Source organism: Athene noctua, chromosome 4, assembly GCF_965140245.1.
Source record: "Athene noctua chromosome 4, bAthNoc1.hap1.1, whole genome shotgun sequence".
NCBI lineage: Eukaryota > Metazoa > Chordata > Aves > Strigiformes > Strigidae > Athene > Athene noctua.
Window position 1 is genome coordinate 37104500 of NC_134040.1, and position 118563 is coordinate 37223062.

At 38.8% G+C, this 118563-nt stretch overlaps 1 protein-coding gene across 5 annotated transcripts; it reads right to left on the minus strand.

Moving 5' to 3' along the window:
* Positions 1–18014: 18014 nt before the first annotated feature.
* On the minus strand, positions 18015–62106 carry IL15 (interleukin 15). Of its 5 annotated transcripts, none has more exons than XM_074903874.1 (8): positions 62028–62106; positions 52836–52964; positions 42694–42718; positions 22822–22931; positions 21242–21323; positions 20711–20752; positions 18896–19039; positions 18015–18312 (listed from the first exon to the last, which is right to left on the minus strand). In XM_074903874.1, exons 4-8 carry the CDS (start codon positions 22845–22847, stop codon positions 18199–18201), a joined length of 408 nt encoding a protein of 135 aa, XP_074759975.1. In that variant the 5' UTR covers positions 22848–22931; positions 42694–42718; positions 52836–52964; positions 62028–62106; the 3' UTR covers positions 18015–18198. The 5 variants fall into 5 exon arrangements, with proteins under 5 accessions (XP_074759975.1, XP_074759972.1, XP_074759971.1 ...); XM_074903871.1 differs by lacking the exon at positions 42694–42718 and adding an exon at positions 49400–49548; XM_074903870.1 differs by lacking the exon at positions 42694–42718.
* Between the last annotated feature and the right edge of the window lie 56457 nt (positions 62107–118563).

The window sequence follows — 118563 nt, forward strand, 5'->3', positions numbered from 1 at the left end:
CCTGTAGATTTCCCATCTCTGGGAAGCTATAGCCCATAAATATCCCAATAGCACATCTTTTTCCAAGAAAAACAACAATACTAAAGAGACAGTGTCCTAACCCACAATTTTAAGTACAAAGTCAGTTTAGTCTGTGACAAAAGCACAAACATTCCCCAACCAAAAAAAAATGGTATTTAGTTTAGTTTTTAAAAATAAGATTTTATTTAACCCAGCATGAATCATAGGCTTGAGTCAAGTTCAGGAACAGAACTGAAAAAGGAAGAAAAGCTATTTTAGTAAAAGAGAGTGGCAAATGCAAGCATGGGACACCTTTCACAGCCCTGTTGATGCATGAAGCATAGGAAAATATGAAACTCTGATTATGTCCCCCAAAATCTCTTTTAGAAAGTAAGCAGGTGGTTGCTACATCTCTTTTACACACCTAGTCTGTATATTTACAGCAACTGATGATTCCAGATTGGAGGGGTTGGAGGGAGTGGTTTTCCTCTGATGACTGATGATTTCTCTGTTTGGTCTCTTTCCCAGAAGAGAAACCTAACAATTTCCTCTGTTTAGCTTGGGCTTAGAGTATGAATTTATCCTAAACACGTGGATTGTGAGGCCTTTCATCTCTGTCCTGTGATCTAGCAAAAATGTCCGTCTTCTCTAACAGATCATCTTAAACTCTCCCTTTTGATGAAATCTTTGATATAACATGGGTGCAGCATTTGCTGGTAATACTATTTTTTCTGGTTTGCTACACACCCATGAGAGAGAAGCAAGTGTGTGTGTTGGGGTCTTGCAATCTTGAACTACCCTAGATTTACTCGTGTATTTGAGATGGGTCATTTGTGAAAAGACACTAAGCTTATCAGATAAAATAAGGCACCTTCCAGCTATTTTTCAACATGTGTGGCAATAGAAATAGCATTAAACATTTATTTGTTTGATAGGCACTAGGATTTATTTTAAGTTGGAAAAAAATTTTCATAAAATATTCTATTCAACATAAAATGGGCCTTTATACTTGATTGATAAGTCAGAGAGCTGAAATTTGGTCTTGGCTCTGTTGATGTTAATGCATATCAACATCACACTAATGCAGAATTTGACCCTCTTGCACAGGAGGTAGATCTGTGTTTGCAGAGTTCTTGTTATCAAATACAATATTCCATGAAAGTATTTGTCACTGTTTACAATGGAGCAATTATCTGGCTGATATTACCCCTGTTATATATGTGGTTAAAACGAATTCCTAATTAATTTTTTTTCAAGACTTTTCAATCTTTAGACATAACCTTTTAATACAAATACAGAAATAATTTTAATATAAATTTTGTGTTTGGCTTCTGTGGTCATAATGTAGATATTTGATTGTGAGATGCTTCAGGGTCTGAACATGTAGGAATTTTTTAAATTTCCCATTACTATTTGTCCACTTGCAGAAATCTGTTTTCATACATAAGCATGGCATATGCCCTGATATTCGAAGAGGATATTTTAAAGACTAAGGGTTGTTATTGGAATTATTTTTGTTTAAATTTGTACTCTTGAGGTCTAACTAAATTTGGATAGAAACTTTTTAATATTAGAAAACAAGAAGCTGCAAGACTATCCCATTTGATCTCTATTTATACAAAGCACTTCCACAGGTAATTTTGCCTGTGTTCATCCATTTCCCCCCCTCTGACCAATGTTACCCATCTCTCCAAATCAAGCTGATGACTTATGAGCTGGCTATTTTGCAAGCTCATTAGAAGCAATAATTTTGAAAGATAGATTTTTTTCCTTGTTTCTTCAGTCCATCCTATTCCTAGATCAGGAACCCAGTCATGCCTTCTTGTTTGTTTTTACTTTTCTTAAGGCAACCTTTTTTTAAAATAAATAAATAAATACAGATACTCTAATAATTGTATTATGCATGCCTCAGGTTTAAAGAGAGAAACAGTTGTGATTTAGGCTAATTTATCATCTGTTGCCTGTTTCATGAAGATGGCACACAACTGCATGTGTTGCAAGGTTTTCTTAAAAAACTTGGTATCATTTGAGCACATACAAGAAGAGATTATATTAGTTCACTGAACTAGACCGTGATTCTATTTACTATGACTGTTAATTTGGCCTATCTTCTTTAATATCCTGGAAGTTATTTCAAAAATCCTTCAGCATGTCAAGGGCCAGAATGCAGCACATTATTTCACTGCTTGTTTTTTTTTGACTCTTCTAGTAAAATATCAAACTCTAACATGCAACTTCTTAAACTTCAAATACGGTTGTGAGCTAGAACAGTCTAATCTTTCAGAGTAGGTTTTCTTTTGATAGTCAGAGGACATCCACAGTCATGACTCATTTGGATTTTCTTCTGTGATTGTGTGATGACTCTGCAGGGAGGAAAGGTCTGCACACATTTGTTCATTAACCCTGGTTCTCTGGCTATAGTAAGAAACTGTCTTTGGGACTGCATGCACATAAAAATGGGGGCACAGGGGAATCCATATTCAGTCTGTTAACCTAGTAGTAGAGCCTACAAATGACTTCTAGTCTGGATACCTATTTGAACACATGCTTTGTCTGTGTGGAACTGCAACATTGCTTAATTGGTATTTTCCCCTTGGTTACTTGGTTGAAAAGTTCAGTTTGTCACAGCTATTTTTTAATCCTCAGCAACTCCCAAATGCATTTAGTGCCCTGAATATATTGAGTAGTACATGTCAAGGATGGAATAATAAATTAAAAGGTCAACTGTGTGCAGTGAAGTATGATTAGAGATCTCCGTAATTTGCACACCTCTCTGCTCAGGTACATACTGGCAACAGTTCTATACTGAAAGTGCATAGCATGGGTACAGTGGGTAGGGCTCAGCTAAGGGCCAAACTCCCCTCCATCTTCTCACTCATTCCCCCTCCTCAGCACGGCAGGAACAGAAAATAGAATGGGAAAGCTCATGGGTCAAGATGAAGATAGGCAGATTGCTTATCAATTACTCCAGAGGGCAAAACAGACTCAAATTGAGGAAATCTTATCTAATTTTTACCAATTAAAATAGATTTGGGTATTAGAAACCAATACAAACTTTAAAACACCTTTCCTCCCCACTTTAACATGCTCGACTTCATTCTATCGCTTAGGACTCCTCTACACTCACCCTGAGCAGCAGCAGGGAAGGTATTAGAGGGGTAGAATTATCCGTACATAATGCATTCTCTCTGCTGTTCCTTCCCTCTCACACTGTTTCCCTGTTCACATGGACTCTCCCCACAGGCTCCAGTCCTTCAGGAAAAACCTGCTCCAGCATGGGCTCTCCATGAGCCACAGTTCCTTTGGAAAACATCCAGCTGCTCCAGTGTGGGGTCCTCCATGAACTGCAGGGGATATCTGCTACAGTGCCATAGAACACCTCCTCCTCCTTCTCTGATCTTGGTGTTCCTTCTGCTGTTTCTCATTCTTTATGTTCCTACCTCCCCTCTCTCTGGGTTTTTTTTTTTGTCCTTTCTTAGGTATATTTTCAAAGAGGTCCCACATACTTGGCTGATGGGGTCAGCCTGTGGTGGGTCTGTTGCAGAGAGGTATAGAAAATCTCTATAAACTGAGGGCTTATGCTGCTGGTGTAACCAAATTGTGTGTAATTTGCATACCTACTTTGCCTTGCCATTTTGAAGGGGCATGGCAGGGGACAGCAAAGGAAGGCAGCCCTTGAGCTGGCTAGCCAGCAGCTGTCATATGCACATAACCCACTTACACCCTTCACGTGATTTGCAGAGAGAGCATTTATGGAGAAAGAGCAGAGAAGTCACAGAGGCAGGAAGGAATGGGATTAAATTTAGATGTAATTTCCCTGGGATTTCCCATGCCCTCCCAAGATACAAGCTGTAGTGGAACAGCTGTGTCCTGACTGAGAAACATAGAGATGGGTTCAGAATGGATCCTTAGAACCTGCTCTGCAGATTATCCACTCAGTTCCTACCATAAAATTATTGCCCTGTATGATGAGACTTCTGATGCAGAAGCAAGTCCTAAACTTAAAAAATGGGGAAGTTCTTCCATCCACTAACTGAAATTTCCATTTGGAGCACTGCTGGGTCAGAAATTCCAGCTTTTAAATCCGGTGCTCATATAAAACAGATTTTAGTGCCATTTTTTGTAACCAAACAATGGATTTGAATTTAAGTTTAAAAAGTGAATGGTTCTCATCTAGCAGGATGGCTGGAGAACTAGCTAGGTATTTTTAATAACAGGGGATTAAAGATGATCAGTGGTTCCTTTTTAGTTGATTACAGTTAGTATACAGCTGGCAAGAACTTCTAGTATTTGATTTATCTGTTGTCTGTGATTTAACATTGACTCTCATCTATGTTTATATGAATCCCTAAGAAAAAATGGTGCACATCTATCAATTCTGTTACGAAGAAGTAGAATATTTATGTATTTATTTAATTAGAGATACAAAGAAAATTACTAATTCTGACCTTTATAAATATCTTTGAGATTAAATAACCAAGGAAAAAAGAACTATATAATTAAAGTAAGTACCAATCGTCGCTTCTTTTGATCGGGAAGCTGGCTATAAGTGAGTTTCCCACTCCTCTTTAGTTGGGAAAATCCTTTAACTGAGAGTTGTATCTCAGTTTGAAATGTAAGCTTCCAATATGAGAGTTGTTAACAGTGCCTTATTTCAGTTACTCTCATTCTTTTTTCTTCTTGCTTTCACAAAGTTCTTTCAAATTCCTGAAAAGGGATCAAAACAATATATCAACCATAGCAAGCTGTCTTAATTTAAGATGTCCATAGCAGCTGAAGGCTGGTGATGACAGCAAAAGTGCAGAGGTGCACAGCCTTCTGTAAATTCTGCTTTTTCAACCCAAGGAATTGTCACCACTGCTCTATATCTTCCTTGTTATGCTAAGCAGTGTATTGCTGTTCTCTACAACCCAAATTAAAGTCTGTGTCCTGGATACACACTCTAACCCTGAAGGTGCAACCATCCATTTTAAGAGATGTCTTTAAAAGCCTAATCCCTAACTGAAAGAAATGAAGGAAGGGAGAGTATAAAGAAGACAATAGACAAAAAATAGTAGTATACAAGATGCAGAATAATAAAATTAAATTATAGACATCTGACTCATGTTCAAATTGAGATATGATTAATATACTTTGCCTATAAAATATTTTTTCATATTCTTTTTATTCTTTATTTAACCCTCTACTCTCACCCAGGAGGTTGTAGGGTTTCTTCCCCAAAATGTATTTAATTGCTAATGGTTTGAGTGCTTACAGTGGGGTTATAGAAATTCTGACCTAAGATTTACAGTAATATTCCCTGTTAGAATATAATCAGAGAAAGTTTTGAGTATTTTTAAATGGAGTAAAAATGGGGTTAAAAACTCCCTTGATTATAAAATCACTAATGTATATTTTTGGACAACTTGACTGTCAGACTTTAATGAATAAAAGACATTTTCCAATCTTTTCAACAAGGAAAATACAAGCAAACTCAAACATAAGGTAAACTCAAACATAAGGTGGGTTTTATATTTTATTTGCAAAACAAGAGTAAGTTTGTACAATTCTTCATAAAAATATTGTGAAAGATATATATTGGATAATAGTTGAGCAATCCTGAAAAAAGAGAGAAATACTCCCTGGTATTTAAAAGTTTTGCCTTTACACAAAGAATGTCTTTTGGAAAATTCTTACTCACTTTAGATAAAGCCCAGATTTTTTACTGTTGAGCTTATTTTGCTGGATTGACTGAGAGTCGTTTTAGACTGAGTTTAAGTTGGCATTCTTTATTAGATAAGAAAATTGAAAATTCTAGTAATCCTTTTTGGAATAGAGAATAAAAACCACTGTAAATTTCCCTGAAGTCCTGAGAAAACTTGAGAATGTAATCTATATACTCTTTATGTGTGCTAGTATCCCACACAGTATTATCCTAGGGCATGAGAAAAATGCAAACTACTTCCATACACATTTTTTAACATATATTTGTTATCCTCTTTTCACAAGGACATCAATAGTCTTATAATAAAGCTTTAAGAAGTTGCTTAAAAGTTGATTTAAAAAGTTCAAGCTGCTTAAAAGACTGTTTCTGAAGATCTGATAAGTTTCTGTTAGAAAATATTTTCAAGTAAAAACTTAATTTGCAACTCAGCTTACAATGAGATAACAGCCAATAATAATCTTTAGCATTAATAGATTTCTGAGCTCTCTTGATATGCTTTTGTTGTGGCAACAGCTGTGAGTGAATATTGTTTGAAGTAAACATCTTTTCCTTGCAGAAATGTTGTCCAGTTACACTGTTCAAGTTACTACGTATGTCCCAATGTCTTAACTATTTTGCAAAAACTGGTCTGGAATACTTTGTGGCAGCATCTGAGGAGTTAAAACAACTTTTTGGGTGAGCACTGTTTTGCCTTTTTGGATGATAAAAGTAATTTGTAAGGCTTTTTGGTTTGTTCTCCTAAGTAATTCTAAGATCTATTTGCTATAACTGCACTTATTTGATCTATTTGATACTCTGTAGTTTATTAATAGAAAACTTTGATACAGATAGGGTTGCCTGGAGGTATAATCATGCCCTTCTGGAATGGCTTGTTCAACAAAACTCTCTATGATCAAGAATGCACAACCTTAAGCACTACAGATTTAATAGCCAAAGGAGATTTGCCTGCACTGAAGCTGTATTCACTGTTTTAGGCATACCTACTGTCAATATTGGAGGGCTTAATTAAAACAGTTTGTCAGTGAAAGGATGATGTGTTCTGGAAGGACTTTACTGTGATGAAAGAATGAAGAAAGGAGTGGATATGCATCTCAAGATTTAATGTCTCTTGTTCAGTACTGCTTCAGCTGCAGAACCTAAGGTGGTCTTGCTATTGAGAGCAATTAGGTTGGAGACGAGTGTAGCCTGGGTGTTTAATGAGAGGAAAATAAAAGTGTAACAGCCTTAAGGAGAAGACGGGTGTAAAATGAAGCACATACAACATTTATTACCATGAAGCAAGAAAATGTTTTAGTGTGGGAAGGGTAAAGGCAGATCTTGTTTTATATTGTTCATAAACAAAGGTATTCGTGGCATGGGTTACTGTTGGAAACAGTGTCTGAATGCATATGCTACTTAATTCTTACTCCCTACTTCTCAGAACCTAGAGTTTTATTAGTCTCAGCATTCACGGACATGATATTCAGCTGAGGAAATAACTGTTATTCTTTTATCTCTCAGTTTCCCAGGATTTTATTGATTGTGGTGATTACAGAGTACCTTTAGGTGTTAGAGATCACCATTACCAAGATGGTTTGCACTTGAAATGCTACTTGTAGCTAGGCAAGGAGAAAGGAGGCTCTGGTTTCAACATACAGTACACCTTGAAATGGTCATGATTTGCAGACTCGGAAGATGTAGCTAACAGCTTGGTGAGAGGAGTCACAGATACCCAAGTGTCTCAATCCAAATCTTGTCAGCTTCAATATTTAGTGGTTACAATAACCTGAAGGACCAGAGAAAAACTAAGAAATTAATTTCTACCCCTTCACACCTTCCTTGTGAGTCCTTATAGCATATTTGTCAGCAGTGCTATCATTTTTGTCTCATCCCTTTATGTCACAGCAGCTTGAAATTTTTCCTTGCTTTCTGGCACTAGACACAGATTCAGTCAGTCGTTCAGTCACTCCCAAATGAGCTGTGCTGTGTCAGTTGGCCTTGGGACCAAGGAATAATTCCTCACCCTTTCTTTTTATTTGTACAGGCAAAGAAGCCTTTGATAAAGTCATGAGAACAGGACTTTGGAATTGTTATTTTAAGGCAGCTTGCCTAGAAGAAAATTAATTGCAGAAATGCCATGTTCTATGATAGCCTGATAGCTGTCATCACCATCCTACTTAGTTGCTAATGGGAATTCTAGAAGCTTCACTGCAGAGTCAGAAATTATGACTTCCAAAGAACCCTTTCAGGAGCCATTGGTTGTTGGTGCACATTTCCTGTGTGTTGAGGAGGACAAGGCATTGTTTCCATAGCTTGGTCTTCAAAACATAGACTATCCAGAGTTATTAGTGCTTTCAGAAGATCCCAGAAGATCATGAGGAAGAAAAGGGAACATTAGACTGACAAAAACCCCTTTAGGTCTTTAAGCCAATAGTTAACATCTGCACCTTATAATTCATAGCTGGAGAACTTAAAACTTACAGACAATTTAAGAAATTCAATGAATTCTATCTGAGTTGTCCCAGGTAGATCTTCATAATTTGTGATATAAATTACTAGACGATGAGGTCCTAAAATGGAATTATGTCATGTGGTAAAAATACAGTACAGCCAAGGGATTTTGGATTAATTACCTTACCCAGATGCCTGATACCTACTGCTAGGAAGATTGTCTAGGGTAAAATGAAGCCCAGTCACTGTCCTGCAGTAGGCAGTGTAAGAGAGAGAAATGTATGAAGACATCAGTAAAAAATTTAGAATGTCAAATAATGCATGAAAGCAGGAAGCTTGTTACAGAAAAATGTTGCTGAAATTATTCATAATGATCTAATTTTCTTTGAATTAGTTGTAACACTCTTGCCAAAGGAGCAACCAAAGGAAATACAGATTAATCTCTCATTTGTTATTTTGTGACTAAAAGAAGAAAAAAGATTCTTGCAAAATGTGATATAAAAAGTCATCATTGAGGTTAATGAAGAGAAGAAATTTCTAGCTGTCATAACTGCTGATGATGAACACTTGCTATTCAGTATCCTTAGAGGACTGAGAAGTTCCATGTAGTACTAACTGGATAAATATTAAGTGGTTTGAATGCTTTGAGATTTACCAAAAGCATGGTTTGATTTCTCAGTACTCTATTCAAAAATAGTAGATTCTATCAATTATAAGAAATATTGGGATTTTTTTCTTTGGCGGGAGATAAAATTCTAGCTCATTGGGAAACTGATGGCTAAAAGATCCAGAGCTGGGATTACTAATATGTCCTCTATTACTGCAAGACTACAGATTTCAAGCTACCTGAAGGAAGTATACGTGTCTTAGAAGAGCTGGGAAAGGCAACTTTTAACTAGAATGGTTTCTCAGTTTTACCTATGGCACAGATATCACAGTGCTACAATACAATGTTATCTACAATACAGTGTTATCATTGTTTGTGCCATATTAGAAATGTTCTAATGACGTAAGTATATTTTAAATTTCTCTTAAATTCTCTTTTGTCACTTTAATGAGATCTGTCATTTGTGGTAGAACAGCCATTAAGGTTGTGTAGTGATTACTGACATGCAATATTTCATTTTGGAAAGCCCAGTACAGTTGCTTTGTGAAAGGTATTGAATAAAAAAAGCTGCAAGCTGATGGCTTCTGTTCATCTCACAGCAGAAATGCTGTATTTGGGTCTAATGCAGGTTCCTTCTGCAATTCTGTCACTGTATTTTAGATTTTGTTTTTGAGAAAGTAACTTGACATACAAAAAGTTAGTTGTAGTTCTTTGTTTTCCTCAACTACAACTTGTGAAAAAGTGCATTAGAAACCATTCTCAGAGTACTTAAAATGTTTTTATCTTTACAGGAGGCAGTCCTTAGAACTATGGGGTTTTTCATACTTTTTTTTTTATTCCAATGACCATTTAACATTTTCTGATGGACTATGGTTGTTTTTCTTTGTTACTTTTTGCTTAGGTGCCCTGTGAACCACAAGCTGAAAATCTCTTGAATAGTCAACCCTATGCACACATAAACATACGCATAAAATAAGTGGTAGCATATGAATAAGCTCACCTGTCTGATACAGGAAAGTGGATAACCTCTAAGCTGTGCCAGTGAGAAGCAGATAAATTCTGATTAGTACTGAAAAACTCCAATGAATGTAACAAAAGTAATGCCTCTGCCTTAAAGTGCTTTGAATGCAAGATATGAGTAGGTAACTACAGCAAATATACTAGATAGAAATAGGTGTACTTGAGCCTGTAGATGTCTACGGGTAAATCTGCACATTCTAGAAGTCTAGAACACTCAGTGTAAGTAATTTACAATGGTTTGAAAACCACACTAACCCATCTTTTAATTTTGCTTGTTTAGCTTTTCATAGTCGGTCCTTGATCCACAACGCAATACCTGATTTTTCTGTGAAATTTAGATATAAGTTGAAATGTCTCTCTATTACAAGTGACAGATGGGAAATTTTACCTGGCTTGTATAACAAAAGTTATAACTTCTTGATTTTTTTTATGTGGCGAGTGCTCATATTATCCACCTGCCAACACAGATCAAATGTGCAGTGCAAACCACAAAAAAAATGCATTGGTTGAATAAGCAGAGTTAGGAATTTTATTGAGAATAAACAGTATGGGAATGAACACATAAAACAATGTGATTATATTTTATTAAAGCAACATTATTTGATTATTAGTTTATGATTATATTATGTGTCATGAACCATATGGTTATGTATTATTATATTATGATTATTTTATTACTATATTCTAACATAACCACAGTTCTCATCATATAATATGTTCTGGCATAGGGTATATCTCATATGGGAGTCTGATCAGTATCTATTCAAAAGCAACACTATTAATGTATCATCATATAAAGCAGCTGCATGTATTTGTTCAGAACTAGACAACATTAAAAAAAAAATTTCTTTTTAACTAGGCAAAAAAAGATCAGTTCAGGTTAGATAACGGTAAATTTACCATTTGGATAGAGCAAGCAGAACACTAGAAAATACAGATTCATAGGAAGACCGAATAATCAAAACATAAAATAAAGCATATACTTATATGCTTTTCAATATACATAAAATATATTTTTATTTTTGTATATGTATGCGCTGCATGTTGACCCCCGAGCATCAGATAATTTTCCATATCGTGCATTATACACGTTTTTTTAATTTGAAAGACACAACTACTTACAGAAAGATATAGAAAGTTTTGGCACTTAAGAAATTTTGGCTAATTCTCAGCTCTATTTAATCAGATTTGAAGAAAGAAGCATTTAGTATAAAACTGTAATCACAAAGTAGGAAATCAGAATTACTGAACTTCTTTTTATGCCGAAGAAGCTAATGGCAGAGGGAGAAGTGATGTAAGGCAGACGAGTTTCAGTCAACTGCCAACTTTGTTAAAGCCTGTAACTTTGACAAATACTCTTCTGCTCAACAGTAAGTGCAGATAATCCTTTTTATGCTGTAAAAGTGGTTGATGTGAGACATAGGAAAGTAAGTTGCTGGAGGATATATTAAGCCACATAGCAGGCTGTTTTATCTGGGTGACTACAGTGTTTCTGTAATTGTACACAGAGATTGAACTCTGACCTATATGTAGTGAAGTAGAAAGCCTAGAGGAGTACTGAATCTCACAAGGAAAAGAAACAAAGGGGCAAAGTTTGTGTGGTGGAATTACAGCCTGGGAGTAAATCCATGCTGGTTTTTCTTGGCTAGGGAATTTGAATATGAGGAGAGACTATCTGTGTTACAAGATAAATCTTAAGTAAATACTTGGGCCTAGAAATCTGGAAGAACTGTGGAGACATCCCATTGGAATATAAACCCATTTATGTTTGCCTGAGAAATCAGATTGTGAAGGCATAGGATGAAAGACTCAATTATTTTCTTGGGTGACGCAGCATTAGAGTCACAGATGACAGGACTCTGTCATGATCCATTTCTGTTGGACATATGTTTTTACAAATGGACTCTCATAAATTAGTTGAGGATGAAGGTATTTACATCAATTCACTTATTTTGTCCACAAGGACATGTTCTAAAGATTATGCCTCACACCTTAGATAACTCCTGACATTTCTTCAACTGCTTCCCTCCGCATTCACCATCTGGCTGAGATTTTAAAGCTTTTACCCAATACTTAGTCACCACCCATCTCTAAAAAATCTGATTCACACTCAAAAGGAAGAGAACCAGGATAAGATACTCATTTGTACGCTAAAGTTAAAATAAACTTCTTCAGCCTTAGGTATTTCTCAATCCCCCAGATTCCTGTTTATGTTCTAACTTCATTCCTTTTTCCCTATACATTTTTCACTTTTAGAGGTAGTGATCCACCAAGCCATGGTACAGATGAGTCAGTCATTTAAACAGATGTTTCGTTCTTTATTGTATTTGACCACCTTCTTCCTCATTTTTACAGATCTAGTTGATTCCTGATCATTTTGACTTGACCAAGAAAATACCACCCCTAATAAGCACTCAGAAGAGGGTGAGGTTTTGGAAGATTTTTATTTCTTTACACCTTTATTTCAAGTCTTGATTAATGGCCTAATTAAGCCTTTTGTTAAGGTGGTGAGAATTCTCCAACATTGCCAGGTTTTGGAGCAAAATAGTTGAAACGAAACAGTTTAGAGATGCTGATTTGATCTTATTATTACAAAATACATAACCTACTCGTTTATGGCTTTCTTTTCTTCCTTAATTGCTTGTGAGTAATAGAGAGCACAGTAGCCAAGCTTAATTGTTTCTTCTCTGCCTCTAGAGAAGGCTTCTCTTTACACACTACAGAATAGTCCCCTTTTAACTATGACTCAGTGCCATGTTGGTCAGTCTCCTGATGCGGTACAGAAATTCTGGGATGCAATGCTGTTTCTATTGCTACTAAGGTGCACCTTCATATGGATAGGCTGCAAGTGAAGGCCACTTTGGATAAAAATTAATACTATTTCTATTCTTGAGTACATCAATACTGACTTAAAGATACAATGAAGTTTATGTCTCTTGATTTGGTTTCATCCAGTTGTTCTGAGCAGCTAGTTTGTTCTTACATTCTTAATCCGGTTGCCAAGATATCCCATCGTGACCTTGGCTCAGGGACTCAGATTGGGAATTTCCAAAGTCTTCTGAAAGCCCCTTTTGGTGCCTGTTAGGGGGAAGACATGAATGATTTAACTGCAGTTGTGGGAAGTACTCTGAAATTTACTGTAACTTCAAAATTGCAGACATACCCTTATTTCCATCCAGCCCCTTGCCAAATTCTGCTACTCAGAAATAACTGATGCAGTAGATTCACGGTGAATTAAAATAGTTTTGCTTTCATTTTTATCATTTAAGGTGGCTCTCACTTCTTTTCCTTCCTCCTGTTTGCATTCATTGCTGTAGTGGATGTTTCATTTTTCCTGTCTTTCCTATACTACAAGAGGTTGGCAGCTCAGCCACCTTATGTGAGTATGGAGTTACTGATAATTACAGCTAGGCTAATCTTAGATGACTTTATTATAATATTGTTCCTATACATATGTTCCGTATTCTTCCTATGAGAAATCCAACAAAATATTAATAGTTCCGTCCTGTTGTGTTGCTCACATTAAACTAGGGAAGAATGGCAGGCAAGGAAAGAGATTCACAAGGATGACAGGACACTTAGTTTGGGTTTAGTGGACAGTAGAACCACAATATCTGTGAGGCAGCTGTCTAGACAAATGAGTTGACTCACAATTGTACATGTAATTTACATACTTGGAAGGGTAGTGATGTGATTATCTAGTGCTATGTGTTGTTGGAGAGCTAATTTGAAGCACGTCTCTGTCCTAGTCAGTTTACTTGGGGGCCATAACCTACTGGGCAGTAATTTTCTGTGTAAATGCAGATGTCCTTTACCTTGCTGTACAAAATAGATGATACTTCTGGAAACATTCACTGATCCTCTGGTGTGGTAGGAAGTTAATATTGTTGCTCCAGTGTAGCCACTTGAATCCCTATGATCTGCTGCACCTGTGTGTCTAGTATTCCTGCTTAGAGGCAGAAGTACTGGAAAAACGGATCAGTTCTCCGGTACTTGGAAATATAACTGGAAAAGCATGCAGGCAATGGCAACTCAGTGACATTTTCTGTTAAGGCATGTAACAATACCACTGCTTTTCAGGTGCTGAATTAGACTTATGAACATGAATGCCTGTTGAAATCTCTGTTGGGCCTGTTCAGAAAGCTGCAGCAGGAAAAACAAAGAAAGAGCAGACTTGCTTTCAGGAGATTAAATAATATACACTGTACTGCCTTCTACAGTAGCTACCCTCCTTGGCTTCTGTTGAACTTTAGATCTTGACCCTTGGTTGAAGCAGTTGAAACATTGCTTTCACTATGGAGAATGCCTGTTGATATATATAGCAAATACACTGTCCTCCTTTGTAAGTGTACCACTGTACTGACTCAAATGTTCATTATCTCTCTGAGCTTTTGCCGTGTGAACCTAGAATAGATCCTGAAGTATGTTTCTAACTGTCTTTTTCCTCACATAGCCATATGAACAAGATGAATAATCTGAAACTGTTGCTGAGGCCCCAGCTACTTCACTGCAAGCAAAAAAATCCCCTTTTTTTATATTTTCCCCAAAACAGTGAACCTCTCAACAAGAGAGGTACCTGCAGTTCAGAATTTGCTTTTTTCCACTACCATTAATGATTCTGGATTTCACAAAGTTCTCATTTCCAAATGAACTAGAATCATTGAACATTTCAATCAATCCCTTAAAAGGGGATTTGAATGGAGAAAAAGATGAAACCACTCATACCATCACTCAAGTCAAATGAAGAGTCACCTGTTTCTGACTGGGCAAAACAGACCATCAGCTAAAGACCTGCAGTACTCTATTAGCTTGCCCTTTGCTTGCTCTTAAGGTTCCCATGGCTGCTGGCTTCTCGATGGAGGCATCTTGCCCATTAAAGTAGTATCTTCTTGGTTAAATAGACAAATGGACCACTACCTCTGGGCAGTGATTGATTATTACAGACTTATGCATCCACATGGGTAAAAGCCTAAGAAGGGCCACTCAGGATGTAAAAGCTTACCTGAGGTATCAGAGGAGAATACCCCTTCAGTGTACTGAACAGTGATAATGCTATATTACTAGCTTAATTAAATCACTGTATCATCTCAGTCAAAAATTGAACTGACTTGAAAAATTGTGGTGAAACTGTCAGATGCTAGTTGTAAGGTCCAAATGTCTACCAGGGAAATGAAATTGATAATTCATAGTGTGCCCTGTAATTGTAAAAGATGGTTGAACATTGCAAAAACAGAAATCTATTGATCATGCAGTGTAGATGGACTGCTTAAAAGAAAATCTGGACGGCAGAAAATATTGGTTAAATTATCTTGTGTGTTTTAAGCGAGAGATATTGTAACTAATAATCCCTGTATAAATATACTGATGCTGATCCAGAACTGACTTTAAACTGTGAGGACTTTCAAACATCTCCTGTAAAATTATCTGCACTTTACCTGATCAACAGGTGCTCAAATATTCAGAGCCACTGGAGGAAACAGTCTATTGATGAGCAACCAATATTTATTTTCAGGATCTAGTAAAACAACAAGAAGGCAGTGGATATCAGACATCATCTGCACTAGTGCTACTTACATTATCCTGCTAAAATACAGACAGAAATATGGATACTGAATACCAGGAAAGGAAAAATAGATTTTAAATTTTCCAAAGTCAGGAACACAGAATTATGTAGTCCAAAACTTCTGTGGAAGAGCATTATTATTCTCTTCTGGTGTCAAAAGGTAGAGCTAGTTTTCTTTCTGAACATAGAAATACTCTGCTATGAGGCATGTTAGTCCCAAACTGAGTTGGATTAATTGGAGAAAATACAGTTTTAATCTTTTTCTTCACATTTACCAACACTCGGAAAAGATTAGATGGTAAATGCCACACAAATGACTAGACCTTGCATAGAAGAAATACTTTCCTCAACATGGGGTTGTTTACTTCATAAGTAGGCACTCTGAATTAGTTTTTACTGTTCTGCCTGCAGTATGAACAAGTCAGATCAGATTCATGCATGTTTTAGTCATATTGAATCTTTTCAGATATGTATGAATTCTCTCACTAAACAAAAAAAACCAAAAACCAACACAACAACCAAAACAAAACAAAACAAAAACAAACAGAAACAAACCAACCTGGCTTTAGTTTAGTCCATCCTTTATACTGATCATATACTTTCTCATAACTGTAGGATTCAGGAAGTAGTAAAGCTTTCAATTGGCAGTTTAGTTCTCAGGGAAAGGAAAACCCCAGGAGAAATACTGGAGAACTAGATTAGCAAATGGCCTTTTTTTGGTTCTAGAATATGCACCTAAAACAGGTGGAGGTGAAATAAAAAGAGATGTGCTCAATGTCCAACTGAAAGTGGCTAATGGGATGGCAAGCTGAGTGGTCACAGACTTAGCAATATTCTTTCAGAAAGACAAATTCACAGTATTTATCATACCTGCCACTGGTAAAAGAGTCAATGAAAAGCAGACTAAAATTAATCAGATAACTGATTTTCACAGTGGCCAAGATAAATAAAGCTATCTGGCCAAAGGAGCTGTTTATTTCTCCCATCATGGATACTGCTGAACTCTGTCACAAGCTCCCTAAAAGCTAGAAATAAGGAAAATCCCTTTACCTCTTTGATTAAAGACCGCAGCTATAACTTGGTGTTACCTTGCCTATGCATGTGGCATCAGGTAAGAGAAAATCATATTCAATGCTTATGATTGTTTTAAGGAAAAATTTAAAATGTAGGACCAGTTTACTTCATCCAAACTATGTAATAAACACTTCTTTCATTGATGTTTTTTAGTGGCAAATAATTTGGTTTTTTTTTCTTCTGTGATACCTCTGCCAGTGTTTAATCCTGATACCAATGTGCTTATGAATTTACTAATCAGTCTATAAGTCACTTGGAGGATGACATCCACTGTGCTCACATTTATGTTCTTTCTCTTGTAGTTTACCGAGATTCAGCCCCTCAGAGTGCTGAAGATTGACTGTTGGGAGTGACCCAACAATAAGGGAGCACCAGGCAGTGTATTTGTTGCCATAATGAGATTGAGACTTCCTTCCTTGGTAAGTGGACAGCTGAGTGACTCAGCCATTTATCAAATGAAGATGGAGAAATGGAGGTGCCTGGAGGAAAGACTTACTTATTATGAATAGCAGTTGGTATGACATGGATATGAATCATGAAGGAAGCTGTTACTTTAGAAGGAGCTGAAAGAAGACTATGCAACATTCAGAACTACCAAGGGACAGGTGACTGCACCGAGTCTTAGAAATACAGCTGTCATGATTTCCAATAACTTGTCAAAGTGATTCCTGCCTTCAAAGTTCTTACCCCCAAAGGAGACCAAAATTACAAACTCTACGACACAGGAAAGATTTCTACCACATAGAATTTTTAAATTTTTTTAAGTGTGTAAGAGACTTGGTCACAGCCTTCATTCAGAGAATGAAATTTATGCTACTTTTCTTTGATTGAAGTTTAAACTGAAATCTTTGGTAACTGCTAAAGGAACTGCACTAGTTACCATAATAATTAAGGTAGTATCTATGTGAGAGGTAACAAATGAAGTAACAAAGCATGTTCTGTCATTGGATGGTGGAATTTAACACCAGCATTACCTTCTGTTGAGAAGACTGGGGTTAATTTTTAATAACCTTAAGCTACCATTGTATAAAAGGGAAAAAAAGCAGGGAAGACTCTTTAAATAAATATTCTAACTTTTTACTTCGAATTCTTAGGTAAAACAAGTAATTGTGTTTACCTGAAACCCATAGTAGAAATAAATTAACAGATAACCAGTAGACCTTTAAGATAAATAGGCCTCAGCTTGTGTTTTGTGTTTAGTTCATTGAAGGAATGTAATGAGAAAAAAAAAAAAAAACAAAAAAAACCCCAAGGAAAACTATCAGACATGTCTAACAACAGAGGTGAGAGATGAGCTAGGGTCTTCTGGGAGCACAGATGGTAAAGGGATAGATTTCAGATAACAAAAATAGCTATAGCCAAATGCTTTAACAGGATATGATGATTTTATGTTAACAATAATAAAAGAGCTTTCCTCTGAAACCCTATTCAGTTAGCTCTGAACTGATGTTCATGAGGGGTTCCCACTGCAGATGCACTGAGATCTTCTCAGAGAATTTTGTTGAAAGGCAGGTAAGTTAGGCAGGCTTTCTTTTCTGGTGAACATAAAGACACTTTAAGTCAAAAAGAAGCTTTAAGCCCTTTTAAATTCCTTTATTTGTATTTCATAAGTAGTATCATTTTCATGTATTCAGTTATGAATACATTGAGAATTACAGGGATTTTATTATTCTTTCTTTATGTGTTATGCTACGTAAGTGAGAGTGTAAGTGATGTTCTTTCCAGTTTATTGTTGACAATAATCTAATTTCTCTGAGGATGTTCATGGAATGATCTTGGTTCCCAGCTTGTGTCTTTTGGTCAGTGTTTACATTCCTTCTGTATAACCTTTACAAAACTCTGTATAAATTCTGTAAAATTTTTTTCTTCATACTCTTCACATTCTTTGCATTTTGTTGATGTTGTGGAATTCAACTGAAAAAGAAAACGCAGTCGTAAAGCATGATACTGATCTATTTGTTCTGATAGAAAACTCTAACCCTTATTTGTCCTGTTTTTGTGAGTAACTCGAATGCAGTCAATGGCTACAGAAACCATTGCTGAAGGCTTCCACAGTACTTATGGCCTGTGCAGCCCCTGCCTTGCTTTCTGAGTAGGATCAGTTTTCGAAGATACAGCACTTCAGAGAGAGATGCAAGTGGCTGCCCCTTTGAAAATTAGGATACTTTTCCGTATGTGTCTGAGCATACCTGACTTCAGATACTAAAGTTACAAACTGCCATTTACACGAGCACATTCAAACACCCTGGCATATTATGCTTGAACAGTCAAAAGTATTTGCTTTGATGGGAATCCTAAAAGCATTTTTCTAAAAACCACTAAATTCTGCTTTTCCACTGTTGTATGTGTGACTTTTTCATTGTTATATGTGCAGGTTACTGCATCTCATTTGCTGTCCTCTGTACTAGCCCACCTTTTATATAACAAAAGAGATATTTTGTTACTGAAGCAGCACTTCTGATTTGCCTTTTCTTCACAGACTGGTGGTGTTACCTACCTTGCTGTTTTCTAAGCTTGCATTTCCATTTTTCCATATGTTGAGTACATCCTGTGTTTTACTACAATTTTTGATACGACATTCGTGAAGAATCACATTCATCTCTAAGACAAAGCATCTCATTACAGGTTCTTGGCATTCTTCCTGAAAAAAAAAAAAAAAGAGAAGTATTAATGGTTTTGCAATTAAAAAGGAATAAGTGAAGGTAAGATATAATGTACCACAAAGTGATTTTTATTTACTGGATATCTCTTCTTGCTATTCAAACACTTTTAAATATCTGCAAAGATTGGCTGTGAGAGCTAACAACATAAAGGCCAGCTAATTTGCTAAGATGGGGTGAAACATAAAGTCTTGGTGAAGAACACAGGAAAATAATTTACAAGGAGAGGAATTTGGGATACAATTAAACATTGTGGAATTATATCAGTATTATTCTCAGTAGTTCTAGCACTTGCATTCGAATTATTTTCTCTGAATTCAGAATTGGTACGGGAGAAGAGAAAGAAGATATTACCTGTATTTCACAGGTTAAAGAAAAAGAAGCAGAAGTACTAATTTCTCCCATCAGGTCAACAATAAAGCCCAGAATTAGTCTGTGTTTGTCTGACTTCCATATCACACTGTCCCACTTTAAGAAAATCTTCCTGACATTACCAGGTCGTAAAATCAGCCATTACAATGGATTAACCTCTCTAGCTGAGTTCAGTTGAGAATGTGGGAGTGGGTGTGGATGTGCATGTTTTCCAACCTTTCTTCCTCCCTGTCATGTACAAGGCTAACTGTACAGACACATCAGACTCTGTGCTTTCTCAGGTTTGCCAGATCTGCTGAATATTCATCAACATTGCTGTATTCTGCTTGCACACTAAGACTATTCAGCACTGAGGTGAATTCCATCATTTCTAGGAAATCTTTCATTAACTCTTTATGTACAGGATTCATGTGTTTCCTGTTTGGCACAGTCCCTGTGAGAATGTTTATGTTGTCAGAAAAGCAATGTCCCAGAAGCAGGCTACTGCCACAGCAATGAATCCAGCCAGTTCCACCAGGGCTATATCAAAGGTGAATGCTTTGGTGTCACCACTGGATGGAGTGAGTGGAGTAGTGGCTGGATTCTTTTTCTTGGTGGGGTGCATGAGTCCTACAGAGCGTAGACTGAGTTCCATAGCAACAAATTATGAAAAAGTCTCCAGAAATCAATTTATGGAAACTGCATTTAAGATTATCATATTTGACATAGGTCTCTATGAGTGTATTAAGAATTATATTGACAGATTAACATAATTCATCCTTTGCAGGATAAATTGTAATCTGCAACTATTAGAAAACTGAATCCTTGAGAGCACCTAGGTATTTGCTGATAAGCTAAGGAGTGGCAAAAGCAGAGAAATGCCTAGATACATGCTGACAGTTACTCTCCATATGCTACTTCTCCAGTATTTTATTCCATTAAATAGTGCATGGTGTTAAATAATTGTCTTTGGAAGTATTTTATTTGTCACTTTTTTCCTCCCTCAAATTACAGATGAATACCAACATTATTTTAGCTGTGTTTGCTTTGATAAAATCTTTGGGATCATCCCTTTTAACTGATTAATTTTAATAGCAGGTGATTCAACAAAAGTACTTAATACCTGCTTACATAATTTATCCTATGTACTTTAACTAACAGAACTGTTCCTTCCGAGGCAAATGGTTTGATTGATGAAACTTTTCTTAAATTACACCAAGGCTGTCTTGGGAGAAAGTTGCTAGTACAGAAATGAAGCTACTATATTAGAGCAGTTGTGGTCAAATTTTAAGTTTACTTACATCCTCATTTGTGTTTGCAGTATATAAACTTACATCAATGTCCTACAAGAAAACCAGAGTTAGAATTATGAACATTAACTGACAGTTTTAGAGATAATAAAGCCAGCTCTGCAAGACATAGATTAGCTCCGAGTTCAAAGGCCCAATTCATCCAGGTACTGAGAGCCAGCAAGTAAAGGAACTTAAAGTCACCTAGTAACCTGCAGGATGGGCTTCACTGTGAGGAGCACTCATCGGAATCAAGTCCCACAATATTTTGTCCAAAGGAGCTAACTCCCAAGCCCATTGCCCCTTTCCTTAGGAAAAATGAGAAAGAAAATAATATTTAATTCTAGAGTCCGCAGAATTTGGTCAACTCCAATTCCCTTTAACCTTCTATTCCTTGCTTACCATCCATGAAACAGCACTCTACAAACACTACCCCTTGTCGTGCTCCCTGTTACTGACACTTCTTAGCTGAGTACAGCGCTAAATATTTAATTATGTCTGCTCCTATGATTATATGAAATGCTGACTTTTTTATGAACTTACTTTGGATGTCTTGATTTGCTCCAAATCTTTCAGAACTTCTGCCCACTTGCAATGACCTGCTGCTGTCTTTGATACAGAAGCACTAGAACAGAAGAAAAACAGTGACCATTAGGCTCAGTAGGTATGCACAATGTTTATGCTGAAAAATAGGAGTCAGAGATTATTGAAATACTATAGATACATTGTTTACGTGTATATATACATGTGGTAAATGAGTGGGGCAAGTAGAGTATCCTATAGATACATAAAAACTGTATCTGAGACACACATTGTAGAAACAATGTGTTTTTTAAAAAGGCCAGTTTTATAGAATGTAATGAAAGAGAAATGTTCAACTACTTAATGTAAAATACCTACAATTCTTTTAAAGTATACAAAAAAATCACAAACTTCCAAGTGTCTTAGACTGAAAACTCATCACCCCCCCCCTTCTCCGCTACTATAGAATTTCTGCCTTAAGCCCTGTAGATATATTGTTTGTCATTTTAGATGTAATTTTTTTGTGTACAAGAAAGATTCCTCCTGCTACAGATAAGATTTTTCTTGAAGTGAAGCATTAAAGGGTGGAAGGAAGATTGCCTTCTCCCTGGAAGATTTTTGGAATGTGAATTGCATCTTAATGTGCACCCACTTGGATCCTTAATTTGAGAGCAGCCCTGCAGAGAAGGCCTTGGGGATGTTCATTGATGAGAAGCTCAACATGACCTGGCAATGTGCATTTGCAGCCCAGAAAGCCAACTGTGTCCTGGGCTGCATCAAGAGAAGAATGGCCAGCGGGTCAAGGAAGGTGATTCTCCCCCTCTACTCCGCTCTCATGAGACCCCACATGGAGTGCTGTGTCCAGCTCTGGGGTCTTCAGCATAAGAAGGACATGGAACCTTGAGCAGGTCCAGAGGAGGCCATGAAGATGATCAGGGGGCTGGAGCACCTCCCCTATGAGGACAGCCTGACAAAGTCGTGGTTGTTCAGCCTGGAGAAGAGAAGGCTCTAGGGAGATCTTAGAGCAGCCTTCTAGTACCTAAAGGGGGCTGTAGGAAAGCTGAGGAGGGACTCTGTATCAGGGAGTGTAGTGATAGGATAAGGGGTAATGGTTTTAAACTAGCAGTCGGCAGATTTAGATTAGATATGAGGAAGAAATCCTTCCCTGTGAGGGTGGTGAGGCCCTGGCACAGGTTGCCCAGAGAAGCTGTGGCTGCCCCCTCCCTGGAAGGGTTCACGGCCAGGTTGGACGGGGCTTTGGGCAACCTGGGCAAGTGGAAGGTGTCCCTCCCCATGGCAGGGGGGTTGGGACTAGGTGGTCTTTAAGATCCCTTCCAACCCCAAAACATTCTATGAAATGCAACAATTCCATCAACTTGAGGGTTATCATGGAGGTTAGGACCAAGATGCATTCTTAACCAGACTGAGCCTTGTCAAAGACAGAATAAAGTAAGGGACCATGGCCTATGAAGCAGTGGGAGACTGCATATCATGGCAGGAGAGGATCCACTCTCTAAAGCGACTGGACACAAGTAACAACTGTAATAGTAAAAATAAATAATTTATATTTACTGTCTAATTAACATTGACTTTGTAATTACCATAGAAAGAAGATGATTAGTCCCATCTCATTCTTTAAAAAGCAAAAGAAATGGCTGCTCAGAAGAATATACAGCTGATACTGCAGAGAAATACTTTTCAGGTGTGTTTTCTGAAAGACAGAACCAAGACAATGGTTTGTCACAATCTGATTTCACGACATTTTACTTTAGTACTGACTTAACCGATTTGACAAGACAGCCAATCAAGACAAGGCCACCTGTTATGTGTAGATTAAAAGAACAACTCATTTGTAGCTTGCAGAAATATATAATCACTTTACAAAACACTTTGTAGAAAATCAGATGCTGAAGACACACTACAAAAATCTGAACTCATTCTGAGCTCCCTATTTATTTATCTGTTCATACTGCAATTTAATGCAGGGACAATATTAAAGAACTTTTGTTTTGTTTTCCATCCTGGCTATCTTTTGCCACCCAAATTCTATGAATTATGTACAACTATAACATTACCTATAATATTGTGGTTGCATATATGAAACTCTGCATTGAATACATCAAATGCTATAGTTATATGTATAGATCTTAAATATAATATTTAGATATACTATGTATTTATATTCTTTACATCATGTATACACATCCAATACTGAGAAGTGATGCATTTAAGAATTTTGTCAGTCGAGTCTGGCAACTGGAAATAAGGAGGTGTGAGTTGTGCATTAACCATCAGCAAACGTTTCACCCTGCACAGTCTGGGAACTTTTGTTCCAAAATCACAGGCCCTTTGATTTAAACTGATACAGTTCCTTCACAGAGCTAGGTTAATTTTCGGGAACTGTGCTTTTGATCATAGGGTTTATTTCTCATCATATGTGCAACTCTTCTATATTAACTGACTCAAATGATGTTTCTTTAGCAGTGGTTTATTTACATACTAACTTGCAAGTGAATATTTAAAAATGGACCAGACAACATAATAATACATGAATTAGCCCGGTGCAGTGGTAAAAGTATCAAAATGGAAGGTCAATCCACACATTGTCAGGTTTGCAGCTAACTTGCTGAAAGCCACTTTATAAAAGCAAGTACTGGCAAAGCCAGGAGAATAATACTTACATGTCTGAAGAGTATTTGTATTTGAGTTTGTAACAAATATTTGTTAATCTCTTAAACAGAAAATGTTTTAAATACTTCGCAATTATTTTGTTTCCAAAACCCACAGGTGTAGCTGAAATAGCATAATAACCTCAACACAACATAAATTTCCACACTCAGTAATGGAAAGCAGTGCCAGACCCTTTTCACACCTCTGTGTGTCTAAAGCCTGTTAAATAAGAAGCAAGTAAATGAATGATAAATATATAATCTAAATTACAGTAAGGCTAGAGCAAGTAATATCCATCTTCTGAACTATTTCAATATGAAACATGCAGTGTTATTGTTACCCAAAGGATGTCTAAAAACAAGGATCAACCCCTTACTGTTTCCACAACAAAATGAAATTGAAAATATGTGAGTATTAAAACCAAATTATTAAGTATATATAAATATATTTTTTCCAAACATACAAGAATGTAATGGAAAAGAAATATTAACTGCTTGGCTATGGTCAAAAGAGCTAAATCATTTTGTTATAGTATGATAGAAAGGCTGTAACCTTTTCACAGTTAACATTGTTAGATCTGAAATTTGTCATGGTATTGGTTTGGGGGGGTTTTAAAATCTGCATACTAACTGTCTTCATTTGATTTGCCAGTCCTTAAAAAATATCATATTTTATTTGTTGGCTTTTTTAAAAATTGAAGTTCAAAAGTAGCCTTACGAGGAAACTCAAAGTACATTTAAAAGAAATTTAAACTCTGATTTGTTGGATACAGCTGAAGAATATATGTTTTAATCCCATGTCTAAATTTTTTAAAACATGTTTCAACAAAATCATTTAAAATGTATTAGAAATATTTTACAATAGTTAAACATTTTGATCATTTTACAAGCCAGTTTTTATCAAACCAGATGAGGTGGCTAAAAATGAAAATATGTAAGGCTTATGTTGGGCCCATAAGCACTCACCAGCTTTGTGTTTCATAATTAGTATTATGGGGCCTTAAAAAGCTGATTTGAGAGGGAGTTCCAGTCCAAATGAACTGTCAAATTTATGCTGTAGACAAAGTCTTCAAGATGAGGAAAATAATACATTATAGTACCTAATGAATAATGGGCCAGGGCTACCATTAGTTTGTCATTTGTTTCCTTTTATTAATTGCTCACTCTGATGACAATGGAACACTGTGTACTTAATGATTAATGTAGTTATCTATATATTTGGTTTTCTTAAATACGGTAGGTAACTCTTTCATTGCAAAGAAATAATCATTGCTATTTTAAAATAAAAGCTTAGGTTTTAGAATTAATAGAGAACTCATACTGATTGTAAAATATATAAGAAATATTCTACGTGCAAACTCTAAAGGGTATTCCATTCAATTACAGAGAAAGAGGTTCTTAACATTCAGTAGATCACCTAAGACATTCCTTTCAACAATTCAGAGCCATTTTCTACTTGAATTTCTTAATTACTTAATCCAAACTGTTACTCAACAACATAAGGAATATTAGCTCACTTACATGTTTTGACAAATTATTCTCCTGCATCGAGCACACATTGTTGCAATGTAAAATTTTTCTTTGGCTTTTGTCAGTTTTTCATTTCTTACTCTGTTTAATCGTTAACCAATGCCTTTCTGTCTTCATTATGTCTCTGATACTTACCCTTGTTTTATGGAAGCTTGGACTTTGGACAAGGGAGGAGGTCATACTTAAATGCATACATAATTTTATCTGTAGCTTGTGTCCCGATAACCTGCAACTCTAGGTTAAGGATTAAAGCCTTTGTAAATGTATATGTGTTATTTCAAAATGCAATTGAGGGTTATGATATACACAATTATCTGTGTGGAAAAGGAATGCTGTTTTTTTTATAATGAAGTTAAAATGAAGCGCTTTAAGAGCAGTTACCACTGAGTAAAATCTAAGCCGCGGTGGTACAGTTTTCTCTTTAAAGAAGCAAATGACAAAACTTTCCTTTAACAAGGCAGGAATAGTTACTGATTTTGTTGTTTTGACTGTCACAGAAAATATAATCTAAGTTAGTCAAAAGAAAATATTCATAACTCTTTTTTTTAATATTTAATATTTATTTTATTTATTTATTTATTTTATTTAAGTTACATATGAAGAAAAGTCCAAAAAGCTAAAATTACATGTCTTTGCCTTTATAACATATATCTAGATGTCTTTATTAAGGTTTGCTTATAAATCTCACAGTGAACCCTTTAGATGTGATATTCATAATTAAGAAAGTTTAGTTCCTGTGCAAGTTGGTGTTACCTACAAAGGTCCATTACTTTTTATTGCTTGTTTTGAATGGTATTTTTATTCTTAGTTGGAGCATTTAGATCTTGAACACACAAGTCCTTGACCACCTCTTGTCTATGTGCATATATGTTTTCAACATTGGTCTTCAGTCTAAACCAGCTCTTTCCTTCATTGGGTTCCCTCTTTGATAAATAAGAGGGGATAAATAAATAATAAATAAATAATGAGGTCTTTTGTCAGCCTCCATTTTGCTACATTATTGGACTAGGTCTGGTCGGGATGGAGTCAATTTTCTTCAGAGTAGCTGGTATGGTGCTACATTTTAGATCTGTGACCAAAATAGTGTCAATAACTCACCACTGGTTTAGCTATTGCTGAACAGTGGCTGCAAGGCCTTCTCTTTTGCTCATTCTGCTCTCCTCTACCACCACCAGCGACTGGGCTGGGGGAGCACAAGAGGAGAGGCAACATGGCCAGGACAACTGACCCAAACTGAGCAAAGAGATATATCATACCACATACCATCACATTCACCATTAAAAGTCAGGGGAGGGGAGCAGTTTTTCAAAGGTAACTATTGCTTTGAGACTGATGGGGCATCAGTCTGCTTGTGGGAGGTGATGAGTAATTACTTTTGCTTTACTTGTTTTGTTTTGTTTTGGTTTTTTCCTTTTTTTCCTTTACTTATTAAACTGTCCTTATCACAATCCCTGAGTTTTTCTCACTTTTACCCTTCCAGTTCTCTCTCCTGTCTGGATGGTCAGAGAGTGAGCAAGCTACTGGGTGGCAGCTTGGTTGCCAGCTGGGGTCAACCCACCACAACTATACAGTGAAATCTCTTGAAGACGCTTGCATCCATTTCTGTGATCTTCCTAGCAATCCTCACCTGCTCCATTGTTCTTGAAAACAAGTGACCAGAAGTACACAACATACTGACATCTCATGCAGGATTTAAGAAACTTGCTAATATTTTCACCTTCCATGAGAAACAGGGAACTGGCTATTGACAGTGTTTTCTTCATGACTGTATCACACTGGTGGCTCATACTTCAATATGTTCCCCTGACAAGTTTAAGTTCTTTCAGAATCCTGGAATCTGCTGTTATTAACAAAAAAAACCCCTTCAGTACCCCCCCCAAAAACCCAAAATCTGAAGTCTAACCTGCTTAATTTTTGGTTACTCTCAATTTTCCCCTAGCTTCTTGATCTCTAGCACACAGCTTTTTTCTTGATCAGTCCTTTCTCCCTTTGCCTCTGAGGTTTGTGGCTAGTCTCAGTGGTGCTGACAGGTGTCACAAGTCCTTCCATTCCTTACTCCTATAAGCGAACCGTCCTCAGACTGTTCTCTCTTGTAACAACCTATATTCCATTTTTGTTCATCTTTGGCTTCTTGGTTTCCCTCTCTTTTCTGTGTGTTATGATGTGTTGCTCTTCTTTTATTTGTTGCCACACAATGTTTTCTTTCTGCCCATTTCTCATCTTCATTCTCTAGTGCAATAGACCTGTTCTTGCACATCATTTATCCTATTTTAGTCGGTCTCCACTTGTGCCTTGTTCTACAGGTATGTGTCCTCAACACTTTCTCTTCAACTTCTTGTGCAACAAAGGGATTGTTGTGGTTTGAGCTTGGCTGGCAGCCTATCACCATGCAGCCAGCTGCTCACCTTTTCCCCCACCCAGAAAAATAGGGGAGAGGTTGAAAACCCTTTTGTCTCTCCAAACATAGGCTGAAATTTCAAAAAAAAAAAAAAAAAAAAAGTTTAGTGATGTTAACAAAACAATAATAATAGGAATTCCAAATGGATAATGCACAATGCGATTGCTCAACACCCAAACGCCCACCAACTGACAGGAAGCCTGCCTCCGGCAGCAATCCTGCCAAAACAAAGATCCTGCCATGCCAACCAGAAGCAAGAGAAAAATGCAGTATCAATCGTGGTGTACCACTTGGCTTTCTTTGACTCTAGTTCATATTGAAATTCTAACATGTCTGGCACGGCAGCACTCAGCAGTGGTGTGACTTCATTCAGGCCATGATAGTCTACTGTCAATCTCCACTCTGTTAGATTTTCGCACTGGTCATATGGGGCTGTTAAAGGGGGAATGAGTCTTGCTGATGACTCTTTGGCTCTCTAGTTGATGAATCAGTTTGTGGATAGGGATTACAGAGTCTCAACTGGTGTGATATTGCTGTCGGTGCACTGTTGTAGTGGCAATTGGCACCCATTGTTCTTCAACCCTCAGCAATCCCACAACAGAAGGATCCTCTGAGAGACTGGGCAATGCAGACAGCTGTTTAATTTCCTCTGTCTCCAAGGCAGCTATACCAAAAGCCCCCTGATACCCTTCTGGGTCCTTAAAATACCCTCTCCTGAGGGAATATATACCAAGAATGGATGAAGCTTCTGGGCCAGTCACAATGGGGTGCTTTTCCCACTCATTTCCAGTTAGGCTCACCTCAACCTCCAACACAGCCAGCTGTTGGGACCCCCTGTCACTCCTAAAATACAAATTGGTTCTACCCCTTTATAATTTGATGATATTAGGGTGGATTGAGCACCAGTGTCCACTAGAGCCTTATACTGCTGAGGGTCAGATGTGCCAGGCCATCAAATCCACACAGTCCAGTAAACTCGATTGTACCTGTCCTCCACCTGGCTGGAGGCAGGGCCCCTCTAATGTTGGTCATAATATTCGCTGTTGATGAATGGGTTAGTGTGGTGTGCACGGGTTTCAGTCTCATCTTGGTCACTCACTTCTTGTGAATACAAATCAGAAGTTCTCCTCATAGGATTGTGAGCAAAGTTGACCTTTCTGTTCTGTTTGGGCAACAGATTACTGGAAACTGGAGTTGCATTTCTCCTGAAAGAACCCCGTTTTGCAGGTAGTCTTCCTTCCAACTCACATACCCACTCTCCTTGGAGGTAGGTAAGCTTTCCATCCTATTTTCTCACGTCTTCTCCATGGTCATGCAGCCAATACCACAGCTTCCCCCATGATCTATTCCATTTCTCTCAAGTAAAGAAACACTTGCTCCTAATAGCTGGGATCCTTGTCCATGCAGGTGGGGAGTAGGACATATCATCTTTAAATTGCTGGAATTCTTGAAATAGTTTCTCCATAGCCACAATAAGCGAGGAAGAGAGACTTTCTTCATATTGTCATAGTTGGCGAGCCAATTCATCCAATGTCGGTCCCTCTTCGTCTCTCCAGTTAATACATTGGCATACGGTGATGGTGTTCTTTTTACAAACTTCTGCCAAATGGTCCAGGTGCATTGGACTTCATCTGAATCTGTGGGTGGCTGCTCATTATTTGGGTCATGGTAAACCGTCTCCCACATGGCTAGTTCCCTCAAGTATTGGATACCTCTCTCCATAGTGGTCCACTTACTTGGATGACACATAACATCTTCCTTGAAGGGCTAGCCCTCCCTCACGCTTGACAGGAGTCACCTGCAGAGACTGAGATTTTGTGTCCTTGTTCCAATTGCTTTGTCAATGCCCTCTTCCCTAGACAGGGGTCTCAGCTGCCTGGCCTCCCTACCCTCTAATTCCACACTACTGACCCTGCTATCCCAGCATTGGAGCAGCCAGATAATAAGGTGCTCATCTGGATGGCAACTGAAATCCTTTTGTATGTCTCAACTCACTCAGGGAACAGGATCAGGTGACTGCCACTGGCTCTGCCTCCTCCTCTTGTTCTTGTGATGGCCCTGTTCATCATCACCCTTTACACTGTGAGGGGATTTGTATATTTCTTCTCATGTACGGGAGCAACTGATTGTCACAGGTTGGTCCTCAGGTTCAGCTGCAGCATCTGTTGTCAGGGTCAGATTAGCTGCAATACCTGTTGCCAGAGTTGGAGTGGCTGCAGCGCTTGTTGTGGGGCTTGTAGTGGCTGCAGTTTCTGTTGTGGGCTTTGGAGTGGCTGCAGTGTCTGTCATTTTGTTACCAGATCCAGAGCCATTCTCTTCCCTTTGAGGGTACCGAGTAGTGTTTAAGTGCCAGGCTCCATCATGTTGCAGTGAGCTGTGCCTCTCTGGAATTAGACAGGTGACAACATACTTCTTCCAAATATTTTACTAGCTCTTCAGGATTCTGCACCTGTTCGGGAATGAAGTTTCAATGCACTGGAGGTGCCCACTGTTCTAGGTATTTGCCCATGCTATCTCACACCCCCAGCCACCCATAATTCTCCATCCTTAGGGTAGATTTTTGGGTGATACTCTTAAATAGTTGCTTAACCCGAACAAAGCCTGAAACATATGCAGGAACACACTGGCTCCCAGCAGTAAGATGATCATGTTAATGTGAGCATTCCAAGGATATTCAAAATTCCCCAAATTCTCAAACATAACTATAAATAGCCCCAGGACCAACAACTTCATCGCCATGAATCAACGTTACATAGTGCTGCAAAAACAAAATCTTAATCTAAGTCTCATGGATGGTAAGCAGCATCATGTGGACTGCATACAGCAAATGAGGTGATAAAATCTTAAGCAGCCAAGCAATCAGCATTATGATGCGATCTGTCATTATCTCAACCCTTGAGCCCCACGTTTTCGTGGTTTGAACTTTGCCAGCAGCCAATCACCACACAGTTGGTTGCTCACCTTTTCCCCTGCCAGGAAAAATAGAGAAGGGATAAAAAAGGAAGAACTCGTAGGTTGAAATAAAAAAAATGAATTTAAAAAAAAAAAACCAAAAAAACAACAAAAAGCAAAACAGTTTAGCGATGGTAGCAAAACAGTAATAATAATAATAATAATAATAAATTAATATAATAGGAAGTACAAGCGGTTAATGCACAACACACCAACACACTTGCTCACCACATGCAGCTCACCACCGGCAGTGATTCTGCCACACCAACTGGAAGTGAGAGAGAACCCGCTTCCTTTATATACTGAGCATAACGTCACATGATATAGAATACTTCAATGACCAGTCCGGGCCTGGCACTCCATCTGTGCTCCCTCCCAACTCAAGGAAAGTCAAATCCCCGCCAGGGTCGGGCGCTCCAGCTACGCTCTCTCTCAGCTCAAGAAAATTAACTCTATCCCAGCCGAAACCAAGACAGTACTGTCTTTTCTTTGTTACTGCTGCAAATTTCCCTCTAAAATTGTACCATCAACTCTAGCTCTCTCTAGTCCTAGGATGTTTTATTGAGCAACATCTCAGGCATAAAGAATGTTTTTTTCAGATCCATATTCAAGTACTGTCTACATTGCACAGAGCTGAGCTCTACGCCCATTCATTTGCATTGTTCCCACAATTCTTCTCCTTCAATGTCTCCTTTGCCACAATAATCATAGCTTCCTTTAGAGAACTCTGCCTCCTCCCCCAATAAAATCTCTTCCTATGGCTCTTGTTCTGCTGTTCTCTGTTTGTTGGCTCCACTAATTAATTGTTCTGTCTTCTTGGGCTAGGGCAATCCCTTTCAAGGCGACAAAGTGCCAAGTAGCTGCATAACTAGAGTGCTGCATCTATTCAAGGTTGCATATTGGACATAATACTTGAGTTCCCTCTCTATGCTCAGATGCATAGAGAGCATTTTTTATGTCAGAATCTATAAAATTTAGAAGAAACTCAGATGTTTTTCCCGTTTGCATCCTTGTCTTGTAAAAAATAAGCTTAAAAAAAAAAAATCAGGAGAGAAGCCATGAAGAGTAAAGATTTCATAAACTAATGGAAGTGGATAAAAGAGGAATGGAGTCCATAAGGAAAGCAATGCTTTTGAACTAGATAGATGTTTCAGTATTGAGCCCTTAAATAAGTAATTTTCAAATCAAATTTTTATGGATCATGAATAAGTTTTAGAGAAAAGACGTGTTCATAGTGCCTACTATGGAGTAAATGTTGGAACACTGAAGGATCTCTCTGTTCTTTCATTCCTAAGTTTCTCTAGACAGTTTAAAGGAAACAACCAAAGGGAAACAAACAAACAAACCAACCCCCCAAATATGAATTAGTGCCAGAATGTATTTATTCTGATGGGATAGAATTCAGAGATAAAAACAGAGAACCATATTAATGTGCTCTGAGACAATAAGAAACTCTGTAGCAGATGCTACCTATAGGTACAGCCCTCTAAACACACCTTGAGAGAATTTAATTTGTGTGTTATCAATATCAACTTAGTAATATTTTCCTATGACAGGATCTGGTACCAGGGCCTTAAATCCTTTCCCAGTTTCTACAGACTAGTCCCACTTATTGAAGAAGCATACTTTACCACTCTAGTAAGTTCCATTCTGAAGACCATTTGATGCAGCAACTCTTAAAAAGTTGCTTCTTTGCCGTCATGGTGCCTGAATCCATTATGATTCCACAGCCATTTTGGTTCCTCTTCTCCCTTCCTACCCATCTTTGCATAGAAGCCCAGGAAATCAGCCCTCAAGCTCCACCAGGTGTTACCAGCAGCTCTCCTCCTCAAGGTTTGAAGGCAAAGAGTGAGCTTTCCACATTTCTGTCTAGCTTGTACTTACTGATCCAGAAAGTCAGTGGAATTACTGAATCACATGCTTGAACGCTTGGTTGGATAAGAGCCAACACTTGCCTTAGATTATTATGTCTTCAAGCCTTTCACAAAGCTAAAAGTGCTTTCTGAGAAGTTTTGTGTATAGCTAGAGTTAGGCGGGCTACAGCATTTTTGAAACTGTAATTTTAAAGTTTGTCATTCTTTAAATATTATTCTTATTTGATTACTTCCCTTTCACTCCCTTCCCCCCAAGAACTATAGCTTTCCTTGGTTTTATTGTGTCGTGGCACCCCTCCTGTGGAGTACTATTCTACCTAACTTATTCTGCCTGTATATGAGTAGCGTTGACCTTCAAAAGAGTATTGTCAGTTAGCAGCATGACAGAAAACTCTTTCAGTTTAATCACTTATGCATTTATGTGTTCTTGGTTTGCTTAAATATTTGTTGATTTGCTTTTGACAGTCATCCAGTAGGACTTCCTTCTCCTATATGCTCTTGCTAATTGGCATTTATGCCAGAAAGTAAAGTTTGCAATGCCTGTTTGAAAATTTTGCCAAAAGATCACAGAGTCATTGCTATTCCACTCAGTACCTTAAACATCAGAATTTGAAATGTGAGAAGTTAAATATTTCCTCTGACCTTTTTTTTTGCAAAACATGCTTGAGGCCTGGGGCTCATACCATTGCCTTATGAAGACATGTCTTATACTTGGCCTGAAAGGAAGTTTGTCCTCGGTGCAAAGAATGATTTTGTACCTTTCCAAAAAATCTTACAGTCACAGTAGCAATGAAACCCAGCAGAAGTGCTGTAGTATTTAGGGATAAATACTACTAATTGAATATAAGTATGAATATTATAAATTCAGAGCTTTCCTTTCAGTCTGTCTGCCTTCTCTGATTTGTCAGTCACAGTCTCAGAACAGTGAATGCTCCCCAACCACAGGCCTCTTCCATTAACAGCTCTGCTGTAATAGGGGTGCCAGGTCCCTGTTCACATGACTGAGAGACTGGGACATCAAACATCGCTTACTCCATAGGTTAGACTTACCCCTTGTCTGTCAGTTCAGGATCAGTCTTAGGCATTTGTTGCCAGCTGGCAAGATCCAGCCAGAAAAGACAGTGAATATTTTTTTTCTTTTAACATCCTTCCATGTAATGTCAGTCTTTTCAAGGTATCAATCACTTATTAAATTATGAAAGATCAACTGAATGTTGTCCTGATGCAAGCATATATGACATTAATGCTAGGTTTGCTTGACAAATACTGATCAATAAATAGAGAAGTCCCAAGTTTTGGTAGTGGCATAATTAATGAGTTAAAGGCATAGTCAGTAAAGAGGAAGTACACAGTAAAAAAACTCAGTAGGGCACAGATGGTGAGATTTGACTCTTTATCCCTAAATGACCCTCTTTCAGATGCAATATGCAATAATTAGTAAAAAGGCCTTTCAGAGTATACTCTCCCAGATTAGTAAGCAAATTGAATCACAGGAGATTCGAAATGTAAAGGACAAATTAAACACCAAAAAAAAAGAACCAGAACTAGTCAGTGCTGAAATTTGTTTAGCAATTTTCCTGATCTATATATGCTGTTAGGCACTCCCTGTAAATATTATTTGTGCTATTTTTATGCCATGGCAACAAATATCCAACAGGAAACAAAAATACAATTAGGGATAAAATTTTTGTGCATTTAGGGGTAGGCTATTAAGATCGAAAACAAGGGCAAAACACAAAAACTTAAACAGTAAAAAAAAATGAAGAATGTTATATTGATACATAGAAGTTGGAAATCCTGAGACCTTGCTGGACATATAATATCTGAGTCTTACCAAAATACTCAGCTCAGAGACTGTGATATCATGTGATAACGGAGGTCTGTAACACACTTGTGTTAGATAGAAGACTAAAAATAGCAAATGCAGTTCTCAAAATGGTAAAGTAAGGCAGTATTTTCAGAGCTTTTTGAGAAAAAGAAAATTATAATCTATGACCCGCTCTTACAGCAGTACTTTTACTGGAATTTACTGGATCCTGAAGCAAACAGACAGGATGTAGTTTGAAATACTCTACTTTTTCTTGTGCATTTATTCTTCTTCAAAGTGCAGAATGAAGTCTGATGTGTGTCAACTGCCATAGCTTTACTGAAACCAATGAAGTTATTTCCATTTCCAAAGCTGTTGAGAATTTGACCAAAATGTTAACCTGGGAAAAACAGATTTATTGAACAGCTGAGCAAAGCAGCTCACAAAGTTCCAAAAGAAATATTGTAAACAGATCAATAGGCAGAAAAAAAAATCAATATCAGGATTCAAGAAAAGAACAAAATATCTCTAATATAGATCTGTGCATAGGAAAGGCAAACGAATTTGGAAAGGAAATTATTTCTGCTTTATATTACTCTAAATCTATAAATAATATTGCAGTAAGACTTATGGCAACTGAACAATTATCCTTAGTTTCTTGCCCTAGGATACAGGAAAACTGATTATTGGAAAAGCTCTAGTGTATGCTACAGAAGCCTCACCCTTTCATGTAAATATCTTATGTATTTTTGTGGAATGTAACAAATTATGGGATTGCACACTGAACCACTTTTTCTATATGTATGCAGGTGGTGAGTGCAACACAGTAGTTAACGTTATTTGAGGTTTCTTCAATTTGTGTGGGCTTTCCTTCATTTCTTGGCAGCCAAACCCAGAACATGTAGAGGAATGGAAGAGGTTGTGCATGTGCAAACTAATGAGAGCTGAAGCAATACTAAATTATATTAAGCTGTTTTCTGTATTGTAGCTCTTAAAAAAGAATAAATGGTAGTCATAGCTTTTAACAGTGCTCAGCCAGAAAACTTCAAATTTTCTCTCAGACAGGGTAGTATGAGTCTACTAGCTAGTACATTCATTTAGACAAAAGTGTTTTTAAAAAGACTGAAAAAAGTGCTTCACAGGGATGTTAAAAACAGTTGTACATAAAATAATTGTCAATACTGCAAAGCACAAATAAATTCCTGGGTGCCTTTGTATTATAAAGTTCTGTGGAACAATATTGAAAAGGAGTAAACTCTTGAATAAAATTACAGGTCTTCACTCTGGGATTGCTTACTTCATTGATTCAACATACAAGATGTTAAGCCCAAAGCAACTCACTTCGTTGACAGTAATCACATGATAATATTTCCGATATGTTCATGCAAGATACAAGATAAACTGTAAGAGATTAAATACACATTGTAAGTTTAACCCATGGCCACATTGCGAGAAGTCAATCAATTCTATTAAGTTAATATATATGTATATATATCTACATAATTATGATTAGTCTTGCTAAGTAAAAGAAACATTTTGGGTGATACTGTAGTCTGCTAGAAAAATTAATACTTCTTACAAACTGGAAAGTGCACATCTTCACATCAACATCAATCAATTAAAAAAAAATTGTTTCATTTTCAAAATGGACTGCTTTCAGCAGCTCCCACTGAAATAAATACCAGATTCAGCTCTAGGTAGCCAGTTTAGTAAATGTGCCACATCCACCCTGTGGGAAGGACTAAGAGGTGGATAAGCTAAAGATAATATTTCCTTATAGTCTTTTTTCAAGCAAGTTTTTTCATCACTTTTGAATGATAGAGCTAGAAATTAGGTCTATGTCATTCTTAGGCAAGGGCTGATACAGTGTTTGATCTGCCACACAATCTCTTTTTAAAAAAATAAAAATTTAAAAAAAAATACCAAACGTATTAATAACTGTGTGCCATACTGCTTGCCTGAAAAATACTCGTTTTTTCCGAAGGCAACAGACCCCTGCTGTCTTATATAGACTTTTCTATACTCTCCCACTGGGACTGCTCACTGCTTGCTTGCCACCAAAGGAAGATACCTGTCTGTCCTGAATGGAAGCACAACATTGCAGACTGATTTACTTTGTTGTCTTCCTAAGAACAACTAACAAAGGTTGGGTTTGGCAGATATTCACCCAATTGCCATGTTAAGGTCCACATGGTTGGTAAAGCTAGAATCAGATTTAGAAGTTGCCAAAAATATGGCCTTCACATACAGCCTGGCACTTTCTAGTCTTAAAGACAAAATAGGCATCATGCATACTGCACATGGAGATACATTGGCAGAAAGCAACTGAAATGAAAGCAGTTAGGAAAATTCACTGAATTATCACAGATGAGTCCCACGATGCCACCTGGTTTCTGAAACTTCCCTGACTGAATGTTTGAAGACCTTAAGACTCAGCTTTATACTGAAGTCTTATGATTGAGTTCTCTATGACTCATGATAGTAATAATAAATCTCGGGGAATTTCAGTGTGAGACCTTAAGAGGCCAAGCAAAGGGCTGACTCTGTCCACATAAACATTCCTCTTTGATTTTTTTTTTTTTAAACTTAACTGATAGTATTGGGTGCTTATTTCCACATGGGAACGAAATCAGAACAAAATGAGGTTGTGTTATACCTGTAACATGTCAGAACGAGCACACCGGCACACTGTTGCCACTTTCAAAGATTACAGCAACTTCCAAACCAAAACTGGAGTTGTCATCAAGGCATGCATTTATTCTAAGGATCAAGATAGTACAATAGGCTCTTTCACCAATGTTCTAGTGCCCTCTGCATAAGATATGCAAACTGGATAATCAGCATAGCAGAGTGTGACTGAAATGTGTATGCTGAAGAATTTTACTCTTTCCTTCCCTAAAATCAGGAACATTTCTAACTGAGCTCACTGATTTTTACTCTAACTCTCTTCTTCAGAAGTTGAACTACTGAACTAGACTCCTCTCCTGAGAACACACACCTAGAAGTTTTCAACACTTCTGCAAGAACAGGTCCAGCACCATTTCAGTCCCAGAAAACAAAACTTCCTTCTTAATTTTTTTCAAAATTTTGCATCTGTTTGTTTTTTCCAAAGTGAATTATCCATTCCTGCCACTCTACAGTACCCCTACTGCATGCCATCTAAGAAGGTCTTGCAAATTTATTAGGCCAGATTTAATACTATTATTTGTTTTATACTTGGATATTGAGCCTACAAGTTGCTGTGTCTGCTCTTTTCCCTGTGGGTTTTCTACCTTTTGCCTTCAGAGCCTGACTGACATTGCTGATCTATGTCTTAGACCTGTATAGGCAATCAGTCTTTCATCAGAGTAGCCATGCAGGAATCCTCTTGTTGAAAACCTGTTTTACATTAACGCTTCTTTACACAGCTTCTGTGCACTCAAAGGCCTGCAGAAAATACTGTTATAAGATGTCACAAATAATGACTTTTCCTTAGCCCTGCTGGTCTCCAGGTGGTACATACCTTACGGATCGGTTGCAATAAACAGATGAGAAAGGGTTGTAGTCCTTAGAGGTTAAAAATTAGGTACATGTCTCTGATATGAATTAGAGAAGCACATCGAATTCAGGAATAGCAGAGATGACTGTGCAGAAGTCCTCTAGACCTGATGTCTCCAACCACAGCCAGTTGTGAATGCCAAGGAAAGAGTATGCTGACACTTCCCTGCTATGTCCTCCAGTCTCCATCAAAGGACAGTGCATATAAGGCTTGTCAGATCTGGGGCTAATGTTTTCAAGTTTATAACTTCTCTATCCTTTTTTCCCCTGTTTTTTATCAATATAGATAAATATTTGCTTTTTAATGATTTTTTTTTTCTAATTTTATGTAGCAGATTCTTCTGCATAAATATTTTTTTCATCTTAGATTTCAAATTTTGACAGGTAATGTTAAATTCTAAACTTAAAATATGTACGTAATGTAATGTAATTTTCTACAGTCCTGCTTTTGCAAGCATGTATAACCTAAAGGAATGTATATTTCATTTTTTAGGTCAGCCTGAGTTTTCTAAAAGTCACAGTGTCAGTGCCTTGAGTAAACATACATATTTTTAGACATTGCAATGGAATAAATGCTGATATTTACATTTTTCCCAAACCCAAGCATTTAATTTCTTTGTGGTTTTGATCTGTTTATCTTTGTTTCAGTTCACCACTGTGAGAACACTGTCATCATTTGCAATAGCTATTTCAGAACTGAGCAACCTACTTGAAAAAGAGAAAAACTTTCTTCTCTCTTAGTTGCAAACTAAGAATAAAAAAAATACATGGAAGGGCTATCTTTTACTGATTCAAAATTCCTGGGACAATGTACCATACTTTCAAGATTACTTTTGGCACCAAAGCAGGCATGTATAGAATTCTTCAGAGCACATAACAAAGTTGCATCACATAGACCCAAGCTTGTGGTCAGCTGAAGAAATGGTGAGTGTCAGTTTATTCTATTAGTTTCAGTAAGAGTGAGGCATTTATTCTACTCAAATTCCTAACTTTTTTTTTTTCCAAATGTGCTTCCCTATCCTTCAGAAAATCTGAGGGACATTGAGCAAAACCAATAACCTGTTACTTTGAGAATGTTCATTTATTCTTTGTGATGGCTTGACTCTGGCTAAATGCCAGGTATCCACCAAGTCGCTCTATCACTTCCCCCCCACCCTTTCCCCTTGTTTTCTCAACAGGGTAAAGAGGGGAAAGAAGATAAACTAACCCTTGTGGGTGAAACAAAAGCAGTTTTAATATAAGCAAAGCGAAGCAAAGGTCCGTGCGCGGAAGCAAAAGCAAACAGATTCATTCTCTAGTTCCCATGAGCAGGCGCTGTCGGGCCTTCTCAGGATCAGGGCTCCCATACGCAGAGTGGTTGCCTCGGAGGACCTGACCCCAGCCCCTTCCTCCTTTCTCCCAGCTTTATACTGAGCAGACGTCACATGGTCTGGAATGTTCCTTTGGTCGGTTTGGGTCAGCTGTCCTGGCTGTGTCCCCTCCCAAGATCTTGCCTACCCTGTCCCACTGGGGGGAAAATGTGGGAAAGAGCCTTGGTGCTGTGTAAGCACCGCTCAGCAGCAGCCGTGACACCAGGGGGCTGCCAACACCCTGCCAGCTCCCAGCATAAACCACAGCACCATGGGGGCTGCTACAGGGGAAAACCAATTCCAGATCAGCCAGACCCAGTACATTCTTCTATATCAGAAATGGTTTAGCTACTCATATTTAGCACATAGAAGGCAAGATTCAAATATTCTTTTAGTATGTTACTTCCATTCCCATTTTTTTGGAAAGAAGACTGACAAAAGTTGTAAGCAAATTACAAAACAAATTAGCAAGCGAAAAAGTAATAATTCACAATCTCACAGGATAAAAGCATTGTAACAGTTAAGAATCTGAGTGTATAACTTACAGAATTACTTAAGAAATATGGCACATCATTTTTTTCTGATTATAAATACTGTGTAGTACATTTAACTGTTTCTTTCATTGGGAAAAATTTTTAGTGGTTATGTGAACTAGAGAAAATTATCCTTTCTTTAGAAAATAATTCAAGTATAATCAGAAATCAAAATTATGATCCATTATTTAAATGAATGGTCTTTTGTTTGTTGATATTTAAGTCAGCACAAAACAGATGTCTTGGAATGCTTTGAGATAAATCTGTCTGTACCACTTCTTGGATGCTACCGTACTTTTGATATGGCATGAGGACTGAGCTGTTAGGAAAGGTACTGGCAAAACCTTCAGATCCTAGAAAGCACAGAGTATCACTACTAGCCCTCCATTTTGTCAGATTACCTTATTGTTGAAAAGTCACTTTTACTAAATTTAATACAGGGCTTGAGTTGGCCTTCTCAATATTTATGCATCAGTTCACATTCAATGCTGTATCTTATTCGGAGTGGTAGTCAAATTATCTATTAGTTTCTTGTTAAAAATTGTCATATATGCGCAGCACATAAATTTGCATTTTTGTCAAGTCATTCATCTTTAGCTAGATGAAAACTACAAGAAAACTACTTTGTGGACTCTATGACCTATTGTACCTTGAAATTGCACACAGTTTAAAATGAGACCTGAAAAATTCATGTGTCATTTAAATTATGCAAAATAATCTACAAGCATCCATACAATCTTATGAATCTGAGGGATATTTTCAGTTACATGAGGGCAGGAGATGAGTGAGGGTTTTTGTCTTTAAGAAAAAAAAAAGGCGGGGGGGGGGACAGAAAAGAAGGAATTGTTTCAGAAGTAGAACATGAGAAAAGTTTCACAAAGATTCCCTTGGAAACAAAAGTCTCATAGATACCTGAAGAGTGACTGTATTAGTTTACACACTCTGGACATTCCTGTTGTATCACTGTACATCTATAATAGTTTCAGGGACTGTTAGATAACCCCTAACCAAGATAACAAATGTTAGTAGCACAGGGTTTTTTGAGTACAATGCACAAGTCACGTGGTTTTGAGTATGGAATAATAGAAGAGAAAGAGTAGGAAAGCCAGTAAAGCTGCCTGAATTACAGGTATCTAACTGCTGAAGATTGTTTTCTCAAAGCCCAAGATAAATTTGAACATTAGAAAGGAGAGCTACACTTTGTGCTCTGATCAGCCAGAGAGAATGAAAATGGTAACACCATGTATCCATAACAGAATTTTCAAGTGGATTTATGCCCATGGGGAATTCAGTGCCAGTGCATCACAGCTCTTCATTAGGGTTTCCCTATATTCTCTCTAGCTCCCAGATCCTTGCTTCTACCTGGTAAGGAAATGAAAGCAATGGATTGATTTTAAACCACTGGCTCCTACAGGGAGAAATGATAGCATCAGCCAAGGAATGCATATAAAATCAATGTCTGTAGTGATGACCCAACTGGTTTATATTCTCCTAACATTTTTGACTAGTGAAGGTAGTCACCTGTTCAGTTACAGAATGGATGTGGTAAAAGTCACATCCACACCAGAACACTGGGTAAGTTCAGCCTATGGTGATCACTTTCTAGCTCCTGGTGCTGTTTTTGTATTTCCCAGCACTACTGAAGTCATGGTGCTGAACAAAACCTCTAGAAGGTCTCCTTCATCCTCAAGCTGCCAGTCAGAAGTATTCTATACCAAATTACATCAAAATGTTACAAATTACAAATCAAATTACAGAGACAACATAGATGTTTCAAGAGTCCTCCACTTGAAACTGAGACAAAAATCATGTAAATACAGTAACTTGACCTATGTTTTCCTTCAAAAATAACAAATGCCTATCCTGACCCAAGGGTCTTTGTTCCACAGCTGAGCTCTGAGGCATCTTCTTATACAGAGCTCGCTATGGGGAACACTTTTCATTTTTCCTCTTTCTCCCTCCAGTCTTCGTCAGCTCCAGATTGCACATCACTCTTCCTCCAACACATAAGCATACATTGTGTTTCTGGCTAGGGGAATAAGCCAATCCCCCTCATAAATCAGGATTCTGAGGGCAGACACCTGTCACACCTCTCTCATCATTCAGGAGCACTAGACCCTCAAATGCTTCATCACATCCTGAAAAACTTTATGTTGAAAAATTCCAGCCTTTAAGAAAGGATGGGGGTATTCCTGAGATAAAGTTGTCAATTAAAATGTTTCCCCAAATCAGTCCAAATATCTTCACTGTATTTTCTTCAAGTTTGACCATACAAATTAAATAAGGGTGTTTCCTGTGATAAGCCTTCATTTCAACTTTTACAGAAAATGAATGCTGGACTGACTCACTAAAGTATTATTTTTTCAATCTCAGATTACACAGAGTCATCATAAAGGTACCTGTCTCTTACTCTGAAATAGACTCTTTCCATATGTTATTGTTAACTCTTGTATATTTGAGGTCTATTTTTAGAAAGGGTGAATGCAATAATATTTTAACTATGTAATTTAGCAGAAATAGAACCAACCACTTTTATTCATGCTCCAATCAAATTAGAATATCTTAATGCATCCCTTTAATATTCTGAAGCCTTGAAGTTTTTATAGTCTTCTGAGATCTATTTAGATGTTTCTAGCAATGTTTTGGGTCTGGTGTAAGTTTTCTTCAATAGTCATATTCTGACCTGATAACAGCTTAGTGTTTATCAGAATCTCAGTAGTATTTGAATGGTTTTGAAGATCTCTGGGAAAAGAGATATCTTGCCTATTCCCCCTAACCATCTCTGATGTGGTGTGACAAATGTACACTTTTCTAAATTTCTTACCTGCTATTAATTGTCCTCCATGGGTCTTCAGGAGTTAAGCAGAAGTGAGCAAAGCCAAGCACAGGAGGCCAAAATCAATGGAAAAAAAAATACCAGGAAGCTTCAGCAGTTTTCCCCAAACCCTGTTTTTCATTTTAGTTATAATTATCTCCTAATGGTGTGAATTTCTCAATTCATAGCATATTCACATTCATTTGTTTTACAACTGCAAAGGATATCAATTAACATTCAGTCAGAGGATAAGCTCAGTTAAAGGATGCTTATTGAGTTATTTCCAAATTGTGGTTAAAATTCCACTTACAAAGTTTCATTAATACACAGCCAACTCTGTGTGTCTGATTTTTATTTTTTTTAAGGTGGAGTGAATAACTGGAATTAATTTCAGTAATTTTATATGCTACTAGTTACTTGAATATCAGCATAATTGCTATCAGAAAAAAGATAATGACTTTGCTGAAACAAACTGATTGTATTTGCCTCTATTTTAACTAATTCTTTAGAAAAAAATGTAAGTGGAGATATCACCTGCATTTTTGAAAGACTGACTTTTTTTGAGAACTCATACTCTATGTGAATGCTATAGTACTTTTTGTCTAATGGTAGCAACTGAGAATATCTACTTAGACAGAACATAGTGTGCTATACTCTAAACTATGTAAATCTGTAATTAAGGGTAAAGTTTTCCAAAAGAGATTACAAAATACCTCAAGTCAGACAAAATGCAAAAAGGAAGGAGTTATGTCATTTTTACTGCTGGAGAAAGAACACACAATAATATTGCTTTAATGGTCCCTGGTTACACATAGAATTTGTGGAGATTTCAGAAAGTGAACTGAATTCTCCTGAACGCCAGTGTGGATTTTCAGGTGAACAAGCATCCCGCTCCTTAGAAATTACATTAGGTTTTTTGTCTGTTCATACAGTGGAATTGCTCTTGAGGCTACTAAACCGAATACTTCGCAGTTAAATCTCAGTGACACCTGGACCAGGTTTCTTTGGTCTTAAGACACTGCACTGGTTTGTTATGCAGTATCAGAGTACTATTGTCACAGTCAAGAAGAGGCTTCTGGGAGAACAAATCCTAGTTCCTAGACAAAACCAAATGCCAATCTTTTTTTGTTTGATTGGGTTTTTTTTAAGAGATCTTTGCCTAGTACCTAACACTTCTCTAGAAGATTTTTCAACATTCTTAGGGAGCTATTTGTCTCATATGACAACTCTATATCACAGCTTAATCCCTTGTGGTAACAGCATGTGGACTCTTGCTTCTTAAAAATGAAAAAAAGAGATGAAAAAGAGATGAAAAACTTTCAAGGACATCTAACTGTTGCCTGTTGCCAGCATATTCATAAGAACCTCTGAAAGTGGAGCTGCTGGGCAAAATGGGTAAATAGAAGATACCACTGGATTTGGACTATACCTGACGTTGCTACTGCTTGAATCCATTGTTTTCTGCTGACCAAACAAAAATTTAGTTCCAATTTATTTGGTACTATAAGGATATTGTTTGTTTGTTTGTCAAAGACTGGTAGATAAAATGGCCAAACTCAAACTTTTACAACCCAGAGAATGTACTCTTTTCTCCTGCTTCTTTCCTTGTCTGCCATTGCTGCAGACATCTCCTGTAATTTCCAGACTCTGTTGGTTACTTCACTTTATGGTCCCCAGTGGCAGTGTGAGTAGGAATTGAAGAGCAGAGCAGAGGAAAAAACATCTTTGACGCTCACTAAATATGAGGAAGATATGCTGATATGAGATATAGGATTTGAGGCCGACAAACAGGCTATCCTTGTGGTAGGATTACCTGGTGAATTTTCTAAGGAGGGGACGTAATATTGAAAGCTGAGAAAAAGAGTCATGGGATATCTACAACGGGAAAAAAGATCACATCCCAGATTTTTATGTTTGAAAAAAAGATGGTAGCTCTGAAGGGGAAGCACAAATTATTTCTAATTAATTAAGTAATGATATTAAGTGAAGTGAAAGGCACATTCTACTGAAAGGCAAAGAAAGACAGGAAGAAATTACTTAAGTCTAAAATGCCATAGCATACTTCTCAAATTACATTGAGAAATTTATCTGCAAATCAACAGCAGTTGAGATGAGCAGTATTGTAGATTATTAACATGATTCAGGATCTTAATTCTGATCTAGTATTTGGTCATCTCTCTTTTGCATTAGTATCATGATGCAAAATTAAATTCACGTTACTTATTAGGGAGAATTTTAAAATCAGACCTCTTTAATAACACAGAAAGTTGTATCTTAGAGGGACTAAATCCACCAAAATATACTGGGAAAGTCTAAAATCAGACAGATTATGGCACAACCTTGCAGCATTCTGAATTCTGAATAGAAGCAAGAAAGCAGGACAATGGGGCAATTCTCTTAGCAATGTGGAGCAGGTAAGAAATGAGGTGAGAAATATCTGTTTTGTACAAAACAAAATGAGCATAACTGCAGGCTCAAAGTCATAGTCCACTAAATAATATTGTGTTTGTCTGGACTTGTTAATAAAAAAAAATTTTTTAAAGTAAAACCATGCAATTATCCAGATAGTTTCTGTAGGAAGTTGGAAGTCACAGGAGTTGTTTTTATGTAGCTAGCTATTTCTGGGGAACACAAACTACTGGTTAAATAAGCAAAATATCAGAGCAATTAAGGTCACAAAAGTATACAAAGCATATAAATCAAGGTTCTCTGTCTTTGCTGAAAAGTTTCTGACAAGGACATGAAGAAACACATACCTGGGATTCAAGAGAGAGGGAAAATACTTACTCACAAAAGAATTAGCCAGGGCATAAAGGCTACCAATTCTACTTTTGCAAAGAGTTATCATGAGACATTAATGGTCTGGTGCATTGTGTAATGTTGCAGTAGAAGCAATTACTTTTATAGCAGCTGTGCTTTATGTCTTTAGTTGGAAGTTGACTGATAGTGTAGACAAGAGAACTGACTGTTAATATCTGCATGGCAATTTTTTAAAATATATATCTGTATTTATTTTTTTAATAACTAACAGAATTCATTTTAAATAATTGTTATTTCCATAGCTGGTTTTCTTTAAGTCAGTACATACCATTGCCCATGTGAGGTCTTTTCCTCCCTCCTCATGTCCCAATCCCCCATAGGATATCTGTTAGAAACCACTGGGGGTTTGTGATTATAGTCAACCCAACAAAATTCCATGTTCCCTCCAAAAGGACTTAATGAATCACATGGTTTGAGCTGAAGTGTAACTTCTAGATTATATTTAGGGAGGGAAATTTGTGTTCTTCAAAAAAAGAAGTGCTAATACACTTCCACTTGAAGCTGCTTTCATTTGAAAGTAAGTTGCCATGCTGACATTTTCCTCTCTTCCTTCCAGAAAAAAAAGCTGTGAATAAACTTTTCCTGAAGCAACTTCATTCAGGGGAGCATTATTTCTTGGCTCAAGAAACTACCCGTGAATGCTGGGAAGGAATGGTGATTCACAACAAGGCTGTGCTGGATAGTGATATGATAGAGAAATAATTATATGGCATGGAAATTAAGTTTATCATCGTAAAAATCCACCCAGAGACAATCTAGAAGTTTAAACGGTATACCAAGGAGATAATTCCACCTCAGGGCGTAGTTTACTACTAATCCTTAGCTCATCACTTTGATGAGGATAAATCAAATGCCAAGGCTGTAGATGAGTAGATTACATCAGTTAAGTGGATACTGAAATCTTGGCTTACAAAATTTTGCAATGCATGGATGACAGATGGATTTGCACAGTTTGGATTGCCAAACTAAATCAAGACCGTTAGGACTCCTGTCTGCACAGCCCTTCAGGTCTCACAGTCCATCTGCATAATATTGCAAGGCTCAGGCATTTACTACACTCCACTACCCTGCCCCTTGATTCAGTCACCAGTCAAAATAGATAGAAGGGAGGATCTCAAGAAGTTGTAGAGTGACCAGAAGGTTTTCTGCTGGGAGGTCGAAAGGGAGTTTGCAATGCTTAATGATGAGGCTAATTAGTAACATTAGACAGCATCTGCCTCAAGTGCCTATAAAACTTTCCCTATTTGACACAATACCAGCAAAAACGAGGGAGGGCGCTTTCGCAGTGGCTGGAGAGCAGAACTGCCAAGACTTTATTGTTCATGCAATTTAATCCCTCCTGCCAGCTGAGCACAGCCTGCAAGGAAGCTAGAAATGGAAGGATTTTATACAGGTGTTCCTTAAAAAAAGAAATTGCAGCACATGATGCTACATTAAGCTTTTATCAAATACAAATGTTGTTATCAGAAAACAAACAAACAAAAAAACCCACCAATACAAACCTTACACCATGAACTTCAGCCTGTAAGAATAAATATTTCAGACTTCACTGAATGCAACAATGCAGATGTAGTGGGCATGCCTGCAAGTACTGAGGCTGTAGGTTTGTGTTAGTCTCTGCTATGATAAACAGTATTTCCACCTGCTGTCCTTGTGGTATGCACAGAAAGGCAAGTAGCAGGAAAAGATGTGGGCTTGTCAGTGTTCATCATCTTGCAGCGTGAGTGCGGGAGAAGCACATGATTGTTGTCAGCATGTCATTAATTTTAGGATGTAGGGCTTTTCTGGACTGGAGTTTAAATTAGAATATTCTCCAGCAGCACAAAATATTTATTCAGTTACTCCAGCAGCTGTTTCTGGATGTTCCTGTGCTTCTCAGTACTGTCTTCTGACAACTTTCTATGCCTCCTCTCCCTTTTTTAATCTCCTTTCTATTGTCTGATCCCTCTTCAGGATACAATAATTGAATTGATCTTACTCTACAGGCACTGATGGTGAGCAAAGCAGGTAAGAAAAGGAATATTAATCTTTGGGTAGAGATTCGTATGTTATTCTGAAATGGCAAATGGTCCTCTCTATGGAAGAGACTGTTTGTTAACATCACTTAGGACCTAGGAAACAGAATGTATTAATATCACATCAATTTCTGCTTGGCAACAATGATGAAAGCTGTCTTTTCATCAGGTTTGGAATGTCTGTTCCATAGTTTTTCCCCTTTGTTTCCTGCCACCATCTGGAAAGCTCTGAGAGAGAACACATCTTAATTCAACTTTGTAAAAAAGGCCTGATTCAGGCTTAAGCTGTTGAGGTGGCTGAAGGACTGAAGATGTTGGAGCAAGGACAGAACAAGTCTGCAGCCTACCTTTATATAGGAGGAGAGCTGTAACTTAGAGGTATGTCTCCAACAGGCAACATTTTCCAGAAAGGAAATAGAGCAACACTCCCCTGGATTGCATTTGCTTTTTTTGGAAATTTCTCACATAGTAAGCATGTCCACCTGTTACAGTCTAACTGTCTCACTTTCCAAGTTCATATAATTAAAAACTTGTTATGTAGTGGTTCATAGAAATGCCCACTGAAGTTGCACCCCGATTTCCATGCTCACCTCTCATTTCTTTCTTTTTAGGACTTTGATAAATATAAACTCTTATTCTGAAGTATTATACGATTGGTGTTTGTCTTAAAAATAACTTTGAGGGGAAATAAGGGGAGTGAATATGCCTGGAGCTTTTTTAGGGGCTGTCATTTGCCCAGCAACCTTGGTAGGATTACAGTACAGTAGAATAAATCTAGTTTACAACTGGCTAGATGATTACAAAGGTGTAACAAAATACTGCATATGAAACTTAATTCAAACATGAGTCCAAATGAGCTAATAAAAGCATTGAAACTGTTTTCCAGTTATAGACCTAAAGTTGATTGTGTTTAAAAAAAAAAAAAAAGGGGGGGGGGGGGGCTTAATGTATTGATGATGGAAAGGGAGACAAGAGAGAATAATAGAAATTGCAAAGGCTGCACTCTCAATGGCGTTGTGTTGTCCTTCACAGAACTGCATAACCTGATCACCAGAAGTCAAGGGTTGTGTGCAGTGAGCTTTATTCCTTCAGTAGATAAATACGCCTAACATTTACTTTAAACTGTCACAGAGTTTCATTGACTCAATAAGGAACAGGCATTTTAACACTTCCCAAAGAAAAGAAAATAAATTAACACCCAAGATTGGGGCTGATTTATGTCATTTTTATGAGTGAGTGAATAAATATGGTGGCATTTGTGTGATCTTTTTAAAAGCAAATTTTAATATAATTAAAATGCAAATAGAATATGAAGATAAAGTGGGGAAAATATATAGATAAAGTAAATGCATGTGTAACTCTGCAAACGTACCTGACAGTACATTTTAGAAAAATGATTAAACCACTTCCTTTTCTCTAAAAGACATAGAAAATTAAAAAAGAAAAAATTTTCTATGGGTCCCCAGCTGTTAGTGAGGGAGGGAATCCTTTTATCACAGCCTTTGAACTTGCAAATTCAGCTGGAGAACCTTACATTAGGAATAATGAATCAGCTAATGTGTAGTTTAATCTAAACTCCTAATTTAAAATCATATGGTAAACTATTGTAGAAACTTTTAAGAGAATAAAAAATTCTGCTTTTACTAGTAGCTGTTAGAATCAGTGAGGCAAGACACTGAGTGAAATGTACATTCCCCCCCTTTATTTAGTTTGTTCTCACGTTTATGTTAATAAAACTGTCTATATTAAAGATTAATGTCAGGAATAAACTCTAATTCAGCAACCTCCTTAGCAACAATCTTCTAGAACAACACTTAAGAGTGTCACACAGCCCACAGGCTAGCACTAGACAGGAGCTAGTTTGGTGCATGCAAACTCACCCTCGGGTACACTAAGGATAAGTAATTATTTGTGAGCCTGTAGATCATCATCTTCTTGGACTGCTTCCCCGTCAAGTTCCCAAGGACCAGATACTCAATTCTAACTTTCAGTTTATGGCATCTTCTCTTCTAGCACATAGAGATAACTCCTAACAAAGTGATTGACAGACAGAGATTTAGTTACTCAAAGTAATTTTGGTAATGGAAGGCTGATCTGATTCCTGGAAAACAGCCTGGGAACCCCGGTTCCTAAATTTCTGGTAACACTGTATCTACCGGTCTGTTCTGCAGTGAGTGATACCTCTTTGACCTGATCTCTGGAAACTTTTCTGAAACATTATCACAATATTCTTAGTTAGATTTTAAGCAGTAATTTCTGAGAGTATTTTATATAAATATTCTCTGTTAAAAATAAGTGAGAAGATAACTCAACTACAAATGTATCACCCAGTTCCAATCTTTATCAATCACTAAAAATTTAAAGGAAAAAATCTTTACAAAACTATTACAGCATGCACAATAATATATTCTCAATGGATGGAATCTGCTCAGCTTCTTTCCTCATAATAGACTATTCTACAATGATTTACTATTTTCAACTTATTTGCACTTTTTTTTTTTTAATTTTAACAGGTACAGCATAGATGTTAATGACTGTATGTTATATCTGTTCTGAGATACTAAGCCCTGTTGGGAAGGATGTTGTCTTTTTGTCTGTACCTTCATATCTACAACATTCACTATGTATAAATATGAGAATTAGGATGAAATTATTAATCTAAGAGATGAGAAAGTAACAGCATAAATGCCAGACGAATAAACTTGCACAAGGGGTAGTGGTACAGTTGTATTTTAAAATGTTCACTGGCTTTGGAAGCAAACAGAATCACTTCCAGAAGACATGAGACTTCTTTTAAGCTATCATGAAGGATGAAGGAGATTAAATAGGTAAGTTATAACAGAGGCAACATGGCTATGACCAAAGGGCAAAATAAGCTTGCTTACTGGCATAGTCACACAATCCTCTGTCTGAATCTTGCTGCATGAGTAATGGCCTTTTATATTCTTTCAGAGCAGTAGGGGAAATACTACACTCAGAACATCACTGACTATATTTGTATTTGAAATGCTCAGCATAAATGGAAACGTATTTGCTTCTGATGCATTTGACTTTTTACAGGCTTAGAAGAGTAAATAACCTTAACTTTACTCACATGTGCTACAGGCAAACGTTGTGGAAAAACTAGCATGCAGTAACTTGTACCTGCTCAAGACAGTGGCTTATGACCTGCTCTGTCATTATCATACATCACATCTTCAGCACCATCTGAGAAGTGCCAGGACCTGCTTTTTTGTATGAGAACATGAGCTAGAGACTGAAGAGGTAGGGACAAAGGCTTAGGGAGTCTGGTCTGGTGTGGAGAGATGGAATATGGTGCAGGAGATGAAAGAAGTGTAAACCAAAAAGAAGAGGGTGTAAGAGTGGGAGCACTATAACAAGTTCCAATTTTGAAAGGCCTGTGACAAGTAGGTCCATGCAGTAGTCTACATGACAGTACTGTCAGACACCTGAACCCAGACAAGTGGAAGATACTATGATCTCCTAAGAATGATCTTTTATCTTTTACCTCAGTCTTCCAAAAGAATACAAACAGCAGAATGACAAGGAATTAGATAAAAACAAGAAACAAAATTTATTGTGAGTGACTCAATACATGAGAGAGATTTGGGTGTGTGACTTAGCTATGGTATATTCTTCACTTGTCCCATAAACTGCTGCTGTCTGCTCTAATCTTCCCACCTTTCCATAGGCTACATTGGTGGGGTTTGAGTTCCAAATTTTTCTTCATAATCAGGAGGTTATATTTTTCCCGCTTTTAATAAAAGCTAAGATTCGGATGTAATCACTCTGGCACTCATAGAACCATAGAATGGTTTGAGTTGGAAGGGACCTTAAAGACCATCTAGTCCCAACCCCCCCGCCATGGCAGGGACACCTTCCACTAGCCCAGGTTGCCCAAAGCCCCGTCCAACCTGGCCTTGAACCCTTCCAGGGAGGGGGCAGCCACAGCTTCTCTGGGCAACCTGTGCCAGGGCCTCACCACCCTCACAGGGAAGGATTTTTTCCTCATATCTAATCTAAATCTGCCCTCTTTCAGTTTAAACCTGTTACCCCTTGTCCTATCCCTACACTCCCTGATCAAGAGTCCCTCCCCATCTTTCCTGTAGCCCCTTCAAAGTACTGGAAGGCTGCTCTAAGGTCTCCCTGGAGCCTTCTCTTCTCTGTGAAGTCATATGAAGCTGTTGAGTAATCAGTGATTAACTCAGTTTTGAGCTGATCGATTGTTTCTATGACTTCTGCAGAAAAGCATGTGGTAAACCAGCAGGAAAAATGAGCTATAGTTTAGAACTGAAGAAGCTAAAGAAGCTTTGATCAAAATTAATTGTAAAAAAAATCCACCACATCCTAAGCAAGAATTTCACTGTCACAACCAGCACGGAGACCATTCAGACAATTTCTGTTTGTCTGTTTCCCCCTACCTGCATGTTTAGGCAGACTGGCTTTGCACAGGGACCCTATCCATCCACAGTGCAGCATGTTGTCAGGGAAGGCCAGGTGGGATGGGGCTGTGGAGGTGTGATGAAGGTGCCATTGTGGCAGAGTTGTAGGCACGGTGCCTGCCTTGCATGGGTGAGGTCCCACAGCTAGGGCACTCTGTTTTTTTCCCCATGGCAAGGTACCATGCAGGCAGCTCTCTACTCTGTTGCCATGAGACAATCAAATGTTTGCAAGTGGGAGAATCCCACCTCAGGCTACCAGGTCCCTCAGCACTAGACCCTCTGCTCAGGAAAGGACCCCACCCGGAGGAAGGGAAGGACTTGTCTGCCAGTGTGGAGCTGTGTGCAAGCCTTGGGGGTAATGAGTGCCATATGCTAATGGCTTCTGGTTATGATGAGGTCACCCAGCCATGCTGCACACTGGAGATGCAACTGGTGCAGAATCATTTAGAAAGCGTGTTGGGGAGCTCTGAAGTCCTAGAGATGCTGGACACTTGCAATGATTTCCTTGCTGTATTAAACACCCTTGAGGGTCAGGGGTTATGGCCTCTTCTGTTGCGAAAGGTCAGCTAGACTTAGGCAGTAAGTCCAAGACAGAAAGTCTCCTAGAACTACGGTTCCACAAATAAACTGTGAAAAACACAAATGTGAAAAAATCCAGACCTATTTATTATGTAATTCCGGTACAAGTGAAAGACAAGGAGTAGAAAAACAAAAGCAGAAAATTATAGGGTGCTAGTGATCTCATCTAAAACACAGAAAATGTTTCCAAGCCTTAAATTTGTTGTATTACCTATTTTTCTTGTTGGGCTGTAAAATAACATTTAAAGCTTTGCTGAAATTTCCTAAAGCGTCATGTTGTTTAAGTGGCACTTACTTGACTCTCCAACCTGCTCAATGCTCCATCAGAGTTTCGTGTTGGCCGCCCCATCCTCAGCATCCTCCCTGCTGGAACATTACTCACAACAGAAGCACAGAATCTGGATCAGGAAAGTGCATGTGGGACCTAGGCATGGAAAAAATAAGTATGTGTAGTGTTGCAATAGAGTTCTGAGTGGCTCTCAGCTCATTTATTAAGAGCATTCAAAGCAGGAAGTTGCTGAAATTTCACAACTCTTGCAAGTCCCCTTTAAATCTTCTAAATGACTGGAAAACACAAGACACAGACTTTTTAAAAGGATCATTTCTATCTATAGAATAGAGATCCATCTTTAAATGCTACAATATAAGGCAGGTTCCCCCTGGAAAATGTATGTTGTCATCAAAAGATAAATTTTTATGACTTCTGATAACAATCAGAAGAGAGGTTGTAGCCATGTAATTATTATTAATAAGTCATTAACATCAACATAAATCTATTTTTTATAAAGGGCTGGAAGAGTTACTACAACACAACATGATAATTGCTTTTAAAAGCTTTTAAAAGCTTTTACGTAGCCACAGTACAGTCCAAATATGTGATTTTATTTCTGTTCTCCCCTATTTTGTAATATAAATTAGAAGAGAATAAATGAGGCAAACCATATGGAGCCAAGGCCAGGTCAGCAGCAATCCACTGTACCACCTCCATTTAAACAGTGTTTTCATAGTAAAGATCATGGCAGCTGCCTAACCAGCTCATCCCCCTTTTTATTACCTCTTTACAGATGACACAATAAAGACTAATTGGAATGTTTCCTTTCTCTTTTAGAAACTTTTTTTTTATGAGATTAACTTTCAAATCTTGCAAGTGTTGGAGAAACAAGCAGATTTTTGTTCAAACTGGGTTTGTATTCATAGCAAGGCCTTGAAGACATACAGAAGAAAATTATGAAGACATGTTGACAGAACGGTTTATTTGGACATAAATATTAGTATTATTTTTAAAAGGCATCGCAATACAAATTGCAAGAAAATAAGTTTGTGAGGGAGGCTTCCTGCAGAAATTATGGAAGCTCCATTCTCCGAGGTACTAAAAAATCAACTAAGCCCAGAGCAACCTGCTCTAATGTTGAAGTTAGTACTGCTTTAGGTGGGAGGCTGGAAGAGGTGTCCTGTAGATGCCTCTTCCAGTGTAAATTATTCAGTGAAATTAGGCCTTGAATTAAAAAATGTGATGGAGGGGGGAGGCAGAAATATGCACACATACACAGATGTGTGATTGCATAAGCATTATTTTCTTAGAAAATTAATTAAACACTGATAATTTCAAAGATATGGGCTGGAAACACAGTCCTATTTCTATATATGTAAAGGGGCTATTACCTATGGTTTTGTTTTCTGCATCTGGGTCTCAAACAATAAGACTCAGTTTCAATTGCTTTTAGTTTGGTCAAGCTGAAATTGTTAGAGCTGAAATTTCCTTCACAGAATTACTTACTCAGGCTAGTGATTTTCTTTTAAGTTCCGTCAAGAGTAGTTCAGTCATTTCCAAAACAAATTAGCAGAAATATGCAATTCTTTTATAAAAATAAAATGTTTATAACCATTTAATTAAAACTGTGCTTTTTAGTAATGTGTTCGAATTTGGCAGCCTAGAAAACCTGCACAAATTTGGCCAAGATATGAGTGTCTCTGTTTATATAATTGCGGAAGAGATTTGTTGGCACTGTGTAGCTGGTCTCCAGCAGTCTCTTCACAATGAACATACTCCATCTCAGAGCTTCAGGGGCAAACAGAACTCTGTATAAAAAACAAGGTTTCCTGCAGGAACAGCATGGTGAAGGCTGAGGAACAGAAATTAGTGATGCTGCTGGTACACAGCTGTAGAATTTGAGTACATTATTGAATGGAGAGCACAGCAAAGAATTAAGACAGGGTGGAGGTGAAAGGAAGGAGGAAAGTCTAGGTGTAGCAGAAGTGGTAAGATTTATGAACACTAAAGCATATTCTTCTTAAGAACTTGAAACTCAATCCCATTCTCACTGCCTTCCCATGAATTCATAATTTTAAAAAGGTATTAAATCTTTAATCACAGCATGATGTAATGATTTCTTTTTTCTCTCACAGCATTTAGGATCAAAATGGATTCTGTTCACCAAGTGGACCAAGCTCCTGAAAAAACCCTGTATAAATGTTCTTATTTGAAAAAGGAAGATGCATAGAAAAGGGGGCAGAAGATCACAGAAAGAAAAGGATATGTCCAATGACAAAGGCAGCTGAATGCAGCCCTGAGGAAGAGTCGTGTCTCTGCCTTCATCTCACCATCTCCCTGTGATTTGGGCAAGTTCCTCAACACAGATTTTTCACAAGTGACAATCATTTTCTGAGTTGCCTCCTAAAAGAAATCTTGATTTTAAGTTGCCTTGTATATCTTCCCTTAGGCTGAAATGCTTCCTGCTCCCCAAACATATATTTCTAGTTGTTATAGTCAGCTAGCTCAAATGCAGTCAGCTAGCTACAGGTTTCTCCAGTGCAGATGCTACTGTTTGAAGAAATGGGTGCCCTCCACAGAGCTTAGTTCAAAAAAAGCATTGAGTTCTCACAGCTGTCTGTGAGACAGTTTGTTCTGGGTGCTATATGTGAAAACAGAAAATCCTAGGGAATGCCAAACAGTCTCTTAAAAAAAATCTGTTTCCAGGTATCACATACCGGACCCAAAATCATTAGGTTCTTCTAATTATTTTCCATTTGTAAAGTAAAATTACCATTTTCTTATCCTTCAGGACTTTTGAGGAAAATGAACTAATTCATGATCAAAAGCCATTGGATATTATACTGATAAGTGTCATAAGGGAGGTTCAAAAAATAATTTAATTATTCTGGATTTACAACATGGTGCAAGGAATGTACAGCAAATCAGACACAGGACCATATGAAAGAATTCATGAAATACAGAATATCTGCTTTTCCTGCTTTTCCTGGATTTTATTTATACATTTTATATATATATATACATATATATTTTAGACAGTGTAAAGTCACATTTCTTGTGCCCATGCAACTAATTACTGTAAGATACAGTGTAACTAAGGCTGTAAACTTTTTTTATTAACTAGAAATATTTAAAATTAGATAAAATGAGGGAAAGCAAGCTGTAAGCAGTGAACATGTAAACCCCAATTTGATTACTTTTGCCATCACCAGCATCCAGTGTTGCTCATCGCAGAGCATGTTGACACCCAGGCTGAGAACAGGGACCAGTGCAATCCCAAGTGGGCTTCCAGTGCCACCCTCCTTCCCATCCTCTCTGCTGCCCAGTGGTGATTTACGCTGCATGTGGCCGCGCTGAGTACAACAGATCGTGTTAACTGTAGTATCAGAAGTAATCTAGCCTCAGGAATGTGAAGCGCTATTTGATCTATTTACCCTGCCAAGAAGCAGCACAAAGGAAAACTCCACCTAGCAACTACACCGTTACAGATGTACACTAGCTGGGAAACAAACATACTTTCTGGTTTTCTGCCACACACTACAATAGATGAGCCTGCAAGTTGTTGTGACTCCCATTCCCGTGTTCTTAAAAGCACACTACATACACACACTTTTAACAGGTGTGCAGTCTATTATTTTAATAACATTCAAACTGAGGCTAATATGACATTCAAAGTGAGGCTACGTGACTCAAGAGAGAGCCAATATGGCTTATACAAACAGATATAATTAGTGCTTGATACCTTTTACACAAAGGTTGGTGGCAGTAACGAGCCACAGCTTTCAGATATCAAGTGCAGAGGTTTCCATGTTCCTGCACTACCACTACCTCTCCTTAGTCCTGGAAGAGCAGGTAAGGTTCCCACTTCCCCTTGTGGGAAGACAGACAGTGACACTTTGTCACATGCCGGAGATACACACAGGAACCATGGGTACAAGTGCCATAATTCTTAATTAGCCAATGCAGTATCAAAAGAGGCCACAGAGTTCATGTCTAATTTCCCATCGTCCTGGTTACAGAATTTATATTATGTTAATAATGTTAATTTCTTAATATGTTAACAACATATTAACAGTTAATATGATATTTAAGGTATGTGGAGTGAAACCTTGTCAGTGTTGTTATTCCTTTACGTAAAATGGGTCTTCTGCTGTGTGAGTTGTTCACAAAATCACCAGCTCAACAACAGCATCATCATATTTTTTTAACTGCACAAAACAGGATCCGTGGCAGACGGTGACCTGACATCGCCAGTGTACTCAAGTCCTTTCTCCAGCAGAGACAATAAAGTTTTCCACACTGTTCTTATTTATAGCTTAAACTCGAGGGAAGAAAATTACTAAGCACTTGACTTTCACAGCCTTCTGGCAGGGATCGCAGCCAGGGAAAGGTGCAGTGGGAGCCTTTTTTGTCTAGCGGTTTACAATATGGCAAACCCTCTACTCAAGAATAAATTACAGCCAGTAAATTTGCTTCATTTGGTTTTTTATTTACAAAAAGCCATCCTAAAATATTTGATAAATTCTAGTCATAGGTGGGCTGGTTTATTCAGCTTTGGTATAAGATTTTTTTTGACTGTCACAGAACGCAACCCTTCTAGTGTACAGGTATTTTTATGAAGCAGGCTTTTAAAAACACTTCCTCACTAGGTGAAAAAAACAGCCATTTTTTAGTAAAGAATTTTTAAGCATTGGCACTAGAGTTAATTGATAAACTATTAAGCTGTTAAGTTGTAATTTATAGCATCTATAATGGCAACAATGTCTGAGTGATCACCCTATACTGCCACTAAAGACATACCTCATCTCTTAAAGCATGAAATACTGTGAGGTGGTTTGTAAGGATGCATATATCTTGCTACCTGCTGATAATAACCTATCAGCAAGGACAACAGTTTAATTATATAGTACGACTCCTGCTGGCTTCCAAATTTTTCTGTTGCTCTTTAATTTTTTAGCTAAAAAAGAATCAGTCTCCTTATTTTACACTAGTACATTAATTTATGAATGGAAGACATAAAGCTTATATTAGCTGCTGAGGTGCCTGAATTCTTTGTGTTGCCACCATGGTATAAAAATCTAGCCCCAGCTGCCCATAAATCCGATAGATGGTGGAGAACAGGTCCCAGACCAGCTAAAGGATGTGGAGGAAATCCTAGACTAGACCCCTCACAGAGATGTGCAGAATATTATCTCGAAGGTGGCACTCAGCCCTGGCCAAGTGAGATCTCTGCTTACAGACACAGATCAGACAGCTTGGCTGAAATGTCTTTCTCTTATATTCCGTCCTTCAGGTTCATTCTGAGTGTGGGATCATAGCACCCACCTTGGGAGCGGCCCTGGCCCTGCAAGAGCAGAGGAGCAGTATGCAGGAACCTTTGAGGTAGGCACCAGCAGCTGAGGTTCAGTGTTTGGCACAGAAGCAGTGAGAAGGTAAATTGATCTGGACTTAATAATATAAAATCAGAACTCCTTTTGTCTGTGAAAGAGTAAGCTGTGTGTCTAGGTACTGGGGACCTCCAACATAGTCCTATCCCTTCGAACTCCTGCTCTAAAAGGAGTTTTGAGCATATATTTCCATGAGGACCTATTAATAGTGCTTTCTACCAGAGTCTGGTCTTTGCAGAGACAAATATATCAGCTTGTTTAATATGTCAGCATTTATTCCTGGAGTGAACTCCTGTCCTATCAAAGTCAGTAAAAAGGGAATCAGAAATCTGGGTTGAATGAGAAGAATATCTTTAAATTTGGGAACTACTTATGAAAAAAAACTGCATTTTGCTTCATACACATTTATCTGAGTAATAAGGAGAGAATAATAAATAACCAATAGTAGAGATTTCCCCCCTCCATTTCTAAACATTTACTTTTGAAATACTTTTGAAAATTAGAAACTTTTTAGCATGCAAGCACAGCAAATGGACATGTTTGAGATGTTCTTGCTTTGCCTAACACACTATAATTTGTTGTAGAGAATAGGAATGTGTTACAATGAGAAGAACTGGCAGCACATTACAGTCCTGTAGTTAAAATAACCTTTAAAGTAACTATCTTCCATTATGAGTTTTTAAGTGCACAGGAAGACTTTATGAAAAACATGAAAGCAAGGGTATTTACTCTCCCAGGTTTTAGCTCCTACTGATGCTGCAGTGATGAAATAAAGAATATAGCAACAAGATCATGTCATGTAAAAACAGAGGAATAAAATATGGTAACTAGTTTGTTCCAACAACTGAGGCTGGGCTGCTGTGCTTTACTGATCCCTGCAAGCAATAACACTGTGCTGGCCTGCAGAATGGTGATTCCTTTACACCACAAAAAAATGTTGTTTTGATATAACAACATGTCTCACAGAAAGGCTGTTCCAGATTATCCTTGTCCCTGCTCTGCTGGCTACAGTAAACTGAGCACAGAAGAGGGAAGCATTTGGCTGACAGACCCCTGCACCTGACATTGGAATGTTTGTGTCAAATGTGTTACTGGCCATGGCCTGGAAGAAACTGCAAGCTGAAGTGAGAAGGAACTTTTCACTTCAGAAAATATCTACCATTATGTTATCCATACTACCCAATTACTCCACATCAGTTTGTACCTCTGTTCCCTGTGATCCCTCTCTATTTTCAGTGAGGATCTAGGAAGTCTGAGAGTGAATCTGACCATAATATTATTTTTACTGGAGAATTCAAACATTCTTGAAGACAGCAGGGTATCAAATAATAGTTTAGGTTGGAAAGAACCTTTAAGATCATCAAGTCAAATCATTAACCGAGCACTGCCAAGTCCACCACTAAAATGTGTCCCTCAGTGCCACATCCACACACCTTTTAAATACCCCCAGGGATGGTGACTCAACCACTTCCCTGAGCAGCCTGTTCTAATGCTTGACAACCCTCTGGAAATCTGCCCTCCAGAATGTCAAAGGTAGCAGTTCTGCTGACCCACCCCCCACCCCCCCCTACTTCTCCAAGAATCAAAAAACCCTACCATTTCATGATCGCTGTGCCCAAGACGGCCTCCAACCATCACATCACCCACAAGTCCTTCTCTGTTCACAAACAGCAGCTCCAGCAGGACACCTTTCCTAGTTGGCTCACTCACCAGCTGTGTCAGGAAGTTCTCTTTCACACACTCCAGGAACCTCCTGGACTGTTTCCTCTCTGCTATATTGTATTTCCAGCAGACATCTGGTAAGTTGAAGTCCCCCACGAAGACAAGGGTGAGTGATTGTGAGACTTCTCCCAGCTGCTTATAGAATATTTTGTTTTCCCCTTCATCCTGGTTGGGTGATATATAACAGGGTCCCACCATGATATCTGCCTTCTTGGAATTTCCCCTGACTTTTACCCATAAACTTCCAACCCTATCATCACCATCATTAAGCTCTAGATAATCAAAACACTCCCTAGCATACAGGGCTACCCCACTGCCTCTCCTTCCATGTCTATCCTTTCTGAATATCATGTAGACATCTACTGCAACACTCCAGTTGTGCAAGTCATCCCACCATGTTTCTTCCTTCATCATTCCCTGCAACTGGAAGGATAGAGTAAAACACAACTTGTGCTGCTGATCCCTTAACCATCATCCCATGGCCCTGAAGTCTCTCGTAAGTGCCCTTGGACTTCTTGTGGCAACTTCATCACTGCCTACCTGAAAAATCAATAATGGATAATAATCTGAGGGTACCAGGGTAGGGAGTTTACAAATTTTTAACCCAGACCCCAGGGAGGCAGTAGAATTACCTAAGCGAGTCCGGCTGGCATATTGGGTATTCTGTTCCCTTCAGAAGGGAGTCTTCTATTACAATGGTCTGTCTTTTTCTCTTTAAGGAAATAGTTTTGATGCAGGGCATAAGCCAACTGAACTTCGTTGACACCTACCTCCATGCTAGATGAAACATTGCCCTTGTTATTTTTTGGCTCCACTTGCAGAGCCTCATACCTAGTAAGCAAGGGCGCCTGGGAAAGTGGGTTAGTCGCGGAGGAGACACGCCTGCTGCACTGGGCAGGAACTTGTGACCATTGCCTCCAAATCCCTTATGGCCTCCCTGGTCGAGCTGGCAGAGCTTCGGCGCCCTGCCTGCATGCCTCTGTTGCCCCAACAGCCACACTGCGCTCCCTAAGGGCTGCTTTTATATGGGGCAGGGGAGGGGGACTTGGCCAGCCGTTGCTCCTGGACCCACCGAGGTCCCCTCAGCTGCCGTGGCGGCTCCCTCAGTGCCCCAGGAGCTTGCCCGGGCTCATAAAACCAGCCTGGGCACTGCATGGGAGCGCTCCGCCACCAATCCCCCGACACCGGGGCTGCTCACCTCATTATAATATTACACTGTAAAGAACGGGCAAAGACGACCTCTATTGTTTGAGTTCGCAGAGCTAAAATTATTGTGACAGGTTATAAACTCACGCTACATGTCCTTAGATTTACAACAGTTCAGTAGACTCCCAAAGAATGAATCTGATACCTCTATTGATATGTAAAGATCATCAGTTTATACTAAGTTGATCTTTCATTATCTCCTTCCAAAATAAAATAAATAAAGGTAATACCTTTCCATTTATCTAGTACATGTCAAATAAACTGGTAACTGTAAACAAAAATAAACACATTCATAACAGGCAAAGAAAGTGCTGTGCTATTGATTATTTGGAAAGTATAGCAAAACATATTGTGATAATTATACTCATGTTTACTACCAGCTAATACCACCCTATTATACTGCTATCGGCTGCAGTATCTCTGTGTCACTGTTTTCAGTAGGATTCCACTTGACTGCAGATTTTCTGTTCCCTGCCTGCATTTAATGCTCTTTCAAGTGTATACACTAAGACCGTAAATAACTTTTCTCCCAGCTTCTTAGCTCTGTCCTTGCTATGTTAACTAGATTCACAGCAGTGTCTTCGTTTTCTCGTCATTTTTGCGGTGTGAATTTGTTAGAAAACAATGACAAATTATCACTGGCTAGCACCCATGCTTTGTACTTGCTAATGTCTCTCACACAGCAGAAAGAGAGAAACAGGTGTCAGATACAAGGTTAAATACAATACTTAGTCTATGTCTTTTATATTTATAACAAATCTTATGAGCCAATTTGAAAAAAACATTAAATAATTGGAAGCTAAGCAGTAAGAGTTCCCTCATCTTTTTAATTAATTAAGAAAGAAATAAAAAGAAAGACAGAAAGAAAAACAAGGGATGATAAAAGTTGTAAAATACTCACAAGTCTTGGAAAAGCTGTGCAGCAAGTTGACACAGAAGAAGTTAGGATAAAGTCTGCACTAGTGACAGCAGCAAATGCTCCACCCCCTTCTCCATTCTGTTTTACTTTCAGTTGTTAGATATTAATATAGGACTATGTTTGTACCTAATACGATGAGGAAATTATTCTCACCACAAATAGTATATAGTAGGGATTTCCTGCTGCCTTTTTTGAGCAATTCTCCAACTTGGAAAAAAACTAGAAAAAACATGGGGCAAGACATACGTCTGCAATTTAGAAGTCAGGCAAGCGACTGACAAACCGAAAGGCAGCTGCTTGCTGTCCCAAGCAGAGGCATTTATGCATGTTACCTCTAATCCTTCCGCAAAGGGAAGAAAGCACACAGTTTGTGCCCTTGTCTCTGCATAGCCTCTTCCCCCTTTGTAGCTTAAGTGTATCAGCCCAACCAGAGCACCAAAGAATTGCTAATCTTGGAAGCAAACCCTGTAACTTTATGCTGTAATTCCTTCTTTTCTCTGCAGCCTCTACCCCAGTGTTTTACTGGAGCAGCCACCACAGGAGTGAAAGAGAAGTCACCTCTCAACACCAAGAAAGAAGAGCACGGCTATGGAAGAGGGTTGACAGGAGAGAAAAGAGATTCTCCAAAAGGTACGGCATCTGGCTTGCTGTGGGACGACAGCACAAAAAGGTGTCATAGGCCCAGGTGACATCAGAAGAGGATCATTATAAAGGAGCTGAAAAAATACTTGGCAAATTGCAGTGAATTCAAAAGTTGTGGATGTTAGCTGTTAAGAAAAGTGGGGATTTAGTGCCTATGATAATCACAGGACATGACAGCTGTAATCCTAAAGTACTGCTTAGACACATCATGATGAAAAACCTTTCTACCTTGAGCTAAACTTTAATGTCCTGAAGATGAGGCTCAGGAGCTCCCCAGGAGTACTCTCAGGTTTCCAGGAGCCATCACATACCTATATAAGGGTCATGCACTCCAGAGGCAACGGTGAAAATGGTACTTCCTCTCTGTGCAATCTTCTTTTTGGCCTCTTCTGCGTTATTCTGGGTGCTGGTTGTTATTCTGTGCATGCCACGCTCTGTGAGGCAGTAAAAATATTCTGCAGCTAAATGAGAGGGTTTTAGCAATGGCTCTCTCTCCTTGCTGTAGAAAAAATGAGTTTCTAGAGTTGGACATTTCCTTCCTGTTTCTCAGTGAAATAACATTTTTTCAGGAACACTATTTATAAAACCTAGTGAACAAAACCAGTTAGTTCCCTGTGCTGAGATATTCTCTTACAGCCAGATTTAGCAAACCTACTTAAGGACCTTAAAGACTTCTGTATCTTGAACATCTGTCATATGAGAGAGAAACAAGGACTAGAACTGAGTGTTTGCAGCAAGTAGTTCTAGATGGCTGCATGATTAATTCATTAGATGAGGCAGCTTGCTGCCATTTCTCAGCACTCCTGTGCACCACATCCTGTGGTCCAACGCTTGGCTCCAGCATTTGTTCTGCAGAGGAGGCAACCAAGTGAAACACAGTGACTTGGTTAGCTCCTGTACCGGGTCTGGTTTGCAGCCACTATCACTGCAAAGAACCTTCCAGCAATTTAACACAAGACAAAAAAGCAGAACTCACTTGTTCATGCTCTCCAGGGGCTCTTGGCTCTTTCACATGACAGTGTATCTGTGTCTGCAGAAAAACAGCTACTCACTTTCCTTCTACTCTGTCTCAGTATAGAGTGTTAATACCACTTTTTTTAAGCAGTTTTGCAGATACAGGAGGTGAAATCAGCCTCAGCTGGCAGCTGTTAGAAACCTGTGCAGGATTTGAAAGAGAAAATAAAAGTACAGACCTGGCTGGAATTCTTGCCGTGACAGAGTACAAAAATGCAAATGAAAAGGAGGTACCAGCATTGGAGGAAAAACACTAGCCTAGATAAATATTTAAGCCAAAGAAACATTTATTAACTGTCTTGTGGCAAGGGCACTTCTAAAACAAAAGTAGTCACAAACACCTCTGTTTCTTCAGTTTACACCAGCTCAAAGAATGAGAGTAAATGATTTCAAGTATACCTGTGAATGCATGTATTTGGACTTGGGATATTCCAAAGTCTCGTATTTTTCACTGTCTAAAACTGAAAGAAAATAACTTGTTTTCCACATGTTTTTGCTTTTTGATGTGATGTCTTTGCTATACTGTAATTCATCAGAATTTTCTCAACTAGGAGAAAAGCAAACATCCAAAAACAAGCACACAAAGCTTTAGGTATTCATGAACTATATTTTTTGGGAAAAGGGAAAGAATCACTCATTAAATTTGTTTTAAAAACACTTTCCAAACAGTTTCCTTTGAACACTGTGAAATGGCAACATTGTTTATAAGGTGGATTTTTATTTTTTTTTTAACTACCTCTCTGGGTTTATTCTTTTTTTTAAGAACTATGTTTTTCTGGCATTTCTGAAGTTAAAATATATCAATTTCTATCTTAATATAGAAACTGTTTCTAAACAGTTGTATACAGTAGTTGCATATAAAAATAATGTGAGTGCCAGTATGTATTGCATTACAATAGGGTGACAACAGCACCTGCACTCCCTCAAAATTTAATTCTCATTCATTTTCTCAATTACACAAAAATGTGCTTCCTAATTACACAAGGGATATTTTATAGTCATCTAAACACTACTAGCCACATCAAGGTGTTTATTTATAGCATAAATTATTCTCATACCCTTACAAGCAAAAAAACCCTTTCTAATTTATGCAGGTTTCATTTATAGTGGACACAGGCTATTTGGCAAAATACTGGCAATTACTCTCACTAATGAGCTACTGAATTGTAATTTAGTATTATAAGTGCAGTGACAAAGAATGTGAATAACTTACATCATGCAAACAGTAAAGTGAAAACAGATGCATGAATGTGATTTTCAAAATAAAACAGGACAAGTGATAATTCAAACATGACCATCCTGATTTGAAGCAACATTGCCCAAACGTTTTGTGCAGCTGCACAACAGTCAACAACAAGTTTGGGTTTGCTGTGCTCTTAAAAATTTGCCTGTAATCTCATGAAATTAATTCCTTAGGAAGTGGTGTTAGTTCTGTTACTGAACACCGGGAGAGAAAGTATTGCTACAGTAGTGAGAATGAAGAAGTGGGAGGGAAGAAGGCAATGGAATGTAGGTGGTTATACAAAAATGCCATATTTTCTGAAGGTAGTCTGGAAAAAAATGGCAGTTGTTGCAGAGCCAGATCCCTTCAGGATGGTCTCCAGCTGACCCAGCTCAGAGCCAGCTTTCTCGGCTAAATTTCTGAATGCTACTGCACTATGCTTTTCTCACCTACTGTCTCATTGTCAATTCTTTTAACAAAAACATCTCAAAATGGAGGCCTTCTCTGATAAGACATGAGCTCTCATAAGACATGATGCTCTGATAAGCATAATGATTTTTTTTTTTTAATGAATTCCATAATTTTTAGAGAACTTGAACTCAAATTTACAAGCAGATGCAGAGGACAGCAATTTCAATTTGAATAGTGCCTATTTCTGAGGAGTATTTTTTTATTATAGCATTCCTGCTGTGATTGAATTTTTGCTGCAGGGCTAAAGTACTTACTACACCCTCAATTATCAACCTCATGAATTTGTGGGTAGGAAAATGAAAGAACTGTTGTTTTCTTCCTCTAGGTGTCAGAGTGGATATAAAGAGCGGATAAGCAGGTACAGCTTTGACTCCCCCCACTCCCAGTGTGGCAGCCAGAGGAGCTAACTCAGCCTTCTGCCTCTGAGAAGTCACATCCCAGTCATCCCACCAGCATTCACCATTACTGCATGTTGTTTCAGCTAAGGTGAACCTTGATTCTAGCACTAGTGGCCAGCAGCAGAGTGCCTCACTCCTGAGCACCAGGGTACAGAACGGAATTTGTCTGATGAGGGACTTCTGTAAATATGTCTTTGATATATGCTAGGAAGGTGTATTTCTGGAAATTGTAGACTTCAGAAAATCATACACTGAATTTAGGAGCTGTCCTGCACCCGTGCTAAGACAACACAAAGCCCAATATTCAAGTCTGAAATAATTTTACGGTGGAGTCATTGCTGTAATAGAACATGTAATGTACTAAACATGTTCCTAGGTGGGAATGTGTGCCTTCTGAAAATCTAGGCAACTTTTGCTTCATGGCTGATATAAGACTATAGATAATCTGTCTCTTTATATTTTCATACTAAATTATAATGTGCCCTAAATTATAGACTCTTTACATTGGTTATTTAAAACTTCTGGCATTGCAAAAATGCTATTTAATTTCTAGAAACATCTGGAGAGACATTAATATTCTGCCTCTCAGAAGCATGTACAGTATTTCTAGCATGTTGTAATTTATCAACCATGGCCACTAAGCATGGAGTATTCCTATTTAATGAGATAGTGTTTCCGAGAAAAAACGTATCAATTGCAAAATCAGCAAAAGCAAAACAAAGGGAAAGGCATTTATTCCTAAAAATAAGTAGGAGTATGTTTCTCAATCTGTGAAAAAAACTAATGCAGAGAAATGTGCAGCTCTTAGTTGGAGTCATGTGAGAAACCTATAAATCTGTTTTGTTTAGTGCCTTGTGAACAAGCACAATCCTATTTAGACAAAATATTTGTGGTATTGCTGTTTGAAAGTTTTCCTAGAAGAGTTGCTCCTTAAATTACATGATAGGGAAAATCCTACACACAAAATAAAATAAATATCTGAATAAAAAGGCTGGTTAACATCCAAAAAGGTATGTCTTCACTACAGCAGTTGTCTTCAGTTATATTTATTTCTCTCTGTGTTAATCAATCCTGAGTGGAGTGGCCAGACCATGAAACTCGCAGTCCACGCTGTCTCAGTGGTCTCTGATGTAGAGAGCTACACGCCAAATCCACAGATCTGTTAGTGAATCTAATCCTTATTTAAGTTCCCAGTTAGTTCCTATAAGAATAATTCTCTACTGAAATGCTTTTTTGTAGTTAGGTGCTGTGCCACTTGATTTTAGATGGCTGAGCACTTTCTGAACTGGGAAGCTGGAGCCTAGTGCAGTGCCTTGGGAATCAGGCACATTTAGCTGTTAGGTTTCATGTGCTGAACAGAGCTCTGTCTAAATTAGCTAATTAACAAGGCTGGGAAAAGCCTTTCAAAGGTTTAAGTGTCCTTGGCTTCACTGGCCATGCCTCCAACCAGAATCCATAGCTCAGAAGCACCCCTGAAAGCAGAGGCTTTCTTCAGTTTAAAGCACAACATCCAAAATGTGTCAGTCAAATATTTTTTTCACTAGGCAAGCATTCTGTAAGTGTTCCTCAACAGAAATTCCAAAACAGTGAATTGAAGAATCAAAATGTTATGTATGTTTCGTTATGTTATGTTATGTTATGTTACGTTACGTTACGTTACGTTATGTTTTTACAATAATGAAACTGAAACACTTGGGAGAGGGTGGTGTGGATTCTTCTCCTCAAAGCTATTCGTCAAAACAATTTATCAAGATCTCTCAGTCTTAGTCCATGTAGATACCCTCTCTGAGGTTAACAGCCTGCTTTGGGGCTCACTTTGTAGTTGGACCTTTCAGGAATGCAGGAGAATTAGATCCTAACCCATACGACAATACAAGTAAGTCCTACTAAAAAGAAATAACATTCAAAAGAAACGACTGAAAGAGGGAAGAATGCAACTGAGTAATGATGTGTATTCCATCAAGATTATTTCCTCTTTTTTCTCTCTATTACTAAAATACAATAACCATGACATATGTATCATATTTCTCATTTGATAATGCTGGTTTATAGTTTCATTATACTGTAATACAGCCAGTCTCTTTAATGCTCAGAGCTTTTATGACGAAGGTAGAAATCACTCAGTGGAAAGTAATTTCTGTATAAATAGAGAAAACAAGATATTTAGTTACCACGTGGACAGAATGTATTCTAAACACTTGAAATACAAGAGATTCTGCACAACATACTGTATTTAGCCAAGAGGCAGGAAAGGGCTTTCTCCAAGTAGGTTAAATCAGGACTCATACCAAATTCAAGGTTCTCTTTATTTTTGCCACAGGTTACTAGGGCATATAAAGAGCCTTTTCATACATTGTGTGCAATTATTATTGCACACTTGTGCAATATTAAACTCCCACATCACCCCACAGGGAAAAGAGAAGGTCCCCCCTTCATATGAGGGGACTATTGGCTGAGTGAAAATTTCAGTGTTTCCTAGTACTGTCATATCTAGCTACCCCTGATTTATGACTTGCTGTTCTTGTTCCTATTCAAGAGGACTTGCAATCTGCTCAAGATTGCTCAAAATAGAAAAAGACCAAAGGCTGACTTCTGGGCCATGTCCTAGCATGGGGTGTAAAGCAGCAGCAGCCATTTAAATTGCCTCTGCAACAATGTCCAAACTGGGGACGCTGACAATAAGCCAAAAGCTTTTGTCAGTATGGTTGGATCAAAGTTTCTGTGCATTAAAATATCAGATGAAAGGTGATCAACAGATTATCATACTCTCTGCACAGTTGAAAATGTGGGAGGAAAAAAAAGCAGATTTTATAAAAAAAAATACTGAAGAGATGAGACTCCAACCACCCATTGTTGCTAACTTTGCCTATATTTATTTGCTCCAGAAGCTACTTGTACAGTACTTTGTCAAAAGTAGCATGTAAAAGTAGATGCTAATCGAATAGTAGCATCCAGAAATATCTGAAATATCAACAAAAATAATATATAGTGAATTATAATCAATATATAATAGTAAAGATGTTTTTTCACTGGAACAAAGTTGAGACTTTACTGCTGTGAAGGGGAATTAGAGTCACTGTAGAGGACACTGCAATTAAGAATGTAAGTACTGATATATGGCCATTAGGCTTCATGTGTGTATTTAGTAAACAAATCAAGCTTAAACTCAGGAAAATACATTGCCTCAAAAACATTTCAGTCTGTGAGAGTGCAACTACACATAGTAATGCTAGTCCATAAATCCTATGTAATGAAGATGCTAAGAAATGAATTTGCAAGACAGGGACAAATAGTCAATGTAGGCATACAATGGATTTGATGTCACCTGAGAAAGGCTAATAAAATCTCTCCAAAATCTTATACATGGAAAACTGTGATGTTTCTTGTTGCTTCCCAGATATCTAAACTACTGGCAACATCTTGTCACTTGCTTTTTTTTTTTTTTTTTTTTTTTACCACAGGATTCCTTCTGAAGTGACTCCCACCAAATTTACCAAAGAGCATCTATTTTTTGTGCAGCTCCCAATGTAACTGGTTTCCTGTCTTTAAAATGAATGCTGTGTGGCTTAGGGGAGGGATAGAATTGAGTTCCTGCTGATATTACACTTTCTTGCAAAGCCTTCCATGTATTTATACCAGTGGAGACTCTGTGATTTTCTAGATTTATGTTATATGCAGCTGGTACTTAAAATTGCATGCTTTACTTGTTTCACTCCTGGGTGACTGCATGAAATCAATTTTAATCTACCCTCACACACATATCAGTAGAACCTTAAGAACTTCTTAAGAATCTGATAAACACGGTTGTCTTCTGGCACCCCAGAGGACCAAGAGATCCCTTTAATCTTTGGCAAGGAGGAAGGGCTAAGTCTTTGCACTGAAGATATGAAAAAGTGATTTGAAATTTTAATAATGGTGAAAGTTCATAATACCCTAAACCACAGGTCTCGGAGGCCTTTTTCATTGCCAGTCACCCAATTAGCAATAGCTATATTCAGCAACTTTTAATAAAATCCTATATACTCTACTTCGGTTGAAAAAAGAGTTTCAGCTTAAAATGATTTTTTTTGCTAATTTGTATATTTCTCAGAAGCTGGGTGAATATATGGAACTGATGACCTCCTCAAGGCTGTCTAGGGAATGTAAATGGCCACTGTGTGATTGCTGAGGGACAGGTAGTGTAACTTGAGGGTTTAAAAGTACTAGAAGTATTAATATATTTCATGTGATAATTTAAGAATAACTTCTTCCTCACCTGAGAAGGAGAAGAGCTGGTTTTCTGTGGTCATTCATATTGTGATTTCTGTTTGTTTGGGAGTTTCTCTTTACTGCTCTCTGCCCCAGTAGTTGCTGAAGACCTGCTCACATTAAATAGGAACCTCCACTCTTATAGCACTAGACTGCACCTGTCCTCCTTCCCTTCCAAAGCACAATATAGATTTCATGGTCATGTTGACCCATACTACCTCCTTTGAAGATGAGCACTGTTACCATAAGGAGGCAATTTCACTCTCTGTATATGTTGGTCAAGAGCAGAAAGTTTCCTGTGCCATGCAAATAGCAATTCAAGAAATAATGCTGGATATTCATGTAGTGTCTGTCTAAAAGTGTTTGTAAGGATCTGAGATTTTATCAAGGACTCCATTATTTACTTTGTCCCTTTCCCATCTCTTCTCCAAATAAGGATATTGGCCCTTTGGATTTAGATGAGTCTTTCATTGGTGATTGTACCTTCTTTTAATATTTTGCTTAAAAATACGTCACTGATCTTTCTGATGTGTATGGAGTGATCTTCAGTTGTGTAGAATATATTTTTAGAGTTATCTGTGTTAAAACAGATCAAAAAGTGAGTTTTAAAGGTTTTGTGACATTGTTTGGGCTATCCTTCTGCCCCACAGTGTGAGCGTGTGTACCTAAACCACACCTAGTAGATATTTTATTAAAGTGCTCTTCAAAATCCCCAGTGTGCTGAAGAACTTCACAGGGATGTGGCATAATATGGCATGCAAGAGGGGTGCACAGCAAAGGTAGGATCCTGTGGCAAATGCAGGGAAACTGAGAGAATGAGAAAACAGATAGCAAAGAGCCGGAATTAAATCTGGTTGGGGGCCGGTCACGAGTGGTGTCCCCCAGGGCTCGGTTTTGGGGCCACTCCTGTTTAACATCTTTATTGATGATCTAGACGAGGGGATCGAGTGCACCCTCAGTCAGTTTGCAGATGACACCCAGTTGGGTGGGAGTGTTGATCTGCTCAAGGGTAGGGAGGCTCTGCAGAGAGACCTGGACAGGCTGGAGCCATGGGCTGAGGCCAACTGGAGGAGTTTCAATCAGGCCAAATGCGGGGGGCTGCCCTTGGGCCACAACAACCCCCAGCAGCGCTACAGGCTTGGGGAGGAGTGGCTGGAGAGCTGCCAGTCAGAGAGGGACCTGGGGGTGCTGATTGACAGCCGGCTGAACAGGAGCCAGCAGGGTGCCCAGGTGGCCAAGAAGGCCAATGGCATCCTGGCTTGTGTCAGCAATAGCGTGGCCAGCAGGGACAGGGAAGGGATCTCACCCCTGTACTCGGCACTGGTGAGGCCGCCCCTCGATTCCTGTGTTCAGTTTTGGGCCCCTCACTACAAAAAGGACATTGAATGACTCGAGCATGTCCAGAGAAGGGCAACGCAGCTGGTGCAGGGTCTGGAGCACAGGTCATACGAGGAGCGGCTGAGGGAACTGGGGGTGTTTAGTCTGGAGAAGAGGAGGCAGAGGGGAGACCTCATCGCCCTCTACAGCTACCTAAAAGGAGGGTGCAGAGAGGGGGGGATGAGTCTCTTCAATGAGGTAAGAAGCGATAAGACAAGAGGGAATGGCCTCAAGTTGCACCAGGGAAGGTTTAGACTAGATATTAGGAAGCATTTCTTTCCAGAAGGGGTTGTTGGGTGTTGGAATGGGCTGCCCAGGGAGGTGGTGGAGTCCCCATCCCTGGAGGGGTTTACGAGTAGGGTCCACATAGCACTGAGGGATCTGGTGTAGTTTGGAACTGTTTTAGGTTAATGGTTGGACTGGATGACCTTCAAGGTCTTTTCCAACCTAGACGATTCTGTGATTCTGCGAGCCAGGTCTTAGAGGTGGGCAAAAAGAACTTTTTACATCCTCTATGTAAGGATGTAAGGATGAGCGGGCAGGGAGGAAGATGTGTTTAAAATATCCATTCTGTCTGACCTAGCGACTCTGAGTTAATTTGAAAATGTGGGTATTTTTATGCCCTGGGTATTTTTATGAGCTATTCAGAATCTCTCAGTGCTGTTTATGATTTGTTGACTGCCCTCTGGGCCTCTGGCTGAGCAGCAGATTTTCTTCCTGTCTTGTGTGTAGGCTATTCTTGGTCCGTGTTTTTCTTTTTCTTTGCATGCCTCTGCCAGCTGACTGTGGCTGCCTTCTCCAGAAGGTGTGCCACGGCTGGTTATCCCCATGCCGCTTTTGGAATGCCCCAGCCAAACCAGCTGAGTACTCAAGTTTTGCACTCAGTGTTCATATGTTGCATTTTGGGTCACTTCTCCAGTTTTTCAAGATTATTTTGCAGTCTACTCTTCCATTCCAAAATGTTTCATTCCTTCTGTTTAGTACCGACTGATATTTTGTCAGCAGAGCTTACATCTGATAGCTACATCACAAGTGAAAGTGCTTGAATAATGCTAGATGACCTACCCATATTTCTTTCTTTCAATTACATGAGTTCCTCTGTGAACAACACTCCTGAGTCCACCTTTCCAACAGGTTGTGCCCCCTCATGCTGTCACATTCCTTGCTTATATTACTTTCACATGACAGCATGTTAAAAGTCTTACTGAAGTCAAGATGATGTGACAGCTACTGCTTCTCCTCTATCATTTAGACTTCTTATCCTGTCATGAAAGGAAGAATAATTTGTCCATAACAAAATGTGTGGATTTCTTTGTCTTCCAATTTCCATTTTCTCTGAACATTTCTTCTGATAGGTTTTCAAGCATGGAGACTACCTGTCTGGACTGTAGTGCCCTCACTCTTTCTGCCCTCACCTTGAGAACAGTCACTCTGTGCCTGTTTTCTACCATCTTGAATGTCAGTCAAAGTTTTTGAAAGGGAGGGAGATAGGAAGTTCACCCTCAGTCAAACCAAAGGTCTATTAGCCCATAATGCAATCTGCCTGCTGTCCGCTGGCCAGAAGCACATGGGCAGCATGAGAGCAGAGCAAGGGCACAGGGACCCTTCCTCAGTGATACCCTTGCGTCCTCCAGAGATCTCTCAGACAGCTTGTCTCTTTCAGGCAGCAAAACGCTCTGCAAGCTGTCACAATCATTCACATCAGACCTTAATCAGGGGTCACATTTTGTTCACAGTTGGTCCTATTTGTTCACTGTTTGCTCTCTATGCTTTTCCTGCTAAGGGCAATTTACTTTTTATTTTCACTGACATGATCTGTTCTCTGTCATAAACAAAGTTAAACCTTTAAATTTTATCACTGAAGCTCCGATTGATTTTCAGCTGTGGTGTCTTGACAAGTAAAAATATTGTGCATTATTTTTAAAATACCCATGTATCTAGAAATTATGGTAACATCTCCTTCTGCGTCTCGTGGTAGATGACGTATGCCCCTTGTACAATACTTCCAGAGGCATGGACAGTACAACTATTTAATTATATGAATGGCCAGTTTGGCTCTAAGTGAATGTATATTTGATTCATGAATGCTGACCTAGGTATATCTGTGCTGCACTTTCAGAAACAATTAAAGCATTCTATGTAAATATTTGGACATTTGGGCCCTGGAATTTTTAATAAGGTGCAGGACATTGCATGACAGACTGGCTAGTCTAATCCTATGAACCACTGCAAATAAATGCCTGTATTTCATTTATCTTCATGTTTGCAATCACTTGCTCGAATTTTGGGTCTTGCACTGGTCTATTGTTACTAGTTTTCAGATTATGCATCTAGAAAAATTTTAAACACAGTAAAAACTATTGTCTGACACTAAAAAGTAAACTTCAGTTATAAACCTATCTCAAAAAGAGGATCACAAAAAATAGTAAGCAATAGTAGAATAGAATAGAATAGAATAGAATAGAATAGAATAGAATAGAATAGAATAGAATAGAATAGAATTAATCATTAGGTTGGAAAATACCTTTAAGACCATCAAGTCCGACTGTAAACCTAACACTGCCAAGTCCCACCAAACCATGTTGTTAACTGCTACATCTACACATGATGACACAACCACTTCTCTGGGCAGCCTGTTCCAATGTTTCATAACACTTCCAATGAAGAAATTTTTCCTAATATCTAATCCAAACCTCCTCTGGTGCAACTAGAGGCCATTTCCTCTCAGCTTATCACTTGATACTTGGGAAAAGAAACTGACACCCACCTCACTACAACCTCCATTCAGGTGGTTGTAGGGAGCGATAAGGTCTCCCCTCAGCCTCCTTTTCTCCAGGCTAAACAACCCCAGTTCCCTCAGCTGTTCCTCACAAGACTTGTTCTCTAGACCCTTCACCATCTTTGTTGCTCTTCTTTGGACATACTGCAGCACCTCAACATCTTTCTTGTAGTGAGTGGCCCAAAACTGAACACGATATTCAAGGTGGGGCCTCACCAGTGCCAAGTACAGAGGGACTATCACTTCCCTGTCCCTGCTGGCCAGACTATTTCTGATACAAGCCAGGATGCCATTGGTCTTTTTGGCCACCTGGGCACACTGCCAGCTCGTATTCAGCCAGCAGCTCTCCAGCCACTCTTTCCCAAGCCTGTAGTGTTGCAGGGGGTTGTTGTGACCCAAGTGCAGGACCCAGCACTGAGCCTTGCTGAAACTCATACAATTGGCCTCAGCCCATTGACCTAGCCTGTCCAGACCCATCTGTAGCCCCTTCCTACCCTCAAACAGATTAACAACCCCGCCCAACTTGGTGTCATCTGCAAATTTTGGAGGATACACTCTATCCCCTCGTCCAGATCACTGATAAAGACAATAAACAGAACTGACCCCAATACAAAGTCCTGGGAACACACCCGTGACGAGTGACCAACTGCATTTAACTCCATTCAGCACCATTCTTTGGGCCTGGACATCCAGCCAGTTTTTTACCCAGCAAAGAGTACACCTGTGCAAGCATGAGCAGCCAGTTTTCCAGGAGAATGCTGTGGGAAATGGTGTAAAAGGCTTTACTAAAGTCTAGGTGGACAACATCCACAGCCTTTCTCTCATCCACTGAGTGAATCACCTTGTCATAGAAAGACATCAGGTTTGTCAAGCAGGACCTGCCTTTCATAAATCCATTCTGACTGGGCCTGATCTCCTGGCTGTCCTGGACATGCTGCATGATGGTGCTCAAGATGATCTGCTCCATAATCTTCCCTATCACTGAGGGCAGATTGCCAGGCCTGTAGTTCTCCAGTTCCTCCTTTTGGCCTTTCTTATAGATGGGCTAACTTCCATTTGCTAACTTCCTGTCAACTGGGACCTCCCTGGTTCAGCATGACTGCGAATAAATTATTGCAAATGGCTTGGTGAGCACTTTTGCCAGATCCCTTGGGACACTTGCATGAATCCCATCAACCCCATACACTTCTGTGTGTCTAAGTGGTGTAACAGGTTGCCAACTACTTCCTCTTGGATTATGGGGGCTTCATTCTGCTTCCCATCCCTCACTTCCATCTCAGGGTTCTGAGTACCCAGAGAACAACTGGTCTTACTATTAAAGATTGAGGCAAAGAAGTCATTAAGTACCTCAGCCTTTTTCTCATCCTTTGTCACTATTTCCCCCCATATCCAAAAAAGAATGGAGATTCCCCTTAGCCTTCCTTTTGTTGCTAACGTATTTATAGAAACATTTTTAATTGTCTTTTATGGCAGTAGCCAGTTTAAGTTCTGGGTGGGCTTTAGCCCAATTTTATCCCTGCATAATCTCAAGACATCCTTGTAGTTCTTCTGAATTGCCTGTCCCTACTTCCAGAGGTCATAAACTCTCCTTTTTTTCCTTAGTTCCAGCCAAAGCTCTCTGTTCCTCCAGGCTGATCTTCTTCCTGACCAGCTCAGCTTTCTCCACATGGGGACAGCCTGTTCCTGCACCTTTAGGACTTACTTCTTGAAGAATGTTCAGTCCTCCTGGAATACTTTGCCCTTCAGGACAGCCTCCCAAGTGATTTGACTCTGTCAACCAAGCTCCTAAACAGGCCAAAGTCTGCCCTCCGGAAGTCCAAGGTAGCAGTTCTGCTGACCTGCTCCTTCTCCAAGAATCAAAACCTACCATTTCATGATCGCTGTGCCCAAGATGGCCTCCAACCATCACATCACCCACAAGTCCTTCTCTGTTCACAAACAGCAGCTCCAGCAGGACACCTTTCCTAGTTGGCTCACTCACCAGCTGTGTCAAGAAGTTCTCTTCCACACACTCCAGGAACCTCCTGGACTGTTTCCTCCCTGCTGTACTGTACTTCCAGCAGACATCTGGTAAGTTGAAGTCCCCCATGAAGACAAGGGTGAGTGATTGTGAGACTTCTCCCAGCTGCTTATAGATTATTTTGTTTGCCTCTTCATCCTGGTTGGGTGATGTATAACAGACTCCCACCATGATATCTGCCTTCTTGGAATTTCCCCTATTTTTACCTATAAACACCCAACCCTATCATCACCATCATTAAGCTCTAGACTACCAAAACACTCCCGAGCATACAGGGCTACCCCACTGCCCCTCCTTCCATGCCTATCCCTTCTGAAGAGTTTATAGCCAACCATTGCAGCACTCCAGTTGTACAAGTCATCCCACCATGTTTCCCTGATGGCAACTGTGTCATAGTTTTCCTGCTGCACAATGACTTCCAGCTCCCCCTGTTTGTGGCCCATGCTGCATGTATTGGTGTAGATGCACTTCTGTTGGGCTATTGATCCCGCCACCCTTCTGAGGGGAGAAGCCCTAATACCTATATGACCATTCTCAGGTGCTTCTGTGGTTTCAAACATCAATAAGCCTTGAGTCTTTGCTGCCACATGGATCCCCATGCCCTACCCTCACTGAGACAGCAGACTGAAGGATCTCACTAGCACACTGTCCCTCAAACATTGGTGTGCCATCCCCAGGCTTATCTTATTTTATATACTTAACTGAGTGTGTACTGGATGCTGTTAAGTGATAAGTACTACAACCTCAGTAGATGATTTTTTAATTAAGCTTTCAAAAAATTTCAGTACTGTTTTATTCTCCCAGCAGTTAAGCTGGTTTATATGGCTTATAACTTTATAATAACTCTTAACTTACTTTTCGAACCATAATTTAGGTGTCTACAGTGAAAAGTATCCCACAAAATATTTGAAAAGAACTGGAAAAAAAAAAAAAAATTACCTTGCTGCTATCTTTCGCTGTTAACAGGTTTTCCCAGAAAATTGCTGATGTTTAGTGATTAAGACAGATTTGAACCACATGTCAGGTAAGGAAACATCAGCTGATATTAATTGTTATAGCCTGCTGGTTTGATGCTACATCATCTTGTCTACCAGTACAGAGGATTTTGAAATTTTCAATTCTGGGGAAACTATGTTTCTACCTGAAACAAAATATTATATGACTTCTTTCTCTGTTGTTATTAATGGCTTGTGGTGTTACAACAAATAAACAATAGGATGCTAGTTATCATATATGGCATAGAGATTTATAGGAAAGGGTCAGTTTTCTAAGATAGTTTTTCACTAGGAAAAAATTCACTGTTACTATCATGTAGAAAGATTAAGTTACTTTTAAAGTGTGAAAGTCAAGATTAGAGATGATGATCCTGCAGGAGAAACCATTAACATGGACTTCTTGATGAGGATTTATGAAAGATCTTCACATCTAGGAATCACAAGGGCAGAAGAAAGCCCTGACTTTAAAGAACAGTCTATTCCATACAGTAGCTTAGCAAGGGGAGTTAGCAGATATGCAGATGATATCTTTAAAGCTTTAAAAAGATTTGTGTTCCAAAGCAACAGCCAGCTTAATTGGTTTTCTGGAACCTTTGACTCTGTTCATTGTGGGACAGTGTGAAATAATAAACCAGTCTAGTAAAATATATAAGCATTATTGCAAAAGGAGGAGAGGTCAAAAGAACATGTTGAAAGGAAATGGAAACAGATTATTTCCAAGTTGAAAAAGGGTAAACGCTGAGAGGAGCTCAGTGATTTAATGTTTCAGGATAGTTCACTAAAGTTTGTAAATTTTCAGACAAGCTCCAGTTCAGCAAAAGTATCTTAATTTCTCTTAGCCAGATAGCCTAGTGAACAGATAATAATGGATTTTTAGTGGGATTTTGGTTAAGATTTTTAGAAATTTAGATAGCTGTTTATTTTTCCCATAGTGGTGGTTTGGTTTTGGTTTTTTTCTTACCCACCTTAGAAGATCAGGAGATAGAGAAACTCTAGTTTCTTAAGCTTTTGAGAAAAAAAAAAAATCTTTAAATTGCTACAGAAGACCTGCATCATAAATCAAACTCTTTTGCGATTTGTAAACAAATCTTGACTTTGTTAAGATTACATTATTTTATCTATTTGGAATTAGTACTGCAAATTCAAATGTTAGCTTTGTTTCATGTGGAACCGGAAAATACTATATGAAAGCTAGGAATTATTATCTATTTACTGTATGCTATTCACAGTGAGTAGTCTCCGGAACTATGTGGTAACATCTCCTCTTTCTTTACATGAGCTGACTTTTATAAGCATCTTCTTCTTCACTAAATAAATCTTACAGTGCAGTTTTCCCTTGCCCTCTGTAAATGAAACCATTGTTGAATGAATGATATCAATGAATACTGAACCAAGAAATGTGCATAGTTGAAGAATTCACTTGTTTGGATGGATTTTTTCTGCAGTCAGTGGAGAATTTAAGCTTTTACTTTTTCAAGGCTTCATAGAAATGAGAACTTTCTATAAATTAACTAGATGTAACTGATGGGATATTGCCCAGGAAGTAAACTCTTTTGAACAATAAGGAAAAGAGTTGTGTTAACTATGCTTTTATATCACTGATATTTTGAAGTTAGTCTTTTTTCTTCTATGAAGAAAATGTAAATGTTAACTATTGTACTGATGGCTCCAGCAGACAGAATTAGCTATTGTGTCCATCTGTTGACACATACTAGGGAAAAGTTTCTGGCTGAGGAACACAGACATAGTCCCTTCTCCATCTCCCCTTGGCCCTTCCCACCATGCTTAAAATCCTGGGACTCTACACACACAAGAGTAGTGGAAACAGAAGTTGCAAAAGGCAGTTGCCATCTTGCCACCCTTTGGAAGTGCTCCATTTCTTGACGTATTGTTGTCTTCATTACCAAGATGAACATTGCCAACAGTACTGGGACATACTGTGTTTTGAAAAGCAGGGCCACTCTGCCCATGAATATGTGATACAATGCTTATAACCCCATGTAGTCATAAATTTGCTGAAAAGTGTCTTATCTGTCAGAAAGCTAGCTGGACAGAATGGCAGCAACTGCTGTAGCTAAAAACAGTGTGTGCATGTGTTTTCTGGACTGCACAGAAGTCAACCACTTACAGAAGACTAAAGCAATCTGTAGCAGAACAGAAATAGGATTGGTTACTTCAAATAAAACCAGATCTTGTTTCTATCAATAGCATGATTAAGCTGATGCTTTACTCTGAGGTAAAGATGAGAAGCATTTGTTTTACAGTCTGTTGAAACAAGTAGTGGTTTTTTTCCCCACTGGTTTTGAGAAGCATCAGGACTCGATCACAAGACATAGTTGTTTGAATTATGAGTTCTGCTTTTGCTGCCAATTTTAGGAAGATTCCTTTAGGCCATACTTCACACCCGCATGAATGTGTTTTTTTTAATATTTCCATCAACAACCAAAATGTGTGTTACATAAGTCTGAACACGTTGTAACAACTTCGGTGTTAACCCACATAAGAGCTTTTCTACACAGATTCAGACAACTAAGGCAAAGTAATTAGAGTGATATGCATAAATGAAAAGTTTTAGCACCTGTGCTCTGAGCCTTCATTTGGGAATAGAGTGGTTTAGCTCAGATCACTTCAAGAGCAATCTAAAAGTAAAGGTATACCTTTCCCTTCCAAGGGATTACAGGTAAGACATGTATATGTCAGCCAAAGATTTTAATCTTTTGATAGGATGTCATTTTGGGAACTGGTGAAACAATCTAATTCTTATCTTGCAAGATGCTGTCTCTTTCAGGGTTCAATATGATCGGTTTTGTTGATGTTTTAAGAGTTTCATTCTGTCTACATAACTGAGTATGGCTCTGAGTTTACTGGCTCAACCAAACACTGTAAAGCAAGGATTACATAAAGAGATTTTTATTTAAAGGATGTCAATGTTTTCAATCTTGGAAAAAAACTAGTTGCTGAAAAATTTTCTTTGGGTTACAATGATTACTGTGAAGAAAAGAATCTTGAATATGAAGCAATTACAATTTTTGAGCCAAGAGATATAAGATAAACCTTGGGTTTATTTAAGCCATCTTTTCCTAGAAATTTTCATTGTCTTTGTTTTTCTTGCTGCCTCCTGCAGATGTTTTTTGTTTTCTTGTTTTTCACTAAATATATTTGGGTTGAAAATATGTTTTGATAATTTGCTCAGTACGCTTATGTTTGTTTGGATGGACCAATTAAGGATGAAATATATGTTTATCTAGAAATGCTTATTCATAGAGGCAGAGGAAATTGTGTAATTTTTCATGTGTATATTCAATAGTTTGCCTGTTGTTTGAGATATTGGTTTATATTCTAGCTTAGAAGTCAGAATCTTCAGATCTGACCACTCAAAATTCTTTTTCTTGATGAAAGTTTAACTTTCTGACCTGTAAAAATGCTTATAAACTGAAGTTCTTTGCAAGGTCTTCTAAGAAAATCAGTCCAGTACAATTGCAGTAAACTTATTATTTTCTTCTTTTATTTTTGTAATTACACCCTTATTCTTGTATCATATTTTCTCATCTAACATTAGCTAGTTAAGTAAAACCTTTCTTTAGAATTTTGGTCTTAAGTTTTTAATCAGCACTTCACTTTTCCCCTCTCAGATTTCTTACGAAATCGTGCAGTTTTGGCATATGTTGCCTCCATAATCCAAATCCAGTAATTTTGGTTGTTCTGTGGCAGACTTTATATTGCTTTCAGGCCTATACATTTGGCCATTTGCAGCCTTGGGGAAACCAACAGTAACTTATTTGAATATGCTAAACCCTTTGAAATTACATTAGTCTGTCTTTTCTGAAAGACAGGTCTTTTTACTTGGTCTTTCACGTTATCAAGTTTGACAGAAGATATGCCCGTCTTGCTAAGAATGTGTTGTAAAATGCAGATAAAAGTAACCATGTTGCAGAAACAAACTAGAGGCAAAGATCTGTCACAAGTCTGCTTAATTACTGTCTTATTAACCAAATATCTTTGCATTATGGAAAAGCCTATAAAATCAAAATGCTGCTTTCTAGAGCCTCTGTTCCTGACTAAAAGTTATTAACAATTAGAGTCATAACAAGCTAGACTTCTTGTTACATGCCTAAGTGCAAACTTGCAAACGTTTCATGCTCAAAGAACGGTGACGCATTCTTCAGCAGCAGAATGGAACATAAACCATGCCCGGTGAGCAGGGCACATTATAGCTAATACTTATTCAACTGTAATATCTTCTGGTAAGACTATCTCAAGCCAGCAAGAATACTAGGTTCCTTACAGTCACTGTGAACACATCCAAATTCTTCTGGAGCAAGATATCTTAAACTACCATCAGGCTCTTCTGTCAGTCATTCATTTTATCACCTTTTACATTGTTCATTATGGTCTCCTCCTCACTGAGAACTCTCATCTGTCCTGCCCTCTCCTTGAGGTTTCACTTGGAGCACTGAAATGGTGACAAACTGCCACGCAAAGGACAGTCTTCTAGATCTAAGCCAGTGCTGTTCCATCTGCTATTTAGCAGGGGTTCATGGAAAAGTAGCCAGCCCAAATACTCCTATTAAAAGTGCAAATAATTTCATTTCTGTATAAACCTACATTAGCCTAATGCAGCAGAACTTTTATTGTTCAGCTGGGTTGAGTATTTGTTTAGTGGTGAGTCCCAAAGGTGGCTTGTGTTTAGCCGCAGGGCATAGGCTGCATGCAATCATTGGCCTTCCCCCAACTTTGATCATTGCCTTATCAAACAATGTTACTTTGGTGACCTCTATGCAGAATTTTAGAATGGCAGAATTTCTCAAAGCACACATTTTATAGCCAATCTGTGAAAATTATCAATTAATTTGATAGAAGAGGAGGGCAAGAGGGCAAAAGATTTAATTACTGCTATGTGGCTGGAGCATTGTGTCATCAGATAAAGCGTTGTATAATTTGTTTGTAGAGTTTCACCTTGTAATATCTCTAATGGTGTAATATCCCTAACTAGTTTTCCATGTATGTTTGAAAATTTAATTGTTAATAACAATCCTTATATGGTATTCATTAGCCTGTTAATTACATTGTCATTTATAAACCCTTGCTTCCAATTAGCTTTAATGACAACACCAGAGTCATTCTTCTGTGCTGCCATTTTTGTGCAACACTTTTCCATTTAAATTGCTTGCCATTCTATCTTAATTAAATTTAATAACAGTAATGTTAGTTTATAAGGGACTTTTTAACCTCATTTAATGTCAGACCATTTGCTAGTTTGAAGTAGGCACTGAAAATGTTTGCATTAATCCAATTATGTTGAAAAAGAGTAAACTTCACTAGTTCCAGATTATTTTAATTAAGGCAAAATCCCCATGAAAGGTCAAACTCCCTACCTGTGCAAATATGTAGAAACATCTGGATTTTGTTTAAATACTGAAGATACAGTGAAAAATCAACAATACATAGAAGGAAGCCATAACTTTTTTCTTTTTTTTTTTTTTAATAGCAAGAGAAAAGTGAAAAAGCTGACTCAATACTGCCATTCAGACAGAACTTCAGGTAGGGAACTGTTGCGGAATTTTTTTAAATTTGGAAAGCTCCACAGGACCTGTATAATATACTTATGCAGCACCTTTGAGGTTGTACAGTGAGACTAAAATCACAGTTCTCATTAAAAATATTTATCTCTTCTGCCTACACAAATTTAAAGTCCTTCAGAGAATCTCTCCATGAGGTTATAGAAAATCATAGAAAAGTAAAATCGAGAGAGATGCTAGAGGTCACCTAGTCCATCCTCCTCCTCAAGCCAGCTGTCTAAACCAATACCATTTCTGAAAAAAAGTTTGTTGGACCTTACAGTTCTACTTTAATAAGGATTCCACAGCTTCTTTGGTGGGCTCCGAGTCGTAAGTTCCAATTGCTGTGATGAATATTGCTCCAATACTCACAGTCTCTCTGTGAATTTGGAGATAACACCTTTATCCTAGACTATTTGACTCTAGAGAGGTAGTAAGCTTGACTGTGCTCTGGAAAATCCTATGGCTCTCTTAGGGTATTGCATAGAGTTCAGATATGGTTTTGTATGCAGAGGCTGATGAAGGAAAAATTGGAGGTATTCCAGTGATCTGACTAAGAATGTAAGTGCCAGGATGGCATGATGAACTTGGGAGATGCAGCAAAGTAGAGGAGGGGAAAGGAGGGATTCAATTCCACCGTTGGAGGTGAGAGAGAAAAGCTAGTGGTAAGAGCAAGACAAGCTGCAGGCAGTGATGGTGGGTCGTGCTGGGAAGAATGTGTGACTACGTAGAAGAAGTGGGAGCTGAAGAAGCAAAATCCCAGACAGCCTCATAGGATCATTGTCCCGTGACTGGAAAGTAAAGCAAGATAACTCCAAAATGGTAAAGAGACTGAGGCAGGAAGCTGTCTCTAGGGGCTTCCTTCTCTGTAGCAGATGCAAATCTCGGAGATTTCAGCAAAGGGAAGAGGAAGACAGGTCTTTCCTTCCCAGAGCAGTGCTTGGATCTTTCTTAATTCTCTTTATTACACACCACCAAGGTGTATTGGGCAGCTTTCTGCTCAGCTTGCTGACTTTTATAAATCTTGCTGTTCGGCCTTAGATCTGGCCAACAGTATCATAGAAACCTTTAGATTGGAAAAGACCCTTAAGATCATTGAGTTCAACCATTAACCTAACACAGCCAAGTCCACCACTAAACCATGTCCCCAAGTGCCACATCTACAAGCCTTTTAAATACCTCCAGGGATTGTGACTCAACCACTTCTCTGGGCAGCCTGTTCCAATGCTTCATAACCCTTCCAATGAAGAAATTTTTTCTAATATCTAATCCAAACCTCCTCTGGTGCAACTAGAGGCCATTTCCTCTCAAGCCTATCATTTGATACTTGGGAAAAGAGACTGATACCCATCTCACTACAACCTCCTTTCAGGTGGTTGTAGGGAGAGGTAAGGTCTCCCCTCAGCCTCCTTTTCTCCAGGCTAAACAACCCCAGTTCCCTCCGCAGCTTCTCACAAGACTTGTTCTCTAGACCCTTCACCATCTTTGTTGCTCTTCTTTGGACACACTGCAGCACCTCAACATCTTTCTTGTAGTGAGTGGCCCAAAACTGAACACGATATTCAAGGTGCAGCCTCACCAGTGCTGAGTACAGAGAGGTGATCACTTCCCTAGTCCTGCTGGACACACTATTGCTGATACAAGCCACGATGATATTTTCAAGGATATTGACATCCTGACTATGTCTCCTTGGTACAAGATACAAATAACACATGGGTAGTAGATACACTACTATTTCTTAAAATATAAGTACTTGTTTCCCTCTGACCTAAGTGCTTAATATTTATGACCTCTTATGATTGCTTCTGGAATGAAAACTAACAACACAGAGATAGGCTTTATCTGGATGTTCTTGTGCTAAATAATCCAATTTACATCAAAATCCTGTTTGTCTGAACATGCACAAAAACTTCTCTTGCCTTCCTCATATATACCATGCTGTGAACTCAGTCTTACAAGTTTTGCCATGTGTCTAGCTTCTCCTCAGCTTCACACATTTAATTAATTTCCTGCTTCGTTGAAAACTAATGGCTTACCCCTGTGTTTGCAGCTTGTGTATCTTAGCAGTGATGGGTTAAGCACCTTGCAGCTGTGTTCCATTGTTTGCAGATGCTTCTGTTACAGAAAGGACCTTGGTGTTTGCACTTACTGAATTGGAAAGAGCGCTTTGTGGTACTCCGGTTTTAGCTAAAGCTATGTTTCTCTTCAAGAACATGAACTACTCCCACTAATAGTAGAAGCAAGAATTATTCACCATGCAGGTCTGAATGCAGGACACATCCTTTCTCTTCAGCTGAAATTCTCCCATCTGATTTTTTTTGTTGTTGTTGTTAAGTAACTTGCTGAAGACCACAGGAAAATGGATTACTGCTTTTTGTTTTCTATAAAATTGAAGCTACAGGGATAATTTGTCTGTGCAAATATAGTATTTTGTACTGCACAGGGCCACTCGGTATGCAGAAGATCTCTGGAGAGGCTTCCTTACCCTGAAGTAGTAGAGCTTTGTTAGGGCCACAGTTCTTTCTGGTCCAAGCTACAGCATCATGCAGAGAAAGGGCAGGCTGTAGAACAGAAGGTGCTGTTACAGCACCAAGTTACACAGGAGTGACCAGATGCAGAGACCATTGTGAGCCACCCAACAGGACGTTTTGGGCGTATGCTCCACCACTAGTCTAAGTGCACACTATTCCATCTGTTTGGTCACCAGCTCTTCATCTAATGCTGATAGACATCCATCCCATTATCAGATCACAACATTGTTAAAGTAGGAGCCACATCTCTGCTCTTTATAGAGTGCATATAGCAACTGAGACTATTTGGACAACCACCACAAAAAACGACTAATGTTTTAGCTATTGAGGTAATAGGAATAACTTAAAATTATATTACCTGAAAGTAAACTGAAATGGGTAGGTAATGAGGAGATCATATCGTAAGTCTGATACCTGTAGTTCTAGTAGGAAGTTATTATGCCTTCCTGTTTATCTGCCTGAAAACAGGTAAAGGGAAAAGGGCTGAAAGAGAAGAGGTGTCCTAGGCATTAGTGGTGTTGGCTGTTATACAAAAGGGGGTTGTCTATTAATTTTGACAGTTAGGCAGACAAGACTCTAGAATATGGCTCTGTGGTGCAAGTGCTGGTCCCTGCACTAAATTAACTCACATACCAGACACAATTATTCTGTAGCTCCCCCTGGACCCATTTTATCTGGCTGGGAAGCTAGCACAGCTGCATCACTCCCGTTAGCTTGTGAAGGCCAGCTGAAGTATCATCACTCCATATCCTTTTCTAGAGGGACTTGTCCTTATCAATTCTGTTTACTAAAAAACAAGCTGAGCATTCATCTGTGTCCTTATCCCTCTGCAATGACTGTGCAGGGATCTGAGAGGGTGAGAATGAGGAGTCAGAATTACATCTAACCCAGCTGTCCAGAACTAACAGTGTGAATATCCTTTCTGTGCTTGCCTGTGCAGCTGCAGCAGGACTACAGTATCAAAACCCAGATATATTCCTCCCCTGCACTTCCAGCCCTATCCTTAACCAGGCTTTCCTGTGACTTTGTTTCTTCTACTTGCTCTGTGTTTTCTGTTAGTTCAGTACCAGTTTCCATTTCAGTAGATTTTTTTTTTTCCCAGACTCTTGGCTTACTAATTTTTGATCTACTATTTATTTAAAATATTAATTGTAATTCTATGTTTTCTTCACAGAAATATTCATCTTACTTCAGTACCTCTTCCCAGTATGTCTTTCATGTCACAGCACTGAGGTTTTTTTCTGAACTTCAGGTATTTTAATAGGGAAAAGGTGTATCTGCAGTAGATTCTGTGAGTAATCATAGAATCATTTAGGTTGGAAAAGACTTTAAACATAATCGAGTCCATCTGTTAACCTAACACAGCCAAGTCCACCACTAAAACATGTCTCCGGGTGCCATCTCCACACGTTTTTTAAATACCCCCAGGGATGGTGACTCAACCACTTCCCTGGGCAGCTTGTTCCAATGCTTGACAATGCTTTTGGTGAAGAAATTCTTCCTAACATCCAATCCAAACCTCCCCTGGTGAACTTGATACCGTTTCCTCTCATTCTATCACTTGTTACTTGGGAGAAGAGACCAACACCCACCTCTCTACCATCTCCTTTGAGGTAGTTGTAGAGAGTAATAAGGTCTCCCCACAGCCTCCTTTTCTCCAGACTGAATGGTCTAGCAAATGAACAGCCTAGCAAAGAAACTTCACATCCTCTCACAGGCATGTGTGGAAAAAATATCCTAAATAACTCTCTGTGCCTTGTACTTATTTATCACATCAATTGAAATGTGATCTTTAAAAAAAAAAAAAAGGGGGTGTGTGTGGCAATTTTCAGACATGGGAAAGAGTTTACTACTGCATTTCCTGGCAAAGGCTCATGAGGCTTTGTGTCTGCAGCAATCTCTCAGTGTACTTGTAGGTGCTGTTGGGATTTTGAAAAGTTGAGTGCCTTCAAGAGGCAGATGGGACTGCAGAAGCCCTTCCTGGTATCAGGAGACCAGAATGTGCTTTTAGGCACATTGAAATGAAGAGTAGCTGTGAAAGTTAAAGGGAGATGGGACTAGGATGAGATTCAAATAATAAAACGAATAAAAATAATCCTCAGTACAGCTCAAAAGCAAATAAAAAGGACATTTCAAGATTACAAATGACAGGAAGGAAGGAAGGTAATAGGGGATTGGTAAAAAAGCAGACAGGGAAGAAACTCCTACAATATGATGTCAGTTTGATATATACGTATCTCTTAAGTTTGCCTGAATTCAATAGCAAGAAATAGTTTGAACCATGCTAGTTTTACAAACAAGTTTTATTGCTCAAAAAGTCAAAAAGCAAAATATGAAGATGGATCACTGCGTGTCTGATGATACTAACTCTGTCTTGTGTATATTCCAAGATGTTTTTTCATCTAGCTTTAGGAATCCTCTGGCATTTGTTACCCAGCTTTCAGAATAACTTTTCAGATAGATTTCTTCCCTTTTTTGTATTATCAAAAAGGAATGAGAATGTGCATGAAGCATAGCTTGACAGTGAACAGAGTTAAAGAAGTTGTCACAGTTTGCAACAAAAATTTGAACATTATCTAGTTGGGGTTCAGTCCACAGTACACCGGAGTGTGAAACAGCTGCAGTCAGGGGAGGCAAGCAGACAAGAGGACTGGACAATACATGTTTCATGTGGGAAATCCTTCCTGGAAAATAATGTCTGTGAAATTTATAGTAGTGCCCCTTCCCTTCCTGTTCCTTGATGTGGAGTGTGCCCAGAAGAAGCATTATTTAATAGAACATATAACTGGGTATTTAGAGTGTAATTTGGAGGTGACAGAGATTATATGCTCTCTTTCAGACACTCATTAAGGGAATTGACACTTTAAAAAAACAGGTATTTCAAGGTGTTAAGTATCCTAAATTCCAATTAAAGATGTGATAGTCAAGGACAGGAGGACCACTCAATGCAGCATCTATTTTCCTCCCTTAATGAAACTGTGCGCTGTAGAGACATTCTAACTAACAAGGCATCTGAAAGTCGGATTCTCTGCATCTCTGCCTCCCTCACAAACTTCCTTGGTTACCAAGAGGAATACTGAGGACGTGGAAGTGGCTTAAATCTAGGATTTAGAAATTAACATAACTAAATACAGGCCTACATCAGTCCTTCTCATAAACACAGCTTGTATATGGCCTTTGCCTATTCTCTCTTCTGAAAGAATATTGACATGGAGAAATGCCACTGACCATGAAAACTCCTCTCACTGCTGATGGTACAAAGGCATCTCTTCCAACATAAGCTAGAGTTGAAGTTTTTCTGCTCCTTTGAATTCTTCTAAGTATAAATAGCAGAATAAAAGGTCAGAAAATTTCCTATCCAAACCTTTCCAACTAGCAGCTGAATGGATCAAATACATTAAAATTTTTGTGAAAGCATTTAGTCACCTTGTGACTAACACATCATTTCTTCTAACCTCTTCTTATGTTGGGAGCACATAGCAACATTCTCCTCAAAGTTCTGGTGCTGGCTGGGGGGAATGAGTGTACCTAAATTCCTATTGGCATTCTGTGTAGATATCCAATATTATTCAACTTTTGACCAATAATTTATCTTTGATTCTTTAAGTATGAATAAGTCTATATATGTTTGTATAACCTCTGAAAATGAAAAGATTTTTTTTTGTATATATGTAACTTTTTTTTTTCCTATCTCTTGGGCATGAATATATGTTGAGTTGCTAACTGGCAGTTTTAAGCTTCTGGACTTTTTGGCCGTTTGGATACCTCTTCTCAGCACCTCTCTCTGTTCACATCCACAGCCTTGGGTCTTCCAGAGTTTGGTTAATTACGTCCTTCATTTCAATAAAAACCGTGGTGACACTTCTTCCTTTTAAAAGTTAGTTGGTTGACATCCCTGTTAACACTGTAGCTCCAGATGTAGACTACAGCATGAGTCCTCAGTTGAATTTCTAGGCATCTGATGTGATGTGTCTAATGCCTTGGCTTTGGACTGCTTTGAGATTAAGGAGACACTTTTCCTTGTGAGTCTGTTCCTACATGATTGTATCCTTTCTAGAGGGTGATATGTATAACCAGAGACAGGCATAATAATGTTGATTAAATATTTTAACTGGCAAACTGGATCCAGTGTTGTTTATGATTCTTGCCCGAAGAAGGAAGATAAAATCTGCCTGAAATACAACAAGCTGCTCCCAATTTCATGCCTGTGCTGCCTACTGTTTTTGACACAGACTGGAGAAAGAGAGCATGGTTAAACAGCCTGTCTGCTACCGGCCAGAGGAAGAACAGCAAAGAAAATCTGAGCTTCTCGGAGGCTTGGGTTTGAGCTCAGAAGTCCATTTTCAAAAGAATGAGGTTAACATAGTGTCTTGCAGAGACATGGGTTTTGTGGTGTATAAATGTGCTGTGAGAACACCGACTAGATGGAGACTTTCCATTTTGCTTGTGAAATCCAGCTAGGGTCAGATAGTGACTTAGGAATGGCAATTTGGTGTATGCCCAGAAATCTAATTGCAAATGCCAGGAGAAGTGTAAAGTCAAGTCTAGTCAAGAAAAGAGGGACATATAACTAGTGTTTAAAAGACTGGTTAGCAGCAACATGCCTGCAGGCGAAAAGAATGGGAGGATGTATTAATTACAGCTTTGAGCATAAACACGTTGCAGCATCATTTTTATTCATATTAGCCTTTTCTTGCATCTAGCTTCATAAATACAAGAGCAGTAGAGAGAAAAGTCAGATTATTTAGGACAGTATTGCACTGACAACAGAGCTCAAGAAAAGATGCTGACAAAATAGTTCAGAGGAAAAACTGAGAGACAAGAGTAGAGATACAACAGAAATGCTAAGGTATGTAGGTTCTTTTAAAATTTCAACTGTACTTTTCTGTAGGTTAAGGGGAGTTTCTCAACTTTCATGAAATTACTTCCTTGATGTATGCAAACAACTGAATTAATCCAGATGCTTTGCTTCTAAGTGTCCCAACAAGGCTGAGCCCAGGAGCTGTAACCGTCTTTTAAAAAAAGAGGTTAACTTAATACTGAATAAAATTGTGGATGTAGCCTGTCCATCTCTAGCAGCCTGCTTCCATTGGCTTGCTGAGGTTTTGATTTATTGCTTGGTTGTGATTTTTTTTTTTATTTTGCTGTATTTTATCTTTCCTATCTTTTAATTTATTTCGGTTATGAAGCTCTTTGCTAGAGATTCAGATTGGCATTTAGATTTTTCAGAAAAAATGACAGTGCAAATTCAGTAATTCTGGAACTTTCCAGTGCGGAAATAGTCACGTTAATTTTTGGATTCCACAGGGAAAACTGTCCAGTGACATTGACTGCAATACTTCTATCACTGCATTTACTGCTATTGTTCTTTGATGTGTTGTGAGAATTTTTAAAATTATCTTTCTTTCCTGTGCCTTTAATTATCTGAAGTTGTTCACAACACCTATTTCTCCTACCTTTGAAACTGTTGTAAAGCCATATGCTACAAAGCCAAAGTGGTAAGATATATGGAGACAACTTTGGGCAATATGCAGCCAGCTGGCTGAAAAGATTTTAGGAAATATATCTTCTTGCTTGAAAAAAAAAAAAAAAAAAAAAAAAAAAGACAGCGGTGAGAAAAAGAAAAAACTTAATGGCAATTGTCTGAAAGCATTTAAAACATCTCTGTATAATAAAAGCAAAATTATTGCTCAGATCACTCTGTGATTACCAGCTCAGAACTTGATTCCAGATATCCTGTTTTAATACTAATCAAATGTAGGTATCTTGTGAATGATCTTGAGGTCACTGAAGTTAACGAGGGTGTTGTTTTTTTTTCTTTCCCGTGGTCTTCAATGATCTTGGTATGAAGTCCTATTTTCCATTTTGCTTAATATTGCTTATTTCCTTGGACATTTTAGGAAAATTTTCTTCTTGTACAATATTTACTGAATGCAACCATAAGAAGTGTTTATTTCTTCTGTAAGATAAATTATTTTTTAGTGCTTCTAGATCCTTTTTTTAGGTTTATAGCAATATCTCCATGTACTTTTTGATAACATAAAATTAGAATTCTTCTGTCTAAATGCAGGCACAGAAACTGTCTGTCACTGATAAGCTGCTTGTTATCTTCTAGCCACAACAAATGCTGTCTTGATTTTTGTCCATAGTCTTTTCAGCTGACTGGTTCTAAATTTCTATGCAATGACACTCCATGATCACCTGCCAGACTGCTGGTTTGAGACAGGATAATGGTAGCACAGATTTCTCAGCCACAGATTTCTCAGCAAGTTTTGACTTCCTTTCCTGCTGCCATCCATATCTAGCTCAGTAACTTCTGAGCTTTCTGATATTTATATTCTTCAGCAAGCATAGAACTGCTACTGCTGCAGATTAGTGCCCCAAGCAGTTCTTTGCAATGAGGCCTTCATCTAGGATTCCCTGGATGGGGCTTTAACAATGCAAACGAAATATATTGCTGCTTCTGAATAAGCTTCCTACAGGAAATGTTCCTTCTGCTTTCTCAAAGTGGATGCTAATTTAATGGTTTTGAATGATAGCTGTCAAGCGCTCGCTGAAATCTTCACAATCAATATTTTTCTCTTTCATGATTTCTATGCAATTCCAGCCTGCCTTATGCTGTCCCTTTATATAGGGTAATTGTTCTACAGGTTTTTCAGAAAATCAGTTTTTCAGAAAAGTATGAATACTGACCCACTTAGCTCTTCTTTAAAAAACACTCTGGAAGACTTTTTGCAATTTGTGCTGTTTCACAGGAAATACCTAGTAATTTCAAAACTTTTCTCCTGTATTTTCATCTTAAAAGTGAATTAAAAACAAAAGCTATGGGTGTAAAGTGAAAAGATGTTTAACAGTTTCACTACTCTTGGAAATACTTGCTGAAATTGCTACAAAAACATAGATGTACAAACTTGGATGTTAGTCAATCAGTTTTAAAGGTGATCTACTCTTAAGATATTTGACCAGGCTTCAATACCACTTTCCTGGTATTTAGAAAGGGGTTTTTTTTAAATTTACTTTGATTAGATCAAAACTAGTTGTCCATCTGCTTTTGTCATCACAGTCTTTTAGATAGACTGTAATTAGAAACTACATAATGGTCTTGCTTAACTAATAGCAGTCTTTGATTTTGTTGCATAACTGATACCAAAATACTTATTAAAAACCTCTCTATTTAAGTTTGCACATATATACCAATAATGTTAAATAGTCGATTTGTAATAACTTGCTGGGGATTCTGTAGAACATGCCTTGTCTTAGCTTTTTCCTTCTCTGTTTAAAACACTTATGACAGACTAGAAGAGGCACGGTTTGCATGGAGAAGCAGTATCTCCTCTTAGATCAGCTGGTGTAGGCTCAAGTATGGGGCAAGCTTCCAGACACTCTCTTCTGAAGCAGAGGCAGCAAGCTGCAGTCTAGCAGAGATTAGGAACAGCTCTGCTGGATTGCCAGACGAAACCATTGATAAGAAAAGCATACTTGGCACTTGCAGAGAACTGTGGGATAATAAAAAGGAGAAAAGGAGCATAGTGTTAGACCACCTTGGTGAAACAACTCTACTGTTGCCGCCTATCTTGAGTAGAGTCTTGATCCTAAAGCACTCCCATTACTTTCTCAGAAACAGAGAGCTAGGGTTCTGGCTGTTTCCTGTCAGCCTCAACAAATGAACTGGAATCCTTTTTGGAAGTTATTTCACTTTCACTGTTCAGACATATCTTAAAGAAATCTAAGAGGTATTTAGCCTTAGATAAAGGCATAAATCCTTAGCAAGATTTGAGAAAATATGTGATTAGAAATGCTGAGCTGGTGCTACCTGTAGAGCACCACTGATCACTGAGTCTCAGAATTTAAGTTTTAGCAATAATCCAAGTGTCAGGGAGAGTACGGATGGAAATGTTTACTTAACTGTTTTTCAGCCAATGTTGAGCAGTTTCATGCTCTGTGTTTACTATTGTTTTCTTCAGACCCACTTAAGTGTCTTGAGAGACAGTGATTCTTCAGTATCCCTGGCAAGTGTTTTATGGTGTAGGTGGCCTTGCCATTCTGTAACTGCTTATGCCGGAGAATTGAAAAAATAAAATACTTGACAGCGTTAACTGCAGATCTAACTAGGTCATGCCATGCAAATATCTCTGATTAAAAGCACAAGAGATAGTGCTATATTTGAAAAATGCACTTTAACGTGAGTGCTAGAAATGTGTTAGAATATAATAAGCACTTTTGTACTCAAGTGCAAGTGCTGAGCAAATGTCCACAAGGAAAGGGTTAGCAGAGTAAATCAACAGGGATTAAATGTCTGCACTTTCAAAACAGTACTGAAGTAAAATGTGTTGGATTTTTTTTTGAATGGAGAAAGCTGATCCTCATTTTCAGGTACCAAAGATGTTCTGAGATCTGATACTACATCTCCAGCTGCTCCAGCAGATAATAAGAACCCTTTGTTCTTTTTGCTTTTCCACTATTGTGGCCTGGCTCCTGAGTTCTCTGTTTCTACTCTTTCTGACAATCAGTACTAGCGAGTGCAGCTCCTGTTCTGGTAGTGTTCATGAGAATAACCCAGCAGTCTGTAGCTGCCTCTATAAAGCTTGACAGAGTAACAAAAATGGCACCAATAGTTTGGAAGATTCAGCAGCAAATGACCTGAAGGAAATTTATATCTAAAACTCAGAAACTTGTCTGACCTGATCACCAGAAGCAAATTTATTTTTTGCACATTTCCATTTGCTTCTGATGATCAGCTCAGCCAAAGTTCTGAGCTTTATTTAAAATCTAGGAGAGAAGTTTATGGACAAAGTTATTTCACAATATGATGTTTTTCTACCATAGATTGTATGTTTATTAAAGTTTCTGCTTAGGGTAGAATATGACAACCAGAGATGAGATACATATTTAGTGCCAGTTTACACTTCTGCCTCATGCCTCATGTTTATACTTTTGCCTCGTTTCTCTGTAGCATACAAATGACCTGTCCAAAGGCTCTCACCTGTGCTTCAGAGCAGAGTTCCCACTGAGCTCTCTTTAGATGGATTAGGTGAGCTTTATGAGTGTTTTTCTCAATGTCTATGAGAAAAATGGTGGCATGAGGTATTTGGTGATACTTCCCAGATATTCTCTTGTGCTTTTGATGTAAAATGGTGTTGTGAAGCTAGGTGGATTATTCTGTATGTTTCCTCCTCAGGGGTGGCATCTTTGATTTTCCTTTAGATTTTCAGTTGTTCCTTGCGCTCTGTGTTGTCACAGCCATTGCAGCATGACAACAGCACAGTTACTGTGTTGTTTTATTTGCTGTAATTGCCAGCATATTTTCCTGCGTGCATTGGAATTCAGTTAGCATGTGTTTTCACTTCACTAAAGTGACTGTTATTAGCAGCTATTTTCCTAACAGTGTGTGTTACATCTCATGCTGGTCAGTCAGAATATAAACAGAGAACAGACGGACAAATCTAATAGACTAAATTGATGCTTGTTGTAGTCTGATCAGCTTCAGCTAGAATTATCTCAGAAATTAACTTGACCCAATATGTGAACAGAGCTGTTATTATCAAGAGTACCACTGATATCTTCTCTTTTACTTCTATTATTAGAACTATAATACAAACTTTAGTCCTTGTGAGAGTGATCAAGGAGAGGTCTGCCCTTACTGAAGTCAGTCAGATGCATTTTTCCTACATACAGCCAGATCCTCAGCTAGTGTTATCAGCCCAGCTGATGTCCATGCATCTGCAGAATCAAACACCATTCTCTAATGTCCTCCAAGAAACCAACATTACACAATGCTCTTGCCACATAATTACACAATTTAATGTGTAATCGGATGGTTTATGCTGTACAGGCCAGAATGAAAGCTAAGTGTCCAGGCTGCCTTGCAGATGGTATGAGGCCAAGACTAGTCATGATAATATGCCTCTGAAATCAATAGAAGTAGCAAAATTGCTTGACAACTGGTTGATAGTTAGATGTATGTCACTCTGCCCAATTGATCAAATGCCTGTGCTTTTTTTCTTTTTCTTTTTTTTCTCCCCTCTTTATTTCTTTTCTTCTTTTCATTGATTTTAATGGGTTTGGAGAAAATTCATTCTAGTAATGAAGGACTTACTATAACAACACAAGAGCTGTGAGTCTTACAAATCAAATTTATCAGGTCTACTGCTACCAGGCTTTTCAATCAAAAAAAACCCAACCAAACAAAAAACCTAACGCCTTTCTGATGATCTGAAGTAAATGGAGTTCTCTTTCTGATTTTTCCTGAACTATAAGTTGCTATCTTTCAACTGTTACTGTTGTATTGCATTTTGTTGATAAACTCTATTACAGTATGAAGTTTGAGGAGTTATTAAATAAAGTAACGACACGCTTTTTTGGCTTACATTTTTTTCAGGGAGCAGAAATGGAATATTTGGATTTCTTCTTTTCCAATTAGTGCTATGTAGCTTGTTTACTTGCTGTCTGAAGAAAACGTTAGAGAAGAAAAATTCTGATATTATGGTTAAAAAGTTTCATTTCTACAGGAAATCTATTGTATTTGAAAGATCTTAAATTAGTACCAATATTTTAATGTTTTTCAAAGACTAATAGAGAGACCACTAATGCAATCTCAAAGAGAATGGAAACAATCTAAGATTTTCTTGCAAATTTTTTCTGCTTAGCAAAACAGCTCTTTCACTTTCATGGTCAGTCTACCATGTCCTTAGTCATCTTTATGATTTGACAGTATTGTAGGGGTCAAAACTGGTTCGATGTCTCAGTGAAAAGTCATCCCTAAAAGGGAAAACCATCAAATGAAAAATAGACAAAAAAAAAAAAAAACAAAAAAAACAGTTACAACATTCACTGACTCATAACAAGAGAAGTCCTATCTTTTGAGCCCTATGAATCTTACTCTTTTTAAACTCATGCCAAGTAAAAATTGACATGCGACCTGGCTTTCAAAACTGGGGCATTAAAAATATTCTACATTAAGACAGCATTTATCTTGCTGTTCAGTGGAAAAAAGGCTAATGAAGTACATGCTGTATCATTTTCCTGGTCTGGGTCATTCTACAGTCTACCATGTTGTATATTCAGTATTTTAATAAGCTCCTTCTAATTGCATATCTACTTTTAGTTAGCACTGTCCATTCCAAGAGAGGCCTTGCAATGTGTTTGCTTAAAGCTCTGGAGTATTTGATTTTTTTCCCCAAAAAGGGGTTTTCATTTTAAGATAACCTTCAAAAGCCAACAGCAGCCTAAGGTGTGTAAGAGGAACACAGATATTGAAGATAACAGATTCTGGCAGTCTCTGAGTCTCCTTTGTGCCCTTTGAAAATTAAGACTACCAGAGAGAGAGCTTTTTGCCCCTGAAGCATTTCCCTAATGTTTCCCAAATGTTGCTTCATCAGAGCCAAATGGCCAGAGCCACCTAAGAATCCTATTACAGATGCACAGATTTTTTTTTTTGGTTGTTCATTTCCAACATATTTAGCTGCATTCCTGAAGCTGTAACTGAGAAAGCATGTGTAAAAGCTTTGCTTATAGACTTCACAGCTGAAGCTCAACCAATTTTCCTTCAAGATGCATTAGATACAAAATGTTCCCAAGTGTTACTGATCCTAGTTGCTTTGTGTTATAAATGGTTAATCTGGTTCATGTGAAACATTCCCTAATTGGCAAGAAAACACTTTTTCTGCATACCCTTGCACAAAATTTGGCAGGAGTTCAACAAATTACAATTCAGCTGCTGAAGCACAGCCAGCCTGGACTGCTTTGGTTCCCTATTCCACTATCAGTTTTATTATCCACTACACTCAACTAAAGGTGAAAACAAAACAGGGAGAATGGAAGGAAGGGAGATGTCAACAGTTCTGTAAGACTAAATGTGATAGCCAGAAAAAGGTATGGTAAAAGTTAAAACTGTACATAAACCCAGTTGAAGCCCATGTGTGTGTTGTACATATGCCAAGGTTTCCATCTGAGGGTCTCAATCATATGTACAAATGAGCTTACTGAAGGTATGAGTTCATGTTTGCATGCCTGTTTACAAGGGCGCTTCAGATATAAATTTTAGGCATAAGTAGTGTATAATATCTTGATGTTTCTTCTGAACCCTTCCCTTTTCTTTCTCCAAGTTCTATTGCTTCTGTCTTTGTAGGCTCTCTCTGTTGAGAAATTTGCCCGGATTTTTGCTTGAACCATTTATGCCTGTTTTTGCCAGGATGGTCATTTTGTGGATGATTCTCTGCAGATCCCAACTTTTGTTGCCAGGCTGCTGAAGCCTACATAACATCATTGTTATGCTGGGAAACACACTTCTATTCTTGCTTCCAACAGCATGGTTAAGAAAAACTCTTATTCCATGAGAAGACTGACAGTAACAGGGACCAATGGCAAATTTAAATGGGCCATTACTGAAACATGGCTTGAGAAATGCAGAAAATTAATCTAAGCTTTCTGGTTATAATGAGCTGATTTTCTTCTTTTGTAACAAATCAGTTGGTACTAGCAGGTGATACCTTATTAAAGAAGAGGAGAGAAAAAGGATCCGAAATCTCTCTACCTGTAAGGCTTCTAATATTAAACCCAATTTCCTACTGTTCAGTGGGTTATTATTTCAAACATGCAAACATGAGTCAGTTGGCTTTAATAACAGCTTGGTAAGGCAAATGAAAAATACCAACAAAGTAGACAATCAGGATAACACATAATGATCTATTTGTGAAATGTAGCTACTTCATTTTTTTTCTTCCATTTTGAGGAAACCCATGATTGGCAACTATAGAATCCACATATCCTTCTCCAAGCCTATTGTACATGTAGTTACTGATCCACATAATGTCTAATACAGGTGTATGCCTTTGTACGTAATTGATTAATGTGTGCATAGTCGATGCACATGTAGTCAATGTACATGTAGTTGGTGTGTATTTAATCATAAGAGTATACATAGTGTATTGTCTTGCCCAGTTGAAATATTATATGCGCCTGTTCAGAAACTTTAGCTTTATTAAAGACTTAATAATAATAATATTAGAGCACGTTGTCCAAGGGACTCTTCATAGCAAAGACTCCACCCCAGGCTTCATTCCTGTCAGTGACTGATGAATCTATTTTGTGAGCAAGACCCTCTCAGAATACTGCTGCTGAACCTAGAGGGGTGAACACCACCCCGGGTGGGATCAGCATGCCTTTAGGTCTGCTTGGCACAGTATCGTATTGGGGTGCCCAGCATCAGGAGGTACGTAAGATTTAATAATGTGCTAGCAACTTTTCTGGACTGTGCCTTTCTGACTGGGATCTGGAAAAAGCCGGCACCTCCCCTGTGCAAACCAACCTCAGCCCCACAGCATCACTGGCTGAGTCTGGCATTGCCAGGCTGAGCTGGGCAGCCAGGCTCACCAGTGCCTGGCAGTGTGTCAGGAGCTGGTCCCCACTTCCTAGGCATTGTTTTCTGTTCCATTTCCCCAATCCTTTCTTCTTCTCCTCTGCAGCATTGCTGAAGTGGATCTTTTTACAGGTCTAGTGAGAAGGACTGGTCTTCTTGCACTTTCGAGAGACTCCTCATCTCAAGCTTTTCACACTAAACAGTTACAAGAGGCATTTTAACAGAATCTCTTACTTTTTCTAGACTACCTTTGCACCCTAAGACTAGAAATTGTGCTTCTAGCAGTAAATGCTCTCAGCTCTATGCCCAGTTTGGGCCTAGACAGTTTGCTCTAGTTTAAACTGCAGGACTGCCCAAACTACATAAGCAAAAAAAGTGTCTCTCCTTAACATTTCATTAGTCCCTTTCATTTACCTCTCACCACCCTGCAAGACACCCTGGGGATTGTGGGGGAGGCTCACTCCAGAGGTCTCAGGTGTAGAGCTTTGCTTTCCAGTTTGGCCTCAGGCACTGATTTTAAACAAGACTACTACTGCAAGACAATATGGCAGAGATTGTCACCAAATATAAAGTTCCCAGAGAGACTATTAAATCAGTGTTGACCTCATTTTAATAGCACATAATTCCAGGGATTGTAAGCAAGTAAGTAAACTTTGACTTGCATGAATGGACTTTGACACACAAAAACTAGTCAGAAAGGATGCAGAGGCTATTTTCTGGAGGAGAAAAAAAAAAAAAAAAAAAAAAAAAAAAAAAGGAACATTTTGTTAGAACAGCATTTTACTGAGTTAGAAACTTTTTACATTACTAATGTGCCATTTCTTGTTTTGCACAACTCCGCTATAAAATGCTATTGGAAAATCTTTTTAAAAACTTTAGTGTCATACCTTGCTGGGATCAACTGAGAAAAAAATATATCTCAAAAATCATACAAGTGACCTGAAAGAAGAGTGGAAATTTGTCCTGGATTTAGTCCTCTTTCAGATGAGACATGTGCCAACAGCTGCTAAAATTGAGATACTCCATATTACTCTTTTGCAGATTCTTCATGATAAATACAGGAGGGAAATGGGAGTGCGTCTTCTAATAAATTATATTTGGGATCATTTATGTGAACTGCAAAACCACAAAGTCCAAGGACTGGCAGGAGGGCAATACTATGTAAATACCTCACTCGTTTGAAATGAATAAGCGTTAGTCTTGAGTCCAGTATTGTTGATGACGTGCCTAAAAGTGGTTGATGTGCCAAGTGGGAAGTAACCAACCTGTAATTTTCTGAATTATACTTTATCCCTTTTAAGTAAATCTTACCTTGCTTAGACAGCTATTTACTCCTTAGAGAGCAGTCTGTGCGGCGCTTATGCTTGACAGCATAGCCAACCCTGGAGTGTGAGTGTTTTGGCTCAGAAAAAGCCCAATGGAGAGATACTGTTATATGTTTAGAGAATGCTTACAGTTCTACAGTGCATCTGAATGTAGTGCCTGTCCCTGGAAACAGTGCCTGCTGTGCATGTCTGCTGTCGTTAGTGAACTGCCCAGTTGTCATTGTGCTATATCCAGTGCTACAACATGCACAGTCTCTGCTCAGAGCACTAGTGGTCTTTTGTCATGAGCAGAACATGTATTCACTTTGTTGCAGAAGAATTGCTCTGTATCCAAGAGCATAGATATCTGCTTTTCTGCCCATACACATTTGCATGTCTGTCTACTCATATATGCTGTAGACCATTAGTTTTACATCAGTACTGCTGTTCTTCGGACTCCTAATGAGGCACAGAACTGTTGATGTAGTTGTAAAAGATGCAATCCTTCAAAACTGGTGCCTCACTCATAGCATTTTTTTTTTTACTTTGTTTTACAAATTCCAGTTCTTGAGACTAATTCTTGCCTTACTGCATTTATTGTAAACCAATTATTTTAAAAGCTCTACAAGTTGCGAGAGTCTTATGCAGTAGCTGAAGTCTTGTGACTATATACTTAATGACTGTTAGTTCCTCAAAGGACATCTAATGTTTAGGGGATTTCATTTCTGCTCAGCAGCAGCCTGTGAATATTCAGTCTGATATTCTATTCCCAGCACATTTAATAGTTGTCACACCTCGACACCTTCTTTTTTGAACTCCTCTGTTCAGATGAGAGTTTTGTGATGCTTAAGACAATAAGTCTCCGTGGATCTGCTTCCACTGACATGGGGTCCCTTGGTAGGCAGCTGAGGTCCTGTCTTCCATTAATAATTGTACCTGGTGATGTGGCAAAGGTTTGAACATCTTGTTTGTATCTTCTGTCACAGTAGAAACTCTACCTGACATTGCAGATGCCACAAGTATATAAAGTAGGACAGCTTATTTGATCAGGTCAAGTGACCTCAGTTATTTGCAGTACACTGCTCAGTGGCTTTGAGTTGCCACCAGTTTTGGAGAAGAGGTTTTGATGCATTTGCTGCTAGTTTCAAGGGCTCTTCTCTGCAGCTCTGCCTGGGCTTGACCAGCTTCCATTTGTGAACCCTGTGCTTGGGTGGGCTGGGATGAACTGCCTGATAGACACACGGGGGTCTGCTTCTAAACTCAATCTCCTGTCTTGGACACTCTCTCCTTAAAATTACAGATGCCTTTTAGAGAGATCGTCTCTGGGAGAGAATAGATTCTATTCTTTTCCACCTTGTATCTCGAATTAAATGTGGTACTGAATTCAATATTCAAGCCTGTGGTTTGCCCTGCCCTGCTGGCCAGCTACGATTGATATTCTGTACATCAGCCATAATATGTTTTAAATGATGTCATGACTTGCTTTTCTGAGTTTTCTTATTGGCAATTGCATTTGCTGTTTAGCCTCAAAATGAGGCTAATTCTTCCATCTAATTATCAAGTCTAATATTGCTGCTTTATTAGTGCTCCTGAGATTACATGTCAGCTGCAGGCAACTGCCCACTGTTTATACATCCTGGCTGCAAGAATGGCAGCCAGCTTCTGTAGCCTGTGTGCATGAGAACTGAGTATCTTTCCAAGCATTAGTCACACCATGAACGACATCCCCTTCATTACCATTGTTTCATAACATGAGTTACTGTTTTCTTTTCTTGAGGTAGCTGTGGTAACGAGTCCCAGAACTGCTGTTTCCCATAATGCTTACATCATTGCCTCTCAGCTGCATATTTATCTTCTTATGAGGCATAATGTTTCCATAGAATATTTCCCAGTCCTTGACACATGCATCCTCAGTTTGCATCCTTCTTTTCCACTGGACCTCTTTTAGCTTTAGCCTCTGTACGTGTTCCATCTCAGTGGTCCTTGCTGGGTAAAAGAGAAGGTGCACCACAAATTGCATCTAAACAAGCCCAGGGACAGAAGTTAAATGCTGTAAGAATGTCATTAATGGGTTTAGCCATATGCTCATCCTTTTTCACCCTACTGGGGTTCTGTCTACTGCTGAAGCAAAAGAGAGAGGAGCTAAGGAAATTCCAGCTGTCATTGAGACATACTTCTCTACTGACATAGTTAGTAGCAGTGTACCAGGTGGTGTTCAGTGCATTGAACAGATTAATTTTAAAGAGTTCAGCTGAGGACATCTATTGATAATATAGTAAATCCAACCTTAGAACTTCTAAATTGGGACTGGATTGGTTCTGGCCACATGGCACACAGCAGTCATCCAGTGTAAACTCACCCTGCCAGTTCAGATTTGTTTAGAAGCAGTAGGTTCAACAGCTTAGTGTTGTACTAGCATGCTTTATGTCAGATCAAGTATTGCTTATTCTCAGAAAAACAGCATAAAAAGCACTCTGTGGTGTGTACTCCGGCTAATCTGCCAAGAATACCATGGCCTGATCCAGATCAAATTAGTACTGCTGGGTAATCTTGCGTAGCCCTGGCATTATTGGCTGTGGACCTGCAGTGACAAATACACAATAAAGAGTGCTCTTGAGCTCTTGGCAGAGCTCGTGCTGAAGGTGTTGCTATTCAGTCTGCCTGAGTCGTGGCTAATGCTACGTAGGGAAGCTGAAGAACCACAAAAACCTTTGGGGCCCCAAAAATTAGCCTCTTTCTTCTTCAGCCTTAGCCAGCAGACTGTTTTGGGTCTGCCCTCTACAGGAAATGGTTCTCACTTGTTCCTTACTGTTTCTGTAGCTTTAACTGTGTCCAGCATTTAAAGACTAGGAGTCTACCCCAAGTCAGGAGAACACCCCTGTTGCTGAGCTTTTCCCTGCAGCACTTACAAATATGTGAGCAGCATACCAAAGTTCAGATTAAATTCTTACACTTCCCATGGGTGCAGCGTAAGGTGAAGAGTATCTGAAGACCAGATAGAAGAGGCAACATTGCTTAGGCATCCCCATTTCTCATCCCCACATTACAGTGTTCCATTTTGACTCACTGCATTCCACTGGATGTGTTACTAAAAAAAAGCACAATGTTTTCCCATGGTAAATGTTTCCTGACTATATCCTTCGTGGAAAAGGTGGGGGTTTTCTATGATAAATTGCAAGCTTGGCTAGGGTTAACTCTCAGAGTAGCTCAGCATTCTGAGGAAATATTTTTTTTTTAATTTTAAAAAGCACAACAAAACAAAATGCTACAACCTATTCTGTGTTCAAAATTCCAGTTTGCACAGGCTAGCAGTCATTATCAGACGTTAGTGACAGAGGCTGTAATTTGAGTACCATTATGGAATGAAAATTTAGGCACTGTACCTTCTCTGCGTCTTTCTCTGTTTATCAGGCACTGATGTATTGGGAAGAGATATTTGAATCTACAGGTTGTACCCATCTGTGAGAGATGAGAAACCAGGCCTGCAAGAAACAGAAAAACAGCCTGAGAAAACAAAAGTTGAGGTTGACCTAAGGAATGCCTCAAACTCGCAAGACAAAACTATGAGTCACAGGGTGGGTGGTGTGGAGGTCGAAGCTGCTAAGGCTGCCTGAATAACACGAGATGCAGCTGAAGGAGAGAGCCTTGTGGGGACAGGATGGTTCTGCTCTGGGGCACCTGGCCAAATTTCAAGGGCCATCTGTCTTGTGAAAGAACTTTTCTTCATTATCCACGAAGTGCATATTACAGTTAACACCCCTCAATATGCTAACAAAGGCTAACAGGATCATGCTAATTACATCATCCCATGAAACACCTTACCCCTCCCCAGACATGGGATACATAGGTCTGTGGGTCAACCTAGGGGATAGACCCGAGGAAAGTGGGTATAAATCAAGGGGGGGAAGAAAGCGGGGTGGCCTGGAGAGTGCAGTGAAGGGAAGAAGACAGCTGCCTCCTGGAACCCTCGCTGGTGGGATCAGCACAGAAACCCAGACTGGTGATCTGTATTCCCCCATTCCCTCTATCTCCCTCTTTTCCTTTTCCCATTAAGAAATGTAAGGCATATTGTATTGCTTGCCACAACTTGCGATATACTTAGCCAATTATCGTGTGTTCAGTTAGTACATTGTGGGTAGTTAATAAATATTTGGACTTTGAGACTTGTCTCACTGTTGTCTTCTCTGTTGGGGATTTGTGAATCTGAGTCACTTGTCTCCCTCATCTGAGTGGGACGTGACACCACTCTGTTCTGTTAATCTTACAAAACCCAGAGTTTAGGCTGTGCATTATTAAGTATTATCTCTTTGCACACCTGCTTGTAATTTGTTGTGGGCATTCAAACTGATTTGATCTATTTCCTAAGCTGAGATAGCTGTTTGGTTTCTCTCATGCGGTTCAAATGCAGTGGGGCAGTGTCAGAGTGGGTCTGCCTGCGTGAGTCCCACTGTCTGTAAGAGAAAGGAAATGTTGGCGAGCTGCTTTACATCCCAGCTGCATATTCAGCTGAGATCTGCCTAACTGATCCATGTCCTTCTTTTTCTCTAGGCACTCCAAGGAAACAGGTCTATCCAGTGGCCCTCTGGATACATGACTTGGAGGTTCAGATGGGATGGCCTTTGAGTTCAAAAGCTGTGCTTGCAGTAAGAGAACAATTGCATGAGCAGTGGATATGGTTCATCTCATTTTATTTAAGGTCAACCTGTTTCAGACTCTTCCCAGCTTTTTCTTTGCCTTTGCTTTGAATCCATAATAGCTCTGTCCACTGTGAAGCATGGGGCCTTTCTGTGCTGGATCTACTGTTACAAATAATCTGTCTGGGACACGAGTACCTTGTCTGCCAGTAAAGCCTTAAATCCCTGTAAAACAGGTAAAGCCTGTGTCCCAAGCAAAGTGAAGAGGCTGTTTAATTTTCCCCTGAGCTGTTTGCTGGTGTTTCATCCTTGCTGCATTCAGTGCTGCAGAGAGCAGTGCAGGCTTAGAGCACCCAGGTTTCTTCTGGCAACATCTAAGACAGAGCACATTTCTGAGCTTTACTTCAGCCACCTAATTCCTGCTTGTACGTATAAAGGAGTCACCTGGTTTGTTTATCAGGCCTGGTGTACAGTCAAAGTGGTGAGTAGAAAGTGGGGTAGAAGTGATTCAACTAAAGAGAGCAAAGTAAGGAAGGGGCTTGTCTGGGAGACTCTGGTTTCATTCCTCCACTCACCTGCTATTGTGCTTTTTGAGTCAGGGAGGATTCTCAGACAGTCCCCAGGTCTTGATATTCCCCAGTGCTCCATTTTATATGAGCCTGTCACTCTGTTTTAATGATCATATCACTTAACAGCATCATGGATGGCTGCAGGGGACAATTTGGAGTACATGAATTATACCATATTAAAGTGCATCTGCACTATTAAGATGCCTGTCCTGGGTGACAGGCAAAATCAGAAAGCGTGAGAAAAGTATTGGTCAGTGGGCTCCGCTTAAGCAACTTGTGTCACTACTGGGTTTGTATGGCTGATCTTTTTTATTGCTGTCTGCCTCTTGGCCGTTTAGAGGAATTAATCAATACGCAGTGGTACAGGGCAGAGGTACAACACTGCCCTAATGGGAGCCACATTTTAAAATGGAGCCCTCTCTCCACTTTAGCTGATCTAAAAAATAAAACAAAACAAAACCAAAAAAGACCCCAGAAGAGAGCTCTAAGTGTGAGCAACAAATGCCAAGAAATGTCAAGGTTGATGCAGCCTTTAAAGGTACCAGATAAAAGTGGGATTAACTATCACTGATGCTGGAGTCCTCAGTCTGGGTCATGCAGCAGAGGGAATTCTGAAGGTCTTCTCTAGCTGACTGAAGAGATGACAATGTGGTCTTGAACCCAGTGACTCCTGAATTTTACACTGTGTATGGTGCCTTATTTTATATTGAACATTTCAGCAGCACAGCTGCAGACTCTGCTCTCTGTGGAACACAAAGGAGTAAATCTACTTGCTAAGCAGAGCCCAGCACACAAAACCTGCCTGGGAACTGAGGTATGCACTCAAGCACTGCCCCTTGACCTGCCCTGGCTAGGGGTCTGGGGCTGTGCCTTGGGCAGCTCTGCCTGAGCCAGCGGGCTGCCTTTAGTTGCCCATTGGAGTGCAATACAAAGCACACGTGGATGTTTTCCATGCTGGTTGCTAGCCTTAGAGCATCATAATCATAACCTGTTCTGAAAATGAAAGTGATTGCACTGACCAGACCCTTGGTGTTCAGCCCTATCTTGCCAGGCACCTGGCTTTTAAGGGCATAAAGAGAAGACTTTTCCCTAAAAAATGACCTGAAATATCCTTTAATAAAGCCTTTGCAAAATTTGCACACAATATTTCATTGTTTATTTTGACAGCGAGAGAAAGGGGGATCTTCAGACATTGTAATTAAACATGAAAGGTAAAATCGAATTAAAAAAAAAGAGGATGTGGGATAGGAGCTGTTCATGAAAAAATCTTTTTCCAAATACTGCCTATTTATAACGTTTGGGCCAATTTCATGAACTGTTCTGTTTTGATTAATATTTAGATCATTGAATGTAAAGGATTTGTGAGAAATGTTAACTACTGGGGAGATGTTCTGGAAAAAGGGAAACTCCTTATAACAGGTTAATAGAGATGTTACCAAATTCACTACTGTGTGAATAGAATTCCTATTTTCTGACTGTATCATATCATAAAGTCCTTGTTCTTTCTTGGTATTTACATGTATAACCTTTTTTTTTTTTTTTCCCTTATCAGCTTTCATAGTTACTTTCAGTGATCTATGTGAATATTTTCTATTAAACCTCTATTTGTATTATTTACAGATACCCCTGTATTACTTCCACAAAGTTTTTCATGTTGACTTCTTTATTTGTTATAGTTTATATTTTTCTTTCATGGGTAGCTATAGGTTTTCCTAAAATGACATTCTAATTTTAACATTGCAGTAATGTCAGTGTTAAAATGTTCATAAGCAAGAAATGCACTATGATAATTTAAGCCTCAGAAAATTAAGAGGAGGCTATTATAAATGAAGCAGCTCCTCTGAGGTCAGGCAGGATTTAGCACTGCAAGAGCTTGCTTCTGCCACCTTCCCTCATGCTGAGCAGCCCATGAGTTCTGAGAGGCCGCACTCTTCCAGACGACTCAGGCTGCCTGCCTAGTGAAAGACTGTTCAGCAGGGACAAGGGGAGGTGAATCTAAGAGTCTGCTGCCTAGAAGCTTTCCAAAAAGATTAATTACTCTCTGAAAGAGTCCAGTAATGAGAAACGATGTTGCTGTTGTCATAGGCCATTGGGTCCTGGATGGTCGTTCCCATTTTGCAGGGCTAATCTCTAAAGTAAATAGTTTTCTTTTTATTGACTGTCAGTGGTGTGTTACTGTACAGTGAGCTGAACGTGAAAGAGCTGTGGACTAGAGATCTTGTGGCCTCTGCCAAATCTGTACAGGGCGTATCTCCTGCTCCCCAGTGCTCCCTGCCATAGGTTCCTTTCAGTCTGAAAGGAAGGAGATTGAACAATTTGTCACTGCTTGTTGAGAAGTGGCCTTTGCTGCTTGATGGCCAAGTCCTTTCTTATCGTCCTTTATTTTCTTACTTCTGAGCCTCTTTTTCATTTCAGCAGTGGTGCCTTTTTTTCTTACCATTTTCTCTGTTTAACTCCTTCTTTCTTTACAGGATATGACTTTACTTGTGTGTGCATGCACACGCACAGAGACACACACAAAGAATTTAAGTAAATTGTTAATTCTACTTCCAATAGACACCTACAGACCTTGCCATTTACCCAGTTTTTTTCCTCTATGATTTCATAGTGTTATGTGGTCTACTGTCAGTCCCTGACTAGAGTGATCATGACATGAAAGCAGCATGCATGCACTCTTCCTAGTATTTTAGTCTTTAGTTGCATGTATTTATTATTTCCTAAGAGATATGAGAGCACCTTCCAAGGTGCTGTTTCTTTGAAAATTACTGATGCCAGTGAATGATGTATGAGTAGTGATTTGATGTGCAGATGCATTGAGTATTCCACAAATAATTATGAGAAGGCTTAAATTAAAAATTTTGAATGTTATTAGAAAACTTGCCCTGGTCACATGAGAACTTTCACTTGGTGACAAATTTGCCTACATATATCTACAGAGAGCCATTAATATTTGCCCCAAAAGGTTGAAAAGACTGCAAAGTGAGGAGCTGAGGCTACCCAGAAGTCTGGTCCTCCATATCCCACAAAAGTCATTCTTTGTTCTTGCTGTCACACTCCACAGCATGGCCATCTTCCTTGGCGACAAGATTGGTGACTGCAGTTAGGCTCTGGGAAGAAAACCAGGTGCACAGACTCTATTCTGTGTACAGCTACACAACTATTTATTTTACAAGTGGTTGCCCTGGGACAATACTTCATTAATAAAAAGGTGCAATAAGGAGATTCTGACAATACTTCATCAGAGATTCTGACAATACTTCATTAATAAAAAGTTGCAATAAGGAGATTCTCACTGTGATGAACCCTGCAGTGCTTCAGCAGTGCTGCCACAGCTGATGACTGAAGGCACTTGGATGGAACTAAACCTTAGGCATATCAGCCTAATAAAGTGGACTGTAATGCAGCACTGTCACTTTTTGTCCCTGGTCCTTTTAGGGGCTTTATTTTTTTCTCATAGAATGATCCAAAAGGGTATCAGCAGGTGTCTGCTCACAGAGCTCTTCCTAACCTTAGAGTATCACAGTGATCAGTTCCCACCTCCCTGAGGCAGCTGGCCAGGAAGCATATCATTTATCCCAGGTGAAGGTAAAAGCCAGGGATATTTTCAAAACTAAGTACAGGGTCAGCACTCTCTGGGGCACACGAGGAAGCTGCCTTTCAGCCACATATGTCCCAGGCTTTACATGAGCTGAGATCTCATGCACACACCTCTGAAAGACTTAACCTCTCATCCTGTAATAGTGTTTCTAAAGCAGTTACATACTGTAGGAAACAAAGCCCAACCCTCACCTTGCAGATCTTGTAACCTGAGTATGTGATAGGAAAATGAGCAGATGCAAAACCAAAGGTAACCTCCAGCTGAGCTTGAGAGTTTGGAATAAGTATAAAGGGAGTAACCACAGCACAGGGGCAATGAGTGACTGTCAGGTGTTATGTGCATAGGAAGGCATCGGTAAGTCTTGAACAGAGATTTGAAGTGACTTTGTAGATTTTCTTTACAGGAAGCTTTTCATTTGCAAAAAGAAAGTGACAAAAGAGGAAGGAGCAGTACTGGAGAGCACCAGCAGCTGGAAAGCCATCTCTTATCTTCTTGGTCAGCTGCAAGCAAGTACTGACCGCTGTGTGCTTTGAGGGAAGTGGGTAACAGCAAGGTACAGAGCTTGTTTGATGCATTAGAAGAAGAAAGAGGTAGATGAGGGATGCAGAGTACATGAAAATACAATAGAGATGGTAAGTCAGCAAGATAATTTTATTACAATGTGTTAAACGGTTATGCAGGGAGAGAAAGTAGATTTGTTGGAACTAGGAAGAGGGAGGAAGCTTCAGTTGTGGACATGTGAGACAATGAAAACCTGAAACAGAGTTTTACCAGAGAAAAAGGGGCTGGATTTTTAAGGCAATATGCAGGAAGAATGAACATGATTTGTGTTGAACAGGTTGCCTCTTCTCTTGCCAGCTGTGCACGTTAAAGAGAATGCTGCTTTTTGCCATTCACAGGTTACTCCTCTTACAAAATTACTGAATGTTTCCATGCCTGTCATTATTTAGAAATGGTTACAATTAAGCTAATCTAATTATTTCAGTTTCCTCCATTTTGGTTCCTCTTATTGTTGAACTTAGTTCCTCTGCTAGAATCTGCAAGCTTTTGCAACTTTTGTTTCACTCATTATTCTCAATGTATCCATTATGTCAGCATAAAAGTCCTCCCAGCTTGCACAGCGTTTTTCTGTAGTTCTGTTTTAGGCCATATAAGCTGAAATCCTGTGAGAAGATTTTTGTTCAGGAACCTGAAACTTTAAGACTACCCAAACTGTGTTCCTCAATTTTTATTCTCTTGTTTATTTCACTGCTAAAAGCAAAAGCTTGCACAACTGTTGGGCTTTTTTAATTAACCCTGATCTAGCTCCCACTAATGTTCATCGAAATACTTCCGTTCATGTCAGCGAGCTTGATCTGAGTAAAGCTAAAGCCTTGATAATACCAAGTTTACTTCAGGAATCCTAAAGACTGGCATAGTATGAACAAAGACCAATGCTTCTGAGCCATAATGACAATTCTGGTAAAGGACATTCTTTTAAAAAATGAAATAAAAACCAGAATCTGTTATGCACCCACAGCTAATATCTGGGTTTGCTGGGAAACTCATGGTTCTCTAAAACCATGACAAATTGTTTAAACTCTCAACTATACAATCCCTATTTTACCCTACCATATAGAAGAGATGTTTTCTAGTACAGCAGTTGTTACTGAGGATTCTCCAGGTGTAACTTTTGCAATTTCTATTTAGCATAAATTATAGTTGTGTTGGGTTCAACATTATTATATGTAACCTACAACCAAAGAAATAACCCCTCTGGTTTGAAAGAACAAAGGAGATGATAGGACATGTCACACCACAGGGAGATGATTAGCCAGAGGAACTGTAAGTACCTGGACCCGGTTGTCTCTCCTGGAGGATCAGTGCTGACAGAAGTCAACACCCCCGTTGTCCTAGGGAAGAAAGGTGGGATGCCTTAAGCTTTTGTTTGCTTTAGCAGTTTGTTTCCTTAACCAGATGAAAACAGAAGTCAACTTTGGGCCAGGAATGAACAAAATGGAGTATTTTTTATTGCTTTTCATTCTCAGACAGAAAGGAAATTCTCCAGGTTGTGCTGGTGTTTTTGTTGGTGAAAAACATCGATGTGGAAACCCAGTGGACTACAGGGGAAAAGGGAGTAATGTGGGGAAGATACAGTATAGTACAAGACAGGCTTGCTCCTCTTCTTGTTGCAGGGCCTGAGACTGAGGATTCAAATTACAATATTATGGCACCATTCATAAAAAATATTCAATAGAACTGACACATGGGGCTGTGGAAGTGAAGGTAACATATTAGGGCATGCCTTCAAGCCATGGTCTGAAGTTTCTCTTTTGTCTTCAAGAGACAATACAAGTCTGGGGAAGATGGGTAAAGCTGAGGCTGTGATTTGCAGTCACTCTGCACTGACATAAGCACAGGCTGCTGCCAAAGAGACAGATCTACACATTTTAACAACAGTCTGCCCTTATATTTGATCAGGGTAATCAGCGAGTTAAGCCCTCGATTAATTCAGGCTTACTTGTTGATAGAAAACAGGGTGTTACTCTGGTTTGCATGTAAAAAGAAGCAAAAGCCACAAAGGTAACATTTTATAACTTCCTAAGTACATAGGTAAGATTTGTCTTTTAGGTTTAATTTTTTCAAAAGCACTAAGGTGTTTGAGGCAATCTTACCTTACTACTCCCAGTTTACCTAAATTTAATATCAAACATCAGCCATCGTAACAGCAAGAAAGAGGGAGGAAAAATGATACCAACAGGATGGTTTAGTCATGGGAGCCTCTCACTAACAGGCACTATGCTCACTCTGCCCACGAGGAGAGCAGCTTGTCTGTTCCCTGAGAGGATCTGTTGGAGCATGCCTGGTGCCTGGACATGGTGGTGGCACCAGATGTCTCCGTCCTTGCTGTGCTCTGGCAGTGGGATCCAGCTGTGTGGCGACTTCCAGCCTTTCTCCCTTTCTTGGCATCAGTGCTTTGTCTGCTGGAAATAGGGATATAGAACCTCAGCTCCATGCGCTGCTGCTGCTGCTGTCCTGTCATTGCACTGACTCCAAAGATCCCATCTTCATGGGCATCGTGTCACCAGCTCAGACAGATGCACAGGCTTCAGGAGATGTACAGAAATTAATTATTCTATAATTAATAGAAGAGAGGTACAAATCCAGAGAAACTAGCCAAAATCACTGCAGATTGCTTGCATGTACTCCCCTGCATGTGTTGTTCATCCACTTGTATGGAATTCAGTAAATTTAAATCAAACTGAGGAAAGTATTTGTTCTCCTGATCCCTGCACACATTTTTTTTTCTTTCTTGAAATGTAATCTTTCTCCAGTACAGCCAGTTTCCTTCTAATCATCTATGCACCCCAGACCTGCCCTTTCTTTTTTCTTGGTAGTGTCCAGTCCTCTTTGATGGTATTCCCTTGACCAGCTTCTTCAGGCAAACACCTGAAGCAATGCCTCCAGCTGATGTGCTCTTTTCAGAACAGCCTCTTAACATACAAAACATTCAGACAGTGTAAAGGACAGATAAAGGTGTACACACTATTGTGGTCTAAAACATACACAACCAGTGACTGGTTGGGGGTTTTTTTGTTACCCCTCCTCCTGCCATTCCATTTTATACGTCTGTATTTATCCATGTTAGATACTTCTCTTTCCTATCTGCCCAACACACTTAAACGAGTGCTTGTAGACAGAATGCAGCACTACCACTGATGGAAGCCTCTGCACTAAATGGACTTGAGTAAGGAATATGGGCAAAACAGAACTAAAACAAGCATGAAACTAGTTTTGAGTAAAAGGCTGAAAGCATAAGAGCCTGGTGGGTGTTTGATTCTGTGGGGCAATACCTATCCTAACACAAAACATTCCTAGTGCTGCTCTTTTCCTGAGAGAGCGATAGAGCTTGAAATAGTGGAACAGTATCATTAAGCACAATACCATAAATATAAGCTAGATGTGTCACCATGAAGGATTTTAGGTCACTGGTTTTGAAGTTTGCAAATATGGTACATGGGAAAACCATAGGTGTTTAGGTGTTCCCTGTCTGTGGTAGCTGACTTCGTGAGGTTTCAAACAAAAGAGAATGCATCAGTGTTCTGTCTCTTCAGCTCTACTTCACTACGTAAAGTGATTGTACATTTTCCACCTACAAAGGAAAATAAAATTATTTTGTTCCCCTTTAAAATTTTCTTTTATGGTAATACCTGATAAAGCATGGATAGCAAGCCGTGTACCGTGTTACTGCCTACCTTACTGATCCCTGTTGTCTCTTGTTCTCACTGTTGATTTGTGTTTTATGAAATGTGTGAAGCAGAGATTATATTTGTGTACAAAACCCAGCGGTGTGTGACTTTGATCTGTGACCAGCTCTTATTATCAAACTCATTAATAATAACATGAAGCTCCTTGAGCACTGTTTTTCATGGAATACTGTCCCCAGGGGGAGTTAGCATATAATTTCCAAAGTGTGTAAAGAAGGCTGTTGCTCAACTGGTGCACAGATGGCACTCCTCTTTTCTGAAATGCTGAAAGAGAACATACACAAGACCTGTCCATCTCTGTCAAGTTGAATTGCAGCTGGCCAGAGATTCACAATGATGAAGGTCAGAACTGAGAAATACCAAACAATGACTTATGCTTTACCTTCAGATCTGCTAAGCTAAAAATGAGCTGGTTTATTTCTAATTAAGGAAAAAGGAAACTGGGATGATACCATAGCAAGCAGTATACAGAGCTTGTGTAAATCAGACTACAGAGCTAAAGTAAAGTTGCCTTACTAGGCTGTATCTTTAATACTGTCCTGGATTGTGGGACTCGTTTGGTTTTTGGGGTTTTGGTTGGGGTTTTTTTTTCAGTGCTGTGAGCATGACTGAAAATTTTTTAGTCTTAGGATGTAGACACCTCTTCAGCTTTCCTGTACAGTGTAATGCATTGCCAGTAATGCATCTTTCTGTTAACAGAGAGCAATATAGAAAGGAGAACATGCACATATGAAGCCTACTCTTCTATAAGTGAATTTAAGCCATTTTTCCTTTGCTTCTTCATGTTAAATCAGATCCATGTTTCTGGAATTCTTGTTCTTCATATAAAATCTTAAAGTATCTATAGCTAAATCTGTGATGAGGATACACCAAATCACTGTCCTCATGAAAACATGCTTCAATATGAAGTCACTGTCTTCATAATGAGCTTTCTTGGAAGAAAAATCTAGAGGAAGTAAAAAGGGATCTCACTGTCTCTACTTTTTTCTCAGCTTCTCAGAAATAGTTCCATTAGAAGAAAATAATTTCAGCGATTTAAAACCTGGTTTTAGAGGATGGTGAAGGATTTGCTTTGCTTCATGAGATGGTGCTTCAGGTGCCTCATGCAGAGATGGGAGAAAAAACTCATGCTGCCTCATAGTCTACAATGCTGATTGAGAAAATACTGGGGTTTTGTGGTTTCTGGCCAGAAACCAGCAATGTAACCAGCAATGGGATAACCAACCAAGCAAATAATAGTATTTGTAAATCTTTGTTAGATTTAGAATTGGTAAGGATTAAATGGGAAATATCTGAGCATAATCTTTCATTAAGTGTATAGCAGCCATTGATATCCACGTTCTGTACCCTGGTTGAGAGAAAATTTCCCATTTGTCATCACAACAGCAGCGCTTCTGTTGACAGAGCAGCTGCATCTCTTGTCCCTCTACAGCAGCTGCAGTGTATGCAACAGCAGCAGTCAGCAGCACTGTAATGTAAATGTGTCCAAAATCATACTTCAATTTAATTGCCTATAAAACTTGTTCTATAGAAGAGGGGAAAAGAATTCACTATTGCTTTCCTTAAATAGATCAAATTTCAATAATCCTGAAAGTTTCTTTACCCTTGATTTAAGGAATGCAGGAAGGCCTGGATAGTCACTAAATCAGCTGTCCACTGGTAGAAGGAGCTTGTTACTGCAGCAGAGATTCAATGCTCTAATTAAAAACTCTCGAGCTATTAAAATTTTCCATTATGAAAACAGAATGTTTGTTTGCCTCACAGTTATGATGTTATCTTGATTCATCTCGTATATCACAGATATGTGGAAATTAATTTGGGGAGAAAATATAGAATGTGTTCTTTTATGTCATTCTCTTTTGGAAAGGGGGTTAAAAAAGAACACTGACTCTTTAAAGGTCATAAAATTTGTTTCCAGTGCTTTTATCTTGCATTCTGGTACCTGGCTTTTTTTTTTTCCCCATCAGAAAAAAAAACCCAACATCTGTATTTCTTATCTTCCTTAAGAGATGTAATCCTGTAGGAGAGCTATAAAGGACTTTAAAATCTCTGTTTAGACTACAGAGTAATCCAGTTTTCTGAGTGTAGGGCTTTGTACCATTGCCTGTATTTTCTCTGAGCAACCTATTCCAGGTTGGTTTCCATTTCAAAAGAACTTCTTCCATTTGAAAGCACCATATTTTTTTTGTTCCTTTCTAAATATTTCTTGAAGATCATATTCCTAAATTATGCAGGCAAATCTCCACCAAAAAAAAAAACCAACCAAAAACCCAACAAAAAAAAAACCCACCAAAACGTAGATCCTGCCAGGAATCAAAGTCAAGGAAATGGTATTCTCTTCTAAGTTGTATCTGGGCATATTACTACTTAATATAAAGGCAAGAAGGTAATATAGTCCCAAGTATGTAGGAAGTCCTGTGGAGAAGAATGGCAGAATTGAGGGATAGAGAAGCCATTTGATGCTTGTGATTTCAGCTTCAATCTGGAGTATAAAATTCTCTTGCTGCATATCTTCTTTTCGAGGTCTTTTATATATATATTGTGTATATAGAGAGTTTTGTAAGGTATTGGACTAGGCAGTAATTGGTACATGGTGACCTGGCAATAATGAATACTGAGATTCAGTATATGAGCATGTATAAAGGTATTTTCACTCCTTTGTGAGCAAAGTCTCCTTTCTTAATTAAGATAGAGGGCTTTTTGTAAAGAGGAATAGAAACCACCTGGGTTAGACTCCTCTTCTGACTTGCCCTTCAGAGGAGCCCTTTTCTCCCTACCGAGAGCCCAGCCTCCTGATTTTGACACCACAATTAAGTCTCCAGTATTGGAATACACCCACAATAAACATCTGTATAAAAACACTTAAGTGTGCAGGTCTGTGCAAGTCTGTGTTGAAACTCATTCTGAAAATAAACTCTCCTGAAGCAGCCACTGCTTTTTGTAAAGCTTATTTCACAGTTCACTTCACCTGAAACCACCGTTTTCACATCTTCTGTGTGGCTGTTACAGAACTAGGCTGTATCTGAATGGCAGAACTTGGGCATGGTCCCATGCTCACAGACTTAAGTGCACATCCAGTCATGTATCAACCTAGAGAATGGGGATTTGTAGTTTAGTTTCTGATGCAGGATTTCTGGCAAGCTTATGATCTGAGAATAAATTTGATAATTTTTAGTCTGAAATAACTTGATCTGCATTTCTAACTTCTCAAAGGAAATAGTAAATATCTTTGTTCTTAAATATGAAGATATTAGACTGTTACTTTTTCCTTGCATTGATTTTTTTTTAATTTAAACACATGTTATTTCTTTTTTATCCTATCTGAACTTTCTGTTTAGAAGAAAGAATCTCCAGTTGCCTGCCACTGAATTGTCATGGAGCTCATTACCTCCGACAAGATGAGCAGTGGCATGGAATAATTAAACTTACTTCCTACTGGCAAGTAGGAAAGTTTCCCACCCTATTCTTTTTGATTTGACCTTTGACTAACGCAATTCTCTTTGCTATATGGATGGTATTTCATCCTCTGGATGCACTGTATTGCTTTATCCTGGATGAGGCAGTGATTTCTACCTCTTCAGCATTGTTTTCAAAACTATTTTTGCAAGAAAAAATGTGATCTTTTCTGTTGTTGAGTGAAGACAAAATTTTGCCTGTGCAAATCCTTGTTAGGTGGCAATAAAATCTGATTTTTCTGCCTATGTGAATTAATTTGAAATAATGGAATTTCATTATTCATATTTTGTAATGAAGTTGTGTTGCTTTGTTTATACAATAGAGTGTTTAATAATATATGAATCTAAATCAGAGCTTTCTGGTGTAACTCACCATGTAAAGATAGCTCTTGGGACACTTCACAGACTCAGGAGTTAATTCATATGAAATGAAGAGGATGGCAATTTTTCCTTCTTTTTTTTTTAGGTCATTTGAATGTTTACGAATGTGGACATCCTGTATAGACCTAAATCTGTGAGAAAGAGGAACCATGGGAAGCAACAGCACATGCTTACTCACACCATCCTCATAACATTGTCCAGCTGGGTTTGGCCAGAAAGAAAACCAAGTGGAATGTCATTCCTCAGCCTGCTAGAGGCCAGTCTCTGGAGACCTCTAGTTCTTCTTTCCTGCTCTGTTTTTGAAATCAGTTTTGTATTAATAAAAAGTCTTCATAGTATCTCTCCATCTCTAGGCAAGAAAGTAATTTTCCTTTCCTTGGTTTCTCAATGGCTCTATTTTCTTTTTCTTGTTTTTCAGGGAAGAAACTTGCCTGCCAGGGATAACAGAGGAGAACGTGTGGGCTTGAGACCCCCTGTAGCAGAGAAGGGAGGATTAAACAAGGGTCTCCCCAGTCCTGAGCTTACCAGCACATCCTTAGCTCACCCAGCACTAATGGGAATACTGCACTGCTTCCGATTCTCCACCCCCAGCTGTAAAAGATATGCTTACTGCTCATTCTGTGAAAGAAAATACTGGCACCTTTCCCCTCTGGACAGATATATGTCCCTGAAAACTCCTGAGGAAAATCCTACTTATCTATGCCAGCTTTGCCTTCTGATGCCCATAGCCATTTTCCTGGGGAGTGTGGGTTACCATGCAGACCCTCTCAGAGTTACCAGTTTCAGCTCAAGTTGTTTCTCCACGTAGCCCAGAGGCAGGTTGCACAAAAAAAACAAAGCTGCCTGCGTCCTGTGTGGGCTCTACTGCCAGCACCACTGGCAAGAATTGCACCCACCAGCAAAGGGTCACCTCCCTGCCAGGTGGTACGTGAAGTCTGCTGAGCCTTCTGTCAGGACAAATGTTATTTATTAAGTACTGACCATACTGAGCCATATATAAGAGGACTGGGCATAACTCATAACTATGCTTACAAATGAAGTGGAAAATCCAACAGCCAGTAAAGCGACAGCTTGAAGACATTTTGGTATACAGAGATCCCCACATTCTAAAAATATGTACCAAAACATATTAAAAGGTACAACTTTGAAATGGAAGCTAGCTCTTAGGCAATAGAACTGAGATAAAGTTAGATAGTGGTATGTCAGCACAAGATACTTAAAGAACCTAGTAAATAGGACAGTGATGAATAACAGAATAGAGAGGAAAATTAAGGATGAAATGTCCATCTTGTTAAGTTCCCCCGCCAAAAAAACAAACAAACAAAAAAAACCAACCCTTTATTCACCATCCTGATACAGCTAACTCTTATTTATAGAAGGATTTTAAGGATTTTAAAGGTTCTTTTTGTTGTGCTTTGGGTGTTGTCTTTTTTTATTAATATCACTGTAGATTGAGGATCAGTGAGCCTTACTTCAATAAAAAAGAAGTTAGATAAAATGATAATTAAATTTCATTTAAAATAATGTAGTCCTGAGCTAGGGTGGCTTTTTAATGGAAAATAAAAGGGGGCTCAAAAGATCAGGATTTAGAAATGTAAGAGAAAAAATCTTATGAGGAACACAAAGCACATAATTGACCTCTGACAGATATTCAGTATTCAAAAGGATATGGATTACTTAAATTTACTAAACACTTAAAAGGGAAATAAATTCTCGTA

Excerpts from the sequence above, each read along its gene's own strand:
- IL15 (XM_074903870.1), bottom strand. The coding sequence starts at position 52,898 with ATGCTGAGGATGGGGCGGCCAACACGAAACTCTGATGGAGCATTGAGC. Across the intron at positions 22,932-52,835 it reads TGAGCAGGTTGGAGAGTCAA|AAAACACACCTGAAAAGTAT; the intron begins GTAAGTGCCACT and ends TCTGTCTTTCAG. Across the intron at positions 21,324-22,821 it reads CTAATCATCTTCTTTCTATG|TGCTTCTGTATCAAAGACAG; the intron begins GTAATTACAAAG and ends CTTCTGTTCTAG.